Source organism: Amblyomma mixtum, chromosome 2 (genome assembly GCF_055824585.1).
Source record: "Amblyomma mixtum isolate Tamu chromosome 2, ASM5582458v1, whole genome shotgun sequence".
Classification (NCBI taxonomy): domain Eukaryota; kingdom Metazoa; phylum Arthropoda; class Arachnida; order Ixodida; family Ixodidae; genus Amblyomma; species Amblyomma mixtum.
Genome location: NC_143013.1, coordinates 223651511 through 223795689, shown reverse-complemented (window position 1 = coordinate 223795689; position 144179 = coordinate 223651511). Strand labels below are relative to the sequence as shown.

Sequence of the window (144179 nt, the reverse complement as noted above, 5' to 3'; positions counted from 1 at the left end):
CCACACTGACGCCAGCAACGTCGGCCTCGGAGCGATCCTCATGTAGTGGCAGGACGGCGCACAACGAGTAATCGCCTACGCGAGCCGCACACTTTCTCGATTGGAACGGAACTATTCGACGACAGAAAAAGAGTTTCTCGCCGTCATCTGGGCTCTGCGTAAGTTCCGACCATACACTATAACGGACGACCGTTTCGTGTTGTCCGCGATCACCACTCGCTATGCTGACTAGCCACCATTAAAGACCCTTCTGGCCGGTTGGCCAGATGGAACCTCCGTTTGCAGGAGTACGATGTGACGGTCGTCTATAAATCGGGCCGGCAGCACCAAGACGCGGGCTGTTTATCAGGAGCGCCCGTGGTACCGGCTACGCAAGACATCACCGAAGATTGCCCTATTCTTTGTGCCATTAGTGTCTCCTGTATAGCGCAGCTTCAACGGACAGACTCTGAGTTGGCGCCACTCATTAAGTATCTGGAGGGTTTTAATGCTAGTGTACCTCTTGTGTTTCGCCGTGGACAACAGTTCATTTTGCGGCGTGGAGTCCTCCACAAGCGCTACTTTGACAGCAACATGGAGACGGGGAGTAGTAGCTTCTATTGAGGGCCCTTCGTGAAACTAATCCTTTCTTGTGAAGCTGCTGCAAAACTAAGCTCTACGTGTTCCATGGAGGTATCTGAAATTAGGTGATTTACATCGACACTTCATCGTCCATGGTTGGTCTGAGAGCCCAGGATTCAAGGGAAGCTCTAAGCAGTTTTTGAAAAAATTGAGTGCCCTGCGGTATTTCATAGTTGTTAACCCGTTGAACAAGAATATCTTGCTTAAAAAGGACGGAAATAAATGCAAACGGCTGTTTTTTGCAATCAAATGCTCACCAGCACCTCAGTGCACTCAGTGAGCGCCGCTGTTGCCCGTGAATGGCATCAACCGTCCTGACGCCATCCACGGGATTTCCGGTCGGCGCCGACTTGTTGCTGCTTAGCGCGTTGCTACAAGCGGCTGTCAACTTCATTTTGAAAATTATATATGATTGAAGCAGTTTCCAACAGCTGCTTGGACTCTTACCGTACATGTTCGTGCCATCAGCGGCTGCAGAAAACCGCGTAAATAACGACGCTGCAGAGTGCGTCGAGAGCGAGAGCAAAGTGGCCACTTTTTATGTGCCGTAAATCCCAACTGGTACGTATGTTTCTGATAGGTGCAATCTGCAAGTGGCAGTACAAAAAGAAAGTAAATCGCGTCGACACGCTATTTGTGCCCTGGGTGCTGCAAAAAAAGCCAGAACACCAATGTGCCTACTTACACCCGAATGCCTTTAAGAATTGCAATAGAATGCTAAATGGGTGAGTTGATGGAGGTTGAAGGCTGGACCGCGCAGGAACAGCGTACTATATTACACAGATCTAAGTGTTCAGCCTGCCACCTTTAATTTCTTACCTTTAATTACGGAATTCATTACTGAGCTGGAGCGTCGCATGAACCGCGGCAACAGTCGGCAAGGAAGCGAGTAAGACGTGTGTAACTAAAGGGAAAAAGTGTTCTCAGTTAATACAAAAAATAAACCACTAACATGTAGGCAGCCGTGCTGTTTATATGCTGATAAGAAAATAAATTTACGGTACATGAATACGGCAGTCGCCGGTAAAATAGAACAGGTTCTGCTCCGAGGATGGTATTGAAAATGTTTAGGACACACATGTCGACTCATTTAAAACATAGAAATGAATAGACCATTTTCATGACAGTTCAAATAAACTCCTGCGTGCACTAGAGACAGCCTCCAGAGCGATCCGTGATCTTATCAGTTTCTGACAGTGATGATAAAGTGTGATCCCAGATATTTCACGCATGATAAGCGTTGGAAGAAGAAACATAATCCTCGGGCTTCACTTCGTCAACGTTTGCAGTGAGAGAGAGGGTTTATTGACTGGAAAGGCTGAGAGGTTGTCCTGAGAAATGAACATCTGGCCTGCTACTCTGCACTGGGGAACAGGAAGAGAAGAGAAAATAGGGTCACGATGGGGGATGATGTTGATGGGAGGAGGCAGATGATAAAAGACAAGGCACGCTTGCTAACATTACAAACGCGAGTCAAGGCCCGTATCGCTTAAAAAGCGTGAGAGCGCCCGCTATGCCCGTAGAGGCCTCGAACCATCTAGCCAAGCGCTGAGGATCAAGTCCTCCGGGAGGGGCCTGGTGTCAAAAGACTGCAAAATAGATTCCAGCATGAGTCTTTCTCGTGCATATGCTGGGCACGCCATCAAAACATGTTCTACAGTCTCTAGCACGCCGCATGCAAAACAGTCCGGGGAGTCCGCTTGTCCAATCAAATGCAGATATTTGCGCGTGAAGGCAATGTTTAAACGCAACCTATGCATTAGGCATGCATTAGTGTGTGGTATTCTGCGAGGAACAGAAAAGGCCATCGCTGGATCTAGCCGTTTAAAGCGGATGTATCGAGTGTCTGGCAGGGCCCAGTATCTAGCCGTCGCACTCCTCATAGATCCCGAAAGGAGGCGAGTGGTTACCGTTCTAGAGAACGGCACAGCTGTGCGCAGACCACTGCGGAAGGCGCTCCTTGCTTCAGCGTCCGCGGTCTCATTTCCATCGAGTACGCTATATGGAGTACGCTATATCGAGTACGCTATGTATATATACTGGATATGGTGGCCTTTTTCCTGAGCAGATGAAAGGAGTCTAGTTATATCAAGAGCCAGAGCCTGGTAGCCGGTGTGCTGTAGGAAGCATCCCAAACTTTGTACCGCAGGCTTAGAGTCTGTTAAAATGCACCACTCCTGAGGCTGCTCTCAGCAGACGTGGCGAATCGCTTCCCGAAGGGCCGCAAGCTCTGCAGCGGTTGAAGTAGAATTGTGTCCTGAAATGAATCTCCGAGTCGTCTGCTGAGCGGGGATTACCAATGCTGTTGTGGATGGCTTTGGTGACGCAGATCCATCAGTGTATACGTGCACACAGTTTTGGTATTCTGACCAGATGTAGAAAAGGCTCACATTTTTTTGCCATGTCCTTCGCTTTGTAGCTGGCAGTAAATGGGGCCCAACGGAGCGCTCCTTGCTAAGACTTTAGTATACTCTCTTTATCTGTGATGCCGCTAATCTGTGATGCCGCTAAGCGGACTGAAGCAAAGAGAAAGTTGCTTCAGTCCGCTTAGCGGCATCAGAGATTTATTTAGTATGCCGGGGACATGCCGGCGTACTGAAGGCTGAGCCATCACCCATGGTGGCTGCACGGGATGATGCGGCAGGGCATAGTCTGATAACAATACGGCCTGATAGCGGCGCACTGCACGTGCAAAACTGCTGTCCGGTCGCTCATCAAAAATCTTCCTCAGCGGGCGACCGCGGTGCGTTGCAAGTGCGCATAAATATACACGAAGTGGTTCATGTGACAGGTAGATCGATATTGGGCACGTGCGAAATTCCACAATCTCGTCGTTGTTCGAGGAACGACACCCGAGGCATATCTTGAGCGCCTGTGCTTGAACACTCTCTAATTTTCGCAAGAAGGACATGCTCATGGTAGAGAGTGCAGGAAGGCTGTAACGAATGTAGCCTATAAAGATAATATAGTAAAGTCTTAGCAAGGAGCGTTCCGTTGGGCCCCATTTAATGGCAGCTACGAAGCGCAGGACATAGCAATAAAGTGTCAGTCTTTTCTTTAGCATATTTATATGCCTCGTCCATCACATATCGCGGTCAGTGATAATGCCCAAAAATCTGTGGCTGAGATGTGTTTTATTGCAACCCCTTGACGTGTTACCGGGTAGCGGCTGACAGACGCGCGTGAGTGCGATCACAGCACATTTTTCAGCTGCTAAGTGCAAGCCCCGACGCCGTAGGGGCATTGAGAGTGAGGGCATTGTGACGCATTGAGGGCATTGTGGGTGAGCCCAGCCGATGCCGATGAAGCTGGGTATTAACCTTGTTAGTTTTCTAGATCGACTTCCGGCGGCCGCTTATACTTTGCAAGTTGCTTTTTATTCTTTCAAAGCTACTTTTTTCGTGAGGCCGCCACGTATTGCTGCAGCTCTCAGGCTGACAACCTCTGTTCCGGGTACATGTGTTTCGCGTCCGCTCTTATATATTACAAACCATGCACATCTCGGCCGACGCGAGCGACAGACAGAAAACAAGAATGCAAGTGAGTGGGGACGTTTTGCAACAAGGTTCTAGGAAAATTTTTTGAAAGGCAGACTCATGCCTAGACTCCTTGAAAGGCAATGGCATTCTGAATCTCTATATAACGATCGTCAGAAAAATAAGTTATCATAAGAATGACGAGACTTAAATTGGAGAAAATTGATTAAAGGTCTACATTCTTTTTCCTCTCAAGCTTGGGGTAACGTACGTCCTACAGAAATAAGCAATATAGCATATTTGAAAATATGGAGATGGTGGATTATCATTTCCCTGCCATTGTATCAATAATATTTGCAGCATATAATCAGAATTGAGACATATTGAAGTTGACCTGCGGAGTGCACCGCACATTAGTTACGGGCCGTTTTGAACCCAGGAAGAGTATAACAGCTTCAGCTTATGAGTTCTGAAATGAGTAAAAATAGAAATGTACAGCGAAATCATCCTCCAAAGAGTTTTCGTCTATCAACCATATGTCGATGGTATTCGCCACAGCGGGCTGCCTTTTGCGAAGCGAAGCATATACTATGATCCACATTTTTGTATTATTTTTGTAGAAGCCCTCCCTCACGCTGCCACATCTTGCCACTCAGTAACTTACCTCCTGTGGCGCGTGGTCAGTAGGCACAATTATTTCCGCACACAATTATTTCAAACCAGCAATGCGAAACGATCTGGAAAAATTGGTTTCAAAACGGACACCTCCGCGTTTTTCGCGAGCGCGAAAATATGAAGCTGTTCGCATATGCACTACATCAAGCTGTTCGCTTCTTGTGCACTCTTTAGCGTTTTGAAAAGCCCTTATATAATGCAAAAAAAAAACAGCGCGAACAAACGGGGACGAGACGAAGAATGCACAGGAACAAGCGCTGACTCTCAACTAAAGTTTAATCACAGGAAACACGCTTATAAAAGGAAACAGAAAACAAAAAAACCCAACAAAATCAGAACTCGTGTATAACTATGTGATGTCCAGATATGCAACCTCACAGTCACGCAGGAGCAGGGATGGTTTGCTGACACACAATCTTGCTTTCTTTGCCATGTTGTACGCCTCGATAATTTCCCTGGTCAACTGGTCGGGGTGTTTGTACAAAATGTCAGTAAAATGTAAGGACGGAAAACATGATTGACACTCTCGGCAATGATCAACTAGATTAGTGGAGCGATTAGATTCTAATGAATTGAGATGTTCACCGAGTCGTGTGTTGATACAACGTCCCGTTTGCCCAATGTATATCTGACCACAGGATAGGGGGATTTTATAAACTACCCCTTTGGAGCACGGCACAAAACTTTTAGCGTGCTTAACACCACAGGACGCTACAGATTTCCTGGGGTTGCGGGACTTATTTTCTACTGCTGAACACATTTTACTGAGCTTATTCGGGGCCGAAAAAACCACATCAACTTTATACCTTCACAGAAAGAACAGAAACGAAAAAAGTTCGCAGTCCTTCCCAATGTGCATCGCCCTTCTCATGGTCTTAAAAATGTGGCCCATAGGTATAAAGTTGATGTGGTTTTTTCGGCCCCGAATAAGCTCAGTAAAATTTGTTCTGCAGTAGAAAATAAGTCCCGCAACCCCAAGAAATCTGTAGCGTCCTGTGGTGTTAAGCACGCTAAAAGTTTTGTGCCGTGCTCCAAAGGGGTAGTTTATAAAATCCCCCTATCCTGTGGTCAGATATACATTGGGCAAACGGGACGTTGTATCAACACACGACTCGGTGAACATCTCAATTTATTAGAATCTAATCGCTCCACTAATCTAGTTGATCATTGCCGAGAGTGTCAATCATGTTTTCCGTCCTTACATTTTACTGACATTTTGTACAAACACCCCGACCAGTTGACCAGGGAAATTATCGAGGCGTACAACATGGCAAAGAAAGCAAGATTGTGTGTCAGCAAACCATCCCTGCTCCTGCGTGACTGTGAGGTTGCATATCTGGACATCACATAGTTACACATGCGTTTTGATTTTATTGTTTTTTTTGTTTTCTGTTTCCTTTTATAAGCGTGTTTCTTGTGATTAAACTTTAGTTGAGAGTCAGCGCTTGTTCCTGTGCAGTCTTCGTCTCGTCCCCGTTTGTTCGCGCTGTTTTTTTTTGCATTATGTATCACCAACTCGCCCGCTTATCCATCCTGTTGAAGTTCTCTTATATAAGTTGCATTGTTTGCATAATGATTGTTCATGGATGATTAAGACAAAGGAAGTATAGTTGACATGTTGAAATGTGCAAAGTCATTACGTAGAGATATCAGGATCCTACAAAAATCTAATTCTTATAGGTCAGAGGGACTGATTGCTTCTTTGATCTATGAGAAAATTTTTGTAACGCAAATGTGACATTTCAAATGTTTTCTTACGTCAGGACCATAATCCATGACAGAAGGTAATCAGCTGAAGCAATTTCTCTTTTTACTTTTGTGCGGTCATTTATTAATTACCTACCTTGCTTTGCTGCTGCCAGATGACGTCGCTAGCACTTAGTACAACTTTTTTTCGAGCTTTCCCTTCATGACTCGTATCAACTCACTTTCGAAACGGTGCTGCGCCCAGCCGTACGGAAGGCCCGAAAGAGTGACGCGCAGACGATAAAGAAATATAATGCACAGCTACAAAAATGCAAGCGCTAAGAAGAATTCCGTCATAATAGATTTCGTAGTAGCGGTTTTGCTATTAACAAATTTCGATGTCTGCGATGCATTATGAAGAGAGCACAGCGGGGACATACCGCATTCGACAGGAGGCACGACACAAGGCTCTCGTGTCTTTTGTCGCTTCTCCTCCCGGTGTGTTGTCCCTCACCGGATGTTATATTTTCGCTATGAACCAAGCTGCACAGATTCAGGATACCCTGTGAATTGGTATATCGCAGGCCGGCTGCGCAGGTAGTGTTACCCTACCTGGTGATATCCTTGTCACTGCGTGTGCTCAGGAGACGTCCGGTAATCCGGTGTATGGGTCCGCTATGTTAAGGCTCAGTTCATACACCACTTGACGGCGGAAGTTAGATGAGAGATGGAGTTATATACTGTTGAAGCCGCAAAAAAGAAAGATGGAACAGCCAAGTGTTTTGACGGTTTTGCACATTCTTTACTTTGAAGAGTTTTGAAGGATAAGTGCATCCCGCGCCTTTGCGCAGAGGCGTATCTGCCGGAGCAATAGGGCATGTTCGTAGTTTCTTGCGCCTCCTAGCGGCCCATGCCAACGACGGTGTCTACAGTAGCGCAGCAATGCCAGGTTGTCGATTTACAGACGAGCCAGTCTCAGAAATTGCGGGCATGGCGTCCTTTAATTTATGTGCTCCAGCGAGCCGCATGTAGCTTCCGCACCGTTCGTCTCTTTTGACTTTTGCCTCCTGGCAGACATCCGGCAATGGCATGAACACATTCGCAGCGCTGCCACGTGATCACATGCCGCGCGAGCGAGGTGGGTGATAACAATAAATCTTCAGCGACGCGTGTGAAATTGCAGCCATGGTTCTAAATTGGCTCTTTCAGATACGTGATTCGTTAATTTTTTTTTAAAGTATTTCGTTAAAAATTTCGGCTCCGAGAAATCTTTCAGCAACTTATATATTAGAAATATTTCGTGTTAGCAGAATCGCGTGTTGAGCTTCAGACATTCGAGAAAACCTTTGTAGCATGTTTACATGTTCATCATCAGAGTCCCTGACACGCGCTTTCTGATTTGTGACGTGAGACACGGTTAGGCTACCTCGAATCATCGCAGTCACGCGCAACTACTTCTAAATCATTCGAGATGGCCGTAGCTTCTTTTTGCGCCTGATTTCGAAGGCTCTTCATTAGATCTAAATTCAGCGCGGCTTACACCAGCGGTGATCCTGTGCTTCGACGACCGCTTTGCGCGCTTGCTGGTATCGCCACCACCGAGTTGTAGCCAGCCCACCAAGGAGTTTCCTATGTTAGCCTTTCATTGATTTCCTGAATACCAGACTGCGGCCATCACTACGTGACAATATGATGTTTGTTGCACTTCAGCCTGGTAGCGATATAGGTTTGAAAAATGGAAGTTTAGAAGCGTTCATTTGAACTGTGCTTTTTTAAAATCTTTTCGCACGCACACATCTTTTCGCACGCCCGGCTGACCTCTAAAAAAATGTTGCTTTGTCCACCACGTCAGCGGGGTTGCAAACTTTTTCGTTCACACAAAGTACTTATTAGCATCCCGATCGCTTCGAACTGAAAATTCTCTACTCGCCCATATTTCGCTAAAACAAAAAATACCCCTTGCAAAGACGTCATATGCTCTTCATGCCTACACCCCAGAACATTGCAGCCTGAAGATAATGCTTTCTTTATAAAGAATTTGATTTACCCATTTTTGTTTCCACAGAGATTTTCCGGCTGATATTCAAATGCTGAGTCCGTGGTTTCCTTTCTTTATAGATGAGGTTCAACACCCTCACAAGTCACATATCACGAAGCGTTGTTTATCTTCTTTCCACAGTAGGCTTCTTGGTACTCTTCTATATCATTAGTACACAGAGGTCACTAGGATCGCCCAAGTGCTGCCATTGCTCAGGAGCTGAACACTCATCTCATGGATTACAAGGTAACTAATCCACAAATCGCACTTCATAATTAGGCAGCAGACTGCATTGTTTTAACGGTGAGCATCGGTAAGCCTGAACCGCTTAAGAAAATGAAATCAGTTAAAACTCAAAATCCCGATAACTATAAATGTCCATGCTAACTGTGGACCACTTCCGCCATAGATTTTCCCTCTTCTTTCTTTCTAAGACAATGAAATGCAGCAGGCAGTGAGAAAATATCTGCTGTCAACACATGGATTTTGTAGTGTGTTCTTGCCCATCCACTCCCCTCAGTGGCTCTTGGCTGAGCTGCTATCCCCGGCAATAGCCCAAAAGAAAGTGATGGAATCTTGCACATGTTACTTCCTAAAAACTTACCCCGGTTACGCGGTCCTTCTGCCCTCTTCCAACAGGCAGACCCCGTTCAAAATGGCAGCCACATCACAGGTTGAAAGGCGGCAAGGCTAGCTGTAACCGACGGGTGGTCTGTGCTGCCAGCTGTCTAACACACATAATGTAATCAGGAACAAAAACGGGAACTCAAGAAGTACACAGGGCAGCGCTGTCTTGTGTAATTTTCATTTTTGTGTTCGTGTTCCCGTTACTGGTTTTATTATCGCTGATCCACACCCTATAGACCGCCTTGTTACCCTGTTGCCAGTCGTCTGTAGCACCAACACTACGGCTCTCAGTCAGAGCTGCGGCCAGTCTTAGAGTGGTGGTCGTACAGCCAGTGACACTTCGCGCCCGCCATTAGACGCGCGCACGCGCACAAAAACACGCTGCTTTAACTTCTTCAGCCTGGAAGGTTCACCCAGCAGTCGCATTTGACAGACCCATTTGCTGTCTTCATGGCGACATTACAGGTTCGCGATCCAAAGTTTTACTTCCACGAAATGGAATGTCATCAGGAGAACGAGAAGAAGGAATTATACAAGTGATTATCTTAAGAAAAATTCTAAATGTGGCACCTGTTCTAACTCATTTTAAGTGTTCTGAAAGTACTGCCACATCGCAGTCAGCTTAAAAGATGCTAGAATGCTCGAGCATTTCTCTCCGATGCGCTATGTCTGCTTCAAGAGGCATGGTCACGATGAATGCAGGCATGTTCGTCGAACTGTTTCTATGTTTGGTCGCGACTTTGCAACAACTAAAGAGAAACGGCATTTTCGACGAGCAGTTGCTTCTGCATTACATTACTCACATTACTCATATTATTCCGTCTCACTCTCCTTCGCCGATGGTAAAAACACCTTTTCCTTTATATAACGGTAGTGAAGGCACTGTTTCACACCTTTTTGTTTTGCTCATCAAGCCCTGCTTTCTAGGACATCACATTTACTTATGAAACCACTCTGAACAATTGTAAGGTACTGTTAAGAGCAAATCGATCGGAATGGTCTAACTTTCCGACGTGCAGCAAAATCTTGTCCAGCGTTTGTCCAGCGCTCACACCGAGTAGTTAAGTCTGCCATAAAAGAAAATTCTAATGAGGTGAGTTTTCCAAAACACATGGGAAGCATCTGTAGAATATTTTAAGATAGTGTAGTAAATATGCAAGAATTGCCACGTTGCTTTTTTTCTTCGCAGCTTCTACGTACACAAAACGAGCAAGGTTTCTGGTTCAAAACGCTCAAAATAGAAGTGCCTCCTGGTATTCGGCCAAAGAAACTTCTGAAACAAGGGAAGACGCCGTTTTGGACTCATCACTAGACGGTCCACTGCCAGCCGCTTTCCAAAGGGCCCTGAAAACGTATCCTGTCGTCCCGACAACCAACGTTAGCATAGTGCTCATTGTCACCTACTACAGATCAGGATCGTCATTCTTCGGCGAACTCCTTTTTTCAGGTCCGAAGACCTACTTTCACTTCGAACCCCTACAGGCATTCACCCAAGCGGGTGGCATTCGACCGGGCAGAGAACAGCTCGCCTTCGCCCTTCTTGACGAGCTCGTTCCGTGCCGGATGTTCAATGCGCCTTTGTTCACGCTCTGGCAGGAGAACCGTTCAGAGTACCTGCACAACCGGTTCCTGGCGGACGTTTGCGGATGGGGACCATCGTGCTCATCCCCAGGCCACATCGGCGCTCTGTGTTCAAGGGCTGAAACTCAAGTTTTCAAGTTCACACGACTCTCCATCGCACAGGTATTTGCGACAGTTTTACGCTTATAGGAAGGGTCACGACAGGGAGCTTGAGAAAATGAATAAAAAGAAAGTATGTAGCAGTTGTATCCTGTTAGTAATAATCTCATCTGCGTAATAAAGAGTCTTGGGCATAGGGTAGAAGGTAATGATGCGGCTAATACTAAGAGACTGAATGACAGCACTGTGGCAGATTGAATAAGTTCGAGTTATTGATATCGTGACGAATTCGTGGCTGAGCATTCAGTGCGATGTGCCAAATCTGCGTCAGCAGAGTGTCAGCAGTCAGGCCTCCGTGGACTCTTCGCTTTGTCCACGCTTTGCTTCCATTTCGGCTAAACGCACCGCAGATCCATGGTGAATTCTTTTTTTTTTATGCCTAATGGTGAATTCTTCCTCTCGCTGCCACTTTCGCCTTTAGCGCCGCACACCTTCTCTAGCCGAGGAACCGGAAGAATTCATAGCAAACTCTAGTTTGCAACACTTTACTAAACGCTGGCTAAACGCAGCACGGCCCATTAGGAGCTGTGCTGGCGCACTACGTCAGCAGTGTGACGCAACGAGCAAATCCTGTTCGCGTTTCCCTTCACCTCGTCTGCTCGCTTTCTTCTGGTGCGAGCGCTATGCTCCATCGCAGTAGTTCCCTGCGCACTAACAAAGCTGCCAAAAGTGCACAGGCGACGTTCTGACACCGCAGAATGTTGTGCCAGCAAAAATAGGCATACGGGCAGTTGGGATAGCGTGCTTTAAAGTGCAAATGCGCCAAACGCTATTTCATATCGAGTCCTAATGTGCGCTCGCGTTACGTACGAGCTTTTCCGAGTTCAGAGCGCGCGACTAAAACAGCCTTTCTAAAATGGCGGTACTCCTCGAAGCACGACAGAGTTTGTCGGACAGAATTAGTCGCGGTTACTGCCGTTTTCAGAATGCCCACTGGCCATAAATTGGGACCCCGCATTCGCTTCGTCTTATCACGCCTATAATAAAACATATGAGCGATAAACTTGCCACACTGCTCGTGCGGCCCCCTCCACACAGCTCGTACACGTCGCCTGTCTTAAGCCCTACCATCGAAACCCACCACCTTAGGACGCCCAGGGAATGTGCTTCCTTCCGCCCGGCGGAGGAGGGGGGGGGGGGGTTAGTGTTACGGTGCATAGTTGCTAAGCGAAGACGACGTTGTTTTGGGACGTTCGGCAGTGGACGACGACGAGGACGTGGCAGTTTGTGCTGGAGTGATTTAGCTCGGTGTGCCTTCTGACTGTGGCCTGTCCCGTCTGCTGCTGGGCTAACCCCCAGTAATAATATAAAGTGCCGATTGTGCTTCTTCTAGGCCCAAGCAGCAGTATCTGTTTGATGACGAAAATGCTGCCTGTTCTAACGATCAGACGGCGCCACTAAGTTAAGCGTAGCCTGACGTCTGCGTTATATACGCTGAAATAGATATGCAAACGAGTGCACTGGCGTAATGTCCCTCAAAATACTTGCATTTAGCGTACGTAAGGGCGCATACGGTACGTAGACAGCGCCGATTTATACTCTTTTCTAACCAAATCTCTGTACGCCGCGAGCAGACGACAGGTAGGTTACTAAGCGCGGAGGAACTCGTTTAACGCGCCCTCCTGATTTGTTGAAGAGGTCCCTGCCTTCGGCAATGCGGCAAGTTTGTTGTGGGATGCATCATTCTTGGATTCAGCCCTGCAAGGCGCGCTGGGGTAGTGGCTTCACACGGACGCCTCACCATCGCGTCTTTGGCTAAACGGACCCATAAGGCACCTTTGAATTAGAATCAATACAAGGAAATGTGCGCGAGCCTGATAGTACGTCTTCGGCCATTTTCTCACTCACTGCATTCAGTAACGGTAACAACGGCATTTTCTGCCCGTTTTAGCGCTTTATGTGCGTCTTCTAATTAAATATTATGCATTTCGTAATCCCCACCGTACTCATTAAATAAATCCAGATATTTCGATTTTGCAATCTTTTGTGCCTTTCAAGAAAATTTCTTGCATTCCCCCACAACTCTTGCCCTTCGTGTTTGCGTTTGCATAACTACTAATTAATTGTCTTAAGACGTCTATATATACACTTAAGAAAAAGTCACACGATGATTGGCGCCTGGCGCCTAAACGTGTTAATTATCGATCTGCACTTTGTCCTGGAAATGCATTCACCCAGTACCCTATATATGCTTTCCATATAAGACAATTTCTATTTTACGGCCTTTAGCTTTTTGCGTTCTTTCATAATTTGTTCGTTCCTCCCTCGCTCAGGCAGGAGGTGCACCGTCTCCTGACTGTTTTGTTGCTCTAAGCCGCGCATAGCTGCGTTATGTTTCTTTTCTTTTAATCCGATGCCTTAGAGCAGTTGCCAGTTATCATGAATTTGTTGCCAGTTTTCATTTTCCACGTTTTTCATCCGTGGCCAGTTTTTTACTTAGGTTCCTATTTAGCTAATAGGTTAAGACAACATTCAATAATTTTTTTCTCTTTTCAAGCGCTCTGCTCGGGGATGTCATCTTAGCTTAACGACACATTTCGAACAGACGCAGCCACATCCGGTAAACACACTGCGAAGTGACAACATAATGCCTCTTTATCCCCTCAAATACCGTGAAACTAAGAATCGTTTCGATGGCGCAGGTGGTAGGCTGGATGAACCGCAACTCTGAAATCGCGAAGCAAGTGCAAGTGGTTCACCTCGTGCGTGACCCACGGGCGATCTACGCATCTCGTCGGAGCATGAGTTGGTGCATGGGGGTCGTGGAATGTGGAAGCGCAAAAGCTCTGTGTAAACAAATGCGTCGGGACCTTGACGCGTTTGAAAATCTTTCAGATGAAAGGTGGCTGAACCGGAAGCACCGGGTTCGCTTCGAAGACGTGGCTGCTGATCCTGTTAATGAAACACAGACACTTTTTTCCCGCCTGGCTTTAGATTACAGTTCATACACGACATCATTCCTGAAGACCCACACTGCTGTTAACGCGAAAGACTTGAAGAATCTGTACTCAACGAAGAGAAACACGAAGGAAACCATCAGGAGCTGGACTAAGAAGTTGTCGAAGGAGGCCATTAGCTCAGTCGAGAGGCACTGCGGCGACATATTGCAAACGCTAGGTTACACTGACACTACACTGCCAGTGAAAGCGGAGGAGGGATTAAGGAATGATCTTATTTGAACTGTGATTGATCCCTGAGTCTAGGCTTTTAAATGACGTTCCCAAGGTTCGTTCCTCGATGTTGTTATTCATGACAGGAGAAATATGAATCAATCTATGCCATGTGCCCATTGCCGACCTATCGTCACGATGTTTCAGGGTGTCCAGCCTGAGTTCGTTGTTATATAGAATCTTTAACTGGCAGTTTTTATTATACTGTTGCCCCATAATCCTGCTTCCTACTCACAATGTGGAATGTAACCTAGGAAACTGGCGTAATGATTTCCTGTGCAGGGGTAGAAATCCATTTATATGTATTCGCCTGCATAGACGGCCTGCCTTGGCTTTCAGTCATAACGACTATGAATAGGACGCATAGGGACTACTACGTACAGTGGTGGTCAAAAGTAACCAGGCCAGCATGCTGGAAATCGCAATGGCTGCTTTCTGGTGCCGTGCGCTGGAATCGCAGGGGTGCCTGCGTCCTTCAGCGGCAAATGGGTGCATTCTTCTTCCTTTTTTCCGCTCATTAATATAGGTGCGACATTGGCCTAGACTGTTGACGTCATCGAATCCGCTTGGTTAGGGCAAGTTTTTCAAGATAGGCTTTTTGACTAGGAAGAGCGTTTTTTTTTTCGGCGTGCATTGTCAGTGGGGCAGTGCATCTGAATACAGCTGAAGCGTGCTGTCAAGTAGTCTTGTTAGCCAATATTCAATATTTACCTTCTATCTATTACTATAAATTTATTTATTGACAGTCGTGTAGCCCACGTAAGCAATACCCATATCAGTCTTTAGATTTACGAAAGAGCAGTTACCTTCGGTGCTGCGGCCCGAAAAACTTCGCTAATTCTACGGGTTATGTCCACTGAAGAAGTTGCTTTGCCTGCAACCTTTTTGTAAGTGCAGGTATTTGGGCGCAATGTAGGAGAAGTTTGTTAGGCCACAGCGCCGAGAGTAACTGAATTTTCGGCGTTGTAAAAATTGATCTGGATATTACTTACGGGCAGGGTGTCGAACCGAATTTTTTCGGCTTCGGTTCGGGTTAGGGCTCACGCCTTTCGGGTTTTGTGCCGAGTTCGGCTCTGCTACGACATTCCGTTCCGGTTCGAACCGGTTCCGGCTGAACCGAACCGGCTCAGATGGGTTCAGACTAAAAAAAAATTGAATGCAGAAGGGTTTAATCAACCTTATTATGCTGCTTACTTTTCTATGTAAGATTAATATAAAAATAAAGAGGTGCGAAATTTGTTCAAAGCGAGATGTTTCGTTATACCATTTAATTTACTCTCCGGGGCAAAGGAAATTTACGGCATGAGCCGGAAAATCAAATCAACTTAAAAGTATTGTAAATCATCTACGCATACGCTATAGACTCCATGAGGTACGTAAGGAGAAAGGCTGCTGGATTTTACATCTAAAAAAGCCTCCAACTTCAGCATCTTTGATGACAGCGTGTGCAGCTAGTAATAGGTCTTCCCTAAAATTCCCTAAAGGCGGGAATATCTCCTACGCTTCAGCACTTACAAGGGCGCCGTTGGGATCGCTGGAGGCGCCTTCTACGGAACCGCACACTATAGATCATTTTCGGTTGTGTGCGGCCATCTTTCTACAGAAGCACCGACTTGCGTCTGGCCGATATCTACGCCATGCAGGCTTGGGTGGTCGCCGCAGCAATACAGGCTGCGAGTAGTCGCCGCGCTGTTCAGCCTTATCCGAGTGCTGTTTCGTACATTATTTCAACCTCAAAAATGTTGCTCTCTGTGCACTGAGCAACTGTGAAAAAAATGGCACGTGCTTCGTCGAGCGGCGACGCGGAAGGTGCCCTGCAAGTTCTGCCGAAAATCGACATTGGAGGTAAGTGTTCCGACCCTGCAAGCGCTTCCACGCAACTGTTTGCAGTTCATTTAACGGCTTTCTGTCATCCGTGATGTCGACATTTACCGATGCGAGCATTAAACTTGCTGAAGGCATCTTTGATGTAGTTCTAGCATAAAAGAAGAACCGCTTCGTTCCGAGCTAACAGCGTAGTTATTTTGCGGTCAAGTGCTCCAGCGACCTGCTCTGCTTTGCGCCGGTGACACGAACCGATTGCAACTGCGTTCGACAGCGACTTTCACTACATTTTGCCTTGATCTGTTCTAAAGAACGGTACTGTCTTAGTTGTGCTGTGTGAAGAAGGCACCGCTCGAGCGCACATGCGCACAGAAGTCTGTTTGCGCATAGGACTTTGCATAAATTTATTGATTACTTCTTACTCACAGTTAAATAACTGGTGGAGCGTGCAGAAGTAGGGTGGTCCACTCTTGGGGTGAACATGCGAGCCTATGGCCGCGCTCTTCGGAGCGCCAGTGCATCCGACGGCGCCGCGCCTCCAAGCAAAACGTCGCAAGAGCAGAGGAACCTGGATGCGCTACTTCGCGTCGTGTGTCATTTCGCTACACTCAGAAAAAGATGTAGTAGAGAGGCATCTGGCTCTCGAACGGCGATGTTGAACACTCGAAACTGATGCGCCTGTTGTGTAGTAACTGCGCAGTATAATTGCAGGGTCCCTCTCGGCCACGACCGCTGCTTAATGCCGAAAGAGCGAGAAAGCGCGTGTGTGTGTGGCCGGGTGGGCACTGCGTGCCTGCTGATTGAGCTTCCCTAATAGGCACATTTTTGTTAACATTGGGCCCTTAACATTATTACGTCCGTTGCAGATAGTACTTGGTCGAAGAATGAGGTGTCACGATGAAAGGCATTAAAGCTGCGGCCTTCAGTTTTTTAGGTTCTGCAGGTTTATTGGACATTTATTGCCAGCAAACAGGTGTGACATTTGTGCAGTTCATCATGGCTTTCAAGTACTCTCGAATAGCTACATTTACAGTTCCGTTGTTTTTATGTAATCGCTATCCAGTGTGAGCAGTAATAACAGAAATGTTTCACGTAGCCTCAAGTGCTGCTGCATCATTTCCCAAAATTATTACCGATGTTTTGATTTCAGAAAATAATAGGCTTGGGCAGATTGTCCCGTCTCGTCTTTGTCCTGTGTTGTTTCCCGCGCTATGATTACGCTGTTTTGATTTCGCAGGGCTCACTGGCGAAACATATTTTAGCGATATCAGCCGCAGGTCCTCCTGCGGGAGCTTATGTGAAAAGAAGGTGTACAGCTCTACTAGCAAGAATTGAAATAAAGGCTGTGCAGAAAACAAGCTATTTTAATATCAATAGGTCACACTAAGTCTAGCGGTTTCTTATTCCATAAAGGCTTTTTCAGTTTCTTACCTGTTATAATTGCACAAAAGTGACCTTCACACTGCATAGCAGCGCGCTTCTGCAGTCTGTGCAGACTGCTGTGCCTTACAAATAATCTATCTAGTGGCCTCAAAAATACCTGTGTAAAACACTCACGCAGAAGAGTAAACACTCCCAGCATTGGTTAACATGCACTTCAGGACAACGCTTCGGACTACTGACTACGTACGCCTGAAGGGTTGTAATTTTATCTTGCTCCAATATTTTGCTCTGTGACTGTTTTCCAGGCAGCGAAAAGTACGGGCACCCGAGAAAAATTGAAGAACGCTACGATGACATGGAGTGGTCACAAGTTCAGATGCCACCTATTGTGTATTACTTGGTATAACAAAAGGCATCTGAGCTAGAAGAAATGAATCCATTCCGCAGCACGGAATCATAGACATATCAGCAGAGCGCATGGCTGGGCACAGTTCTCGTGCATTAAATTGATGATTCCGCTGTTCTTCTGAAATGCGTCAGTAAGAACGTGTATATTAGGTTGGGGCAACCTAAAAAGATTGAAAAATAATAAGCCCCTGCCTGCACCTCATACATATAACAGGCTTGGTCAATAAGAACAGTAAGAATGTGAGTGCGTTGCAAAAAACCGTGGGAAGTGGTAAACTCGAGACGCACGTGCATGGCTGGAAGAGGAAAATTGTGCAGCCATGTCGGTGCATTGCACTGGAAGATAGACTGTGCAGTTTCGGCTGGTCTAACAGGAGAATCGCACACCGCCAGATATGCTGCATGTAACAGAGGAACCAAAAGAAATGTGGAGCCAGCACCTATTGTGAACAATGATTTTAAGACAAAAAAGAACAATTGATGATTGACCACCGCCAAGAAAGCTGCCATCTACACCAGAATGTTTTGAGAATGACGATGAACTGGCAGAGTTCTACAGAAAATTTCCATATCAGGGGTTGATGAATCTTTCTGGTCAACAACCTTTCGTTACTGTTGTGCGACATACACTGCCAATTATGTGTAGTAAGCCATAATTCAACCTTCTTCCAATGTGGCGTTGGCAGTGCTACATTAAAACAGTAGCACACTATGGAATTTATTAATTAACCCGACATAATCCTTCCATAGTTTCCCAGTAGAGTTCCAAAGGTGTCCAATGCGGCAGTACCGTAGGCAGCACATGCCTGCTGCGACCCAAATGGCTGGCGGTTGAGGTGAGGTGATCATGGTGAGATCATTGCAGCATATTGTGCCTCCAACTTATATCTGTGCAACACAACCTCCTCGCAGTAAGTGAACCTACCACGGAGGTCTGGCCTACACAGGTGTACATACTCAAGGAAATGCACATATATGTGCATAATAAGAAACAGGTGAGTAGCCATGTATTTCACATGGCGAAGTAGAACTGTAATGATAATTCACCACATGCTCGATAGCAATGTCCGCACTACGATCATGAAAAGCACCCGCTCCTACCACAGAATGGCCATCTCATGCAGGTGTCATTAATTTCTTGTGTAGAGCGAATGCAGATGATGAATGCATTGTAAGCAAAGACAGCCAGACAAAGATAAACCTCTCACGAATAGCAGTGAATTCTGCTTAACGCACTGGTGTGGTGGCGCAGGCCATGTAGGAACAACTTGCATCTACCACAGGTAAGTGAGGTGTACCAGGGCAGTGCAAAAAATGCGGACGGTGCATGCTGTAAGCAGTGCGGGCTGTGCTACCAGTGCTATCAGCATGATGAAGTCAGAGACCTATGCTGTGGGCAGGCAAGCAATGGAATGATTAAGGAGCACAAAAGGCTTACTTTCTATATGTGGTTATAAATGCATTTAGGAAAATTTAGGGCAAACAAACTTTCAACACTAAGTGCAATGATTTATTTGGTGTGTTTTCGTCATTTGCGTTTTCAATTTCAGGCACGTTGTTTCATGGAACGATGACAGCTCCAGTCCGACAACTTGAACCCGAAGTTTCCGCCACACCTTGTGTTGAACATGGATCCCATTTCAATACTGACACCTTGCCGGGAGCTTGAGGGCCATGCAGTGCTTTCTATGGGAATATGTCGCCCTTCCTGATAGCGCAGTGGCTGCACTTGAGGTAGCCACAAGGGAACACAACGACCACCTGTAGCGTATTTCAAGACGGCTTCGCATACTGCGTCAAACGCAACTAAGAGTCGCAGGGAGAAGGAACATCAAATATAAAAGCACTGCAGGCACCAACATCCCCAAAGTTTCGCACTTACTACACAGCAAGGACAGCAGAATGAAAAAGTGGCCTGCTGCCAGTTCCTTGCAGGCTATGATGCAGCTGTTTCAATTCATGGGAAACATGTTTTGAAAAAGCAAGCCTTGCTTTCTGCTACACCGGCCGGTGTCACTGAAACACGTGACAGAATTCTAGAAATATAGTACCCATTTTTGGAAGACTGTACGCAGTTAATCTACAGTAGAAAGTACGATGCTATTAAAAATAACGGTGACAATGTTCTTAGTGAAAACTTACGTAATTGTTGCTATGCGCACGAAAAGTTCACTGTGCGTTGTGCTGAAAAGAGCCTTTCGTTCCTCTATATCTTGTCCCTAAAATCAGCTGTGCTTGTTAAGGCCTCCTTAAATGAAGCTTATACCAAAAATGTGATGTCAGGCTTGAAGGTTTTATTTTCATGCATGCTGCCACATCTTGAAGTGCTGAACAGGAAGGGGAAACTTGATCTATCGCTCTACAGTTAGTTTATAGAAAACTAAACTTCACTGAAAATTTTTTTCAGATGCAACAGATTTGCTGTCTGCATACCCCTGATAAATTATTTCAGGGCATGTCCATGCTTCACGACAAAAAAAAAAACAAAATGAAATCCTAAGCTCAAACGTAGCATGAAGAAAACTTCAGTAGAATTCACAATTCAAGAAGGCAGCAACACATTAAATAACTTGTGTAGCCAGGTATTGGAAGTAGTAAACCAATACGAAAATCTGGGCCAAGTAGTGACTGTAGGCCCAGGACATGAGAAAGAGCTTGCTAGAATAAGAAATTCTCGGGATGACTTCCCTAGGTGAACTCAAGCTATCAACAGCAGCTTAGAGATATGCTTCAAAAGAAAAGTGGTATTTGTATCCTGTCAGTGCTCAGTCATAGGACTGACCTCCAGAGGCTAACAAAGCGCTTGAAATTAACTTGAAAACAGTAGTTCCTTTTCTAAAGGAAAGGGATAAGAGTAACCTTGTGAGTTGCAAGACAGAGTGTCCTGGATTAGTGAAAAATCTTAATATTAGCAGAAATCAAGTGAAAACAGACTTGGGCAACACGTAATGCGGCAGATGGTTAAATGGAGGTTTGCTGGGTACTAGACTGAATTCCAAGGAAAGGAAACTGTAGCCGAGAACGAAGTAGTGGGGGGGGGGGGCGGTAGATGAAATAAGGGCAATTGAAAGAATTAAGTGGCTTCGGGTGGTCCAGTACTTAGATAAAGAGAGAGTTACGGGAGACCTTTTTTTCGAAGTAGATTTAACATGACTTATTATGGCGACACTAACGCAAAAAAGGCAGATGCTTTGAATGTATCAATTTATTGAAGTTCAAAGTCAGCAGGTGTCTGCTCATTAATTTACTTTTTCTTACGTGCTATCTGCAGTCAGCAATCAAGGGGCTTTAAAATGACATAATTCTGCACAAGCAAGTGCCATGATGTCGACAGTCTCTGGCACTTAATGCTCAGGCCAGACTTCAAGATCCTGTAGTTTTTAATTTTACTAAGGACCTTTTCTGCATGTATTCTCATTTGCTCTTTCCGTGAGGTGTAGAAAAAAATGGTATATATACATTACGTGAACTTTTACAGTCTAGTCGACAGCAAGGAAAATTGCCTCTCCAATTTATAAATGCTTGGCTTCAACTTCTGCTGCTAACGGCTGCTTCAAGATTTGCATTTGTCAGCATCCAGGTCAACTGTTATCAAAACATTCTTCCTTCAGCAGTTTGACGAAAATTTGCTTGTTCAAATTTTCATTTTTCTTCAGGATTGGAAGCATTGTGTTTTAAATTGCCAATATACCTCAGTGATGTCAAATTATATAGCGCCCCCATGGTTCTGAAAAATTCAAGAAGTGGCTGTTTTTTTTCTATCGACGTTTGCACCCCTTTTTCCAGGTTGCATGCATAAAGAAATATTTTGTTGACTTTTGTTTTGATTGAAAATTTTCATTTCTACTAATAAAGCAAGCAAGGGTTTTGCATTCATCTTTAGTGAAAGCTTGTATGTTCACCTTGATTTCCGGGGCCTCCAATAAAAAGTACAAAGGGAAACCCTATCAGCCATTATTTCATCACCAGGGACAAAATTTTCCAAGGTTCTACAGTCTCTCATCATGCACTTGTCAGACGCACGCCCCCCTTAAGCTTTGGAAACGAGCATAATATGCCCATTCGGTGCAATCGCAAACAAGAACTTGACTGTAAGGGGGGCTTTGTATTGGTTGCAAATTCGTGCCCTATCTTTTTCCTTTCGTGGCCTCTGGATTGAGACTTCAGTGCAGTCAAAGATGCATTGGGTGTTTCCATAGCCATTCCTGATGAATGACTTAGGCATGCTGCTTAGTAATCTAGATTTTGTAAGAAATAATTCATCATTGTGTGCAGTGACTCAAGAAGACGGCTGAGTATTTTGCAAACACATGAACTAGTAATGATAAACCGCCATGCAAGCTCCCTGTAAAAAAACCCAAGCCGGAGAAGCATAAGAGTTAGAAGCAGCTGATCCTCCAACGAGAGATCTGTGCTTGGTAGCAAGGCTCGCTGAAGGACGGAAAGGATAAGCTCGAACGCAGCCTCAGAAACTCTTGAGTAAAACAATATATCAGATGCTGACATCTTTGACCACACAGAAGTACGTAGAGGGATTGAGTTGTGTGCCAAGCCATAGATATGGTCTTTTACGGCCCTGCCCCCCTCCCACTGCGTAGCTGCGTCTTGTTTGCATACCTAAAAAAAGACAAAATCTTCTTAACACCACATAAACACACAGGCGCTCGCCTCGGCGAGCACACAGTGACATGAGCAGAAAAAGTTTCTATGTTTAGGTGCAGAAGAAAATAAGATCTCACAGTAGTGCAGGTAGCACAGAATCTTCACTTTGTCTTCAGAAGTGAAGAAGTATAAAGCAAACACTTTACTGAAAAATATAGCTTTAATGTTTCTGCAAATGCTCAAAGCAAATCAGGGGACATTCAAACAAGCTTCAATCACTGATTGAAATGATAGGTAATCCTGTACTATGATAATAGTCCGCTGAAGAATTGCTTCTTTCTGAGCTAACTGTGGTTTTGATCGCCCAATCAGCGCTATGCACAAGAGCAAAATTTCGTCCTCAACGCCGCAAAAACCGGTGGTCCGGTCCCCCGCAAAAACATAACTTTCTGTTCATTATGATGCATAAACGAGAGTGAATGTTTCATCACAGATAGAGCGGTACAAGTGTGGACCAAAGCATCAGCTTTAACATTGTACACACTGACAGGCATTTTGTTCTTCAGCATGAGAATGGGAACAGATATGGGAGAAGTTGATTGTCCGACGACCTTACGTCGATTGGTGGAATTGCCTAGTTTTCCAGTGGCGGCGGACTGAAGCGGCGACGAAGCGACAGGGCAACGGGGAACGGCCGAGCGCATAGGGGGCGGAGTGATGCTGCGCTCGGAGACTCAGCATGTCGGAACGGGTAAAGGCGGCTGGCGAAGAGAAGCAGGCGACTGTCACGATGCGTAGTCTCAGAAGTGGCCGGGGCGTCGGGCTGACGAATGCACAGATCGACATAAGACATGATGTTGGGCTAGTCGGTTCATGGTTAGAGCGAAACAAAACTTTGTGTGTGTGTATTCGTGCCTTTCTTTTGTCCCGTCTTCTTCGCGCAGTTTTGTTTCGCTCTAACAGATCGACAGCTCGGACCACAGCTCGGTCTGGTTGTGCAACTAGCCAGACAAGTTGGAAGCATGTGGACAAGGTGACCGCATGGTTCTCGAACAAGAGAACAAGCGAACTCCTGGCGAGAAAGACGATAGCATAACTCAGATGAATAGTCAGGTCTCAGCCGTTATTTTCGCCGACTCATTAGTAATGCTCCACCCAATATTCAGTCTTCCTCAGATTCGTCTGTAAACGTACGTGGTTCCCGCTATAGTGGCCAAGACCTGGATTGTCCAGGAGATTGGTTATGAGCCTCCAGAGTAGGCATGGCGCTGACTGCCCGCAGGAGTAGCGGCAAAAACGCTAATTACCGGCTGCGACGAAGGGCCAGCGGATCAAGCACGGGGACCGAGCCGCTCCACCAAATAATATTCACGGATGGTTAGTTAGAAATGAAGGCTGGGCGAACTTGAGGAGACGGAGCAAGCGCTGAAGCGAGCGTCCTTCGCGCTTCGATCTCTTGCCTCTGCAACGCTGCTGCTGCATGGCGAACGAGAATTTAAATAAAATAACTGCTTCCAAGAATATATGAGAGTCTAGCGAAAATCTCTCTATGAGTTCGATCGTGCTCGGCATCGAGTTCGGCCGCGGATCTTGAGAGGCACCAAAGCCCTGGCGCTGGCCTTCAAATTTTCTTGCCTTATGGGGTCATTTTTCGATGTCGGTATTCTAAAAATTCTTTGTTCCGTCATACCCAAAGGGGTTTGGAAGCTGCGCACATGGCTGTTATGTTACACGAAGTGCTCAGACAGGAAATCTACTGACATTGAGAAAAGTCCTACTTCTGTAATTGAGGGAAAAATGTATTTCTGCCTCGTGTCACCAACCAGTGAGCTGCCGTCTAATACGGCATATGGAGCTAACATGGCCTCTTGTGATATTGCGATATTTGATTCCACTGCTTTGACTATCCGCGCATAAATAACTTTTTGCCTGCTAGCGCCTATCTCTTGAACTTTAGCTTATGATTGTACTTTTGTTTCATTTTTGTTCCTTCGGTTTTATTTGCACTTCTACATTCACGAGCTCTGTATTAATCAACTAAATATTATAAAGAATGAGGGATGAATTACCTGGTTTGAAAGGTATGTTTGTACGATGTTGTAAATTGAACACCTCTATCAGGGACAATAGAATTTGTAATAAAATAAAAAGTCGGCCAATAATACCACCAAGCATGCAATTTTTTACTATTTTCGTGGTAAGTATAGCAAGAAGGAATTATTCAATCACACTGCGAACGAAATGAACTAGTTATAAATTATTCCACATTACCAGCATATCGGGACAGCATCGAGTGAGTGCCACAGCATAAGAGCCTACTGCGTTCTGTTCTGCAGCCCGTTGGTTACTCTTTTGATTTCTTACGTCGTCGATGGTGCCAGTGTGTTATTTTTTATTGTTCAGAATCATGTGCCACGTGGTGGCAGACACACTTGTCCCGAGTTCCTGGTAACCATTGCAGACGTGGCGTCGACTCTAGTAGGCTCTTTGTGTATCACTCTGCACTGCAGCTTGAAGGGCGTTGCCGCCTTTTATCCTCCATTGAATGAGTAGTGCCTCGTGCTTAAAAGTACCGGCAATATTTCTCACGTGGCTGGTTAAGTGACCCTTCAATGTTGATAGGCAGTTGTTTTTAGCATTTTGTCTCATAACCAATAATATTGCTCCCCGTCTCCCCGAGTGGCTAGCTGTGCCACTGCAGTTCATAGTACTAGCATGCTTAAAAAAAGGTCACAGCGATCAAAATTGGATGAGTCTATTATGAGACATGTACGACAAAGAACTCTTTTTTTATCAGGCCATTTGCACCTGCCACTGAGAAATGAAATACGAGTCATGCTAAAAATATTGCCGAGTGTAAGCTGCACATCAGAGCAAAAATCACAATACGTCTCCCCAACGTGTTTTATTCCCGGCGCATTTATAGGAAGGTGTTCTTGCTGTCGCAGTTAAACAGCAGCCGCATATGTTTCGGTGTCACACCATGTGGTCGTCAGACTTCGCAAATACAGCGCAGAAGAAGGATGCTGTGTTCAATTACATACCCTCAATATTATTTCCAAAGTGGACTCCTGAAATATACTGTGAAGCAAGCATAGAAACTTGCCAGTATTTTGACATGCTCTTCACGCTGTCTTTTCCTCCGCTAACTTGCTTAGCTTTCGCCCGAGACTTGAACTAACGCATAGCCAATTACAAGCTGATGACTTCTACCTGCGTTTCTTTCATGGATACATCTTTGGCACAGATTTCCCACTCTTCTTAGTATAGAATGCCCGGATTGTCTTCATGAGCTATTATTAAAGTGTAACTTACAGATGAACTACGTATGGAACTGAATGTCGACATTTCCCGCGATATCTCAGTTTTTTTTTACGGAGTCATTAATGAGTCAAAACATTACACTTGCACTTTACGTATACTAGACAATTGACTAAGCATATATATTTTCGGTATCTGTTGATGATTGAAGGCGCAAAAAGGGCAATACCGTAAAAGTGAAACACGGCAGTAAGAGAAAAACAAGAAGACCTTTTCCATACCAGCCGTTCCGTCAATGACCACTTGAGTTTCTGAGTATACTGTACATGTGAGGGATGGCTAGCTTGCTGACCGCATCGGCCCAGGATTTTTTTATTTTGGTCACAGGTTATATTGCTCTCTGTTTTTAGAACGCCAAAGGCCCTATAAGCAGGCAGTAAAAATTTAGAGCTAGTATTATAACTAAAAATGTATTTAGACGTATGGCGTCAGAATAGGATATCAGGGTTCAGGGGTATAAAATGCGATAGGGACCGGTTTTCTTACCGCATTTCACAGCTAAGAAGCGAACTACAGAATGTCTTGATTTGCAGGGCGGAGTACTCTAAAGCACCTTTTCTTTTACTTTCTAAGGGATATATGGATCTTGCCTCGCCACAAAAAATGCCGCTCTCTCCTCTTCCTTTTACATTATGCGTCATTTCTCCTCGTTTTTGTCGAAGACAGGTGAATGTTCCAGCATTTAGTACGTCATGCCAACAACACATGTTCAAAAGATGCAAAGACTTCCTGGAAGGAGAAGTTGGACAAGAAGGACGCTTTCCCTAAACCATCTTCTTTCGAGCGTCATAAAAAGTTTCTGTCACGCTTAGCGCTGAGTCCAGCAGATAGCTGTGTTGTGTGGGGTTTAATGGCACATAGGCAACTAAGGCCATCATGCGCCAAGCACACCCCACAGATAGGAGTACTCAGTATGCACGAGACGCAATGCGTTTAGTTCGAGCCTATTCTCAAACTGGCGTTCACAATACACGAGTTCATCAAATTCACGATAATTTATAGTGTCTGCATCTTCACTAAATGCTGTTCTGTACAGCATTTACCAGTGCTGAGCTACGGAATGGGTTCCGCCAGAATATGCTTCTGCGAACACGTGATCGCCATGTGATTAGAGCCCATGCATGCTCTGGACTTCGTTTTCAGCGCTCGGGGGTGGCCTCCCTCTGGCGGGCGTCTGTAAGACGTGTGGCGCTTCGGCTCCGTCATTTTTTGACAGGAGCCACGACTCAAGTCATTGGATCCCATCAATTTCGCTCCCTTTGGATTCGGCAAGTTCATCGGCACCCGTGGACACCAAATTCATATAGGTGGGCCCCCTTTTACAAATTTTAACGCGGTTTTTCCTTCCCGCCTCCGGCGCCGACGCTAAGCCTAACGGCTGCGCCGGTGTTCGGCTGTGATATGTTTCGCCGTGCTCGTAGCGTGTCCCACCAGGCATCGGATCCAGGATCACCGCCGCATTGCCGAAGGAGGAAGGAAACGTGGGCCGGAGACGGGGAGTAGGGGAAGTGAAGGAAAAAACTGTATTCACATATTTACATTATTTACAAAGAGCGGGACTGAGAATGGCTCTCAGTGGAAGGGGAACGTCTTCGTCAACCGTAGTCGACTGGAGCTAGCAGGCTTCTCTCGGCCGCACTCACGGCCGAGTTAAATATCGTTCGGTTTCCCCAGATCCCTGGCTGGGGAATAATGGTCGACGAGCACTGTCCAATCCGATGGACCGAAGGGGACGTTCTTGTTACCGCCCACGGCTGGGCAGGTGCGAGCTTTTCCACTCTCTCTCGCAGCTGGGTCGATGAGAGGGGGAGTTGCCGCCTCATCCAGCCCTGCGGGAAAGGAATCTCCCGAAGTCTTCCAGCAGATGAATGAACTTGCTTCCCCGCCGATTGCCCAGAACGCGAGTCGGAGACACAGAATTCTTCAATTATCCGCCAGCGTGACCGGCGCCGGCCCGTCGCCTCCTCTGTGGTCGCTCGGACAATACCTCCGGCATTCCTGCTACACTAATCCGCTCAAGGAATTTCGCTGTGGTTACTGCTGACAATGGCCCTTGAAATTCCTGCTACACTAATCCGCTGAGGCTCGGAGGGGCATTCCAAGCATCCCACTTCCCACCGCCGTCGCGGGGTTGTCGGCCTCGATGAATGTTCACGGTAGCTGCTTGATCGGGCCCACGTGGTCCGAAGTACAGTCACAACAGCTGTGAGGGAGTCGCTTCTTTCGGCAAGATGGAAGAAACACTTCTGCAACGCGGCTATGACCCGGACGCCATGTCTTGGTCGACCGTTCCCGTCACTGTGGAACCCAAATCGGCACCCGCGGACTCGATCCGCAATGCAAATCTTCTGCGTCTGCTTGAGCGCCGGTCCAGACGCGAGGCCAAGATAGCGGCGAACGCCACGCAAACCACCGACAAGGCTGCTGCTACCCGCCAAGCTCCCGCCTCGCAAAAGGCGAAGGACGCCGGCCCAAAGGGCCGCAACCCTGTTACCAAGTGGAGGCCCAAGCCTTCACCAAAATTTCACCTAGACAACTTTGTCATCGTCATAAAGCCCCGGAAGTCATTGGCCATCCGGGACGTCTTTCAATACGGCGAGCTCGGTGCCGCGTTCGGCGCTTTCCTCGGGGCGCCTAAGGCGTCCGAGTTGAGCCTCCTTTTATGCAAGGACCAAAATTTGATCCTCGCCAGCACCCGGAACGCCCACGTCGCAGACCGTCTGCTGGGAGATTTTTCCATCAAATCGACCATAGGAGATGTGCCTCTCGCCGGCCATCTCAAAGAACATGAGGAGGACGTCTGTTATGGAGTCATTACGGTGGACAACCATGAGACGTCCGAATCTCTTCAACCTAGCGTGCAGTGGAGGAGCGGCACTCTACTGGATATCCGCAAGTTCGGCAACTCCAACAAGGCCCGGCTCACCTTTGCCGGCACGGTTAAGCCAAAATACGTCCACTACAACTCTGAAATCGTCTCAGTGCAGCCGTATTTGCGCACTATTCCGGCCTGCAGCTTGTGTGGAACTGTCGGCCATCGGGCAGACGCTTGCCCCAACCCAGTACAAGATAAGTGTGGCCTGTGTGGACAGCAGGCACCCATAAAAGAGGGGGTGCGGGCCCCTCACCAGTGTATGGCCAAGTGTGCAGTTTGTGGTGGTGGCCATGCCACGAACTCGCGGGACTGCACTGCAAAATACCGTCCCAACAAGCCAGCCGCCCCTAAGGGCGGGAAATCCAGCGTGACGGGCAGGCAGCCACATCACCCTGGTAGCGTCGGCAGCGACGCTTCAAAACAACAGACGCCTACCAGCGGGAAGGACGTCAAGGGCTGTCAAGTGCCACCACCGCCCCCACACGGCGGCCAGGAGAAGCAACCCCGCTCCCAAGACAAGAATGGCGCGGCCGGTTCCTGGGCCAACGCTGTCAAAAATGGCAAACAGGTGAGCGGTTCAGGCAGGGTTGCCTCCTCCTCCCACCCCCTCTCCCCTGCCCCTCGCTCGGCGGCTGACGCTGAGCTCCACAACCTTGTAGCTTCTCTCCGGGCCCAAAACGAGATGCTACTTGCCAAAATTGAAGCCTTAGAGGCTAGAACAACTCCCCATCCCCCTAGTAACCCCGACACAGAGGCTATGGAGAGCGAGACGGCGGCGACACCGGCTATGGAACCTTCCCTTGCTGAACTCGAAGCCCGTCTCAATGCCAAATTTGACACCTTGTTGGAGACAGCGATGGAACGCCTTATAGCTCGAGTCATGGAGGCTATCCCCTCTATGATCGCTCAACACGTCGCGAGTAACCCCCGCCTTTCTCGCAGAGCCGGTCCCCTTAAGGACGTATCTGGTCGGCCCTCTAGATTATCCCGGCGAGTCAATGACCTCGACGATGACGAAGACAGCTGCCCCCTTCCAGGTGCTGAGCGTCAGCCCCTGGTATCTGGCTCGGGGGCAGCCTCACTACCACCTATCACGTCAAAATCTGAGCATGGCGGGACACCCTCGGTGTAGGCGCTCCCCCCTTTCCGAATCGGCTTCCCCCATTACGATTACTCAATGGAACTGTCGGGGGCTCCGGTCCCGTACCAAGCGCGCCGACCTCCGGCTTTTCCTATCTACCTTTGAGCATTTGCCAGCGGTGGTTGCCCTCCAAGAGCCAGGGAAAGGCGCCACACTAACAAATTATACGACGTTCCAGCAGGACCCCTCGTCTTGTCTCTGCGTTTATAGAAATTATACAGCCAACCAGGTCGACTTAGACATACAACTTGAATACTCCTATGTAATGGTGACCCTCCTCCCACTCCGCAAGCAGGACCCACCGTTACACATACTCAATATATACTGCAATCCGAAATTGCCGAATGTATCATTCGCGGACCTCTTTAGCCGCGCGCTGAGAGTTGCGGGTCGGGACCCCCTCCTGATTGTGGGCGATTTCAACGCTCCCTCTCGGATGTGGGGTTACTGCCGTGAAGAGAAGCGGGGACGCAAGTTGGCGGAGCTTGCGTCAACGCTGGGCCTCACTCTTCACACTGACCCCATCCATCCAACTCGTATAGGCAACTCCGTGACAAGGGATACGTGTCCGGACTTGACCTTCACCCACAACATTCAGTATGCGGACTGGGTGAACACCGAGGAAACCCTCGGCAGCGACCACTGCCTCCTGAACATTACGATTAAGACCTATCCTTTCGCGCGACCAACAACACAAGCCCGACTCCCAGATTGGACCAAGTTCAGGCAAAATTATAACACTGCCACACCAATACATGAACAAGGCTACCAGTCTTGGTCAGAACAATTGGTCTCTAGCGTTCGCTCCTCCGAAACTCAAATTCAGCTCTCAGAGGCGGTTTCTGATGGGGACAACCACCTGCTCCACCTCTGGGAGGCCCGGCATTGCCTCGTCCGTCGGTGGCGCCGGCAGAAGCACAACCGGAAACTTAAAGCTCGCATCGCCGAGCTCACTCAACGAGCGGCTGAGTATGCGGCCCAACTCGCCGACTCCAACTGGGTGGCACGATGCAACACGGCCGCGCGGCAAATGTCCAGCCGGAACACGTGGCGACTTTTTCGCGCACTAATTGACCCCACGCAAACACGCACGGAAACTCAAAAACACCTCCAAAGAGCCATACACAGCTTTCAGGGCAACACAACTCAGTTGGCGCACAAGCTCCGGGACCAGTACTTGTGCACCACCCAGGACCCCCGCGGGCCGGCGTACTCTTATGCAGGTTCTGAGAACGTTGAGCTGGATCAACCGTTCCAGCTCCATGACCTGAGGGCGGCCCTGGCAAAAATGAAACATGGCACCGCTCCGGGTCGGGACAAAATTACAGTCAAATTGTTAGCCAACCTCCCCGACCCGACATACTTGTCTTTACTGAATTACATTAACTCAATCTGGCTTGGGGAAGTACCACTCTCCATCGACTGGAAGACCGCCCTGGTCACCTTCATTCCTAAACCTGGAAAGGCCATCAACACGGACAACCTCCGCCCCATCTCTCTGACTTCTTGTGTGGGCAAACTCATGGAGACGATGGTACGCGACAGGCTGTCCGAGTTCATGGAATCCAAACATCTTTTCGCAGACACCATGTTCGGGTTTCGCCCACAGAGATCTGCACAGGATGTCCTGCTACAACTCAATCGGGCTGTCCTCGACCCCGTCGAATGCGCTCACAATGACAAGGTCATACTCGCCTTGGATTTGAAGGGAGCATTCGACAACGTTACCCACGAGATCATTCTCACCCACCTCTCTCAAACTAACTGCGGCAGAAACGCCTTTCAATACATTCGGCAATTTTTGACAGACAGACAATCTTACATTCGAATCCAGGATAAGGAACATGGCCCTTTTCATTTAGGAGCCAGGGGTACACCACAGGGTGCGGTGCTCTCTCCCCTTTTATTCAATCTGGCTATGATGCGCCTACCGGCCCAGCTGGGCGCTGTCACCGGTGTACAGCATGCGCTGTACGCCGATGACATCACCCTGTGGGCCACACAGAGTTGCCTTGGAGACATTGAGGCCAACCTGCAGGAGGCGGCGACCATAGTGGACCGTTATGCGCGCCGCTGCGGCCTCCAATGCTCCACCCAAAAGTCTGAATTTGTGCACATACGCCCCTCACCAAAGTGCACAGCCAAAATTTCATTGTCCCTTGAGACAGGTCCAATCCCTGAAAAAATCGAAGTCCGGGTACTGGGGCTCTTTATAAATCAAGACAGACGGTCAGAAACAACATTGGCCAAACTCCGTCAGGTGGGGGACCAGGTGGGCCGCTTAGTCCGCCGGGTTTCTAACAAGCGCGGGGGGTTACGATGTAAGGACGCCTTGCGGCTGGCGCATGCATTTGTAACCAGTCGAATTCTATATTCGACTCCATACCTCCACCTGCGGAAGCAAGACGAGGATTCACTCGAAGTCATCCTCCGCAAAATTATTAAGCGGGCTCTGGACCTCCCCGTGACCACCTCCAACAAGCGCCTCCTGGGGCTGGGCATGGTGAACACATTTCGGGAGCTCCGGGAAGCTCACTTGACCAACCAATACACACGTCTCTCGAAGACATCGTCGGGTCGCCGCCTTCTTGCCCGACTACACATCCAACACACCACACTCATGGAAGAGCGCGTACGTATTCCATCCCAGTGGAGATGCGCCCTCCACGTGCGCCCTCTTCCCGCGAACATGAACCGTGAGGACCATAATGGCCGGCGCCTGGCGCGGGCGGAAGCCCTGGCCCGCCACTATGGATCGAAACCCGGCGTATTCTACGTGGATGCCTCCGGCCCCCACCATGGGGGATGGTTCACGGCCGCAGTCGTCCACGAATCCAAAACAGTGAACGGCCTTACTTTCCGAGCCCGTGACATAACACACGCGGAGGAGGTCGCCATTGCTTTGGCTGCATCTCATTCCAATTCAAAAACAATTATTTCCGACTCGCGAGGGGCATGTCGGAACGTCGAGCAGGGCTGGGTACCGTATCTAGCCTACCGCATTCTCCAAAACAGCGTCTATACCGGGGACCCCGCTCACCGGCGTATCGTTTGGGCTCCTGCTAACATGGGCCTTGAGGGAAATGAGGCAGCTGACGCCGCCGCCCGCGCGCTCTCTCACCGGACATTTCCCTCCGACCCCGACGATCAGGAACTCGAATTCACTCCAGCTTACTCGTTTAAAGACATTTCTTTACTTTATCAATCTGGCCATAGTCTTTATCCCCGCCCGTGTAAAGGTCTCTCAAAGGCGGAGGAGCGGCTTCTGCTTCGCCTATATACAAATACTTTGCTGTGCCCGGCAGCTCTAAAACACTTTGACCCTTCTTTCTCTGGCAGCTGTCCGCACTGTGCGGAGAAGTCTTCGGACATCTACCACATGGTGTGGGCCTGCCCCTCCAACCCTGCTATCCCCCCTCACCCCAACCCAACCCGGGAGGACTGGGAGGCGACCCTGCTCGGCTGCTCTGACCTGCAGGCCCAACGGGCCTTGGTCGTGCGAGCCCGGGCAGCGTCCGACGCCATTGGGGTCCCGAACTAGGGACCTCCACCTAGTACTTGTGAGGGCTGGCCCCCTTTGGGTCAGCTCATACCTCACCTCCCGAAGTTTATCTGTAAATAAATGTTTTCCACCACCACCACAGCGCTCGGCGTTAAAAAAAATGCCAACGCCAAAGGCTTGAAACAGCACTAAAGAAAATATCGTGAAATAACTGGATGCCGTGGCTTCTTGTATATCTCCGCAGTACTAGCAGCCGCGGTTATGATAGAGACGCCAGTGGTGCCGTGATGCGTCTATCGTGTAGCTGGAGATCCATGCAAACAGCTTGGGTGGAGTGTCGTGCTCTGAACGCAGCACGAATGCTTGAGACCACTGCCGCAATCCTACAATGGCCGAAGAGAGGTTGAACGCTCTCGGGACGCTACCAACAAATGCGCTCCACATCAATATGCTCAACTAAATGCAAACTCCTTTTTCCGTCCTTAAAACGCTCCTTGTAATCCCCCCCCCACACACACACACAAAAAAAAACCGTCATACACACATACGTGGCAGCATCATTCAAATCATATACACCTGAGAAGGCACAATCGGGACAAGCTAGCACTGATCACAACCATTACGAAAGGTGTGAGTGAGATTTAATAGGTTTTACCAAAACGTCCCTAAGTCCGATAACCCTAGGTGGTCGAAATTTCCGGAGCCCTTCACTACGGCGTCCCTCATAGCCTGAATCGCATTGGGACGTTAAACTCCAATAAACCAAACCAAAACGTAAGTCCAACAAGGAAAAGCTTTGGGCCAGTTGGTCTGACATGTTAAAGAGGAGGAATAACCGCAAATTTGACAGGACTGAAGAGCGAGAAGAGGACAGGACGAGCGGTATTTTTTGTAGGAGAAATAAGGTTCAACAAGGGGAAGATTTGGGCCAGTTGGTCTGACATGTTGGAGAGGAGGAATAACCGCAAATTTGACAGGACTGAAGAGCGAGAAGAGGACAGGACGAGCGGTATTTTTTTTGTAGGAGAAATAAGGTTCAACAAGGGGAAGCTTTGGGCCAGTTGGTCTGACATGTTGGAGAGGAGGAATAACCGCAAATTTGACAGGACTGAAGAGCGAGAAGATGACAGGACGAGCGGTATTTTTTGTAGGAGAAATAAGGTTCAACAAGGGGAAGCTTTGGGCCAGTTGGTCTGACATGTTAAAGAGGAGGAATAACCGCAAATTTGACAGGACTGAAGAGCGAGAAGAGGACAGGACGAGCGGTATTTTTTGTAGGAGAAATAAGGTTCAACAAGGGGAAGATTTGGGCCAGTTGGTCTGACATGTTGGAGAGGAGGAATAACCGCAAATTTGACAGGACTGAAGAGCGAGAAGAGGACAGGACGAGCGGTATTTTTTTGTAGGAGAAATAAGGTTCAACAAGGGGAAGCTTTGGGCCAGTTGGTCTGACATGTTGTAGAGGAGGAATAACCGCAAATTTGACAGGACTGAAGAGCGAGAAGATGACAGGACGAGCGGTATTTTTTGTAGGAGAAATAAGGTTCAACAAGGGGAAGCTTTGGGCCAGTTGGTCTGACATGTTAAAGAGGAGGAATAACCGCAAATTTGACAGGACTGAAGAGCGAGAAGAGGACAGGACGAGCGGTATTTTTTGTAGGAGAAATAAGGTTCAACAAGGGGAAGCTTTGGGCCAGTTGGTCTGACATGTTGGAGAGGAGGAATAACCGCAAATTTGACAGGACTGAAGAGCGAGAAGAGGACAGGACGAGCGGTATTTTTTGTAGGAGAAATAAGGTTCAACAAGGGGAAGCTTTGGGCCAGTTGGTCTGACATGTTAAAGAGGAGGAATAATCGCAAATTTGACAGGACTGAAGAGCGAGAAGAGGACAGGACGAGCGGTATTTTTTGTAGGAGAAATAAGGTTCAACAAGGGGAAGCTTTGGGCCAGTTGGTCTGACATGTTGGAGAGGAGGAATAACCGCAAATTTGACAGGACTGTAGAGCGAGAAGAGGACAGGACGAGCGGTATTTTTGTAGGAGAAATAAGGTTCAACAAGGGGAAGCTTTGGGCCAGTTGGTCTGACATGTTGGAGAGGAGGAATAACCGCAAATTTGACAGGACTGAAGAGCGAGAAGAGGACAGGACGAGCGGTATTTTAGAGCGCAGCTCTTTGGCGTCCGTTCCTGGGTTTCGCGTCGTCGTCGGCCTCGTAACCAGCTCCGCCCCCAATGTCACGCTTTTCAATTGGTCGAAATGCTCGTGACGTCACAGTGCGCGAATTTCAAATGGGGCCAATTGTACTTTGGCTAGTAACCATGCAACCAATCAAAGGGATCGTATAGTGATGCTGCAACTAAGTTGGAATGAGTTTAGTTAATTGCTTAATTAATCAATTAGCGTAATTAAAATCTCTGCCTCTCCCGTAACCGAGAGTAGAGTAAGCATGAAATGTGTACGGGCCTAATGTCATCTCGGTGGACACCCGAACCGCACCGTACAGGAAGGGAGGAACGCCACCACCCGTTCAGCGCGATGCCTTGTCATTTGAACGCAAGGTTTTTTGAGGAAAGGAAATGGCGCAGTAATTCTCTGCCATCTCGGTGGACACCCGAACCGCACCGTAAAGGAACGGAGGAACGCCACCACCCGTTCGGCACGATGCCTTGCTCTTTGAACGCAGCGCTTCTCCCCCGGATCACGTACGACAACGAAGTGCAACATGCAATTTATGTGGTTTTTGCACGCGTTATTAGAAATCGGAAATTATAATTCCGTGCGTTATCAGACCCACAGCTCCACTGATATCTTGATAAACATTGAGAAGGCACTGGCAGCAGTTATTTTTTGTCTCGTTTGGAGACCAACCAGCGCTTGCATGCCGGTCGCGTAGGAGGGCTTACGGAGTCTCGTTAAATCTCGCTAAGTCTCGTACGGTGCCCGGATGTTCTCGTTTCAGATCCCGGATGACTGGAATTCAGTGCCCGGATGAGTGGATTTCAGTGCCCGGATGACTGGATTTCAGTGCCCGGATGACTGGAATTCAGTGCCCGGATGAGTGCATTTCAGTGCCCGGATGAGTGGAATTCAGTGCCCGGATGACTGGAATTCAGTGCCCGGATGAGTGGATTTCAGTGCCCGGATGATGGCTCTCGGTCTCGGCGTGACGTCACCACACTGCCGACAACGGGGGCTAAAAGCATTTCATGCTTAATATAGAGGAGAATGAAGAGGTCAGAAGAAAAGAAAAGAAAGACGCGCGCCGCAGCGACAACAGCGTCCGCGGAAGGAGACGCTGCTGAAAAAAACATAAGTACGAAGCCGCGTTCCCTCCACCACCACGCACTTCCCCACTCAGTAAGGTTGGTTGGTTGCGGCTGATGAAAGTGCACGGGCCTGCCAACTGGCTCAAGCCGAGCCACCACCGCTGCCACGTGCAGATAGAAGAGAGTTGTAAGATAAGAGGACAGAGTAAAAGACAGAGTAAAGACGCGCGTCGCAACAACCGCGTCCGCCGGAACGGACGCGGGCTCAAAAATACAGATACACGTCCGCAGCCCGAAGGCTGCAAACCGAATCCACTCAGTAAGACGTTGCTCGTTTCATATACGTTGTGTCGAACATCCTAGACAGTTCCAACAATTGACAGGTTAATGACAGAACACGCTGGATAGAAATACAAGAATATAAATATGAAATAGCCTAATTAACCTTTCTAGTTAGACCGCATAAATCAATAAAACCGAGAACGAAATTGGTCGAGTTGGGGAATCGAACCAGGGTCTCCGGAGTGCGATACGAGCACGCTAGCCACTCCGTAATGCCAGCTGAATGGTTTGGAATGAACAAAGGCGCGTCTAGCTAATACGGCGTCTTCGTTCAATCCCATCTTCCCCCTTTCCCTTACGGCGAGGTGCAGGTGTCCACCCAGATATGCGAGAGAGATACATTTCCTTTCCTCAAAAAATAAATTTACCGTCCAGCAAGGCGTACAACCGAATTGGCGATGGCGTTCTGTGGACTCCCTGGCAGCGTTGCAAGACGCTGTCGCGTTCCACTTTTACAGGCGAAGCTTAACATGTTAACCACACATCAGTAACACACGCAGACAGCCAATGGACGCCTCATTCGCTGGCAGCACTTGATTCATCATTCACAACCACATTCTTAACGTACGCTCCCTTGCCGCACATGCCAAGGACGTACACCACGATCACATTCTGCGCCATTCCTCTGTACTTTCCTTTGCTGAAACCTGGATGGATCCCGAAGAGCCTCTCGAAATCATAGATTTCCTATACTGCTGTGGTGCTCGCAGAGACCACAACAGAGCGGCGGGAGTCGCTATCTACTTGCACACAGGTCTCTCTGCAATACCAGTCGAAATGTTTGGCACGTCACATGAAGTTGGCGAACTGTGCGCCGCAAAGTTGCCCAACGGCTTGCTGGTAGTAGCTGCCTACTTCGCCCCTACCGCACTCACGAAAGACGTCGTGCACTTCCTGCAACTCGCATTAACCGTCCATCGATCCACACCGATGTTAGTAGTGGGGGACTTTAATGTTGACATAACGACAAACAGCAATTTCCTAACACTTATGCGGGAGAACATCCCGTTCCTCTCGCTCGTAACGCGTCCCACGGCTGTGACAACCTCGCGAGGCACTTGTATAGATCTCGTCTTTGAGAATCAAGCATTGCTGTACCAAGTCGAACATATATCAGTCTATTTCTCCGACCACAAAGCTTCCTTCATGACTGTCAAGAACTGTTAGTGGAGTCTTTGGAGTGGAGGAATACGTGTGAAAAATAAAAAAAAAATTCTGTGATAGCGCATACATGTGTTGCTCGATTTCTTTGCCTCAATCTATCGAAAAGGTGAAACAGCTTATTTGCTGCGCTCAAATTTCGCATTAGGAAGTAACGTAATCGTCGGTAATTTTTTTGTAGGAGAAATAAGGTTCAACAAGGGGAAGCTTTGGGCCAGTTGGTCTGACATGTTGGAGAGGAGGAATAACCGCAAATTTGACAGGAATGAAGAGCGAGAAGAGGACAGGACGAGCGGTATTTTTTGTAGGAGAAATAAGGTTCAACAATGGGAAGCTTTGGGCCAGTTGGTCTGACATGTTGGAGAGGAAGAATAACCGCTCGTCTTGTCCTCTTCTCGCTCTTCAGTCCTGTCAAATTTGCGGTTATTCCTCCTCTCCAAAACGTAAGTCCGATGCGATGGCTCAATGGTTAAGGCGTTCGTGTACTGAGCCGAAGTACCCGGGTTCGAACCAGACCGCGACGGCCGTGTTTCGATGGAGGTGAAAGGCAAACGGCACCCGTGTGCTATGCGATGTGAGTGGACGTTAAATATCACCAGGTGGTCGAAATAATTCCAGAGACCTCCGCTACGGCACCTCTTCCTTCCTTCTTTCTCTGCCTTCCTTTACGACGCGCTTCGGGTGTGCGTCGAGATATGTGAGACAGTTACGGCACAGTTTTCTTAACTCAAAACCAATTTCCAATTTCTTTCAGCCTTTTCAAGGTTTTTATCAGAAGGGCTTGAGAAAAAAAAATCAAATAAAAAGCTCCAAAACCTCTTCTTTATAGGGGCTCTCAAACACCTTCCGAGGAGAGCACATCAACTCGCTCAATCACTGCATTGTGCAACTCTGCACTGAGCAGAGGACCCAGAATCACGCGCGAAAGTTGGCGAGCCCTTGCCGGCGACTTTTTCATGCTCGCACCCTCCTCCGTCGCTCGCACCTGCGTATACAAGCTGGGAGGTAGCTATTGGCTCGATTCTTTCAGGCGTCAGGCAGCTACCATGGCCGCGGCCAATAAGTCGCGTAGGTCCGGAGGGTTAGAAAGCTCCGCTCCCGGAGGTAGGGCTGGCCGAGAAGGGGCGATCTTCCAGTGTGCAAAAAGTGATGAGAGGATCCGGCCCCATCAGTCCTGATGGGGCCGGATGTGAAAAAGGTAAATGCACTGGCATGTTTCTATATAAGTCGCAGTCGCATTCCACGTGTTCAGTATTTTATTTTGTCTGAGCGTATGTTGCTGAACTTACCATGAGATTGTTTGCTTCGAAATAGTGGAGTGTGACAGCCACGTGGAGTGACTCGGAAACATTTTTATCTGCCGGAGAGGTGCATTAACATAAATACCTCTCAAGTCTCTAGACTGCATGCATTAAACGAAGCAACAAGCCATGTAGCGGAATGACATGTAGCATGGAATATAGCGTATATATAGAATATGCAAATTTGAATCTATATTACTTCTGATATCATTCGTTTCAGTTTTAGACACAGCTTCAAGTGAGGAATTATTTTTTAACTTCTTTGACAAACTGTATGATTCGAATGTTTTTAAACTATGTCAGTCTTTCCCCATATTGAGCTCTGACAGTCCAAACAAATGACGATAGTACCTGCTGCCCATAATACCGAAAAAGACTCCCCGCTTATCGCCGAAGACGGGTGACTGAACTACCAATCAACGTTGACACAAGTTCATTTTCATATGGCGTGATATGCGTAGCTTTCTATATAAAAGGCGGGCAGTACAAGCAAGCTACTGTTAAAAGCAACCAGCCTGGGCCAGCCACCGTCTACATCGCATAGTAAGTAGGAGAGCTTGAAATATTTTTTACTTGGTACTCACTTTAAAACTACCTTTTTAACGGAAGTTTGGTGGTACTTGTGTTCGAGTGCTAATGCTGGTAATTAAAAGCACTGGCATCAGAAATTTCTTTCACATAATTCAGCGACTCAATTTCTGATTATTAAAACATCCACGAGGCACACAGCATAACTTATCTGGAAGAAAGAAGTTCGCTAAATGCACATAATGCTTGAGAGAAATTATTTTCTTGTCACTGAATATCGTGAAAAGCATCACAGCCAGTGACGCTGCTGCACCGAGCATGATCACGCCAGTTTACAAGTACCATTAACCGTATACAAATAAATGGAGCAAATTTAATGCACCCGGAACATTTACAACGCTCGGGTGAAAATGGTGTGAATTGATCTTTGAAAATATTATTTAGCGGAGTTTCTGTACTGTCATCGTGTGAGATTCGAGCAAGTTTTACGAAGATAACTTTTGCAAAGATATCAACACGAAGATTTTTTGTTATGTTATTTTATGATTTTTATGTTATGGTTATGTTAAGCGTTTGGAATGCAGGTTTTATTCACTACTAGATTTCTTTTCTGAATAATATCATTTGCACTGGTCCTACTGTAGCTAATATTAGCTGTACGTGTATCACGTCTTCATTTTAAGTATAGCAGTGAAAAATTTGCAGAAGATCCCGAAATCAGGCATGTGAATTATTTAACGAGCAAATATTATTTTCGGAAATCAAATGTTCATATCGTTCAGTTAGTTAGTTAACAATTTGTTACGCCGGGTACAATGAAGCGAATTTGTTTTTTCGTACCCAAAAGAAAAAGAACCTGAGCACTGCATATGAGCATAATAATTCCGTTGTGAGCGGGCTTTGATGGTATGACTCGTTTATATTTATTTTTACTATGGTTTTGCTTCTGTGTCTTTCGCTAGCACCCTTCAAAAAGGTGCCATGAACGTGAAGGCTGTTCTTCTTGGTCTTGCTTTATTGGGTCTGCTTGCATCAGGTAAGGTACCCTGAAAAGGACATAATCAGCTCATATATCGGTGTACGATTACTGATCTCACATACCGCTCAGGCAGTGTCGGAGTTTAGTTGGCGCAGTAATGCCTGAGATATACCACTATAACAAACACCATGTCTTAAAGAAAGCAGATTATATAATGAGAGGACACAGAGACCCAAGCAAACACATGTTCCAAATAAGTGGCGTAAATTATATAAAACCTTTTCCCATGTGCGATGTGTGCTATGAAGACGTATCTCTGGCCCATAATTATGTGTGTGAAGCACACATTTACTGTTTTTTTTATCAAGCTTTCATTTGAGCGTATAATATCGAATATAGTTATCACATTTAGTAAAGAAACAACTGAAAAATTTGCCTTTTTTCGGAAAATTGTTGTTCGCTGTCAAATTGCAGACGGGAATACTTGCTGATCTACACGCATTTTCTGGGAAATCGAAATGTGCTCGAAGTTTTTGTCCTTTTAATAATTACTTCCCTGCATCTTCAGAATGCCGAGCCGCCACTGTGGAGCTCCCTGGTGATGAAGGAAGGGCCGCTGCTGAAGAACTGGATCGTCACCGTGGAAGGGTGCAGGATTTGGACGGCCGTATCCTTATCTTTCCGGATGAGGCTGAAGCCAGGGCAGCAGCCAAGGAAATTGATCGCCACGGTGGAGGGGTCCAAGATGTGGACGGCCGCATCAGCAGCAACTGCGTGAAATCACTCTGTGGTTGATGTTATCGACCAATACTGCGTCGCTGCCACCAATCTACAGCATGCATAGTCAAAAGAAGTAACAGATGCACTGTGAAGCAGACGGCTGCAGTGCAGGAATTTTTTAATCCACAATTTGCGCAACAAAGCTGGAAAAATTCGAAAATTACTCTAATCAGGAACCATAGTTTCGGCGGGTTAGTGAAATAAAAGGGTATGATTTTCATCGTCTTTTTTATTATGCTGTCGCTGAATGCCCTGAGATTCATGAAATATGGGTAAATAACCGCCGTCGAGGCGGCTGCATGGCTTGATTTGTTGCGTTATTTTCTTCCTTGCGAGAGAGTGTATTTGACATGAAAGGCTGGTTTATGGAGAACCGTTGTTTTTTGTTTTCGTCGTTAAGTAGAGCAGCGCTTTCACGTCGCGGCCGGCTCGAGTAGAACAAGAAGGTAAAACTTGGCTAGCTTTCTTCTGCGATGCATTGTCCGTGCGAATTTCCACCGTCAGAATGGACCCTAACAGCGAATTAGTACAAATGCAGCGTTCATTTCCAGTTCATTGTTTTGTGGCTTAACTGCAAAACATTGACGGTCACTTGAGAACCACCTAAAGGGTTTGAAAGGATAGATTTCTAGATGGAGCGGGTCCAGTCGGCGAAAAAGGCCTGTTGTTTGCACCCTGTCCAATGTATATCTCTAGATGAATGGTATGAGTGGGAATATAATTCTTGCCGCTTCACTCGCAAACAATAAGCGACGTGGAACAAGTACTCTTGCGTAGCCAGCACCATAAAAGCTGCACATTGTAGCACTTGCGAGCACATAATCATGGAAGAGTTGTAAGGCTTCTCTGAAGGAATTTCGAGGGAACTTCTCTTAGTTGCCGGAAGCAACTCGATTACTTGCCACCTCTGGCCACAGTAGCGTGTTGCTCGAGTGTGACCTGGTGCGCTGTGTTTATTTGGGCCTGATTAATACCGCCCCTTGCGCCACTACGTTGCCAACTGCCTCTTCTCACTGCGCAGAAAAAAGCCACCAAGGTTTCCTGCTGGTTCCCTTAAACATAATAACATTCCGCTCTAACGGCTTCGGGCAGTTAATTCTTTTGTAGGGCGGGCGCCCTGCATTACCTTTGAAGCAGTTGTTGGAACCCGCTTCCGACTAATTCATACATTAGCGCGAGAAGCCATTGCACAACGTAATCAGGATCTAAACGTCCGCGCCCTCCTCTCCGTGTGGCAAACCCACCAAAATATGTTTGTGAATGTCGGCACTGAGAAGCCCACGTGTCTTCGGGATAGCTCATACCCTATGCAGTGTTCATTCTGGTGCGTCGAAGGCTGAAAAACTCTTTCTCCCCGTATCGCGTGCTTCGTCAGGTGACCGACGTGACCTGTGAAATGGATAGAGTGCTTTTCCGAAGTCAGCGCACAGGAACATCGGAAAGTCGTCTGCTACTGCTGGTTCCGGTTCACTCCATCACGTCTTGTTCGCTACCTTTGCGGCAGTCGCCGTTAATATCGCTTATTGTACTAATTCAGTCGTACTGCCGCATCGCTAATTGCACTGCATCTTCTCAAGGGCAACGCGACATCGACTCTGCCCTGCTTCGTGGCGAGTTTCGTCAGAAATGAAACCATTATAATTATCTGCTATGAGGCTTTCTACGAGTATACCACTCGCTGTGCAGAGCAACGCTGCAGGTGCGCACTGTGGCATATATGGGTGGTTTGATAGCCAACTGTGAGCCTCTACACGCTGAGAGGAAAATGCATCTATCAGGCGCTCAACTCTACATGTTTCCCGTCTCCTCATTGCGGTAAAAAAAAAAACGCATAACGTCCGATAAGTTGAACTAGTTTAAACTCATATTAATACAACAGCGTATATGCGCAACATACATGGTACGACGCTTTTTACGACTATGATTAGTATGCTATGCGATATATTAGCCCCGCTGTGCGTAAAATGGCATATATGTGTCGTTCGCAGCCCACTCACAGCGATACATCTATAGTGTACCAACTTTATGTGTTTCTGCTCTCCACTTCATGGCGAAAAAAGAACCAAATCCATAACGAAAAAAAGTTAAATTCAAACGCACGTCAAACCGACTGCACGGCATATGCTCAACACAGGGTACGAGGCTTTCCACGAGTATTCCATGCGATGTGTTAGCACCGCTGTGCGCACACTGGCTAGTTTGGGTCATTCGCAGTCCACTGACAGCTTTTAAACGCTGTGATGAAAATACATCTGTAGTGTACTCAGCTCTATATGTTTCCGTTCTCCACTTTATGGCGAAAAAAAAAGTGTGACGACCGTGAGCTAAACTAGTTCAAACGCACGTCAAATCGACTGCAGCCAGGGTACAAGCCTATGAGTAATGAGTATGCCGTGCGATGTGTTGAGCACTGGTGCGAGTACACTCGCATGTACGGTTCGTTCGCAACCCACTGACATCCTTTACACGCTGTGATGAGCATGCATTGTAGTGACCCGCGTGGCCGACATTGGCGAAATGCCGAAGAGGACGAAAGGTCGCTAGCACACACCAGAGAACGCTCGGGACCTTGGCCTCGGCTGGCCGCTGCCACCGCCACTCTGGCGCAATCTCTTCTCCGGCAGCCGTCTAATAAACGTGGCCGCGGCCGCCTCCTGGGCGACCTCCACATCGTGGTGACCCGGCGAACCTCCCCTTCTTCCCAAGCGGCGTTCCAGGATGGCGGGATGGCAGGACCTAGGCTTTTACCCGCCGCTGTCGGCGTTCCGGCGACAAGACACTGGCGGGTGGTTCGCTCAGTTCGAGGCTGCGCTGTGCTAAAATGGGGGCTAGTTGGTTTTGCATCATTGTTAAGCGCGCTACTTTACAACACAATCACACGAAAATGGTACATGAATGGCATCACTATCCAGCCGTTCAAACACGCAGTCTTCAGCGATATCCTCACACCCGACCTCCTGCGTCGACTGACTGCTCTGTCGTGGGCTGCCAGCTATGTCCCGCTGAAGCTCTACGACGCTGCAGACCCGCTTTCAGCCCAGCCAGCATGTGGCCCCGCACTTGCCTCATTGTCGCCCATGCAGCCTTCGTTAGAACGCTTCCCGCCTCGGCAGCTCGCCGCCGCCTCCCCGCCACTCCTGCCCAGCGTCTCCGGACCGGCCGTCCCTCTCGACAATACACCACGTGGGATCAACACGGGCTCTCGAGCCCTTTGGACCGGCCTCCTTGCACTTTTTCCTTGCCGCCCGCGACCCTGTCGAACGATGCCCCTGCTGCGTCTCATTGCAAGAGTTTCAACCCAGACACCAGTTCTGCGCAGTTCCCACCACATCGCCCTTTAAAGACGTTGTCGCCACCGCTTCTTGACGACGAGGAAGGCTCTGCAGCAGCAACGGTGTCGCGGGTTTCGTCATCCCTGCCTGCCCCATCACAACAGCCAACAGCTCTCCAGGCTTCTGCTGTGAGGTTGAAACCGCGGCTAGCGGATGCTAAAGAGCCCTCGGAAAAGACCAAGCCTGCTCGTCACACCCCTCAAAATGCCTGCAAATCACAAAACGTCATCAGGAGCAGGTTGACAAGGTCAAACTGGTTGACAGCAGTAACAAGCATGGCGGTTGCCGCCAGCCCTACTTTGCCTGAAATAGATCCTGAACCGGTGCCAGCGCTTGCTCTCAAGCCCGACCAGGCCACTGATGTGGGTCCTTCTCCCCCCCCCCCCCTTGCCTCGGTGTTAGCATCTTCAAAGAAGCCTGACACCAGTGCCTCGGTCGCCGCCAAAGGCAAGTTGAAGGGGAGACCACCACCCACCTCCTCCCGTCCGCAGCAGATTCAGGTTCCAACCCCACTGCAGCGTCATCAGCCGCCGTCTGGCAAGATGCCTAGGCTGACAAGGCCCGCGGACGTACCCCTGTTTGCTGCCACGGTGCCGCAGCCGCCTCCAATTGCCGCTACCTCACCGGTGTCCCCTTCATGAACGGCTCGACACCAGTAGCCACCCGCCTGGTTGCCGGGCAGCTCGGGCCGGTAGCAGTTGCGCGACCCTCTGGACTCCCGGCACACCTAGCTATCTCTGCTGTGCCACACCCCATGCGCCGTCCGTCAGCTGCTGCACCAGAACCGTCGGCACTGAGCCCGCTTAGCACGCCGACCCACATTACTCGCATGCCACTACGCGTCCCTGGGCCGCAACGCCACAGACAGAACCGCCCGCCGGAGCCTCGCTTTCGGACCCCGGATGCCCTGCACGACTCTTTCGACATATGCCCACTAACTATCTGAGGGGGGGGGGGGGGGGGGGGGGAAGCCCTGTAGTGACCCGCGCGGCCGTCATTGACGAAAAGCCAAAGAGGACGACGGGCCGTTAGCCCGCGCCAGAGAACGCTCGGGACCTTGGCGTCGGCTGGACGCTGCCGCCGCCGCTCTGCCGCAATCTTTTATCCGGCAGCCCTCCAATAAACGTGGCAGCGGTGGCCTTCCGGGTGACCTCGACAACAACTATAGTCTACTCAACTCTACGTGTTTCGTCTCTCGCCTTTCATCATCATCATCATCATCAGCCTGACTACACCCACTGCAGGGCAAAGGCCTCTCCAATTTCTCTCCAATTAACCCTGTCCTTTGTCCGTTGCCGCCACTCTATCCCCGCAAACTTCTTATTCTCTTCCGCCCACCTAACTTAACGCACGAGTTTAACCCATGGTCGTCAAGCATTTGCTTTTTTTCGCCTTTACGGCGAAAAAAAAAAACACATGCTTGACCACCATGTGTTAAACTCGTTCAAACGCACGTCAAACCGATTGCAGCACATATGCGCCACACAGGTGGTACGAGGCTTTCTACTAGTGTGCCATACGATGTATTGAGCGCTGCTGTGAACACACTGGCAAGTATGGGTCGTTCACAACCTACTGACATCCTTTACACGCTGTGATGAAAATACATCTGTAGGCTACTCAACTATACGTGTTTCCGCTCTCCACTTTATGGAAAAAAAAAAGAAATGCCTGACCGCAATGAGTTAAACTAGTTCAAACGCACGTCAAACCGACTGCAGCGTACACGCGCCACAGATATGGTACGAGGCTTTCTAAGAGTACACCATGCGATGTGCCGAGCAACGCTGTGCGCACATTGCCATATAAGGGTCGTCTGCTAGCACACTGACAGCTTTTACACACTGTGAGGAAAATACATCTATCGTGTGCTGAACTGCAGTTATTCCCGCTCTCTCAATTGTGTTAAAGAAAAGGATCCATGAGGGTCGATAGTTACACTGTTTTATATGCACGTCAAACCGACTGCAGCGCACATGCACAACACTCAACCAGTGCCGACATACTAACCGCGACAGAACACGCGTACCTATCACGAATGTCACTTTCTGCTCACAGGACACGCACAAGCGTCGCATGGGCTGATCTTACGATGATAATGCGGCTTGAACTATGTGGCAGAGCAAATACATTATGGAATAAACGATGGTGAAAACATGAAACGGTGAAAACATTTATTCAGAAGGGGAAGGAGGTGTTTGGATCAGCCCGTAAGGGACTGATCCTTACAAAAACTAGGTGGAGGTCCCTAGTTTGGGACCCCAGTGGCGGTAGCCGCCGCCCGGGCGCGCCCGACTAAGGCTTGTTGGGCCTGTAAATCGTGGCAGCCGAGCAGGGTCGCCTCCCAGTCCTCCCGGGTTGGGTTGGGGATGGGGGGAATGGCCGGGTTGGAGGGGCAGGCCCACACCATGTGATAGGTGTCCGAAGACACCGCACTACAGTGCGGGCAGTTGCCGCTAAAGAAGGGGTCGAAATGTTTTAGGGCTGCTGGGCACAGCAATGGCGGCGCGCAGAGATCGCAATGACACTGGCATATAAATCTTTAGAACCGGAACCGGAAGTAGATGGCAGGCGATTTTCTCGTGATTATTTGGGGCTGACTTCGGAAGCGCACCTCACCCATTGTTCCGCTTAATTATCCATAGTGTCCACCTCCCTCTAGACAGCCGTTGCTCACGATGTGCGGTTGGAAGGCCCGCGAGGATAGCTCAGTGCAGTTTTTTTACTGAGTAAATTTACATCCTGTGGCTCTTATTGGGTATGTCGGTGTTTGTTCGTCAGCAAAAAAACATCTATTGCTAAAAAAATTCACTTAAGATTATCATGTAGTCAGTGTCAATGTATACGTAATGTATACTTCGAAACTGATCACATGATGATCGTTTAAAAGTCAATGATGATGGTACAGCGTTGCCTCTTAGGTCATCTCCTAAACACCTTTTGTCGACACATCAAAATTCACTGGCGAAACCAGCCGATCATGGGGACACCTGCGTTTTGTTTTTCGCTTTTTCTATAGCTTACCACCGCCCCATTTTTAGAAAAAATAGTGCCTTTGCGGCTAAAATGCGGTATTACATCGACACAGGAAAATTTAATTTGATATCCTTTAAGGCCAAGAATGCATCTGATGCCCTTGCATCTTAGCCATGGCAGGTGGCTTTGGAAACGGTGGGTTGTTATCTGACGTTAGTCACAAAAAAAGTCACAGGATGGTTACGAGTGTGTAACGTAAATGTTTCAGTGTTAGCTCTCGGGTGACAGCAAATAGTTTTTCACTAAGCTGCACTGTTTCACAGCGACAGCGGCGAAGCGTGATACTTTCCTCTGTTTTGCGTCGTAGTAATACTACTAGTAGTCGTAGTAGTAGGCATAAAAGGTGTGTGCTTTGCCGTTAGAGCCACCTATGCGGTGGTCACCATGCCAGAAGAAGGGTATGACCAGAGAGGAGGAATACGTAACCAGTGGTTGTTTACTACAGGAACCAACCAGAGGGTGCTTGCCTTAAAAGGAGGAAGGCATTGCCGGAGCAAAATAATCATCAAGCGGCGTATGGTTAGCATCCAAGGAGAAAAGTGTGGCGAGCCTCCTTCCAATTCTGACTTATTCGCGGAGCCCTACCTTTTATTAAAATGAATAGTCCGTAAGATGGTTTTGCTAAAATATCAGACCTTGCCGGTGGTGTTGGCAATAACGAATAGTACACGTTACCCCGCCAGCATCGCCAATCATTATCAGTGAAACATAGGCGCAAGATGTAGAGTGCGCATACCGAATGCGGGGGTATAAACTAGGTTTTGGACGCAGTCGTTTGCGCGCATAGTAAGAAAGTGTAAGCTGCGCTCATAACTGTAAGACGAACTGCGCCACCTCATTTTCCGGCCAGAGCAGTCACATAGTTTGAGCCGTGAAGTTCTCAATGACGTAGATGCCACCTCGTCTGACTGTGTTCAGTTTATTCAACTACATATCTGTGCGCACACGAGAGGTAAGCATTACGACGATGCGAGGCGGTTTGCCATCCTTTCGTTGCAGTGGTTGGATTGCTGCGACAATGTTCACTAGTGACGAACTAACACTGCCCTTGCCAGTGAAGGACTTCAGAGTAGCCATGATTTCCTTACTGATGAGCGGGAATTCTAACATTTTGCGGCGAGAACAGACCTCCACGAGGCAGCGCATCAACAGCAGCGCCAAGACCAGCAAATGACACAGGCTCCTGCGGGAAAAAGCTGTTGAACCCTTGAAATCCTTTCATTCCAGCGACCTGCGTAGTTGGGACCGGCCAGGCGTCCTGCATGCAGCCACGTTTACCTGAGAGAAGCTCCGCCGATGCCGAAATGCTTTCATAAATTTATGATGACGTTCTAGGCTTACTTGGACCTGTCTTGTACACGTTTCAGAAAATAGGTAGCCGATTACAATTACGGTTACTCCATCTGAAATGTAACTAGTTACAGTGGTCAAATACCACCCCAGGAAAGTAACTTAATAATCACCGAACAGTAATTGATTACTGTTGTGTTACCTTTCTTCGAACTTTAGTGTAATACCACGAACTCGCTCAAACTAGAAAAAACTAGTGCGGCTTGCTTAATATTTTTTTGCACTTTGTTATATTTCAGCAGCAGTTGTTTTTCAAAATTGTCATCACTGATTTTGCAACGTTTCGTCGTGAAGGCATCAGTCGCTATATTTAACGCTTTAGCAGTAGACGCTGGATGGTAAGACGTTACGTAACAGCTCGTAGTTGGGCAATGCTTCGATGCCATTTGCTGCGTCCTCTATGAAGCGCCGCGTTCCGTTGCGATCAATTTATGGGCATACTTTAATTCTATCTAGAATCCACAGCGATCAGCTTCAATGATCAGTTTTATGTACAGAAGTCCAGAATGTGTACATGCTCCTCAGTTGCTCCAGCACTGTGTGAAATACCGGGTGTTTTTTTTAGAAGGTCCAAAATTTTTAAAGAAAGGTAAATTCCTTTAGATTTATTTTAACCCTGGGGCTATACTGAGGGCTACGGCGGACACTAGGTAAGAGGCAAACTACTTTAATTAGTTCGCTGATTAACTGATTACGTTAATTAACATTTATAATTTTTATTTTAGGGGATATGTTGTATTAGCAGAATTGGAGATCGTCTTCCAAACAGTCCAGCCAAGAAAAAAGATTGTCATGAAAAAATTTTTTGCGCGCCTAACGAAGCGAGAAAAAGTCACCCTGGTAGGCAGCTTCACACTGTAACACAGCGTCTGTGAGCGCCTGTGACGTAGCTCGCTCCGCCCTGCACTTTGTGTCAGTGCGTTTTTGTTCGAGAGCGGCATTCCGTGAGGCCGCGGAGCGAAGCGAGATAAGCAGTGATAGCGCAGGCCGCCAGTCCGAGACGCGTGACGCAAAGCGCAGGGCGGAGTGAACTACGTCAGAGGCGCTCCCGCCGCTGGTTACGGTGTGAAGATGCCTACCAGGGTGACTTCTTCGCGCCTCGTAACGTGCGTGAAAAATTTTTAATGAAAATTGTTTTTTCTCGGTTGGACTGCTTAGAGGAGGATCTCCAATTCTGCGAATACAACATATCCCCTAAAACAAAAATTAGAAAAGTTATTTAACATATTTAGTTAATCAGCGAACTAATTAAAGCAGTTTTCCTCTTGCCTGGCGCCCGCCGTAGCCTCCAGTATAGCCCCAGTGCTAAAATAAATCTAAAGCAATTTACCTTTCTTTAAAAATTTTGGACCTTCTAAAAAAAAACACCCGGTATATGTGCTAGCGATGGACCAAGGAATTCAAGAAAACGTTAGTGGCCTGCATGTGAGGAGGGTGTACCACTGCGCTGATGATTACTTTGCCTTTTTACAAGAGGTGCAACCTAACAGCATGGTGTCTACCACTGTAGAAATCCTATGTATCTACAGGACTTGATGTGTAGTGCAACGGCGCAACGGCACGAAGTCACAGGGAGAGAAGTGATGAGACACAGCGCTGTCTCATCCCCACTCTTCCGATTGCCTCGTGCCGTTGCCCTGTTGCACCACAAATCATGTCTCAAAAACTGGCCCATCAGTTCATGTTGTTGTAAATCTACAGAACATTGCCAGGAGGACTCAAGTTTGTCTATGAGTTTCCTGTTTACAACGTGATGCAGTTTTTAGATGGCCTCGTCAAGTTCTCTGAGTCACATGTCTGCTGGATGTAGTTACCCAGGTCCAGGAATAGTGCGGTACCTTTCGATAGCGCTCATTGTAAGCTGATAAAAGGGCTGTAGCTGGCAATAATCTTCAGGCAGCACTCAATAAATCTTGCCCGCACCTTTTACGTGAAAGCTGTGATGACCATGTGGCTCGCCTAATTAGTGATGATTATCGAAGTGCATTTATTTTTTAAAGAAGTTTAAAAAGCCTTCTATACAAAATAACACACAGACAGAAGAGCGAAGCATGAAGCGAAAAGACTGGTTATTCCGTGTTTTCACACGCTGCCGCACAATATTAAAAAGATGGCAAATAGTTCTCACATTTTCGCGGTCTTCTATGCCCCCTGCAAGCTTGGCAAAGTCTGTGCAATGCATGGTGGTCGAAAGTACGAGTCATGCTGTGGGAAGCACGTCAATAAGTGGGCAAAATAAGATCCCAGTTAGCTGCAATAGCGTTTAAATTGGAGAAACGGAAAGATGCTATAACGATAGGGCCAGAGAAAACCAATTTAGAGGAAAAAATAAACGCGGCGGTTTCTTGGCATGCCATTGTGAGATGTGTGGTTGTAAACGACGCTTGAATTAAAATAAGTTTATTGCAGTTGCCGAAGACAAAATGGACCGGGAGATATCCAAGCTCTTTTTTTATTTCTCACGCAAGAGAGACCTGTGCCAGAAAACTTTCGGTTTCACTCCTTGATGAAGCGCTGCGATTTATAAACGGACACGTGCAGGCTCTTTCAATTTCTATGGAAAATGATTACTGCCGTCTTTCCTGCGATTTTCGTATGTCTTGATTACCCTTTATCTGGGACCGCTTTTTTATTTTTGACACTGCTTTGCTACGAATGGTTTGAACTGTCTACTACACTGCGCGGTGGATCAGTGGTTATGACGCTCGATTGCCGATCCGAAAGATGCGGGTTAGATTCCGACCACGACGGCCGAATTTCAATGGAGACGAAGTTCTAGGGGCCCGTGTATTGTGCCATGTCAGTGCATGTTAAAGAACCCCAGGTGGTCGAAATTTCCGGAGCCCTTCACTATGGCGTCCCTCACAGTCAGAGTCGCTTTAGGACGTTAAACAGCCATAACCAAACCAAAACAACTCTCTACACTTCTTCGTTGTTTCCGCCTTTTCTGCTTTTCTTTTCTGACGAAACGTGATTAAGAGATGTACAACTCTTCGTTGATAAAAACAGGTTTGTTGTTGTATATCCAAGGTTATAAGCCCGTTTTATATCGAGTTTTTTTTTAATTTTTTTTGTGCTGTTTAAAACTGTGACGCATGCTGTTAATAAGCAATGACCATACGGAGATATAATGCTCATCGCTTTATCATGTGATTGACGTTTTCCACGGTTGATGAGGGGCAGAAAAGGAATTTTAATAAGAGAAAAGGAGGAGAGGCCGGCCGTGCTTAAAATACAGCGCGGTGTGTCAGGTGTTACAGGGTCTCATAAAACTGTACATTGCCTTCTTTGAGCGAAATATTTGCCCATTTTCAACTTAGTGTGTAACGTAGCACGCCGAAATTGCTGTTTCCGCCCTGTGTGTATAGATATACCGGGTGATTTTTTTAGAAGGTCCAAAATTAAAAAAAAAGGTAAATTGCTTTAGATTTATTTTAACACTGGGGCTATACTCGAGGCTACGGCGGGCGCCAGGCAAGAGGAAAACTGCTTTAATTAGTTTGCTGATTAACTAAATATGTTAATTAACTTTTCTAATTTTTGTTTTAGGGGATATGTTGTATTCGCAGAATTGGAGATCGTCCTCTAAACAGTCCAACCGAGAAAAAAAACAATTTTCATTAAAAATTTTTCACGCACGTTACGAGGCGCGAAAAAGTCACCCTGGTAGGCATCTTCACACCGTAACGCAGCGGCGCGAGCGCCTCTGACGTAGTTCACTCCGCCCTGCGCTTTGCGTCGCGCGTCCCGGACTGGCGGCCTGCGCTATCGCTGCTTATCTCGCTTCGCTCCGCGGCCTCACGGAATGCCGCGCTGGAACAAAAACGCATTGACACAAAGTGCAGGGCGGAGCGAGCTACGTCACAGGCGCTCACAGACGCTGTGTCACAGTGTGAAGCTGCCTACCAGGGTGACTTTTTCTCGCTTCGTAACGCGCGCAAAAACTTTCTTCATGAAAATCTTTTTTCTTGGCTGGACTGTTGGGAAGACGATCTCCAATACTGCTAATACAACATATCCCTTAAAATAAAAATTATAAAAGTTAATTAACGTATTCAGTTAATCAGCGAACTAATTAAAGTAGTTTGCCTCTTACCTGGTGTCCGCCGTAGCCCTCAGTATAGCCCCAGGGTTAAAATAAATCTAAAGGAATTTACCTTTCTTTAAAAATTTTGGACCTTCTAAAAAAAAACACCCGGTATATCGCGGCATTGCTTAGCTCCTTTTGCATAACATTTATTCCATTGCTGTCTCATCTAGATTGCATATTGAATTAAACGCACATTTTAAAAGGGATAACGAGCGAAAACTGCACGTGGACACCACACAATGCGACTCTATATTTCACATCGCTATATTCAGCTTCAGTGATAAATTATAGTCTGATTAATTAGTTCAGTACAAACGGTGACTGTGAAGTATTTTGAGTTGTTATACGTACGCATATATATATATGCCATGCCAAACTCTTCAAAAATGAAAGACGCCTTAGTGTACGCGTTTCAATTCGGCCCGGTATTACTTAAATTGTGCATTGGTTTTGCGCATCTCTCCGCTTCCTCTCGATGTACTATCGTGAGCAATATGAGCAGGAACACAGGAGTGCGTGCCCGATAGCCTCGAACCCTGCTGGCAGCGAAACGCGGCGGCCGCTGTACAAAACAAGGTGGAAAGGGCGCCGCCGTTCCGCTAACTGCTGGCACTCCCGCCTCGCTAACGTTGCTGCGAAACGGCAGCTGATTGCGTGTCAGCGGCTGCTAGCGATTATAAGACAATCATGGCACGCAGAACGTGGCAATGTGTCGCGTGCAGTCGTGCGAAAAATTCTTCTCGCTCTCTCTATTTCTATGATATGCTCTGGACGTATGCCAGTGATCATGCACCGATACTGTAGCGCCTGTAATAGCGGTCACGCCCAAGAAAAAGCAACATTGTTTTCTGATACGTGTTTTGCTGCATCCCTGTTTTTCTGAACGGAGAAAAGTTGCATGCAGCAGTGGGTTGAAATGTTTTATTGGACGCTCGCCAAATGGTAACAAAATTTGATTGGTTTGGTTTATCGAGGTTTAACGTCTCAAAGCAACTCAGGGTATGAGGGACGCCGTAGTGAAGGGCTCCAAGAATTTCGACCACCTGGGGTTCTTCAGCATGCACTGACGTCACACAGCACACGGGCCTCTAGAATTTCGCCTTCATCGAAATTCATCCACCGCGGCCGGGATTGAACCCGCGTCTTTCGGGTCAGCAGCCGAGTGCCGTAACCACTGAGCCACCGCGGTGGGGCGTAACAAAATTTGATTGCACACAAAAAGTACCCCAATATATTAGTATTAGCTTGAGCTTTTCTGGCACGTTTGGTGAGTTAATAACGGGTAATGGCTCCGCCGGCTTGAATAACGGCCTCCATTCTTTCTGGCAAAGATCCGTAGAGAGCTTCGATGAAGGCTGTGTCACTTTGAAGATGTTGCCACTCGTGTTGTACAGCTTCCCACAGTTCATCGGCGGTCGCCAAGTCCAAGGAGAGCATTGAAAGCTTTGCCTTCATTCGTGTGATATTCATGTCCACACCCTTCACACACCACTCCAGGCTCCTTGCCCCTAATTCGTCTAAAAGACTCGACACCACCTTTGCTGTGTGAACGGGAGAAAAGTCATGTTGGAATAGATAATAAACATCGGGGTGTGGACCATTCAATGCATAGGGGATCATCTCGTGTTCCAGCAGTGTGCAAATACGTAGCACTTCTAAATCTCCCAGGGATTCTTACAAGGGGACTTAGGCCTTCACACAATAGCCTGATGTGCGTCCACTTGCGGCCACCTCCTTGATGTTCTGAGGACAGAAGCGTGTGTTCTCCATGCGCCATACTCTCTTCTGCTGGTCCCAGAGAGTCGAGAAAGTAGATTCGTCGGAGAAGATTACATATTTCCAGTCCTCCACTCTCCTGCTACGGTGATCGACAGCGAACTTCAGGCGAGCAGTTTTGTTGGCTACTGTTAGAAGGGGCTTCTGAGCGGCGATGGGACTTCTGAGTGCGGCTTCCCTTAGCCGTCGCCGCACCGTGCTGTCGCTTACATGTTCCAGGCCGAGAGCACTGCGCACGTCCTTCGCACTCTGAAAGGGCTTCTCGTTGACTGCAGCAACAATCTGTAGGCCTTGATCCATCGATATACCACGGGGTCGCCTTTTGTGCGGCGCATCCTCAATGCGTCCTTCATCTCGATACGCTTGCACTATCCTGTTCACAGTCTTCAACTGGCAGCCTCTCAAGACAGCAATATTCCGCTGAGAGTAACCTTTCTTAGACAGTTCAACGACTTCTTCCCTCTTACTCAAAGGCACTCGAGACATCGTTGGCCGCTGAAACACACTGCTTAGGGCAGACAGTCGTGGTGGGCTTTTTTAAGCATTTTTTCACGAAATCAATCAAAGGAGGCGCGTCGGCCGTGACGTAGCCTTCTATTTCTTGTTTACGATTGATTCGAACGCTTCTCGGGAAGTTGTGACTGCCATACGATAGGCCATTTCAAATGTTGGCCAGAAAATATTCGTTGCAGTATGTTTGCCAATATCTAAGTATCGGGCCAGACCACTCTGCTCCACACACACACAAAAAGGGAGCAAAAAAAGGTTAACAGCGGCATTTTGCGCACAACTGCAGGCGACACATTGCCACGTTCTGCGCGCCATAATCGTATTATCATCGCTAGCAGCCGCTGACACGCAATCAGCTGCCGTTTCGCAGCAACGTTAGCGAGGCGGGAGTGCCAGCAGTTAGCGGAACGGCGGCGCCCTTTCCACCTTGTTTCGTACAGCGGCCGCCGCGTTTCGCTGCCAGCAGGGTTCGAGGCTCTCGGGCACGCGCCCCTGTGTTCCTGCTCATGTTGCTCACGATAGTACGTGCGATGAGAAGTCTGATACTTGCTAGGAGGCGTTAGCGATTTTTGTACTGTGTAAATATCTGCAGTATAGAATTTATTTCATGCGCCAGAGAGCCTCGATCGGTGCTATAGTTCCCGTAAATGGCTTGTTTCATTATTTATATTTTATCTCACCATTTTCCTGTTCTTTTAATTTTTTCATTTCCACAGCTGGACCATCCTTCGCCCAGAGGGTTATATGTCCTCAGTTTCTGTGTTCATTAACCGAGAATAAATCCATAAGCCGCCTGTGTTAACTCTTTGTTGCCGGAAATTACCCCAGTGCATTAAATGTTGTTATATTGGATTAATGTTCCTTCATTGCAAAACGCGCTGCCTTGTCTTTTTTTCACCCCATGATATTGGAATACAAGACTAGTTAGGAATATGCATTACGTTCAAATAGAATGATTTGAAAATCATAAGTTGCGAGAATAGGTGTACGTAGCCAGCAATTAATTAGAAGCACGAGCTGCTGTTCACACATATTGCTTTCCTCCGTGATTCCTTAAGTTGAGCTAAATTTGTGCATCTCGGCAGATACCTTTATTTCCACACGGGAGAAATATTTACAAAATAGTCACCTTCGTTGAAGACCATGCCTTTGAACATCTCATATGGGCTCCTTCTGGCTGCGCGTGTGAAGCAGAAACAGTGAACCAGTATCGAAAAGCGACAAACGTCACGCTCTGCTCCTATGCCCGCACGGCATCAGCAGAAAGGCAAACAAAAACTTCAGTGGTCCACAGAAACACAGCGAATAAGTGGCCCCTATAATAAAAAAATCTCTGCCTCTCCCGTAACCGAGAGTAGAGTAAGCATGAAAGTTTACGGGCATAACACACTGGTTGTAGATGATACTAGTCAAAATCTTGAAATGGGTCTAGTGTTCAACACACCACACCACACATACTGTGCACTGGTCCATGTGGACGCAATCGTTTCCAGTGAGTGTCTGGGGAATCTCTTCCGCCCTGCCTCGTCAGCTGTATCCGGTTTCTGTCGGGCTCCATTGCTCGGCTTAAGCAGCTGTGATGGTGGCGGCATTGAAATGCAGGACGATGCAGAAGCGTACGCGGACACGACGAGACGCAGGCCTGACAAGAATATATATGCAGCAAGTTCGAATACTCCGCGAGCGTGTATACATCTGCCTGCCAAAGGGGGAAACGTCATGAGCTGAAGGCCAAGAGGCCGGTCTTTTACATGCCTGAGCGTGGGACCGCAGCGCCATCCTTGGGGACGGTGCGGAAGCAGTTTTTCCGCCCAAAGGCCTTCTCGCCCTGGAGCGCCCCTCTTGCTCTAAGCGGCCCTTTCTCTTAGAGAGTCTCGTTAAATCTCGTACGGTGCACGGATGCTCTCGTTTCAGTGCCCGATTGAGTAGAATTCAGTGCCCGGATGTTGGCTCTCGGTCTCGGAGGGACGTCACCACACTGCCGACAACGGGAGCTAAAAGCATTTCATGCTTAATAGAGTAGCAATTGCAATGCGCGCAAGAATGGCTGCAAACAGAACAGCGCAGCTCCGATGTAGCTCCGGTTCAGCGCACCGCTGCGCGCCGAGCGGCCAACGTAGCGTACCAGTTGCACGCAGCGCTCACGCAGAAACACTCACAGCTTTTTCATAAGCTGTGCACATGAGAACAACAAATTATTTTGAAGCATTGCGGGACTTAGAAGTGGACGCGTCCTCACTGGGCGACGGCAGACCTGGCTTCGCATTGCACTCAGCGGAACTACGAGCACTTTGACAGAAATTTCTTCGAGGGTGACTACACACAAATAGTACATTGTCTTTTCTTATAATGACATACTATATTTACACTTTTCAGAATAACATTTGCACCAGTTTGTGTTATTCGTACCGAAGCTTAGGACACAACACTGGAAAGAACCTCGATGCTAATTCTTCTTACGTTTGTTTCCTTGTTCGCATATAGTGTAGTCACTTCAAGGAGTTCTCTCTCTCTTATCTCTCCAGTGTGCTGATTATAGTCGGTTTTGTCTCAGTTCTTGGTACAAACTGAAACTTAAATATCTGGAGAGAACTTCACGAAGGGTGCCCTATAAAAGAGTTCACCGCTGTCTTCAAACTCCGCGTGACCTTCAGGCGTCATACGACCTGCCCTCCGGAGTGTGAGGAAACTGTGCACCATGGCAGGTGGCAGCTAAATTAATGACTGGTTGCGGAAGGTTCCTCGGGCAGAGTAACTTGGGTCTTACATGCCCCGGCATGCCCAGCGCACCCGCCGTCGCTGTCGCAGGACAGTGGCGCATCGCTTAACCGCAGCACCACTGCGCCAGGAGGGGTATGAGGACTCCCAAGAATCTATGGATGTAAACTCGCGAATGACTAATTCCTCATATATGGCCGTTACTCCCATTAACCCTATCACGTCATGGCCTTACTACGGAGCTTAAGTTTCGCTCCAATTCTTCAACTTATTCGTTTTCTAGTTTGACTTGTGGCGTCGACTACCAATTTACAATTTAGTTTTTCCGTGACGCGGCCCCGTATTTGTTGCAGCTCTCAGGTTCGCTACCCTTCTACCGGGTACAGGTGTTTCACGTCCGCTCTTCGACCGAACAGCGCGTCCGGAGCTCACCTATATGTTACAGACCAAGCACATGCCGGCAGACGTGGGCGGCAGTCACAGAACAAGAATGCAGGTGAGTGAAGGTGTTTGTCAGAAATGGTGAGGGAGCATTTACTTGCAAGGCAGGTTTGTGCCTAGACTCTAAGAATGCAGTAGAATTCTCAAACTCAAAATTACGCTCGTAAGAAAAGTTATCTCGAAAATGACAAGACTTCAGTGGTAGAAAGCTGAAGAAAAGGCTACGTTTTCTGACATTTCTCGCAAGCTTGTGACCACGTACGTCATTCAGACCAAGCATTATAGCTTATTTGCAAACATGTAGATGGGTGAATTGCCAGTTACAGTTAAAATATTCGCAGCATGTTGTTCAGAATTTTATTGAACCAATGTGCAGTGTCCTCTGCGTATTAGTTCTGAACGCTTATGAACCAAAGCTTATGAGATTTAAGCTTATGAGATCAGGAAGGAAAAAATAGAAATTTACATGAAATCATTACAAATAAGTTTTCCGCTTTCAAACACATACGTCAGTATTTTATTGGCCGCAGTGGGCTGTGTTTCCCGAAGCGAATGGTACACAATGATCGACCTTTTCTTTTTGTACCATTTTTCAAGATTGCAAACTGCATAAGCAAAATTATCACTTCAGTAGCCTAGGTGCAGTTTTTCTGTTGAAAAAAAAACTTCCTCTTCATTACATTCGAGAACTCGGGTACAGAATGGCGAATGACCTTTCACCCGCAAAAGACTGTTTGCATAGCGATTGCTCACAAGGTTGAGCCGCTTCACTATGCATATACTTTGCAAGGTAGTTCCCTTTCTCAGGTAAATGGACACAAATACCTCAGCGTCACCATAACTTCAAGCTTCAGCTGGACAAAACATATCGATAACATTCTCGGGAAGGGGAACAAAAGAATAGGCTTCCTCAGACGCACCCTAAAACAGGCTTCCACAGAATAAAGTTTCGATAGCATACAAGATGCTTGTACGACCCTTACCTGAGTATGCATGTGAAATATGGGATCCATACCACTAAAATCCAATATCAAACTTGAGCAGGTACAGAAACGGGCCTTACGCTTCATTTTCTCTCCATACCGAAGGTTGGATTCCGTGACGCCCCTTTATGCGAAAGCTGATTTGCTTTTCCTTTCTCAGAGGCGGAAAGAAAAAAGACCAAATATTTTTTATCGTGTTATTAATAGTTTACTGCAAGTGAGGAAAGAGCGATCCATAAACGAAACAAGAACACGCATATGCCGTAATAGACATAGTACCCATATCCAAATAGAGAGATTTTGCAAGGACAGTTTGAAATATTCCTTTTTTACTGTAACAGCGTCCGAATGGAATGGGCTACCAAACGAATTTGAAAAAGCACAATGTCGAAAGCAATTTTCCATCCGTCTTGCTAAACATAAAAGTGATCAAGTATATAAAGGGAATCTTTTATTACCTGCAATTTTCCCACCTGTATTTTATGACTGTACTTTGTTAACACTGTTTTATTGATTCTACTGTACTGACTGCATCTTGTTCCTGCTGGTCTGCGTATGCCACAAGTTTGATGTTGTTTCTTGGTCACATTCACGACACATTCAGATGACACTTAGAAGCGCAGACTGACAACTTTATTTTTCAGAAACACGCAAGCCGTATTTAAGCGCTCTCTGTGACAAGCCGGTACATTGCACAAGATAATTTCGTGATCATGCCATCTTCGAATTCAACACAAAAACATAAAATACACAAATGAAGCTATCACTGTACCGGCCCTCCCTATCAAACAAGTGAAAAATGCTCAGCCATGCATACATGGTTACTAAAAGTGCAACCAAACATGAAACAACTCACGACGAGATGAAGAATCGATTTTTTTTATAATCAACAATGCACAAATCTTTCTACAGCACTTGATGCTTGCGTCAATCTAAAATACCATGAAAAGCAACAAAGTACCAGGTCAAAACCAAGAAGAACGCACCACCTCTGCGGCCCCCACAAGAAGGCGGCGTCCAGACAAATTAAACAGTGAACAACACTACGTCATAATCTAAAAACCACAGCGAACATTTGTGCAACTTCTCAGAAGGCTTCGTCAAAATCTGAAAACCACAGCGAGCATTTGTGCATCATCCCAGAAGCTTTCGTCAAAACACGGTGAAAATTCGAGAAAAAACTTCAAACACATTGATAAACCTAAGGTGGATCCAAACTGAACTAAATCTATTAGAAAACTTTTAAAACCTCTAAGGCAGAACGAAAAGAAAGAGTGTTTTCTATACATGAAGAAAAAGCCTCAAAGAAAACCGATTCAAACCGGAAATCTTTCTCAAAGTTTCTTCCTGTCTTCCTGTTGTGCAATGTACCGGCTTGTCACAGAGAGCGCTTAAAGGTGCACTGAAGAGGAATCTGAACTCGTCTTTTTGCCGCGGGAACTCGGTCTACACCTTCTGAGCATTCTTAGAAACTTCGATTTATTGCCCTGTGTGGCTGATTTTCCTAATTAAATCGAATTAACGTTCGGCTGCCGCATTTTTTTTTAATTCTCCCGTGTACGGTGGGCGGAGTCGACCAACGCGTGGAGTGCCTTGCAGCCAGCTCCGTGGAGGCTTTGCTTTCGCTTCATTTTGGTTTTTAAGTTTCCGTGAATAAATAGTTTCATTCGCAGATAATATAGCCGCAAAATAACCCCGCAGAAATAAAAATACGCGCGGACTATTTGCTTCTACGGACTACTACGTATTACTCCGCCGATGGCAGAGCGGCAAGCCGCCGCGGGACTGGGTGAAAGGCACTTCACGCGTTGGTCGACTCCGCCCACCGTACGAGGGAGAATTGAAAAAGAAAGGCGGGAGCCGGACGTTAATTCGATTTAATAAGGGAAATCGACCACACAGGGCAATAAATCGAAGTTTCTAAGAATGCTCGGAACGTGTAGATCGAGTTTCCGCGGCAAAAACACGAGTTCGGATTCCTCTTCAGTGCACCTTTAAATACGGCGTGCGTGTTCCTGAAAAATAAAGTTGTCATTCTGCGCTTCTAAGTGCCGTGAATGTGTCTCCCTTGTGTCCTAACCCTTTCGTGCAGTCAAATCTTTATTTCAGAGTTGAACCAACTAGACCGGCAAATCCTTTTGGTTCAACTCTGCCTAACCGAGTTTCACGTAGCGAAAGCTGCATAAGCAAGCCATGTCTCCCGGATGGTGAGAAGCGGCTGGCCGCAATGTTCGAAGACGTAGTTCACTATAGGTCCGCTCCTCAGCGCACTCTCTTTCCTCGATAGCGTCTAAGTCAAGCACACAGCTTTGGTAACATATACCTCATACCTAACGTCACACATATGTCGTTAGGGGACACAATCACGAGACACAACGTGATTACCACGTGGCTTTCTTACTGCCTCTGCCCACAACTTGCAAGGCCAAAACTGAATGCCAAAGTTCAAGGCTGAATGTCAAGGTCGAATATTAAGCTCAAAGGGCACGGTCAAAGTAGAAGGTTAATGTTTAAGGTCGAAGGCGGTACAATAAGTTGACTAAACATGGTTAGGTATATGTACATAGCAACACTAGCCGTGACATGTCAAGTTCGTTTTAAGGTCATTCGGACGCTCACGCCGAAATGCATCGCAGGTATAGTATTGCAGCTTTCGCGACAAAATTCAGCCAACACTTCGTAGCTGTCCCTCTGGCGTAACTGCTCCCACTTCGAGTTACTGATCAATTTGCTCTCACTCTAGCATATGGTAGCCATCCCTGTTAGTTCAGTTGGTAAAGCGTCTGCCCCTGTGAAGTGGTGGTGCCGGGTTCAAACTCGGACCAGGAGAAATCTTTCTTTACTTTCGAAGTTTCTGTGAAAGCTGCAGCGCTTTCCTTTGCAGCCGTATGGCTTCGCTTAGGTGGATGCTAATGAGTAATTGCTCGTCTATTATTCTGTGTGTTGTATGTGCTTGCATGAGGTGAAGTACGGTAGATGCATGACAGAATGTTCATTGGAGTCGTTCTATGCGTGCATATCAGTCACAGCTCGAGTTCTGCAGGAAATCCGGTCTCGTCAGAGTTGTCGCTGGCGGGGGTGTGAGCGGGAAAGCAGGGAGCCCATCTGCCGCCTAGGTCACGTGACTAGGTGATGTCATTCAGGCTACGCATCGTGGCAGGTGGCTAACACCTGTTGAGCGGAGGACCAGAACGACAAAGGCTTTTTTTCCTAATTATGCACTTAAGTCCTAGCACACAAAAAAGTAGTGCAGAGCAACCAAAATCCAATCTCTACTAAACACTCCGTGAGCATTGTCTTTCGTTGTTGTGGTGATGCTATAAATAGGCTCCGAAGTGAGTGATGCGTTATAAGATAGAGTTAGCATAACAGAGCGGATACGTATACCTGATTAGCGGACTCCGGCTGCGTGGGTGTGGTGACCACACTGGGTTCCCTCCGCTATGCAACTACTGCGCTATACATCTCCACCATGATAATTCTGTTTCTTTCACATCCCTCGTCAGTTCATGTTCGGTGAGAAAAAAAAACGCAGTTACTGTAGGTACCTATAAAAGAAAGTCGGAACAGCCAAGCATTCTCACGTGGGTGCGCATTTTTCACTCGGAAGAGCAACACCAGTTCCTTGCGCTATTTCTCTAGACGTAGGGCCTACCCCGCGTTCACTGCAACCTTTTCACGCATTTGGAAGGAAGGATTTGCCGCTAGAGTTCCGCTAAAGCCTGCACTCCATGGATCGGTGCATCCCACGCCTCTGCACAGTGGTCTATCAAATGGGGCAAGAAGGCATGCTAGCATCTCCTTGCCGCATATGCCGATGACTGCGTCCTGAGCAGCGCATCGCGTAACGTTACCAACACAGTCTGCGCAAGTACCCGCCAAAAAAATTGGCTGCACTGCGTTCTTTTATTTGTATACACCGGCGTACCCCAAGCTACTTCCGACATGCGCGGAGTGCCTTCGTGTGCACCTTTCGACTTTCTCGTCTTTTTGGCCGCCTAGCAAAAGTATGAGCTCATGCGCAGTGCTGCCAGGCGATCAGATGCTGTGCGAGGGAGGTAGGAGATATTCAGCAATTTATTCCGAGTCGTGCCAAATTTCAGCAATGCTTATACTCAACTCCATGCGTGTTTCTTTTCCACGCAAGTCTCGAAAATGATTGTTAAAAATTTCTGTGTCCGATAAATACGTCATCAACTTATATATTAAAAATTACCGGTGTAAGATTCGTGTGGCGAGGTTCAGATATAGGCTCACACCCCTGTAATTTCTATTTGTACATTGTTCTGGGCGCAAATCAGCTCTATAAAGTGTTTCCTTTGGAAGCCATACAATTCTTTTCTGAATGTCGGACTGCCGTCTTTGCTCAATACGAGGTTGGGTGCACATTGATTTGATGGTCATTGAGGCCTGCCAAACGGAAGTTAACTGCCGCTTAATTTTACATTGTTTTCTTTCTGTTCTTCAGTTCGCTTAGCGACTTCGAGAAACTACAGCTTTTGGCACAGATTATTTATCTCTAAAGGACTGCTTATTTGTCTACTACGACTTTTATAGTCCCAAATTGACTTCAGGATGAATGTTTATACGCTCTTCACTCACTTCTAACCGAAAATCTCCTATTCGTTCATGCCTGGTGTTTTTGGAAACAGAAACAATTTCTCTTGGAAAGAAGCCGCATATTTCGATGCTTACAGTACCCTTAAAGGTTAAAGGTAATGCTTCTTTACCAGTATGTTTTCATTACCTCTGTATACCGTTTGCCGAACTTTCACGCATGATATTAAAATGGCGCTTTCTTTTTCTTCCAGATGAGTTCCAACACCTTGCCAGATTCAATGACACGAAGCGCCCTGTATATTATGTTCGCAGTAGGCTTCTTGCTACTCTTCTACACCACTTCTACACGGAGATCAGAAAGAATGCCTAAGGACTGCCATTGCTTAGAGGCTGAACACTCAACTGAAGCTTTCAAAGGTAACTAATTATCATATAACACCTCATAGTTAGGACGCAGATGCCATAATTTTTACCGAAAACACCAACACTGAAAAAATACAGAATCGGTTGAAACAGAAATACGCATTATATTATATGTTCATGGCAAGCTACCGGCGGATTTCGCCGAAAACCTTCGCCTCCTTTCTATCCAAGGCAGTGAAATGCAGCAGCGCGCACTCAGAAATCACCCACTCTGAATACGGGGATGTAGCCGGGTCTTCCTGCGCCTACGCAAAGAAGGCAACGGAATATTGCTCTCGCCAGTTTCTAGCAACCGTAGACGGCAATTACGAGGTCCTTCTTCCCTCTTTCAGCAGGCAGGCCTCCGTCCAGGATACTACCCAGATCAGGTATCAAAAGGCGGCGGGCTTGACTGCAACCGCCGTGTGGTCTCCGTTACTAGCCTTCTTAAGGCACCAACATTCCCCCGGAGTCGCGCATGACAACCCTTTTAGGCGAAAGCACTACTTCCCTAGCAATCCTTAAAAAGGGAGTATTTGTCCTAAGCCGCCCGATACTTGCGAATATGAAATAAATATTGGCGCGACTGGGTCTCGAACCGGTGTTGGTGCGACCTTATCGGCGTCGCTGGCCACTGCACGAGTGCACTATGCTATCGCCGCAGCTGATCACGCCCAGTGTTAAAACTGCCACACTTTCGCGCTGAGAATTGCAGGCCGTCTTCATCAACTTCCCCCCGCGCGCAAAACGCACCCCGCAAAGTCCCCAGGTGGACGTGACGTTTCTGGCAGAGTCACGAAAAGAAAGGAAACATGCGTAACTGGCTACCTTGTTTATTGGGTACCTCATTTGGGCTTTGAGCTGCGTGGCGGTGGTGGCAGAGAGATATGCGCTGTCCGCGGTGGCTCAGTCGTTAAGGCGATCGCTTTCTGAGCCACAGTACCCGGGTTCGAATATCGTAGTTACGTTGTTTTTTAGAATCATCATACACTATGCGGAAACAAAAATTTCGACGAAGGATGTATTCTGAAGGGAAACAAAAAATTGACAATTCGGCAAAAAATTGACATTAGGATTTAGAAGATAGCCTTTAAGGAGTCAAATTGTGCCATGTATGTTTACGGAAAGGTTATAGCTATTCACGGTGAAGATGAATCTACGATAAAAGAAATCAAATTATTCCAGAATATCTGGAAGCATGTTGCACAGTTTCGCGAAGGAACAGCATGCAACATTATGTGAAGTTTTTAAGTTCCATCAATACAACATGGTGCTTACTGGATGCGTTACAGGCTTTAGACCGCTGTCATTTTGTCTTAAATTTTATTAATAGCGCTAATCTCGGGAGAATTTCTACTTCTTAAAGTAAGGCGGAAATCCGGGCTAGTTGGTGATTCATGTTCCTATAAAAAGAATTGCGCTTCAGAAATGACTAAAAAAGGAGCATCAATTTAAGTTTCTTTCTTTACTTAGCCAAAAGGCACATCTAAAAGGTTCGGTGGAAGATGCGCACTACCGAAAAGAGATTAGAGAGCTAAAAACAAATAAAGAATATCTATCTGTTTTCCACTTTTTGCAGTCTGCTATTCAAAATTTCAAGTGCTTTTCTTCAAATCTTTGTTGGCCATCAGACGTGCGCTCAAAGGAAACTTAACCCTTTGAAGGTTTTTGCCTTATATGTACGGCGGCAGTTTTCTGTCCCGCAAGGTCTTTGCCGTACGGGTACGGTTTCGATTTTCCGTTTGAAATTTTGCGCCAAAAGAACAATGCGTGCTCGCTGGGGGGTGCTGCCACCGCTTAGGACTTACAAGAAGTGTTTGAATTTTGTGCTGCCTTCTTACGGAGATAAGCAGAACTTATGTCTAGCTTTAGCGCGGCGGCACAGACTGCGGCAACACCCCTTTTGTAGTTTTGGTTTCGCCGCGTGATCGCAACGGAGTCGCGCGAAATTTGAGTTTTCTTTTTGTCAGCACTATCTTGCAGGGGCTGCCGAAGTTGATTTCTATCTTTATTGGCGCTGCTCTTGGCTTGCTTATCACCGTTGCTATTCTATACTATTGAACATTTTCCAGTTGTGAGTGATGCTGCCACCAAAGTACTGTTCCTAATTTTTTTTTACTATTTATTCTCTATTATATACATTTTGTAGATTCAAGATCCGCAATAAAGTAATTTGACCACCTGGGAAAGTTTTCTTCAAAATTATTCGACCATCAAAGGGTTAAGTTAGCCTGTAATGGTGTATTGGCGAATTATAGCGACGAAGAGGCTACTTTTCATCAGGCTTTTATCAGTTAATAATGGCCAAAAAATTAAGTACAGTTGTCGAAGTCATCGGAAATTTTAGGAACTAAACTGCCGTGCGTCTACAGAGTTTTTTAGGCGCGGACTTCAGAAGTTAGGCCACACCGTCATTCACTTCAGTACACTGGTCATAGAGTCTTTTTCATTGTAGGCACCGGATTTTGAATCGGGGGGCGAGGAAACATTAAATTGAGTTTTGTCAGCAATAAATGCATGTTTTGAAGTCGGATGAACAACAACATACATAGAAAGAGCCGCAGAATTAATTTTTCGTTGAGAATACCATATCGATGTATTCTTCACTGTCGCTTTTAATAAAGGTTGCATATTGCCGGATTAATAGATTATAATCCCGTTCGTTCTTCGTTCCTTGTCGCCCTTGTTTCCTTAGTTTTAGACCACCAGGAATTGCATAAATAGGGAGTGTAATCCACCAAGACAGATAAACTGTATGCGATAAAATATGTTGTTTCAGCACACCTTCTTGAAGAAAACTGGGAACGGTGTGAAGAAGAAATAATAGCGCAAAAGAAATCAGTACAAATTTCATGTATTTTTATCAAGGCACATTAAGGGGCGCCTCTGGCGTACGTAGTTTACTTGCGCGTTATTTATTTCAGAGCTTCCTATTTCAGTTCTAACGAATAATTTCTTCAATGAACGCAGCAAACCTATTATTAAAGAGCAAGAACCGGAAAACAAATCCGAAACCGGCTTTGGCGACAGTATCACGTGACGGTTCTGTCCCAAAACGTGCTGCGTTAGCGGTGACTGGCTAAACCGAAAAAAGTTTTAGACAGTCTATAGAATGTCTATATACTTCTGTCTATGAAGTCTATAGACTGTGTATAGACAAATCCTAGAGAACAGTCTCTAGGCAGTACAAATGCCATAGAGAGTCTATAGACAACCTCTAGATTTATGGCCACACACTTTTATTACCCTTTTGTCTGTAGACAGTCTATGGACTATGAATAGAAAAACGAAATATCTATAGCAAGGCAATAGAGGCCATAAGAAGTCTATAGACTGTCTAGACACAAATTTTTTTAAGGGAGTAGCCCGAAATTTTCCCTGGAGGTAACGCAGAGCGAATGCTCATGGGCGTGCCTCCCTTGAAGTGATCCACGCAAGGTTGCCCGTACGAATCGCCCCGATCAAATCCCCGAAACGGCAAAATATAAAACTCGTTTGCGGTGACACTGAGAGCTGCCCAGCTGTGAAATTTGGCATGAAGCACCAAAAGACACTGGGGAATGAAACCCCTAAGTTTCAGACGAATGCGCTCAGAAAAAAAATTGTTAGTTTCTCGCTTCCAACGAGAATTGGTAAAGACAGGCACCGTAATTCATGTCCAATCGTTAGAACCATGCGCGTATGACTATTGAGAAGTTCGGAATACTAATCAAACTTTACGTATTTATTTTTGAACTGGATTCATGAGCCATGCCTTCAAATGCATGTTCAATATCGAGGAGCACAGCGGTTCTCGAGACAAATCCCAGCTCCACTTCAAGTTAACCCAGCTCCACTTCAAGATTGGATATTTTGCTCATGACGCATTTCTTTTTACGAACAAAACATCGACCGACTTCTCGAAACATCACCGGTATAATCAACTTGATATTTAGGAAAACTGATTGGGGTGTCTGTCTTTGAACAATATTATGAGCTCTGAAACTGAGAGCGAGAATTTCGACCTATACGTGAAAAACCAGCGCACTTCTAGGCCCCTAGCAAGAGAAGTGCTGAGTAGTCTGCTTATTGATTTCGGAAGTGTACTGCTTTTACTTTTTCTCCTAATGAGAAGCTTTCGACTAGCGGAGAAAGGGTCAGTATGATTGTCGATAAAAAGGCTGTTTCAATCTGTATTCTGGCAAACGGTAACATTTCAGCGAGCTTTCAGTGAGATCTTACCACAAACAATGCCCTTTTTTTCATTCATGTGCTATAAGTTGGATTTTCTCCCGTAGAAAGATACCATAAAGGCCTGTTAAAAGAGTTTTGGATTATTATTCGTCAGAAACTCTACTGAATACAGTGTAAAAACCAGCACGACAAGAAAGTGTAACTTTTTGCCCGCAGATGAAAGATGGCACAAACAGACCATAGCGCATAGCCCACGATGAATTCTATGCGCATGTAGTGTATACAGGTGTGCATTTATTCAGCTGCTCAAAAATTCACGTCAGGGACATGGTGCCTAATCTTCAAGAGACTAGATAGAGGAAGGGTAACGGGGAAATGGAACACACCTGCCTCGTGCACACGTAATCTGAGTTTTTTGCATTACTGCTATCAGCGCTTATGTCAAGCCACGTTTCTTTCTCCGCTTATATTCCGGCCGCAATCCGGTTTTCCCAAAATAACTCGCGCCCTCTGGGTAGTGGCGAAAGTTTCTCTGCTAAGCGTTGAAAACAAACCCGCATGGGAGACGCAGACCCGATTTGATTCCGCCAGGAGTCAGCTGCGCCTGCGAAGGGGCAAGTGTGTGCTTAACAGCTGCCGCCATCTATCGTATGCTCCTCTCGCTAATATTAACTGCACATGAGCAGTAGAAGCTGACTGTTTTCTTTTGAAACAGTGGAGCTGGAGAAGAAGAGGTGCGCACGCACATAGCAGCAGTGCGAAGAAAGCAGATTAGAAGCTCAGCGAGCGTAGTGTGCTATGCCTTTTCCCAAATTTCTCCCAGATGAGTGATTTCTCTCTAAAGAGATATAGTTTCTTATTATTATCGTGGATTCTGAACCGTCCTTTTCGGGGCCATAGAAGTCTTCAGCACGATCCAAGCCAAAATTTATCGCGTAACTTTTTTTTTTCTTCGCAGTTTCTATGTACACTGAGCGAGCAAGGTTTCTGGTTGAAAAAGCACAAAATACAAGTGGCTCCAGGTCCTCTACAAATGAAACTTCTGACCCAAAGGAAGGTGCTATTTTGGACTCATCACTAGACGGTCCAATGCCGGCCCCTTTCAAGAAGGCCCTGAAAACGTATCCTGTCGTTCCAACAACCAAAGTCAGAATAGTGCTCATCGTCGCCTACTACAGATCAGGATCGTCATTCATCGGCGAACTCCTTTCTTCTGGTCCGAAGACCTACTTTCACTATGAACCCCTGCAGCCATTCACGCAAGCGGGAAGCATTCGTCCGGGCAGACAACAGCTCGCCTTCGCTCTTCTTGATGAGCTCGTTCGGTGCCAGATGTACAATGCGCCTTTGTTCACGCTCTGGGCGGAGTACCGCCCGGAATACAAGCACAACCGGTTCCTGGCGGACGTTTGTGGAAGGGGACCATCGTGCTCATCCCCAGGCCACATCAGCGCTCTGTGTTCAAGGGCTGAAACTCAAGTTTTCAAGTTCACACGACTCTCCATCGCGCAGGTATTTGCGACAGGGTTTTATACCTCTGCGACGGGCCACGACAGGGTGCTTGAGAGGATACGTAAGAAGCAAGTATGTAGCAGTGGCATCTTGAAAGTGATAACCTTACCTGCCTAATAACAAGCCTACCTAAAAGAAGAGAAAAGGCTGATTCCAAGAGACCGAATCACAGGACTTTTGCTCAGAGAATAAGTTCAAGTTATTGCTATCGCGACAAACAAACTGACGACTGACTGAGTGTGACCCGACAAATCTCCACCAGCAGAGTGCCAGCAGTAATGCCATCGAGTGTGGGTCACTTTTTTACTGTTTGCTCGCAATTCGGCTGCTCGCACCACTGATCGATGGCCTAATCCTCCCCCCACTGCCGCTTTCGCATTAAGCTCCTGACATCGGCACGATGAGAACGCTGGCTTTCCGCAACGTCTTTTCTAGTCGAATGAGGGAAGCATTCATGGCAAACTCAAGCTTGAAGTAGATTAAACCTAGCACGGCCCACTAAGAGATGAGATGGTGCAAAACGTCGAGAGCCTGATCCAACGAAAAGATCGAGTTGACTCTCCCCTTCCCGTCTCCTGCTCGCACTCCTCCGATGCGAGCCCTAGTTGAGTTGCTCCCTGCTAGGGGCGCTGAGGTCGTGGCTTCACAAGGACGTCTCACCAAAGCGCCCCTGGCAAAACGGAAGCATAATGCTTCTGCCTTAAAATGAATAGAAGGGAATGTGTGTGAGACTGAGAGGCCTCTTCGGTCATTCTCGTACTCACAGGATTTGGTAGAATCAACGTTGATATCTTTTGCCGGTTTTCTCGCTTTATGTCCGTCTTTAGTTTGTTTGTGTGTGTTCCCAAACTCCCGAGATACTCGTTAAACAAATATCGATGTTTTGACTTTTCAATCTCTAACAATTTTAGGTTTTCTACAAAATTTATTACGCTCCCGAAAACAATTGGCCTTCGTGTTTGCCGTAGCACACCGACTATTTATCTGTCGTAAGACGTGTATAAAACTTTTACACTTTAGAAAACAACCTCTGAACAGAAATCGTCGACCGGCATTTTGTCCTGGATAGGCGTCTGCCGAGGACCCTGTATATGTTTTGCATTTTAAACACGGCAAACACGGTTTTTGTGTTCTTTCACTATTTTTCTTTCCTCCCTCGCTCAATCTGCGGGTGCGCTAGTCTCCTCTCTTTTTTTTTTGGTGCCCGAAGCCATGCATAGCTGCTTTGTGTGTGTTTTTTTAATAAGTTGTCTTAGACCAGTTTCCAGTTACCCTGAATTCATTGTCACTTTTAATTTTTCATCGTTTTTTTGGTTGCCAGTTTTTTCCTTAAAGGGATACTGAGGCGGTTTTCGAATCAGCTAATTTTTTAGGGCTTTAAAGTAGTGTCATTGGTGATCACGTCTGTGAAATTATTTTTTCGAATTTGGCTAAAACAGTGGCGCAATCACCGATTAAAAACGCGATGTTCAAATCTCCCGCGCCCCGCGCGAGCGTAGGAGAGGAGAACAGCGGAGAGGGAAACCTCGTCCATGTCGGCCAACGTGACGTCACGTTGAGGAGCCGGGGATACTTCGACGCACCCGCGCGAGCTTTCAGCGCACGTTGTTTCTCGTGCTGCGTGCGTTGTGACGTACAAAGCGTGTCAGCCGACCTTGAGAATCAGATTCAACACGAGGTATTACTCTGCGTTCGTGTCCATGAACAAATACGGCCGAGACTGTGTCGTCTTCCACTGTTTTTAGCAAGATCAAAAGCTCGCAGCGCAAGCGCTCGCTGCTGTGACGAAGAATTCAAGCTGACCAAAGCAAGCCTACTCTGCTCGAAGCACTTTCGTAAGAGCGGCTACATGCAGAGCTTGTCCCTAATGTGACCTCTGGAGATTTCTGTCGAAAAGGCGCGGCTGAACCATCCCAGTTCCTTCGATTTTCTCGCGCATGAGAGGCGTGTCACCATTCCGAAGAAGCTCCTCTTTTAAAAGTAGAAACATGCTCACTTAGCCCATGAAGAAACTTTATAGAGGCTCAAGCATGTGTCGCTCTCCTCAGCTTAGGTGCGGCCAGACCACCTGAGACGTGCTCAGCAAGGCACGTTTAGTGATTTTATACTGGGTTCGACGTGTCGAAGCAAGCAAGCAAGCAAGCAAGCAAGCAAGCAGAGCAAAGCACAATAAAGCAAAGCAAGCAAGCATCGAAGCTCTTCATACGCGGCATCTCGTTTAATCATTGCTAAGCAATTAAAATGAAAGCATTCGACGTTGATTTCGGCTGCAAATTTATGAGAGAAATGAATGCCAACCGAGTTTTTGCAAGAAAACACCGCAAACTTACTCGCTTTCTTCATCAAGTTGTGGAAGCGGGCGAGTTGCAGTTAGCTTGGCTTTTAAACACACATATAGTTGGCAACTACTTCACTGAACCTAAACTGCAAATCGAGGAAGGGCGGATGTTTCCGAGGCAGCGATTAATATTTTCTGGCATCTGTTGAACGCGCCATGAGTGAAGCAGCAGCCTTGTGAGCGTATTTGGCTTGGTTTCCAGCGCACTATGATTGCGTCACTATCTTGTGGTCACATGCCTCGCAGTGCTTGGCGACTGCGCTTCGGTAATTTTGACACCAACTTTGTTTTCCTTCATCGTATCCTTGAAATACTTTCTTGCCCCAACCTGCAACGCCGGATACTGAGAACAGGATTTTTTGTACTCAGTGCTTTGGGCCTTTTCTTTAGGATGACGCTCTTCCGGGCGAGCCAGGAGGCGTCCGGTGGTGGTAATTGACTTGAGTATTGTTCGCACCCCTTCCTTTCCGAGAATACGAGCCGAGGTTGTGCTGGCACCTTTTACGCATGGTCTGCATCGCGTCTTTGACGCTGGCGTATGCTTGTGCTAGGCGTAGAATTTTTTGCTTGTGTCTTTTTTGGTTTCAGGCGATACGTGGAACGAGCAAACTGTAGTATCCTTTTCTTCGGAGGTCAGTAAAAAAAATAGTCGCCGTATTCGCTTTTACAACGACGCGGGAAGCTGCGATCTGCACTCAACGCAGCGCCGGATCCGCATCGGCAGCTTCTCCAGTCCTCAAAGTGACGTCACGACCTCTCTTGACCAATCACGGGCGGCGGCGCGCCGCGCGGCGTGCCCCGCGGCACAGGCCGCATATTTCGGCTAAAAAAGGCAATTCGCGCTTGTTTTTGCCTTATTTGGATGCGATATTCCAGTATACAGCATGAAAAACTATAGGATGCCGCTGCCAGCCCGATTTTCAAAAAAAGTGCTTCAGTCTCCCTTTAAGTGCCTCATTCGCTCAAAGGTTAAGACAACATTCAAGAATATTTGTCTTTTCAAGTGCTCTTATTTGGGATGTGAGCTGAGCTTGACCATAACTTTCGAACGGGCCAAACTACACCGGGTAAACACACTGCAAAATGACCTCACAATGAGTCCCTGTGCCTCCAAATAGTGTGAAACTTTTAATCTTTTTAACGACGCAGGTGGTGGCCTGGATAAACCGGAACTCGGAAATCGCGAAGCAAGTACAAGTGGTTCACCTCGTGCGGGACCCGCGGGCGATCTACGCATCTCGTCGGAGCATGAGTTGGTGCATGAGGGTCGAGGAATGTGGCAGCGCAAAGGCTCTGTGTGCACAAATGCGTCAGGACCTCGACGCGTTTGAAAATCTTTCAGGTGAAAGGTGGCTGAACCGGAAGCACAGGGTTCGCTTCGAAGACGTGGCTGCTGATCCTCTTAAAGAAACAGAGAGACTCTTTTCCCGCCTGGCTTTAGATTACCGATCATCCGTGACGTCTTTTGTGAAGACTCACACAGTTGGTAACGAAGCGGACATGAAGGATCCGCACTCTACCCAGAGAAACACGACGGAAATCGTCAGGAGCTGGACCAAGAAGTTGTCGAAGGGGGCCATTAGCTCGGTAGAGAAGTTCTGCGGCGATATTTTACAAAGGCTAGGTTACACTGACATTGAGAGTGAAGCGCGGAGTAGTGATTAAAGAATGATCACTTTAGAATTGTGACTGATCTCTGAATCGAGGCTTCTAAGTGACGTTCCCAATGTTTGCTCCTCCACGCTGTATTTCAGGAGAGGAGAAACAGGACTGGATTGTCTACATGTCGTGATAATATTTCAGGGTTTCCAGCCTGTTTTCATTCCTATGAAGAGTCTTGGGCTGCTATTAGACTGTTGTCCTAGCATCCTGCTTCCTACTCACGGTGTGTAGCGTAACCTAACAGACTTATACCCTTGTCACACGGGCAGCCTTAACCTCAGTTCCATCTAACCGCAGTTACCCGTCGTAACCGCAGTTGCCTTTAACCGAACTGTGGCGCTGCTACACGCTCTCTGACACAGCGGTGAAAAATATCACATGCTCGTGACGTAAACGGATTTTTTAAAGAATTTTAACTACTTATCAATAATAAAAAACACCATTTGAGGCTGGAAAATCGATAATATTTTCTTCATAACTATATTCATTTTATATTCATTTTTTAGCGAAGTCACCCTTTCAACAGTGGTCGTCGTTGGCTACTTAGCCATGTTTGCCGCCGCGGTGGCTCAGCGGTTATGGTGCTCGGCTGCTGACCCAAAAGACGCGGGTTCGATCCCGGCCGCGGCGGCTAAAATTTCTTTGGAGCAGAAATTCTAGAGGCCCGTGTACTGTCAGTGCACGTTAAAGAACCCCAGGTGGTCGAAATTTCCGGAGCCCTCCACTACGGCGTCTCTCATAGCCTCAGTCGCTTTGGGACGTTAAACCCCCATAAACCAAACCAAACTTAGCCATGTTTGCAGCCGCAATTAGCCGGAGTTTGTTGACTTAGTTCGCAGGCGGGTGGTACGACTAGAGCGGTCTAGTTTGAGACTACAGTTAACTAGAAATATTCGCTGTCGTTAAGTCTACTACTCTTGTGTGTTCCGTTTCGAGGACTGAAGAACGCACTGGTCAGCAGTAACCAGCTTGGTCAGACTGCGCTACCGCACCTTCCAGCGAGCAGTTTCTTTTCAACATGGCGCAGCGTGGTTGTGTTGCGGAAAACCGACATGACGACGACGATGAATTCTGAGCAATGCTCGCCGTCCACCAAGCAGCTCTTCATCAGCGTCGGATTCAGCAGCTGCGTATTCTTGCAGACATCGATGCTGCAGAAGAGGAGCGACAACGTGCGGAGAGAGAATGTCGCCGGATCGTGGAAGTAACTGCGCTTCTCTCTTCGTGCGAGCGGCTATTATGCGTCTATCCGCGAGGGCAGTCGTGGTACGAAACAACGGTGCCACACCTGCCGAACAGTGAATTTAGGGCGCACTTCAGAGTGACCCGCAGCACGTGTAGGTGTATCCTGAGTGTGTGCGAATGTATGCAGCGGCAAGATACGGTCATGCGGAGGGCAGTTCTCCTCAATAAGCGGGTTGCCGTAGGCCTGTATCGTCTCGCGTCGTCAGCAGAAGAAAGGACAATCGCCAAAGCTTTTGGCCTAGGCCGTTCGACAGTGAACATTATATTCTGGGAATTTTGTGCTGTCATTGTGCGTGAACTGGGGCCAGAGTTCACCAGACTCCCCAGGCAAAATGAGTTGGCGGAGCACCTTCGCCAGTTTACTGCCGCGAGTGGATTCCCGCAAGGCGTGGGAGCCCTCGACGGCTTTCACATTGAAGTGTGTCCGAGAAGAGCATGCCGCGGACTACATAAACTATAAAGGGTGGTACAGTACTATTCTTCTCGCTATCGCCGACCACCGCTACAGGTTTTTGTGTACAAACGTCGGGTCTCCTAGACGAAATCACGGCTCTGGCGTATTTCAGAGCTAAAGCCTGCCAAGTATACTGGCCGGTGCACTGTTCCAAGCTGAAGCAAAAGTTGCGGCAGGACTGACAGTGGAAACCGTTCTGCTTGCTGATCAAGCATTTGCGCTGCAGAGTCACATCATCAAGCCATTTTTCAAATGCAGGACCTCGAGGCTCACCAACTGCAGTGTTCAATTACCATCTGTGCAGGGCTAGACGCATTGTTGAAAATGCATTTGGGCGACTAAAGACACGTTTTTGCATTTTGCTGAAAGGACTCGAGTGCGACAAAGCCAATGCCAACTGTGTAATCCGTGCGTGCTGTGTGGTAAACAATATCTGCGAGGAGATGTCAGAATGTTGCGATGCAAGTTGGTTTGATGAGGCACAAGCTCGAGTCCAGGGGCGGCCTCAGCCGTCCTGCGCAAGCAACAGGACTGAGCCATCAGGTGTTGCGGTGCAAAATGCCCTGGCAAGTTACCTTGCCTCAAGCTGAACTTTGCTTGAATCTCATAACTGTTTTTTTTATCTCGTGTAAAAAATGTGCTGGCGATGCCTTATATTGGTGGTGCAGAAAGTAAACAATGGCACTGTTTCCTGTCCTAGTTAAATGTTTTGCAGCTTGTGTATTGTCTTACAAAGTTGTGATTTATTAAGTATACATAATAATCGAAAAACACAAGTTCTCCTAGCAGATGCAGAGTAGCAGGCATATTGTGGTCATATTGTGGTCATATATTGTGGTCATTTACTCGCCTTTTTTGAAGAATGAAGGTCTGAACTTTGGCGGTGCCTATGATTTAAACATGTGTATTCCAGCCCTAGCATGGCTTTATTTTGTATGACAGGTAGTGGCTGCAGGCAATGTAGCGTGAAGGTAGTATCAAGGTTACCTCTGTTTTCACAGCCCATCATGAGACATTCACAGCGCATTGTTGGTACAGCTAGCTAAATGGCAGTTTACCTAGGTTCGAAAGGTGAGAAGTGTCTCGTGCCTTTCTTTTTTAATCAGAGACATTATATGTATTTATTCACCTCATGATCATTTTATTGAAACTTAGCAAGAGGATTAACATGGCTCTCTTTTGTGTGACAGGTATTGACGACAGGCACTGTAGCATGCAGGAAATATCAGGGTTACTTCGATTGTCAGTATGTTTTCACAGCCCAGCATGAGACATTCACAGCGCATTGTTGGTACAACTACCTAAATGGCAGTTCACTTAGGTTCGAAAGGTGAGAAGTGTCTCGTGCCTTCCTGTTTAGACGCGTGCTTTGCAATAACTTGCAACTGAACTAAATGTAACTTGTGGTTGGGCTAGTTGGTGGGAGGGCACTACATAATGCTCACGTTGTCTTCATTGTGTTACATTTTGTGCTGTAGCTAACTGCTACATTTCCTGTACACAGAGGGAGACACATAATAAAACATAAGACGCTTTAGGCAAAATAACTTCTTAATGCTCTGCAGTGACATGGAAAGAGGTTCAGAGATCGTCACTTTAGAGGTCGCAGCTGCGACTGCTTCATTTACCACAAAAGGTTGCCACGCATACAGAATTTATTTATCTTTCTGTTTGGATGAAAAATATGCCTGCATAATTTGCAGGCAACTTTTCTGTATCTCGTTTGACTCCTTCTGCAGCTGCACAAGCTCCTTCCTTAATTGAAGGCTGTCACAGGCAGCCTTGGCCGCACGCTGTTCAGCTTGCTGATGCATTGTCATCAGGTCGCTAAATGCTGAATTGTAGGACCGCTTCCTGCTGGCTCTCTTGTTGCTGTTGCTTGCGCTAGGGCTGCTTGCGCTTGGGCTGCTGGAATGGTTGGCCACTGCTGCGGCAGTTTCATCCGCCGTGGATGCTGGGTTTTCCATTCGTGGACTATCGCTTGCAGCTGGGAAGTCCACATCTGTTGGATATGTGGCCACAATTTCGCTTTCCTCAAGGGCAAAATCAACTACTGGCAGGTTTGCATGACAAAAAAAAGGCATGTAATATCAAACGAGTTCACTTAAGAGAATTGGATGGAAAATGCAACATCCAAATGTCAAACACCAATATGTCAAACACCCTTGGCACGAATATTTGTCAAATAACTGTGGTACGCAAGCAGCTTCTTTGTCTGGACCTTCACCTTTCACTGCACCTTGTACAAAATATGAATATTTTTAAATCAAGCAAATGGCAGTCATGCTAAGTATAAGTATTGCAGGCTGTGATGGGTTGCACACAACAAATCACAAAACAAGGAGAAGGCGTTTTTGAAGGCACAGTAGTGGTTAAAAAATTTTCAACATAGTGCTTTTGCGACGTTACAATAGATCTGATAAGTATACATGCATGCTTATCATGCACAAAAAGCCAGCTTACAGCAACAACCGCGCCATAAACAGTTCTAGCGTAGTGGTTGGAACAGTTGGTCACCTCCACACTTTCCTCAACAAGGACTCTGTCATTGATTGGCAGTGATCCGAATAAAGAATGAAGCTGCCAGTAGAATGGCCATTCAATTCCTTTGGCGCCTATTGTGGTGCCACAACGCCTCAGTTTCCTGCAAAGAATGTTTTGGTAAGTTCATGCATTAAAATATGAATATGTGCAGTGTAGTTACCTTTATGGATAGAAAAAAAACGGGGCACCAATTGCACTCAGTGCAGCACCCGCCTGCTATTTAAGCCAGGAACAAAACGGGCTCAGGAAATGAAGAATAGCGCAGCAACGCAGGAACAGTTCACGCATTCAATGTGCAAATTTTAACACATTAGGCACTCTGAAATAAATAGGATCATTATCTCTTTTATTACAGATTTCATGCGTTAGGGAGTAGGTAAATTTGTAAAAGGAAGAAAATCCCAGAATTTTTAAATGAACTCTACGGTACGTGCAATACACACAATGTTTGTCTGGTGCACTGGTGTAGTAACTTGTACAAGAGGCGCCCGCACGGCTTTTAACTTTAGTGAGCTAAATGATGGCTCCCGATAAAGCACTGAAACAGACGCAGAGTAAATGCCGGCGGATGATCACGAGGACAAGAACAATGTCACCTTATGAAAACACATCTCGGGAGTGTTGCGTATCTTCCGTAGTTTACAACACGTCGGCGCGGTGTCGCGACTGCGGACAAGGCCTAACTGCACCAGTGCTAACCAATGCTAACAGCACGGCGTCCCTCTCTTGAGCGTCAATGCTGTAACATCACACAAACTTCCGACAGAGTCCATCGTTTCATTAGTAGGAAAGGAGAATTCCACTCACCGGTGGTGTTTGTTGAGGTTTTCAAGTTTTTGTCGAACTTGCTTCGCAGTGTACAGGCCTTCTCCTGCCGGCAGGCCCGAGTTCAGCGCGTCAATCATGACGCGATATTTGCGCGCGTTGCGAGTGTGTGAGCGCAGCGCCGTCAGATGACCCTCCCAGATGCGTATCAACGCCTCTGTCGTCGCAACAGACCACATAACACGCTTTTGGGGAGATGTCTCGCTGGGAGCCGAGCTGCAGGCGTCGATAGCGTCGGACATGGTGGCGGCCATATTGCCAGTTACTGGGCTTGACTGAGGTGGCCAACCTCAGTTTGCGGTAACAATGGTTAGCAGAATAACCGCGGTTAGGTTTATCGTGTGAATCTGTGAAACTACGGTTAGCCTTAACTGCCGTCAACCTTAACCATGGTTAGGCTGCCCGTGGGACAAGGGTATTAGTTAATCCTCTACTCTTTAAGGTTATAAATCCAATTGTATGCATTCGTCTTCATATACGGCCTGTCTGTGCATTAAGTGATATTGACTATGAATAGCACGCATGGGGACTTTTACGTACTACATGGGTGGTGAAAAGTAGCCAGGGCACCATGTTTTAAGGCGCAACGACTGTTTTCAGCTGTCGTGCGCTTCCATACCAGGGCCGTCGGTCAACCGTCAACCGGGTCAAGGATGAATAGGCGGCGGCAAGAAAGAGTTACAGAGCTAAGTCATTTTGTTGCTCTCGCCGGAAGGCCTCTCTCTTCGAGAACGATGTAAAGAGCACAGCGAAATGCCCCTCGAGATCCGCCTCCCCGCTAGCTGAAGGTGTAATTGGTGTACGCGACAAGCAGTCGGCATCACTGCGGCGGCGACCACATCAGGACGACAAAAGTGAGGCAGAAATGTCGTACTCGTGCAGGCATCTAGCCTAACGTGCCAGGTGAGTAGATGGAGCGCTTAGGCCTATCAGCCAGCGTAGCGTATGTTGATCGGTCACGGTCGTCAAGGAACCTCCCTACAAGTACGGGCAGAACATGCACTCAGCAAAGACAACAGTTAAGCATTCCAGTTCGGTTACGGCGTAGTCGCTTTCTGAATTCGTTAATGTGCCATTGGCATGCGCAGGAACATTCTCGCCACCACTGTGAATCTGGAGAAGCACCGACCTAATGCCGATGCTACTGGCATCAGTGTGAATCTGAGTAGCAGCGGTAGGATCAGCAAATTTTAGCAGCTTGAAAGACAAATCATAATCTGATGTCTACGCAAACTGCGAGTCCTTGTGCAGAAGAGAAGTGAGGGGTGTGTAAGGTGCGCGAACCCAGGAATGAAGCGGAAAAATACAACCACACTCCAAGGAAACTCCGAATTTCTCTAGAATTAGTGGTTTTTCCATATCTCGAAGAGCAGCAAGCCTCTACGTATCGGGTATGGCTTCGACCTTATCCCCAAGGAATCGAAGGCGAGTTTGTCGCTCTCCGAAGTGGCACTTGTTGGAAGTTAAGATGAGTCTACATTTGCTGATGCCGTCGAGAACGACACTGACGCGTTCAGTTTGCTCCATCGCTAACACCAGCTCGTTTTACAGTGGCAGCGCACTGGAGCGGCGACAAGGCGACGGCGAATGGCAGGGCCACCCTAGGGGGGGAGTGATTCGGCCGAAAATATGAATGCGTAGCGAATGTCTCTCTGCGAGCTCGATCGTGCTCTGTGTGGCAGATCTTTGTAGTCACCAAAGCGTTGGCGCTGGCCTTCGAATTTTGTTGTCGTATTATGTGATTATTGAAGCCAGTATCCTAAAAATATTTTGTACAGATAATGCAGAAATGGGTGTGAAAGCTACGCACTTGGAAATTCTGTCACACTAAAGGTTTAGACAGGAAATCTACTGTCATTGACATAAGCTTATGGTTACTTAATTGGGAGAAAAATGTACAGTATGGTCCATTGTTAAAGGGAACATGCGATCACGTGGTCTCCGCGCTTCCCGGAGCGCTGCCGCCGAGAACTTGCGGGAATCGTCGACACAAGACGCATGCGCAGTAAGTATGACGGCTGGTTATTCCGCGCATGCGCCTGATGCCGCCTATTCTCGCCACACCTAGGCGGCAGGGCTTCGTGAATTTAGGAGGGCACGCGATCGCATGTTCCCTTTAACAATGGACCATACTGTACTACTCCGCGTTCTCACCAGACAATTAGCTCGTGTCTTCTACAGCAAATCGAGGGAAATGGGTCCTTCCTGTTTTAGGTTTTTTTGATTGACCTCTTTTTCCTTTGAGTCCCATCACTTGAACTCAGGCCGATGACTGTAATTTTGTGCTCTTTTTATTCCTTCGGTTTTTCTCACACCTGTGTGTTTATGAGCTATGTATTCATGAAGTAAATATTATAAGAACTTCGTAGATTGTTGTAAGTCAAGCACTATTTCTATAACCCATGCAAATATATTGCTCTGACGACCTCACGGAGAATAGAAGTTGCAAATAGTGAAATAAATGGTCCGCCCACAATATCAACGAAAAGATCCAATTTTCACTATTTTCGCATGAAATGTAGCGGCAAAAAGTATTCAAGAACAGTGTGACCGAAAAGAATTATTAACTTTTCCACATCACCACTAATTCAGCACACCGTCCAGACCCTGCCACTAAGCCTAAGAGCCTATCAGATTCTGTTTTGCAGCTCCTCGCTCATTATTTTCCCTTCTTACGTCATGGATGCTCTCAACGGGCTATTTTTTAATGTTAAAAGTCATACACCACGTAGTAGCGTGGTTTCTTGTCCCGAGTTCCTGGTAACTCATGCAGACGTGGCATCGACTGCAGTGGGTTCTTTTTCAATCACTCTGCACAGCAGCTTGGAGGGAATTGCCACCTTTTATACTATATCAAATGAGCGGTGCCTCGCGCTTAAAAGTAGCGGCAATTCCTCTCACGTGGACGGTTAAGTGACCCTTCAACGTTGATAGGCAGCTGTATTTAGCATTTTTTTTTCTTAATCAATATTATTGTTACCCGAGAGGTCTGCTGTGGCACCGGGGTTGATAGGAATGGCACGCTTAACAAAAAGTTTGCCACAACGATCAAAACGGTTTATTAAATCTCTAAATACTTCAATTGATCTTTTTTCGTGTCAGCTCATGTGCACGTGCAGTAGAGAACAGAAGAAACGAGTCATGCTAAAAACATTGTCAAGTGTAATCTCCACGTATGAAAAAAAGCCACAATACGTCGCACTGTGCATTTTATCCGTGCCGCATTCATAGGAAGGTGTTTTTTCTGTCGCGGTTATACATCCGCACATAGGTTTCGGTGTCACGCCTCGTGGCCGTCGGACTTCGCAAGTCCAATGCAGAAAATTAGATTGCAGGGTCAACAACATACCTTCAATATTATTTCTAAAGTTGGCTCCTGAAATCAAACACGAAATGAGTGTTTGTTTGACTTGTAATTCTCTGGCACAGAATTTCAGCTAGTTTTGGTACAGAATGCCCAGAGTGGCTACATACACTTTTATTCAAATAGAACTTCAAGATTAACTTTAAATAGAAAATATATTCTGCATTTTCCGCGGTATCTCTGTTCGTTTTGACGAGGCGACTATCTAAAAATTGAAACGTTGTTCTTCCGGTTTTCGTCCAACATTATAATGTTTCAAAATATTTCGTTTTAACTATACTTGCGCTACACGATACCGCTAAGCATGCGTGTTTTCTGCATGTGTTGATGATTGTAGTCGCAAAACAGTACCGTCTCGTGAGAACAAAAAACTAAAATGAGAGCAAAACAAAAGAAATCCTGTTTTATTCCGGCCGTGTCGCCAACGGTAACCTGAGTTGCTAGGTAGATTTGAGGTATCTCTGGTTTCTTATTGTCGTGGTTGTCATGTATATTTCACGGCTACTAGGAATTGAAATTGTCTTGCATTAAACCGCGAAAAATACCAACCACTTATTAAATCATAGACAAAACATTTGTGCAACAGGATATGAAATTGAAAATAGCAACTGAGTGCAGCACATTTGGCTCGGGTTTTGAATGGTCTGCGTCATTTTTTGGACGGGACCGAAAAGCGGGTATGCGAAAATGCGTAACCCGGTTGAGACAAAGAGTCGGTAAAAGCGATAATTCGCAAGCATTATTTACATTATTTGCAATAGACTGCCATTTTCGAAAATTGTAAATTGTATTAGCGCAATAGATTTCAGCTATAAGAGAAAACACGTGCTGACATAGAGGCAGACTTGAGCTTCTTTCTTAGAGAGGAGTCATAAATTGTAGAAGGAGCGGTAGGCTAGCTGTATGCGTTGAATAAATGCCCACAGTCGGAATTATTCACATAAAAAATAAGAAAACACTTCATGTCGTCTTATGTGTGTCGATGACTTGGGAGTAGAGGCTTTGTGTGCCTCAGAAATCATTTTACTGCGAAATCTGTTAGGAGTATGTTTCCAAATTTTGCATCGTTAGGGCTGCGGTAACACCCAGCCATGCTGACTGAACAGCATTGAGTGACGCCATGCAAAACGTCACGGCAGCACACCAGAGGAGCGGCTCACGCTGAAAGTTCTGAACACGTCGACGTTACACGAGATAGAAGGGTTACGTCACGCGCATTGCGCCATAAAAAATCGAGTATTAATGAACAAAGAATAATACATACACCACCGTGAAAAACTAGCTCAACGACGCTTTTCACTGTGGAAACCATCTAGCCAGCTTTACAGCTCCAGCTGTTAAAGCGAAGTTTCCCCGCCCGAGTGCTGGGTGACGGTTCCGTCGGAACATGCTTCTGCGACCCCGTGACCACCATGTGCATTGAGCCCATGCCTTACCCTGACTTCGTCATCAGGGGGCGCTGTGTCGCAAATAATCGCGTCAAGCGCCTCCAAACAGCACGAAAGAAAACATCATGAAGCAGTGGTACCCAGGATCGAACCCGACCACGGCGGCCGCGTTTCCATGGAAGCGAAACTCAAAAGGCGCCCGTGTGCTGCGCGATGGCAGTGCAGGTTAAACATCTCCTGGTGGTCGATATTATTCCGGAGACCTTAACTATGGCATCCCTTTCTTCGTTTCTTCGTTCACTCCCTCCTATATCCGTTCTCTTACGGCGCGGCTTGAGTGTCCACCGAGATATGTGAGACAGTCACTGCGCAAATTCCTTTCCTCAAAACCAATGTTCCATTTTCCAAATATCATGAAATAACTGGATGGCGCGGCATACTACATATCTGCTCAATAGCAGCCGCCGCGATTCTGGTAATGCTGCCAGTGGTGCCGTGGCGCTTCTGTCACCTTGCTGGAGAACCATGCAAATAACTTCGGCGGAGTGCGATGTACGCTGCACGAAAGCGGGCGGTCATTGCACTGACGTTTGTGGGGCCGATCATAGGATGAATGCCTACGGGAGGCTGCCCCCAAATACCCTCCACACGAAGATGCTCAAGTCAATGGCATTTAATTTTTTTCGACCTTAAAGTGCTCCTTGTAATCCCCCCCCCCCCTACACACACACAAAAAAAATAAGAAGTCATAGATTGATATATGGCAGCATCATTCAGAGAATATGCAACTGAAAAGGAAAAATGAAGGATAGCTAGCACTGATCACATGATTTACCAAAGGTGCAAACGAGATTTATTTTTTTTTTGTCACCATACATCTTCAGGTCAGCCTTCTCAAGGTTTCTGTCAGCCAGTTTAAAAAAAACAGCAAAATTAAAAAAAAGAAATCTCCTAACCTCTACTTTAACTTCTTGCCGATAAACAGCGTTGGCCCGGTTTGTCTGAGCCGTAAAGAATATCTGGAGCAAAGAATGGCTGTCCGAGGCAATGTACCAGGTAATGTGTAGCTGCAGGTAGGGAATGGGGATTCCGTTGCGGCAAAGGTGCTATTTTTCTTCCAATTGTACGTTGTTGCTTTGTACTGGTTAAATTTTATGTCGCTTGCTTCACTTCGGTGCTATAAGGGTAGGATAATTAAATAGATGTAACAGCGAAAATGAGTGCTTCAGAGTGATTTAGACATACACACATTCGTCATGACGGTAATAGAAAAACTCCCGAGGGCAGGGAGTTCCTAAAATTTAATTGCAGCGCATGCATCCAGTGAGACTGAATCAGGCTGAATTTTTTTGCATCGCCCTCCTGTCCCCGTAAATGATGACCTCTATCAGGCGTCTGGAACTCATATTGTTATGATCAGAAAATAACAAAATAACAAAAGCCGGCAAGTAACAAAAAGGGAGGGAAGGGGTCAGTCACAATGGTGTTTTATTGTGGGGCGTGTGAAGAGCCTTAATCTTGCAGTGTGGCAAATAAAAGAAACTTCGAAGATAATTGAGTTTCTCAAGAAGTGGTTTTATTTTTAATCGCAGGAAGCACCCTTTGGTTCCAAGCATGCTGCTGGCTTGAGGTTTGACAAAGCTTTGCAGCGGCTACGAATGCAATAACCGGCATTAGAGCTTGTGCGTAGATAACTCGCATAGTGGCTCTGAGGTGGTAGTCTATCACCCTTCAACGCAGAGCAGATTTGTTCACTTTCGATGAAGAAACGAGGTGCTCGCTCAAGTATGTGCCCCTGAAGAATCTAGGGAATGTTTCTTGCGATTTGCTCGGACAGCTACGTCGTCAAACTTCTGTCGTAATGTGGTGCTTGCTTTAAGTTCAATAAGATACATTTGCAACTCAAGCTCAGCATCACCAACTCCCAGTGCGAAGGGTGCTGGAAAAATTTCGTACAATTTTGAGAGGCGGCTGACGTCTTAAATTCGAGTTATAAATTCGTACTCGAGATTGCAGAGCAAATGTGCGAAAACATCGCAACATTCTTGAGCACCGTGTCCTTGTGACTTGAGAGTTGGAAAGTGGTCCGGAATATTCACTTTCACGTGGCGCTGCCTGAGTTGCAATTTGGTCTGAAATGCACACGTCATCGCTCATTCTCGTCATGATTTCTTTGTTTCCCTAAAATTGTATGTTGTATGTATGAAATTGTATGACCTCTCGGAGGTCAAAAAGTCTCTTCAGTGCTTTTCCGCGGCTCACCCAGCGCACGTCCGTGTGGTATAGCATCTCCTTATGATTGAATGTTTCCTCTTTTAACAGAGAGGTTAACTGGCGGTGGTTAATCGCTCTTCAAGGAAAGAAGGTCGCTGCGCTGAACACAATGTCCACGAGAGATTTCAAATTCAGTGTCTTGCTGCCTAGTACGTGTCTGTGTGAGATACAGTGCACCGCCAAAAACTGCTAAGTGGCTTCCAGGCCTTCAAACATCGTTCGCAAATGTCCTACAAGAACGCTCCTGCTTCCGTCTGTGATGGAGCACTGTCTGTTTCCGCACACATCATCCACTTGTACTGCAAGCTGGCGCGTTCAACAACTCCTTCTAGCCAAAAAATGATGTCCGGTTCTGTAATGGTGCCTTTCAACGCGATAATGTCCACTAATTTTGTCATGTTGAGACTTTTGTCAACATCCCTAATGAAAATAGCACACTTGCCGTTATCTATAATGTCAGAGCTTTCGTCAGTGGAGAGAAAACGCTTCGAAGTACCGACGTCGGTTCATTAACGCGTCTTCATTGTCGTGGCCTAACTCCGTAATTCTCACCACAACCGTATTGGGTGAATGGCGTATCAGTTTGAATTCCTTGCGTTGAAGGAAACAAGGAAATTGCTAGCTTAATTTTGCCTTTATACTCTCCAACTGCTAAAATTATTTGATAATAATCTTGACTAGCTAAATGTGCAGAGCTTCATACTTGTAGGTTTTCTCACCTTTGTTGGGCCGGCATTTCGAGCCGCAGTTTGTTTGTGAAAAAACCTAAAACGTTGAAATGTGCGTAAGGATTAGAACGGAGCTTAGGGATTGAGGGACGACAGTGCTTTCCTACGGTTAGTGGCAGTCAGGAAGTCCGAGGCTCTAGCGGAAAGAAAAAAATAGTAGAGGAGCATCCTTTCTCCCCCTTTGAGTAAGGTGATAAGATTTCAAAGAGGGCTGCAGGTACCATTCCCCTGCCCCCCCACCCCCTCCAAAAAAGAAAAGAAGCCACACAGCTCTTTCGGCATACTCACATAGGCATACTTTGTGTGCAATCGGAGGTGTGCCCTCAGTGTCTTCAGATCAATGATTATTTCCCTATAAAAGAGTTAGGTGTAGGGCTAGTTGGATTTGTGACAAATTATGCATATTTTTAGCGCAACCAGGACAGGAACACAAAGAACGAAAGACAAACACGAACGCTCGTGCTTGTCTTTCCTTCTTTGTGTTTCTGTCGTGGTTGCGCTAAGGATATTTACTATTTGCCTGTAGTTGCACGTTCCGCCTTCGGAATGTGATTTCCTTGAATGAACAGTACACGACTGTTGCTGAAGCGCCCGACGAGACGGTTGATGGGTCAATTTGCAGATTCCCTTTTCCATCACTACTGGCAGGTGAATCATCCGTGCCTTTTATTACATTCTTAACACATTCTCCTCGTACAAAACACGAGTTAGTGACTCACAATCAGGAATACAGCCAAAGGTAGGAAGTTACTGGCTTTCAATCTGCATACCAGATATTTAAATTGCGGTGTGAAAACTGGCCACTATAGGACAGCTTTTTGGCCTCTCCAAAAAGGCCAAAAAGGAAGAGGCCAAAGGAGGCCAAAGGAAGGAGGCCAAAGAGGCTACACAGGAAATAAGGAGGCCGGCCTTTGTCCTTGTGCAGTGCGAAGTGGATTCTTTGTTGAGCTGTGCACGTGTTAGGACCGGCCCGAAAGCTCGTATCCGGCCCGGCCCGCGGATACAGTGGCCCGGCCATAACCACAGGCTGGGCTCGGACCATTCCGAAGCCCTTTGACCCGTGCTCGGGCCGGACCCGGGCCAGGGTATATTTGTCTTGGACGGGTTGGGCAGGCTTCGTTATCACGAATACACATACAGCGTTGTTAAAAAGTTTAGAGCCCAGGGGATTTGCTCCTAAGCCATGTAGTGGGTCTCGTGCTCCATTCATAGAAGTCCTACGTCATTGCAGAGGGCAAGACTAGAAATCTTACCATCAGGAGATATGGAACTATGAGAATGCATTACGAGCCATGTAGTGTTAGAACTAAACCCTCGGAGCTCTAAACTGGACAAAGGCTTATGATATGCGAAAATGCGAATATGGTCATGGTGCGCTTGGTGTCTTGCATTAACAGCAGGAAGTGTTTTTTGTCTAGACCATCCAGAAGGGAATGTACAAGGAGAGGAGGAAAGTACAAACGCTAACGAAAAGGAAACAAAAGTTTGTCGGGCCTCGAAACGCCTATTCGGTTGTAGCAAGTAAAAAATTTCGGGGAAAGCCACCGGTTGGGGTCTCTGCACATTCCGGGAGCTTCGAGAAGCCCACTTAGTCAACCAATACACCCGTCTTGCACAGACAACGTCCGGTCGCCGCCTCTTGGACCGGCTACACATCAAACATAACTACCACATTGAGGAGAGGGAGAGAGTGCCAGAACCCTGGAGGCGCGCCCTCCGGGTCCGACCCCTTCAACGCAACATGTCCAGAGAAGACCATAGCGGTCGTCGCCAGGCGTGCGCGGAAGCGTTGGCGCGATACTATGGTAACCAAGAACACGTGTAATACGTGGACGTCGCCGGCCCACACCACGCGGGGGGTACACGGCCGCAGTCGTACACAACACAAACGCAGGTAACGGGCTCACTTTCAAAGCCTACAGCGCAACACACGCGGAGGAGATTGTCATTGCTCTGGCTCTCACGAATCCCAAGTCAAAACACATCATCACCGACTCGCGAGGGGCCTGTCGGAACTACGAGTTGGGCTGGGCTCCCCCGCTTGCCTGGCGCATACTGGAATATAGCTGTCGATGCAAAGATCCAACTCCACGCAACCTGATTTGGGCCCCCGGTCACCAGGGACTCCAGGGAAACGAACAGGCCGATCAGGCCGCCCGCGCACTCTGTTCCCGGGCTATCTCCTTGTCCTTGGAACGGTACTCCCAATCAGACAATCTGTCCCTTACATTCAAACAAATCACCGCTTACTACAAGGAGGAGCACCGTCGCTACCCGGCCCCTTGTAAGGATCTGGATCGCGCTGACGAGCGCCTCCTCACCAAAATTCTTACTAACATTAACTGTGCCCGGCGGTGCTTAAACATTTCAATACATCCTTTGATGGCGCGTGCCAGTTCTGTGGGGAGGTGGCTGTCGCCTTGTACATGGTTTGGGCGTGTTAGTCAAACCCATCTATCCCCCCCAACCCTAACCCCACCCATGGCCGGGCTAGCGGGGTGACGCGCGTCACCCCTCTAGCCCGGCCATGCCCCACCAGAGAGGAGTGGGAGGCGGCCCTGCTCGGCTGTCAAGACCTAAAGAGCCAAAAGGCCTTGGTTTAACGGACGCGGGCGGCGTTTTTTGCCAATGGGGCACCGGAATAGGGGCTCCACCTAGTATTGTAAGGGAAAGGGCCAATAGGGTCCTACCCAAATCACCTTTCTGTAAAAATTTAATTGCCCATAAATGTTTTTCACCACCACCGGTTGTGGTCGGTTCAGCTGCACCGGTGCCACGCCTTAACTCAGAGACTCGGGCCCGTGTGGGCTCTGGGTCCTTCAGTGTAGGGTAGGCACGGGCCTCCTGTCGGTAGGGTGGGTCCCGGGCCGGGCGCGGGCTCGAAATTACGGCCTTTGCACAGCTCTAGTTCTTTGTTCGGTTTAAGGGTGCGAAGGAGTGAAAGAGAGGTAGAGGGTCATTAATGAAAGAATATGTGGTACCGCAGGGTGTGGGAGACGCTCCTTGAAATCAAAAATGCATTTAATGGTTTTTTAAAGGTTTGCCTTAATAGAATTTGCCATTGTGGAAAGAGAGGCTCGTAAAGAGCAAGTGAAGGAACATGTCCGAAATGCTCCACGCCGTGTACTGAGATGGATTTCCCAGCCGGATGTAGAACTTTGCAATGAGAATGAACTCTAGGACTAAAATGTTTCAGGAAGATGGACTTCCTCTCCCGGAAGAAAGAGGAATACTTCTTCGTGTAGTTGACGGACTGCAGTAAGGGTCGGCGTCTGCTCAGGTTCCGGCGGCAACATTCCCTCTATAGCTACTTGTACTATATGGTAACCCTCATGTTTGCATTAGGCATGAGCCAGAATAAAAAAAAAAAAAAGGCGGACTTTTTTTCACGCGTCTTCGGCACCGACTTTATGGTGGCCAATTCACAGCAAAGCATTTCCGAGGTAGAGTCCGCCACCATGTAACAGTATTTTGTTTGAAGATGAAGGCTGCGGTAAAAAGAGCTCAAACGTAACCCTTGCTTACTTTTCTTTGTTGATGTAGGGCGCGTGAAGGCACTTCAATCGGAAATGTATAGGCATGTTCAGATACAAGCGATAAAAGAGAAATTTCTGCATTTAACGTATTCTAGAATTACTGGATATGCCATGGTATCTTGTCTCAGCTTGGATCATCATTAAGCATTGGCTAACGGTTGAACAAGAAAAACAACCTTATAAAAATACTTTTATTGACATGAAAAAAAAAATACATTATTGCGTTACAATACTCAATTTGGGCGTAATATGTTTAATACCATGTCGGCACTTTTTTTTAAAGCGAATATTATAAAGTAATGGTCACTAGGCATATATGTGTACCAAGTCAGGAAATTAAATATTACGTTTATTTAAAGTTGAAGTAAAAGGAAATACAAACGTCAGCGTGCAGTCAGAAGTTAAACATGGCAGACGCCGTTTAAATGAAGATCCGAGCGTATGGGGCTGGCAGTGAAAGAAGTAAATGCATTGATGTATTTCTGTATTAGTGGCGGTTTACATTCATAGTGCTCAGTTCTTTTTTTTTAATTTTTCTTAAAGGTATGTTCCTGAACTTAAAATGAAGTTGCTGGCTTTGAACTTGTGAAGTTTTACAGCCACGTGGCCTGACTCAGAAACATATATATCTGCAGGAGAGGCGCATTATCATACGTCTAAAGTCTCTATTCTGCAAGCATTGAAGAAAGCAGCAACACAAAAAGTGAATGTAGCGTCTATATAGACTATACAAATTGTAATGTATATTACTTGCATATCATTTTTTTTTCACTTGCAGAATCAGGTTGCAGTGAAGAACTATTTTCAACTCAGTTTCCCAACAATATGATCAGAGTGCTTTTAAGCTATGTCGGCCGTTCGCCATTCGGTTCTGACAGCCCAATCAAGTGACGGTAAGAGGTACTGCACATAATATCGAAAAACACAGCCTGCTTATCTCCAAGGAAGGGTGACTGAACTAGCGATCAGCGTAGAATAAAGTTCGTTTTCGTATTCCTCGACATACCCGGCTTCATATATAAAAGGCGGTTCATACAAGCAGCCACAGTTCAAAGCGATCAATCTACAAAGAAATCTACATCGTGTCGTAAGTAACATAGCTTACAATATTAAGGCGAAAGCCTTTAATGCCTCATACTGTCGTGACCAAGGCGTGTTCGCAAATGTGTCCGCCTTTTAGATGCATGTTTTATATGGGCATATGCCAATCAATAGACAACAGACACTTAATCGGGAGCCATCGAAAGACATCGGAACATGATAAAAAGGGATTTCATGATATCCTTCTACTTAATGACTAAATGGCTAATTGGTATTTAGTAGTAGTTAAGAAGTGGCATGTGGGACTGTGCACTACGCCTGTACGTTAACTAACACGAATTAATCAGTGTACTAGTTATGATCACGTTAGCTATCATTTACCATCGTTCACAGTTAGACGTTTCTAGACGTTTTGTAGACATTTTGTGGAACATTCCAGAGGGTTCCATCACTTGACAGCTGAGTGACAAGACATGACGGATGGCATTAGAACAATGGTAAACGCCAATTAGCCTAATTAACTTTTCCATTCAGACCACATAAATAAATAAAACCGAGTAGGAAATTGGTCGAGTTGGGGAATCGAACCAGGGTCTCCGAAGTTCGAGACGAGCACGCTAACCACACCGCCATGCCAACTGGATGTTTTGGAATGAACGAAGGCGCGTCTAGCTGATACGGGGTATTCGTTCGCTCCCATCTTCCTCCCTTCCCTTACGGCTAGGTTCAGGTGTCCACCGAGGTATGCGAGAAAGATACATTTCCTTTCCTCAAAAACTAATTTACCGTCGAGCAAGCCGTACAGCCGAACGGGCTATGGCGTTCTGTGGACTCCCTGGCATCGTTGCAAGACGCTGTCGCGTTCCACTCTTAGAGGCGTAGCTTTACATCTTAACCACACATCAGTGACAGAAGCAGCAACACTGCGCTTAAGGCTTTCGCATCACCGCACTTTAGGCCAACAAAGTGCCCCTTGAATTTTTTTTACTTGGTGACACACGGCAAACTACTTTCATTAACGGAAGTTTCGCGGTACTCGTGATCGGGTGCTTATACTGGTAATGAAAAAACATTGGCACCAGAAAATGTTTTCGTCATCATAAAATTGTAGCGACTGTGTTTTAATTTTAATGAAAGATCCGCGGAAGACAAAGCATAACTGATTTAAAGTTAAATGTACAGTCACTCTGAGAACAATTATTTTCCTCAGATTGAATTTCGTGAAAAGCCCTTCAGGAAAACGTTTTGCGCCAACGAAGCATGATTGCATAAGTATAAAAGTATACTAATACTGTCGTCTCAAAGCTAAACATCTGCCATTATTTTTAAATCAGTAAGAGGACATAATTTAAAGCACACGGAACATTTACAACGCTCTGGGTGAAAATGCAGCGAAATAATTTTTAAAACTTTGAAATTAGTGAAGTTTCGGCATTGTGGCCGTGTGAGGTTGGTTGGTTTATGGGGTTTAACATCCCAAAGCGACTAATGCTATGAGAGACGCCGTAGTGGAGGGCTCCGGAAATTTCGACCACCTGGGGTTCTTTAACGTGCACTGACATCGTGTAAGATTGGAGCGGATTTTATGAAGACAATTTGCTTAAAGATATCAACAGCTTTCGCACTGTGTTAAGTGGTGGTGAAAATAGTTTAATGAAATTTTTTAGGAGGTTGTAGCTGCGGGTGGAGTCTCAGTCCGGAACCCCATTGGCGTAGGCTGCTGTGCGGGCTCTTTGGATGAGTCGCTTTTGACTCGTTTCGTCCGAGCTGGTCAGAGCTGCCTCCCACCCCTCCTGCATTGGCTGGTTATTAATAGTGACCGCCTGATTTCGTTGGCAGGCCCATACCATACAGGTCCGCCTTCTCCCTGCAGAATTTGCCGAGTGAGTCAAATGACTCCGGGTCTATGGCGTGTAGTCTTCGTGGGTTGTTGTAAGTGCTGGTCTGTAGCTTTCGGAGGTGTAGTTCCTCCCCTTTGTCCAGTGTCTTAGCCGACGGAGGGTAGACCCGACGGGATAATCTTAAGTGCTAAAGTATGTCGTAATAAGTTAGTAATGGGGAAGGAGGTTCCACGGATGTGAAGGTTTCATTGCGAAAGCAATACTACTCGCACTTTCAAGCCTTCGCGTGACCCGGCCGCAGTTACATTTGACTTTTAGAGGAGTGAATATGGGCGACCAACTCGCTCCTTCAGAGAGCCCGGCTGCAGTTACGATGTGTGTTTGCCGCGCTGCGCACCTGTGGCGCTACTCTCGCTGTGACGTCATACCAGCGGTATATTATGGGCGACCAACTCGCTCCGCTTATAAAATTGGCAGCGGCTTAGCACTGCTATGCCAGGATATATGTTGCGTGAGGTGAGGGCGAGGTGTCCACATCTCGGTGGACACCCGAACCAGAGGGAAGGCGCATAATTGCCCTCTTGAAACAGTGGACACCTCAACCATGCTTTATGATAAGCGGCGGTAGTGACAGGTGTGCGTTGCAAGCGTTGGCATTCACAACGCTGCGCCAGAAACGCGGCGTTGAAGCCATAGGCCGTCGTCGTTCGTTGTGTTCATTGGCGTTGGCCCTGACCACGTTTTACGCTCCGTTCATTTTAAGGAAAGGAAGTGCGCATATTGGCTCCCTGGGTCAGTGGACGCCTGAATCGTGCTTATATGTACGTGGGGTGATGAGAGAGAGAGAGATGTGAGCTGCAGGCATTGACAAGGTTGTGCCAGAAATGCGGCGCTTAAGCCATAGGTCCTCGGCGTTCACTGTGTTCATTGGCGTTGGAGTTGACCACGTTTTACACACCGACATGTTTAAGGAAAGGAAGAGTGCGCGCGGCGAGGCACGCCAGCTGCGCGTAGTGACGTCACTTGCTCGTCACGCATGCGCAGTATGGTCGTGCACGAGCACGCGAAACGGCGGGACTGTGGGGAGTATTGCTCACGCAACAATATATGGCTACGCACAGATGTCGCTTTCGCAATCCTCCAGGTTTAACCAGAGCTAAACCACAGCCAATTTTTTTATCTAAAGCAAAGTAGTGGCAATCTGTCTGCCACTATCTGTGCTTTATTGAAGGCCCTAAGCACTAATAGATGTCGCAAAGAGTTTAGGTTTATCGCTTTTACAAATTAGATTTGTGCTATTGTTGCGATAGTGTGGCAGCCAGAGATAATGCCTTGAGAAAGAGATCAACAAGCTTGAAAAAAACGCCTAACGTGACTTAAACTGCGCATTGAACGCTCTAATCCACGGTTACAAAAAAAGTTGGAGGCTTATCAAGGTTAAGAACAGTGGATTAAGGTTAAGAACAGACATTGTTGTCTGTCTTCTCTACCCTGCAGAGATAGAGTTATAGATTTCTACAAAGCGTTCGCCAGAGAATTTATAGATATATAAAGCGAAGTTAAACTTCAAATCACCCAAAATGACACACCACCAAGCACCTGTGAATCGTACATTAGACGTTAAAGCACCGCCGAAGAACTTTGATAGTGGAGTCCCGTGGCAATGAACATAAATTATTGTCATGTATTAATTTCACAGCATCATAAATCCAGCACTTAATCATTCATTCTTTTTGCAGCACCAGGAAATCAACAAAATTCACAATGAGACAGGCCTTTTCGTAAAAACTACCTTGAGATCTTCCGAAAGTCCCGCCTGATGCCTCAAATACAGGAATTTTAAGACTAGTTCTTCGCTTAATTAAGCACCTAGAAACAACTGCATACTACAGTAGAAAAGTGACTAACACCCAACCTTCGCAGTATGATGCCAGCAGAGCAGTTCTCAATTAGAAACTTTCAACAGAGCATCAGTTCATCGCATACGCTGGGCTTTTCGCCTCAGAACACGTCGCCTTTCAGAGGGTAGCAGCGGCAAAACCTTAGGATAGAACTGTGGGTGGTATAGAAAAAAACAAGCGCGCCCATGTAGCCATCGAGAACAGAATAAAAAATAGCCAAGAACCTCTATTTAACGCTGCTATTGGACGATCAACCGTACGCAACCGAGTCGCGAGGTAACGAGACCTGCACATTCCATCGATGGGTCGCCAGCTGCAGGTGCAACTGCCTCTGCAATGAGGGTGCGCTAAAAGATAAAAACGGCTTTTCTGCGGCCATACTGGGCTCCCGTTTTGCAGAAAGTACGGTGTACGTACGTCAGCGGGAACTCCAGCGCCATCATGGAAACCTCTGGATTGGTCGAAAAGGTGGTTACGTCAACTGTGGAGCTGCGGATTTGAAAATTGATTCAATACATTAGATAACTTGTGATTAGAAGGTCGGAGCATGACGCAAACGTCATTGGAACATGTAAACATATAAAGTAGATGAACTTCGTTGAAAAAAAAAATTTAACACCCACCCTGGGATTGCGAGTAAGATGCGCAACTTCTAGCTAGGCCACGTTTTTATGGTCAGAAACGCGTTTTTCGAAATAGGTGTACTTGACTAAAAGTGTTTGAAATAGGAGCATTCGGCAGTAGCAGCAGTAGCACATCGACGACGCTTGTCTTGGAGGGCGCTTGACGCTTTTCTTCCATTTCGCAGTTTTACGGCTGGGCCTCCGTTCAAGTTCAACCTTTGGCGCATGGCTCCACTGCGGCTGCGCTGCATCTGAAGAATTTCCTGCCTACACCGACGTAGGGTTTCGAAGATTGCGAACCGTATCTCCTTGTATCATACAGGCAACCCGGCCTGCTCCCATTGGGCCCAGCAACCACGTTCGAACTACCGAGGTTTCTTCGGTGATACTGGGAATCATTGCTCCGCATTTACATTCGGCAGTAGCAGCTGCAGCACATCGACGAACCTTGTCTTAGAGGGCGCTTGACGCTTTCCTTCCACTTCGCAGGTTGGTGGCTTTGCTTCCTTTATTATTTTTTATTGCATCTTCTGCTGCTGTTGCTGGCGGGTGCAACTGCTTAGTGAGCCATGCCTAATCATACGGCTCAAGACGAGTCGGACGCTTGCCTTTCCTGCCATGCTGCTATTCCGCCCAATGACCCATTTGTAAGCTGCGTAGCGTGCGAATTCAACTACCATGTTGGAAAAGCATGTTTAGGTCTAACAGCCAGAAGCTGCAAAAGCAAAAAGGCTGATAGCAGCATTGCGCAGTGGAAATGTCGGACATATGTAGTGGCGTCAGAGCGCACTTCACTGCCGTCCAGCAATCGATGTCGTTCAAGTGGCTCCTTCCCTAATGGCCATCGTGAGAGATATGCAAGAAAAGCTAAGCCTTGTGATGTCTTTAGTTGAGGCGATGAATGCACTTCCTGAGTTAAAGAATATAGTAACTGATGTACAAGTGTCTGTCCAACACATGTCAGATAAGTATTATGAAGTGCTAAAGCGCCTAACGAAGCAGGACCGTGACATAACAGACAATAAGGAGCGTCTTACAGGAGTGGAAAACTCCGGCAGTGCGAAGGAGATTTCTCAGTGCACGTTAAAGAACCCCAGGTGGTCGAAATTTCCGGAGCCCTCCACTACGGCGTCTCTCATAGCCTTAGTCGCTTTGGGACGTTAAACCCCATAAACCAACCTTATTTAAAGGATCAAGTGAACGAACTTGAACAGTATGGTAGACGGCAGAATCCAGATTCATGGGGTGAAATGGGAGGAAAATGAAAACCCGTTGCCTAAAATCAAAGAGTTGGCTGCTTTCCTTGGTCTTCGTTCAATTGTTGAAGACGGCTTTGATGGCATTCACCGTCTTTTCACAAAAAAATGACGAAAGGCTCCCATTCTAGTGCGGTTCGTTTCTCGGAAAACAAAACATAACTGGAGGAAGCAATTGGTTGATAGTGAATCAGAAGTCCGCTTCTACGATAACCTTACCAGTCGAAACAAGCATATTTTGTGGCTGGCACGCACAAGGGCACAGAAAATGGGTTATTGCTTCATGTGATGGTTCGTAAAGGCCCAGGAGAACCAATTTTGCGGATTTCATGCGAGGGAGATTTGTGCAATATCTAGGAAACTAAGCAGGTTGAAAGCGATGATTCGAAGGCGTGAGCGTCCATCAACTGAGCGTTCTTGTATTTATTTTACTTCTTCTAGCAGAATGGATTACGAAGCATTTTCAGAAAACCACAGTTACTACGCGATACATGAATTTAATGGTGCAGTAATGGGATTACCTTCCCATCCAAATAGGATATTTTCTTTGTTTTGTTTAAGCTCACAAATTCTTTGAAGCAAAGGGGATGCCTTTGACAATATCTGAATTTACTTTAGCATAAATTTGATGTTTTAGCATTTACAGAAACCTGGTTCACTGATTAATCTGACGTTGTTCAATTTGAAGACTATGCTGATGTGTCTTTGTTCGGGGACAGCAATAAAGGGGGCGGTGTCTCTCTGTATTTTCGTGATGGCCTATCACACGCCTCCCACAGTGATTTTCCGTTGTTGATTGTGATTTTGAGGTACGTTGCTAAATGTTGTGGTGTTATTATAATTCTTGTTCATAGACCCCCGTCTGGTAAAGTTGAACACTTTTTTTCCTACCTTGGCAGTGTACTTCACTCGCTTACAGGACAGAGCCAATCTGTTGTCCTGTTGGGTGATTTTAACATAGATATAATAACTGAGAATATAGTTTCTAGGAATTTTGTTGGTATGATGTCTACCTACTGCTGTACAAATGTTATAAACCTGCCAACAAAAATTACCATACTTACCGGGACTGCTCTTCATCTATGTTTCACTGCCTTCTTACCAAATGATGTCCTGTCGGGTGTGATGGCCTGCGACGTTAGCGACCATCTTCCATTTTTCATCCTTGCCCCATTCGAGTAGAACTTTTTCTAGTAGCGCAGCTAACACTTCCTATCGAAAAATTAATGACAAAGCTATAAATCGCTTTCGATGCATGATTTCAGAGGTGGACTGGTCACTTGTTTTTAATGAAGAGGATCCTAGTCACTGTTACGATGGCTTTGAAAAAAAATTTCAAAATTTCTATTATGGCGCCTTTCCTCTCGTCCGTCGCTCTAGCTACAAAAAGTCTAAAACACCGTGTTTTTTTTTACTTTTTTTGAACTCTACAAAAGATTAAGGCAAAAACATAACCGCTTTGGTTATTTTTTGAAGCACAAGGACATGAATATACTAAACTTATATAAAGCTGTAAGGAATAAGCGCAACACTGATCTAAAAACCGCAAAACAGGAATATTACGCAAAAGCGTTCGCTAATAAATTTGCGCCTAATTTTTTCCTAATCAAACAAACCCGGCCAACTCCAGTAGCGATTGTGGGAGATGACTTTCCTGTCAGAGGTCGTCCCTTATCTGATATGTTTAAAGTACACTTCAAGACGTATGTATAAATCAGAAAGCGCAAACAACATGCACTGATTCAATGTCATATCTTAAAGGCTGTCCAAAACCTTCGCTATTTCTCTCCCTAACAACTACAGTCGAAATCTTAGTATATAATGTGTCTAAAAAATAATTGTTCCGTTGGAGCTGGTAACATTAAGGATGAGGTGGTGAAAGCTGTATCTGAGAATATCGCAGCTTTCTTGTCCATATATGCAACCAAATGCTCTAAGAAGGAAGGTTTCCACGTAAATGAAAGATAGCAAGAGTTTGTGTGATACATAAGACAGGAAGCTATAACGATCCTAATAATTATCGCCTAATATCCGTTTTGCCGGTCTTCGCAAAGATTGCAAAACAAGTCATCAATACCCGCCTTACTTCGTACTTCATTAAGACCGGGGCTATTGCGAAAGAACAATATTGATTTCAGAAAGGTAAATGTACGAAAAAAGCTTTACGTCACATAAAGGACAAAATATTCAACAATACAGAAAAATGAATTTTTACACTTGGGCTTTTTTAGACTTTAGAAAAGCCTTCGACTCGGTCTGTCACGAAATTTTACTACGCAAATTACAATTCTATGGGTTGCGAGGCTCCGCGCTTAGTCTTATTCAGAGCTACTTATCATCCAGATTACAATTCACAATGATCAACGACATACGTTCTAGCTGCGGCCTTATACGCACTGGTGTGCCACAAGGCTCAATGCTGGTTCCCATTTTATTCCTAGTTTACATAAATGGTATTGTTAATATTCTTCCTTGGTCGGAAATAGTTTTATACGATGACGACTTAAATATTTTCTTTAATGACGGGAGTTTACAAGCAATAGAATGTAGAGCAAATCTCTGGTTAGAAAACCTTACTTTATGGTTGCGGGCCAACAGGTTAGAATTAAACATCACGAAGACGAAGTATGCAATATTCAGAGCTAAAAAGAAACTCATAGATGATGAGCCAATCATATTATAAAATCCAAATGTATTACAGCGAGTACAGTGAATAAAATTCCCTGCAGTTATATTTAATGAATACCTGCTCGGACTGACCATATTAATCAAGAAAAAAAATATCGCGATCAGTGGTCCTTCTAAACAAATTTAGGCTTCTATTACCAATATGGCTCAAAAATGAACTTTATTTCAGATTAATTAATTCACATCTTCACTATTGTTCGCTAATATGGGGAGACTCAACACAGACTAATTTAAATGCTTTGTTTTTGCTAAACAGAAAAGGGCCATACGAGCAACTGCTAATCTAGGTTACTTAGATAGCACGAACCCGTGGCGGAGCAGCTTGAAGCTATTGACAATTTTTCATTTAAAAACTCTTCCGCTAGCGCTTGAGACGTATAACAGAATTATTCTTGAACCTCAGTTTTTTTTACAACAGAGCTACCACAAAACCCATATCACCTTCGGCACATGGCAATAAGAGCACCAAAAGCAAGAACAAATTACGGGTTCCAAACGATTAGATACCAAATCACTACCTTTTTGAAAGAAAACAAATTTTTATGACCTCTGTAAATGCAGAAGTCGAAAAATATACAAGAGGAAAGTGATTGCAGTGTTCACTGCACGACTTTCCGGTACATCCTGTGATATACTGTAAATTGATAACAGTTAACATGATCATATTTTTTTCCTTGTATACCTCTCTGTAATCCAGCAGCATGAATTTCAACAACTCTGAAGGTGCTGAAACATTGCTGTGCAGTTTTTTTTAACATGGCAGCAAGTGTCACGGTGACGGCTACATTTATTGTATTTGTTTCTTTTGTACGTATCTGCCGAATGTAATTTGCTTACCCAAGGGAGGAAGGCCCTAGTCAGGCACCACGCCTTTTGGCCTCCTTCCTGAAAGAACTGCATACTACTTCACTTCACTTCGCTTTAATACCTTAAAGACCCTCGTTAGAGGGTATGACATAAGGGATCGGGCACAAAGAAATGGAAAACAGAATAAGTAACAGATAAGTTGTAAGTTACACAAATATAAGATTTTCACTGAGCAAGTACACGCGTGATTCTTTCGAGGAACAAAGATTGGCATGTGATAGCAGCAAGTTCTCGGGGAAGGACGTTTCAGTCGTTCGCAGTCCGGGGGAAGAATGATGAAGAAAATGTTGTGCTGCGGGTGCGAGGTCGTGACACTTGCTGGTTATGGCCGGTGCGGAGGGAGATGCGTGGTGGTGGTGCGCATATGTAGGGTTCCTGTCGTAGCTCAGAGTAAAAAAAGTTGTGAAACAAACATAAATTAGCAATGTAGCGGCGATGAGCAAGGGTAGGTAGGCTGGACTGTGATTTGAGGGATGATAAGCTGATATGAAAAGAATACGATGAATGAATGAATCTAGATGCTCGGTATTGAACTGCTTCGATGTAATTACAGAGATATGCTTGTTTCGGAGACCAGATGGGAGATGCGTATTCTAATTTTGATCTGACTAATGATTGGTGGCAGTAGCAAAGTGACTGTAACACTCAACCTTCCCAGTATGATGCCAGCAGAGCAGTTCTCAATTAGAAGCTTTCATACGGAGCATCAGTTCTTCGCGTACTCTTGGCTCTTCGCCTTCATGACTCGTGTCAAATCACTTTCGGAACGGTGCTGCGCCCCGCTGCATGGAGGGCCGGAAAGAGTTACTCCAGGAATATGCGGCGCCGAGAATGGCTGGAGCTTGTAATACAGCCCCTGCAATTATCGAAATACAACTATTTCAAACCAACAAGGTGAACGAACGCGTAAAACTGTTTTCAAGACGGACGCCTCCGCGTTTTTCGCTAGCGCTGATGTGTCTCTGGAATCTGCTATTTGAAGCTGTTCGCTTCTTGTGCTCTCTTCAGCGTTTTGAAAAGCCCTTATATAAGTTGCAATGTTTGCACAATGACTTCTTCACCAGTGATTAAGTCAAAGGAAATTTAGTGGATATCTTGAAATTTGCAGTGTCATTATGCAGAGATGTAAAGATCCTACAAAAATCTAAGTATTATATACCAGGGAGTATTGATTTTTTTTTATCTAAGAGAAACGTTTTGTAACACACACGGGATATTTTGATATTTTGAAAGTTTTGTTTCGTCAAGATCATAATTCGTGACAAAAGGTAATGCGCCGAAACAATTTCTCCTATCACTTCTGTGCACTCAGTTCTTAATGGCTTTGCCGCTGCCAGATGAGGTCGCTGGCAATTGGTACAAGTCCATTTTCGAGCCTTGCCTTCATGACTCCTGTCAAATCACTTTCGAAACGGTGCTGGGCCTCGCTTCATGGAGGGCCCGAAAGAGTGACCCGCAGACGAAGAAATATAATGCACAGCTACCAAGATACAAGCGCTACGAAGCATTCCGTCTGTAATGGATTCCGTGGTAGTGGTTTTGCTTTAAACCAATTTTGCAGTCGGCGATGCATTATGGAGAGAGCATAGCGGGGGCTTATACCGGATTACAGAGGAGACACGACACAGGGCTCTCGTGTCTTGTGTCGCTTCTCCTTCATGTGTGTTGTCCCTCACTGTCTATTATATTTTCGCTATGAGCCAACCAGCGCAGATTCAGGTCATCCTTTAAATCGGTTTATCGGAGGCCGGCTGCGCAAGTACCGTGACTATATCTGGTTATATTAGTGTCACTGCGTGTGCGCAGGAGACGTCCGGCAATCCGGTATACATTTCCGCTATACTAAAGCTCAATTTGTACACTACTGGACGATGGAAGTTAGTGAGGGATAAAGCTATTTATTGTAAAATCCGCAAAAGAAAGACGGAACAGCCAAGTGTTCTGAAGGGGCTGCGCAGTCTTAACTTCGAAGAGTTTGTAGTACTAAGTATACCATAGCCTTCACTTCAACATTTTCGCGTATTTCAGCGGAAGGTCTCGACTGACAAGTTTCACCAAAGCCGGCACTGCGTGAATAGGTGCCCCCGCAACTTTGCGCAGAGGTCTACCTGCCGGGGCAAGAGGGCATGCTCGTATTTTTTTGAGCCTCCTAGCGGGCCATACCAAAGACTGCGTCCCCGCCGCCGCGGTGGCTCAGTGGTTATGGCGCTCGGCTGCTGACCCGAAAGACGCGGGTTCGATCCCGGCCGCGGCGGTTGAATTTCTTTGGAGGAGAAGTTCTAGAAGCCCGTGTACTGTGCGATGTCAGTGCACGTTAAAGAACCCCAGGTGGTCGAAATTTCCGGAGCCCTCCACACCGGTGTCTCTCATGGCCTTAGTCGCTTTGGGACGTTAAACCCCATAAACCAAACCACCAACCAACGACGGCGTCCAGAGCAGCGCAACAGTGCCAGGTCGTCTATTTAAACGAGAGCAAATCCCAGAAATTGCGGGCATGGCGTCCTTTAATTTATCTGCTCCAGCGAGCCGCATGTGGCTTCCGCCCCATGCGCGGTGCCTTCGCTCGCGCATTACGAGTTTTGCGTCCCGACAGACATCCAGCAATGATGCGATCGCACTCCCAGCACTGTCCCGCTATCACATGCCACGCGGATGAGGTGGCAGATAAACTTTTAGCGACACGTGCGAAATTGTAGCCATGATTTTAAATTGGCTCTATTGGACGCATGATTTTTTGTTAAAAATTTCGGCTCCGAGAAATTTGTAAGCAACTGATATATTAGAAATATGTCGTGTTCGAGCAATCGCGTATTGAGCGTCAGATATTCCCGCAAATCTTAGTAATCTTTAGATGTTCGTGCTCAAAGTCCCTGACACGCGGCTTTATCAGTTGCGACGCGGGACACGCACAGGTTTATCTCGAAAGATCGCATCTACGCGCAGCTGCTCCTAAGTTATTCGAGATTATAGTAGTTACTTTTGGCGCCCTATTTTGAAGGTTCTTTGACAGCTCTAAATTCAGCACGGCTGAAATCAGCGGTGATTCTGTGCTTCGACGACCACTAGGCGCGCTTGTTGATATATCGCCATCGCCGAGTTGTTCTGTACTTTGGGTCACTTGCCAGCCCCACAAGGAGTTTCCCTTGTTAGCCTTTCATTGAGTTTGTGAATGCCGGACTGCACCATAATTACGTCACAAAATCACGTTTGGTACACTTCCGCCTGGTAGCGATTGAGGTTTGCAAAATGGAAGTTTAGAAGCGTTCATCTCCAGTTTGCTTTTTCCAGCTCACTTCGCGATTTCTACAAACACATCTTTACGCACTGTCTGCTCAGCTGTAAACAAATGTTGGTTTGTCCACTACGACGTCGCGGTTGCAAGCTGTTTCGTTTATAGAGAATAATTATCAGCGTTCGTGATCACTTCGAACTAAAAATTGTCTATTCACCCTTAATACGTTTTTTCTGCAAAAACAAACAATACCTCTTGAAAAGAATTGCGTTGTGCTCTTTATGCCTACACCCCCGAATATTGCAGCCTAAAGATAATTCTTTCTTGTCAATATGCTTTACCTATTAGTGTCTTTAGTGAGATTTTCTGGCTGATATTCAAATGTTTGGCTCGTGGTTTCTTTTCTTTCTTTATAGATGAGGTCCAACGCCTTCACGGGTCGCTCGTCACGAAGCGTCGTATATCTTCTGTCCGCAGTAGGCCTCTTGGTACTCTTCTATATCATTAGTACACAGAGGTCAGAAGGATCGCCAAAGTGCTGCCATTGCTCAGGTGCTGAGCACTCATCTCAAGCATTAAAAGGTAACTAATCTATAAATCACACTTCATAATTAGGCAGTAGTGTTCATTGTTTTAACGGAGAGCACCGTTAAACATCACCCACTTTTAAAAAAAAAACGAAATCAATGAAAGCTCAAAATGCCGATAAAAATAAATGTGAATGCTAGCCGAGGACCGCTTCCGCCAAAAATTTTTCCTTTTTCTTTCCAAGACAGTTAAATGCAGCAGCAGGCAATGAGAAAATATGTTAGCACATTGATTTTGCAGGCTGTTCTTACGCATCCGCTCCCCCTGAGAGGGTCTTGGGTGAGCCGCTATCCCCGACAATCGCACAAATAAAGGTAATGAAATCTTGCAATGTTATTTCCTAGAAACCGACCACGGTTACGCACTCATCTTCTCTCTTCCAACAGGCTGGCCCCGTTCGAAATGGCAGCCACATCACGAGTTCAAAAGGCGGCAAGGTTAACTGCGACCGATGTGTGGTGGCTGCTGGCAGCTGCCTAAACACACATAACGTAACCAGCAATGAAAACGGGAACACAAGAAGTACACAGGGAAGCGATGTGTGTTCACATTTGATCTTCTTGTGTCCGTTTGCGTTGCTCGTTTCATTATGGTCGGCCCACACTCAGCAGCCCGCATGGCTATCTTGTTGCCATCCGTCTCTAGGCACCAACTCTAAAGCTGTCGACTAGAGCTGCGGTCGATCGTAGAGCGGTGGTCATTCAGCCAGTGGCATTTCGAGCACGCCACTAGCCGTGCCCACGCGCACACAAACACACAGCTTTCATTCCTTCAGTGTGAAGGGTTCACCCAGCACTCGCGCTTGACAGACCCTTTGCTGTCTTCGCGGCGGCATTTCAGGTTCGCAATTCAAGATTTTGCTTAGCCGAATCAGAATATGATCAGGGGAGGGAGAATAAGGAATTGTTCAAGTGATTATCCCAAGGAACACCCTAAATTAGGCACCTGTTCGAACTCATTAAGTGTTCTGCAAGTATTGCCACATCGCAGCGAGCGTAAAAGATGTAAACGTGGTCACCAGTATCCCAGAGCGTTTCTCATCGAAGCGCTATGACTGCTTCAAGAGGCATCGTCACGATGAATGCATATGCAGCCATGTTCGTAGAACTGTGTCTTTGTTTTGTCACGACCTTGCAACAAAGGAATCGCAACAGCATTTTCAACGAGCAGTTGTTTCTACTTTACAAGAAACAGTATCTTTTCAGCCGCGGCTTCACACGCGCCGTACCCAGGCTCCGCGGAGGAAAACGTCACACAGGTCTTACAAAGAAAATATGATGCCAACGACGCTGTACATAATTCTGCAGAGCTCTCTGCATGGCCGGCATCCCCCTAAAAATGACGGATTGATCTTTTGCGGAGCTGATGTGCCGCGTAGGCCCCGCTGCTCATACGGCTCCTTAAGGTAACATGATGTATCGCAAGCAATTACCCGGTGTTTTTTTTTTTCTGGGAGGATCTGCCTGCAGTAAATGTTTTGTGTGCTAGCCATTTCTCTGAGCTTCTATGAGACAACATAGCTGCGCAGGTTGAAATAAACGCTGCAGATAACTTTAGCAAAACCCTCCGCAAGGCTGGCATCCATCTTAACTCTGACGGATCTTTCGGGGGGCAGTTCCGCAGCATGGTCCCGGTGCCGCCACGAGGCCTTCTGTTAACGTGATGTACCGCAATTTTTTCCGGTCGTTTTCGCAAAGCATCTGTCTGCAACGAGCCACAAGAGCTGTGCTACCACTCTGGCAACTGTCGTACTGGTATCTATATTTTAACCTGAGGCTCTCTAACAAAACACTTTATAGTAGATCCCCAGGTGCTTCATCTGTGTAATGCGGTTCCAATTGATGCCCTTATGCAAGACGTTCATGGTAGGGTTTTTGTGATGCGTTCCTCCTTTTCCCGGACCCGAAATCATGAATGCGAAAAATGCATGCAGACCTTCGGAGGCTGAATACTGCTGGTTCAGCGGCCACAGCAAACAGCTATGGTCGTAGGAGGCCTAGACTAAAGGCCCCTTTCAGTTCGGAGGGTGCAAAGCTCTTTACTGTATAAAGTTTACCGCCACCAACAAGGTGCCAACGGTCGTCACAAGACGGGAAAATGTGCCTTGCTATCCTTACGGAAGAACACAAGGTAAATGTTCTTCTTGGGTGAAAGATGGCACAATGGAATAGCCCAAGGTAAATGCTAGGTCCATGCAGTGAACATATGTGCATAGTTTCTACTGCTCAAAAATTCGCGTCAGATACATGGCGCCTAGCCTTCAAGAGCTTGCATGTAGGAAGGGTAACGCGGGGAAGGAACTCAAGCAAGCAGATCGACATCATCATAGATTTTTTCATTAGTAGGTTGATACACACGTCCAGTGACGTATCCTTCTGCACGTATATTTCAGCACCAATTAGGAGCTCAGCGACCATAGTGGGCTGTGCGTTTGAACGCGACAGTGTTAAAGGCTTCGTTATCCAGAAAATCTGGCGTCCGCGTTGTCGGCGTTGTGAGCGAAAAACAGTGTGGCGTACGGTGGCCACCTGCGCTACCCTTGGTGGGCCACCTAGGTCAGGTGACTTTGTGGTGTCGTCGCAACCTTCCCATCGTATTGTGAGGCAACTGACAACCGTAACAAGTGGCTGTTCAATTAATTATTGACCGTGAGAGGTGGCTCGGCAAGAGCACCTTGGGTAACACAAACCCCACCGGTGGCAGCGCCTGCCATCCCAGGGCAGTGGCGCGTCACTTAAACACGGCACCATAGCAGAAGTAGTGGCGTGAAGACACCCAGCGACGTATGAACGTAAAGTCGAGAATGACCAATTCCGCATATATGACATTTAAACAGTAACACGTCATGCCCATAAGGCGGGGCTTACGTGTCCTCCAATTTGTGTTGAATTTCTCCAAGATAAGTGATTCCTACCTGAATGCAGTGAATCTCTGATTATTATCGAAGATATGAGCCGTGTCTTAAAGCCTCACAGAAATCTCTTGCAGGATCCATCGCAACAACTGTCCTGTTGTTTTTTTTTTCTTCGCAGTTCCTGCGCACACTAAACGAGCAAAGTTTCTGGTTCAAAATGCTCAAAATAGAAGTGGCTCCAGGTCCTCGGCCAAAGAAACTTCTGAACCAAAGGGAGGCGCCGTTTTGGACTCATCACTAGACGGTCCACTGCCAGTCGCTTTCCAAAGGGCCCTGGAAACGTATCCTGTCGTCCCGACTACCAGCGTTAGGATAGTGCTCATTGTCACCTACTACAGATCAGGATCTTCATTCTTTGGCGAACTCCTTTCCTCGGGTCCGAAGACCTACTTTCACTTCGAACCCCTACAGCCATTCGACGAAGCGGGTGGCATTCGACCGGGCAGAGAACAGCTCGCCTTCGCCCTTCTTGACGAGCTCGTTCGGTGCCGGATGTACAATGCGCCTTTGTTCACGCTCTGGCAGGAGAGCCGTTCAGAGTACGTGCACAACCGGTTCCTGGCGGACGTTTGTAGATCTGGACCATCGTGCTCATCCCCAGGCCACATCAGCGCTCTGTGCTCAAGGGCTGAAACTCAAGTTTTCAAGTTCACACGACTCTCCATCGCACAGGTATTTGCGGCAGCATTGCACTTATACGAGGGGCCTTGACAGGGAGCTTGAGAAAATGAGTGAAAAGAACTATGTAGTAGTTCTATCCTGTTAGTAAAAATCATATCTGCCTAATAAAGAGTCTTGAGCATAGGATAGAAGGTAATGATGCCGCTAATTCTAAGAGACCAAATGACAGGACTATGACTCAGAGAATAGGTTCCAGTTATTGATATCGTGATGAATTCATGGCTGATCATTAACTGTGATGTGGCAAATCGGCATCAGCGCAGTGTCAGCAGCCAGGCCTCTGCGGGCTCTTCGCTTTATCTGCGCTTTGCTTCCAGTTCGGCTGATCGCACCGCATATCCATGGCCAATTCTTCCTCTCGCTGGCGCTTTCGCCGCACATCTTCTCTAGCCGAGGGACCGGAAGCATTCATGACAAAGGAAAGCTCGAACAAGACTAAACGCAGCACGACCCACTAGGAGCTGTGCTGGTGCACAACGTTGACAGCCCGATTCAACGAACAAATCCTGTTGGCGCTTCCCTTTGCGTCTTATGCTTGCATGCTTCTGGTGCGAGCGCCATGCTACATCCCAGTAGTTCCCCGCAGCACTACCAAAGCAGCCAACAGTGCGCAGCTGATGTTCTGACGCTGCGGAATGTAGTGCCAGCACAAAATGCGCATACGAGAAGATGGGATAGCGCGATTTAAACTGTGCATGTGTCAAACGCTATTTCATATCAAGCCCTAACGTGCGCTCGCGTTTTCCGAGTTCCGTTTTCGCTACGCGATTTTCCGAGTTCAGCTTGCTCGACTAGTGCGTGCTCTAAAACATAGTTTCGAAAATGGCGGCGCCCTTCGAAACATGAGGCTCGCCTCTGACTAAATTCGCAGCTGTTGACGCCGGGTCCGGTACGTTCACTGGCAATAAATTGCGACCGCGCTTTCGCTTAGTCTTATCACGCCTATAACAAATAATATCAGCTATAAACTTGCTTTAGTTTTTATTTCAAGTGCCGGTTTAAGAAGCAATATTGGTTTGTTGACAAAAATGCTTGCCATTCTAGAGACCAGATGTTGCCACTAGGTTGAGCGTATCGTTGCGTATCGTTTGTATAGACGCTTTACAGCGCCGTATCATGGGGGGCTGCCATCTTTGATCACGTGATCACGCCGCCATTACGCGCCTCCTGACTGCATGCTCGGCGCATGCCTCGTCTTGACGGGTGCTGCGTCTGATAGTTCGGCTCCGACAGGCAGTGTTTCGGCTGATACGGTTGTAAAGGAGTGGGAAGACGACATTATAGTTTGACCAAGCTTCGAAGGACACGTGAGAACCCTAATTTGATCACTTGAGGCGTGAAAACGTGATCGGGCCTCATATCGGCAAGAGCCACTCAGCTCTTCCTCTTCTAGCTAAGGGATGGATGCTTGTCTTTGCATCCGCTGAAGGCTTTCGCTGAGTGTTTTTATTAGTATCTAAAACGGCAAGGATTAATGCTACTGCGAAAGCGCAGGTCGTTGTCGTATTATGTACATGCATGAAGACCCCGCTCTAAAACGCTGACATGGACATCGTATGCATTCGTTTATGCTTGGGAAATGTAAAATATTCTGTACTGGTCTGTTAAACACAGAAAGGCCACGAAAGAGAAATGTTAACTATCATGGTAACAGTACCATGCATCAAGCAGCGTTTAAGGGCTGACGTGCAATCGTTTTGAAGGAGTCCTCAATATATTCGTTATAACGCACACATGGCAACGCGTTCATACTACAGGAAGTTTACAATTATGTCAGCCTCACATATAAAATTGTCATACGCTCCACTTCGTACGCGCACATATAAAATTGTCGTACGCTCACATATAAATTGGCGTAGGCTCGATTTCCAAACATGAAAATCCTCGAGGTCTCTTTGGTCGTAAGTAATCAGCTTCACTCTGAGCGCCCCGCAGGGGCACCTTGTGTAACGAGGTGTTGGTGCTTGGCACCACCACGGACCCTTAGCCCCCATACCGAAGCTGTCATCCGTACCGTGGCGATAGGTTGAAAGGTGGAGGGAAGAAACCTTGAACGGTGGCGGTCGAGGAAGTGGTCAATCCTCGGCCGATGGGCTCCTCGTCTGTCTACCAGGCGGGGAGTCCCGGGACCTTCCTCTGTGTATAAGGGTGAATCAGAGGCGACAAAGTATCAGGAACCCTTAGTTTATACATGCCGTATGGAAAAATCTGCAAAAAAATCTGATCGGCCCCCGAAAAGGGGTCGCACCGATGTGAAGAAACTGAGTCCACAGAAGCCAGAAGCGTTTGCGAAGTTTTTTATGCTTCACTCAAACACTAATGTACCGGTAGCCAACCTACCTGCATTTGTCATCGCCAACACCCTAAAAAGTTGTGTAGGCAAAGACTACAAAGCACAAAAGCAACGAACCGGAGACCTCCTTGTAGAAGTAAACACAAAAGAACAAAGTATCAAACTGATGTCATTACAGAATCTCGGAGAAATGAGCGTACAGGTAACCCCGCACCGCACCCTGAACCACTCGAAGGGAGTCATATCTGAATATGAACTCCTACAGAGTACCGATGCGGAAATGGAAGAAGAACTAGCTCAACAAGGAGTAATAGCAGCCCGAAGAATAACCATCCGGAGAAACAATGCAGAAATCAAGACAAAACACATTGTCCCAACTTTCGATGGCACAACTCTGCCTGACTCCATCCACGCCGCATACCTCCATTGCAAAGTCCGCCCATACATACCAAATCCGAGACGATGTTTTAAGTGCCAGCGCTTTGGACACAGCATGTTGGCTTGCCGCGGTAAACCCACTTGTGTCACATGCGCAGAAGACGCACATACAGAAGAAAGATGCGAACGCACAGCAAAATGCGTCAACTGCAATGGCGCACATGGGGCGTACTCCAGGTCGTGCCCAGTCTGGAAAACATAAAAACAAATTATAACTTTGAAGACCACAGAAAACCTGTCCTACCTTGAGGCAAAAAAACGCGTCTCTTTCCAACAGAAAGGGACATACTCTGAAGCGGTGACGCGGGGACGGCCGCCGCCTTCAGTTTCTGTCGGCACACAGGTCTATCCGGTGGACCTGGTGTCGACACCCAAGTCCCCACCACAGAAGTCGGTGGTACAGTTCACAGGGCTGAAACTTTCGCGAGAAGACCACGCGATCCTAGCTGGAGGCCCTCAGGCCACACTTTCAGCAGCGGCATCCTCGGCGACAGACACCCAGAACAGCTCAGCTGAACTGGACCTGTCGCCCCACCCCTCTAAGAAGGCACCTGCTGGCCCAAAAGACTCTGCCGCTGGAGCAGGGCCTGGTTCAGCGGTGTCAACAAAATAGACGAATGCGAAGGCCACGGGCCATCGCAACCAAGAAGCATCCCCCACGTCCACCGTGGAGGATATGGATGTCGGCGAAGGTCCGCCGACATCTAAAACACACACATCCGCGGCGTCTCCGCGGAAATCCGGCGCCACGAAAGTGGCGATGGATACAACTCCTGGTTCGCCACCGCTGCAGCATCGGCGAGACTCCCTAGAGAAGAAAGGGAAACCACGAATCACTGCTCCTGAGAATAAGTAACTTTCCCCAATCCCCAACTTATCACAATGGCGTATCTAATACAATGGAACTGTAGAGGTCTACAGAGAAACTACACAGACATAACCGATATGCTCAAAACAATGGCACCTAAAGCTGTGTGCCTGCAAGAAACGAACCTTGGGCCACAGCACACAAACATCTTTAAAAAATATAATATTTTCCGGAAAGACCGAGTACAAGCTAGCCGACTCTCAGGAGGCGTCGCTATCATTACGCAAAACGATGTCCCTGCAAGAGAGGTATCATTAAAGACGAACTTAGAAGCGGTCGCAGTAAACATCATTAGCCATAAACCAATAACAATATGTTCTGTGTACATACCACCACACAACACAATTACCATGCATGACCTAGAAGAACTTCTGGGACAGTTGCCTGAGCCGTATGTCATAATTGGGGATTTTAACGCACACTCCTCATTCTGGGGAAGTGACCATACTGATTCCAGGGGTCAGCCCATCGAGGATTTTATTCTTTCGAATAACATATGTTTAATGAATACGGGAAAAGCTACGTACTGCTGCCCCAGCTCTGGAAAAATGACCTGCCTCGATTTAGCGTTTGCATCACCATCGGTTTTTAATGATTTTATTTGGGATGTTTTAGACGACCCTCGGGGAAGTGATCACTTACCTACGGTTTTAAAGCTAACATCAGCTACCTCCATCCTCCCTACTAAGCCACGGCGATGGAAAATTCACCTCGCCAATTGGGCACTTTTCAGAACGAAGGCCACACTAGAAAAAGAATATGAAGAAACCCTTACGATAGAAGAAATAAATGAAAAATTTTTGACATGCTTAACATCTGCAGCAAAAGAAGCAATCCCACAAACATCTGAAATTGCACGAAAAACACATAAAGTTTGGTGGTCAAATGAGTGCACATTAGCTAAAAAGCAGCAAAACAAGGCTTGGGGCAACCTTCGCAGATATCCCACTGCAGGGAACTTGCTCACCTTCAAAAGGGCTAGAGCCAAAGCACGATACATTAGACGCAACGCAGAAAGGGCATCATGGCAACAGTACATATCCTCGATAAACAGCTCAATAACATCCAAAAAAATGTGGGAGCAGGTGCGGAAATTCACTGGCAATTTTACTCCTTTCACATTTCCAATGCTAACAACACCCGGTACTCAAACAACATTAGAAGAGCAGGCCAACATATTAGGTAAACATTTTTCTACAGTTTCAAGCTCATCCAACTACACACACTCCTTTCAAAAGCACAAAACAATAGTAGAAAAACAAGAACTTCCCTTCAGAACATGCCTACATGAAGACTACAATCACCTTATTACCATGCAGGAACTAAACGCAGTACTAACATCCGGTAAAAAGACAGCACCAGGCCCAGACAATATACATTATGCCATGCTTGCTCACCTCTCGGAGACTGCCATAGAGGCTCTCTTAAAATTTTTCAATAAAATATGGATGAGTGGAGAAATTCCCCATGCATGGAAAGAAGCAATCATAGTACCCTTCCTAAAACCTGGCAAACCACCAACTAGTCCCACCAGTTACAGGTCAATAGCACTCACTAGCTGCGTAGCAAAATCATTCGAAAGCATTCTAAACATCAGACTAACCTTCATACTTCAGTCCCAGCAACTTTTAGATATGCACCAGTGCGGTTTTAAAAAGACATGTTCCCCAATCGATCACCTTGTACGCTTTGAGAACACAGTCCGGGAAGCGTTCATCCACAACCAACACTGTATCGGGGTCTTCTTCGACCTGGAGAAGGCTTACGATACCACGTGGAGGTTCGGTATCCTCCGTGACCTAGCGGACCTAGGTATTCGCGGCAGGATGCTGAGCTGTTTGAGCGACTTCCTGACCAATCGAACGTTCAGAGTCCGCCTAGGCGCAACCTTCTCCAAGACTTTTATCCAAGAAACTGGTGTGCCCCAAGGGTGCATCCTCAGCACGACCTTATTTGTCATCAAAATGAACTCCATAGGAAAAGTAATCCCAAAATCCATAATGTACTCAGTTTACGTAGACGACCTCCAAATAGCATGCACGTCTTCCAGCATACCTACCTGTGAGCGGCAAATACAAATAACAATAAATAAACTGGCTACCTGGGCAGATAGAAACGGATTTAGATTTTCCCCTCGGAAAACAGTAGCGGTTCTGTTCTCTTTGAGACGAGGCCTACAGGCCGACCCCACACTACATTTAAACCAAACCCCACTACCTGTCAAACAAGAGCATAAATTCTATAGGGATAACTTTCGATAAAAAGCTCACTTTCTTGCCACATATAAACAGCTTAAAGAAAAAAGCTTCCCAGGCCCTCAATGTGCTGAAAATACTATCAAGAAAACGCTGGGGGTCTGATAGAGCTTCCCTGTTACATATATATCGTTCTCTGGTTCGCTCTAAGTTAGACTATGGGTCCATAGTATATGGCTCAGCAAGACCGTCCTACATAAAACGACTGGATCCTGTCCACAATCTTGGTTTAAGGTTGTCTTGCGGTGCTTACAGAACTTCACCAATAGCAAGTCTGTATGTGGAAACTAATGAACCTTCCTTAGAAGATCGAAGAACTGCACTAACTTGTACATACATCTGTAAGGAGATAGCGCCACCCAGCGGCGTTCGTGAGGAGAAGACAAAGCACGAGGAGCGCGTGCGGAGGGGTACGCCGGGACAGGTCGAAGAGGATTACGTGGCAGAGAAGAGAAGAGCGCGGTGGACGACGGACGTGGACGAGTTCTGCTGGCTCCCCGAGTTCCGGGCTTGGGCCTCAGCCGCAGACGTCCGGGCCACCAGACCTGGACATCCATCGTCGAGACCTGAACCACCAGGCCCAGGCGCCACTCTTCTCCGTCCATCCGTCAGCTGCTCCACACAGGCCGCTTCTGGCGCCTACGTGACTTTTCCGGGATACCAGACCTGGGAACCGTGCTGGGAGCCCACGGACGCTGACGCTGCGGTAGCGTTGCATCGACATTGGAACGCCAAGAGACTCCCTAACTGCCCGACACCCAGCCAGTCCTCCCCGCACGTTGCTCGAACAAGAGACAAGTAGTGTGACTTTCCTCTTTGACTTTCTTTTTCCTGTATTTTTCGTAAGCATTTTGTTCTGTTCCCCCGTGTGTTTTTCCCGTGTGTTGTTGCGTTGCTCTCTTGTTCTTTTCCTTTTTTTCTCGCTCATATTGAAATTGGTTTCCTTTCCGATAAAAGCCGCCTCGTTTATTGTTTGTACTTTTGTGTTTGTTTAAAATAAGACCTGCAATCTCACAGATCCTCACAACATCCTCAAAATCCTTTCTCAGCCCAAACATCTCTGTTACCCAATTGTGACGAAATGCCCATCCCGAATACTCTTCAACAACAAGCCCCATGCGATTAAGCCGTTGCTCTTGCCCTTCGAAGAAAAATGTCAAACTCTGAACATACTAAACGAAATCAAAAATATTGCCCCAAGACACGAAGCGCTACCACCGTGGTGCACTCTCCCCACAGTGTATGACGTCACACTAACACGCCTCAGGAAAACCTGTACACCACACGACCATATAATACAAGAATATCTAGCACTACAACAAAAATACAGAAATTATACTGCCTTTTATACTGATGGCTCAAAAACTCATGCTCATGTAGGAAGCGCAGTAATACAAGGAAAAAATGAAAATGCAGTGCGACTGCCCTCATGTGCTACAGTGTTCACCGCTGAGTGTTATGCCATTAGTGTTGCGGTACAGAAAATAACAAATGAAAACATCAAAAACAGCATCATTTATACAGATTCACTGAGCGTCCTTACAGCATTAAACTCCAAAAATGCCACGGAGCCAATGATTGGAAGCATCATACACAACATAGTAAAGATCACAACACAAAAACATGTTCTAAAATTATGCTGGGTTCCCAGTCACATTGGCATTAGGGATAATGAGATAGCCGACATGTGTGCTGCACAAGCCAGAACCATGGAAATAAAACATGCGAATTTGCCTCCTAGGGATTACATGAAGTTAGTGCATAGCACACTAAGAGCCAAGTGGCAAGCCTCTTGGGATAATGAAGGACACAACAAGCTGCATACCATAAAGCCCATTTTAAAAGAATGGAAATCATGCCGCCATAAAGAGCGTTTTATCGAAGTAATTTTATGTCGTTTACGCATAGGTCACACACACATCACCCATAACTTCTTATTAACAAAAAAAGACAAACCTCTGTGTGAAATGTGTGGTGAGGAGCTCACAGTAAATCACATTTTAATTTCTTGTTCGCAGCTCGAAGAACTTACATTTCATCCTGCATTGCTTTTAGGCGAACAAACACTTGTCGAGTTTTCACTTGTTTGTAATTTTCTAAAGAAAGCCAATGTTTTAAATCTATTATAATGTAACCTCTATACACTTAACAAAACATCATCTAACCTTGTGTTTGGCGCATGATAGCCTTAGTTGCATATGCGCTATAAAACCCCATATAACTAACTAACTAACTAACATCTCGAAGAACTTAGAAAAAAATTTTTTACGGTATTTTACAATGAACACATTCCATTTCACCCCGCATTGCTTTTAGGCGAGCAAACACTTGTCGAGTTTTCACTTGTTTGTAAGTTTCTAAAGAAAGCCAATGTTTTAAATGTATTATAATGTAACCTCTGTACAGTTGACATAACATCATCTAACCTTGTGTTTGTCGCATGATAGCTATAGTTGCTTATGCGCCATAAAACCCCATATAACTAATAACTATCACTCTCAGCGCTGGCCTGCCGAGTCACTTTTAGTGACTGTCTCGCATGCATCGCGAGGAAGCGACAACAACCCAGAACAGCAGCCGTAACGCAAATGCTTTATTCCGAATATGCTTCATGAAAACCGCGCTACTTGGAGCGAAGTAAACAGTAGCACCGAGACGTCATGTAATACACGGACTGATGATAAGCGTTGTCGGGTCGCATGGCTGTGCACGGCACAACCTACAGTAGCGGTCCGTAAGAGCGTAAGTCGTCCTTCTCTCTTCCTAATTCGGCCTCGGGAGCTCCTTTTACTAATGGCAGCACACCTTAGCTTATCAGCAATGTGGTCTCGCTACACACGCAGACGCAACTGCACAGCAGCTGAAAGCAGGAAGTGACGGTTTCGGCGGCGGAGCGGCTTGTTCATGCGGCTACGTTGTGCACTTACCCTCGAAGATTTTGGAAGATCTAAACCTTTCTATCTATGTTTGCTATCAAGCGCTGGCGGACGTGTTTGTTGCGTTCACCCCTTCGGAAAGGACGTGCGCGAACAGGGGCAGTACGGTCTTGTGCAGTTCGGTTCCGGTGAAGCTCGCAAACAATCGCACCACGCACCTTTAACTCTCTGTCACAATTGTTACAACCCACAACACAGCACGTTTTCCCTTTGCCTTTCCACATCTTCTTAGAAAGAACCCATTCGGCAGCCACCCGCGAAATTTTCACTTCTGCGTCGAGGCGTACACGTCGGCAACTTACGAGGCCAATAATGGCGCCGTGTTCCCAGAGCGCCTGTGGCGCCATCTGGTCTCAAACGGAGGCAAACGGTCTATAGGCATAACTAATTAGCGAGCGTGACCAATGGCGTAAGGTACCCAAAAATGCTTGCCTTTAGCGTACGCAAGCGTGCATACGCTTATGGTACGTATACAGCGTCGGTTTATACTCGTTTCTAACCACGTATCCGTACGCCGCGAGCAGACGACACGTATAGGGGCGATGGAAATAAACGCGAACATATCAAAGCCTAGGCGCTCTGCTGATCGCACTTCTTTCCAACAAGCTTTTACTTCGGCGGAGCGAAATGACGCGAGAGTCATCCGTGATGCATTCTAGGACGACTCAAATCTCTTTTTTATGCGAAGCATATTATCGTAGGTTTCGGGCCTTCGCGCGACGCCCGGCGGTGGCCACCACTGACCTTCAAGTAGGTCACGTGACATGACGTCACGTGATGACGTCACACCGGCTGCAGATGAGGCCTCATATCGCGCCGTCGGTCGCCTCCCGGCGGTGGCCACCATTGACCTTGAAGTGAGATCACATGATGTGACGTCACGTGATGAAGTCACACCGGCTGCAGATGGGGCCTCATATTGCGCCGTCGGACGTCGCCCGGCGGAGGCCTCCACGCTTTGGTTCGCGCCGTCGCGCGCGACGCGGTGGCGGCGCCACCGTCGCTGCATCACGTGGTATGTGACGTCACGCCAGGGATGAGGCGGCGCGCGCCCGCCGTCGCGTCAGTCTCTGTGCCCGCAACCGCGCCAGCGTCTTTGCGCCGGGCGTGTATGCGGTCAAGATGCCTCCAAACGCTAAGGACATGCTTCGCATCCACTGGGCTTAACCTTGATAAGCCTCCAATTTTTTTTACTACCGAGGTAAAAGGGCGATTAAAAGTAATTAGAACAGCGGAACGCGTAGATGCCGCGTTGTTCGCGTTTGCTTCCATCGCGATAGTACACTAATAGCCGCGGAGGAACTCGTTTAACGCGCTCTCCTTGATTGGCTGGAGAGGTCTCGGTTTTTGGCAGCGCTTCAAGTTAGTTAAGGGGTGGAGTATTGCTGAACTGAGCCATGCTAGGGGTACTGAGGTAGTGGCTGCGCACTGACGCCTCAGCGCTTGTCTTTAGCTAAACGAGCCCATAATGTTTTTGCATTAAAATCAATTGAAACCTGCATGATCCTGATAGCACCTCGTCAGCCATTCTCGTACCCACTGAATTTGCTAACAGTAACAATGACATTTCCTCCTGGTTCGTACAGTATGTATTCCTTAATACCCACCGTACTCATTAAATGAATGTGGTTATTTAGATTTCACACTCTCAAAAATTTTAGTCCTTTCAACAAAATTTCTTACATTCTGGCACAGCTCTTGCCCCCTTGCTGTTGCATAACGACTATTGCATAAACACACTACGAAGTGACATCGCAATGCCTCGTTATCCCCTCGAATACTGCGTATCTCTGAATCATTTTAATGGCGCAGGTGGCGGCCTGGATGAACCGGAACTCTGAAATCGCGGAGCAAGTTCAAGTGGTACACCTCGTGCGGGACCCGCGGGCGATCTACTCTTCTCGTCGGAACATCATTTGGTGCATGGAGGTCGGGGAATGTGGACGCGCAAAGGCTCTGTGTAAACAAATGCGTCAGGACCTTGACGCGTTTGAACATCTTTCAGGTGAAAGGTGGCTGAACCGGAAGCACCGGGTTCGCTTCGAAGACGTGGCTGCTGACCCCCTTAACGAAACACAGACACTATTTTCCCGCCTCGGATTAGATTACGGACCTTCCGTGACGTCTTTCGTGAAGGACCACACCGTTGCTAACAAACAGGACATGGAGGATCTGTACTCTACCAAGAGAAACACGAAGGATACCATCAGGAGCTGGACCAAGAAGTTGTCGAAGCAGGCCATTCGCTCGGTCGAGCGGTTCTGCGGCGACGTATTGAAAAGGCTAGGTTACGCTGTCACTGCCCAAGAAAAGCGGAGGAGGGAGTAAGGAATGCTCTTGTTTGAACTGTGATCTATCCCTGAGTCTAGGCTTTTAGATGACATTTTCAAGGTTCGCTCCTGGACGTTTTAATTCATGACAGGAAAAATATGACTCAATCTATGCCATGTGCCCATTGTCCACCTATCGTCACGATGTTTCAAGGTGTCCAGCCTGAGTTAGTTGTTATTTAGAATCTTTAACTGGGAGTTGTTATTAGACTGCTGTCCTAGCATCCTGCTTCCTACTCACGTTGTAGAGCGTGACCTAGCAATCTGGTGCAATCATTTCCTGTGCAGGTGTAGAAATCTATTTATTTATATGTATTCGCCTGAATAGATGGCCTGCCTTGGCTTTCAGCCATAACGACTATGAATAGGACACATAGGGTCTACTACGTACAATGGTGGTCAAAAGAAACCAGGCCAGCATGCTTGAAATCGCAACCGCTGCTTTCTGGTGCAGTGCGCTGGAATCTCAGGGGCGCCTGCGGCCTCTAGCGGCAAGTGCGTGCGTTCTTCTTCCTCTCTCCCGCTCATTTATGAAGGCGCACAAAACCTAGAGCGGCATTCACCATAACTGCTGACATTATCGAATCCGCTTGGTTAGGGCAAATTTTTCAAAATAGGTTTTTTGACTTGGAAGACCGTGTTTTTTTGCAGCGTGCAGTGCAGCAGAATACTTATAGCTGAGACGTGCTGTCAAGTAGTCTTATAAGCAAAAATTCCAGATTTCACTTTAAACTTTTACTGTCAGTCTCCTTACTTATAGACCTCCTTCACCCCGCGACGTCACGGAGATGCGGTGGCGCTGATGTCAGTAGCGACTTTCGCGTGGTAGGCAAAACAGGTTCCGCCTGGCCGTGCCTACCGCAGCTGCTGCAGCTACCGGCGGCTGCATATCGTGGCTGCGCACTGCAGAAGCAGCATGTACTGACCAGCTGCGTCGCTGTTGGATCCGCGTAGTATCATAAAACGAAAAATTAGATTAGCTTTAATAGGTTTCTCGGAAATAAATGCCGCATTAGGAAATGAGCCGCGGTAGTAAAAGCGCGAAGTCTCGGTGTAGACCGGCGCTGCTAGGCAGCGTACTTCATAGCACGGAAATTGCCGCGCTCATTTACCTGAACAACCGCATGGTACGCACAAAATTGCGCAAGGAAAAAAAAAGCATGTATGTAGCTGCGAACGTATTTATCACCCTGAGCTGGTGTGCACAGGCGCCGGCAGGGTCACTCTCCACCGGGGAGTGCGTTATTTTGTTGATAGCACACCATGTTTTAACGTGTGTAGAAGTTATACGAACGTGTAATGACGCATTTTAGGGCATTTAATATATACTCCAAAATATTTCTTAACATGACCGACATAATTATTTGATTGTAGTAGAAAAGTCTGGTAAGTTGTGACAATCTTGCGCGGTCGCGTTGGCATGCTTCGAACAGCGCACTTTCATTGCAGCATAAGCTTCTTCATGAAGTAGTACATGATCGCGAAGGCTGTTCGGAAAGAAGCAACCGCAGGCGGGCTACCAACAGAGGCACGTAGCGAGATTGACAAGGGATGAGGCAATGAAAAGTGTTTTCTTTATTGATGCTTGAGATATGTAACCAAATTTGGTGCAAATATGAAATTGCTCTGCTAATTTCAGCAATGCGTTTTATTTTCAGCTATACCTGGTAAAGTTCTTGGATAATTATAATTAACACCCTCGTCAAGTCACCACGGGTCTTGAATAATTAAGTAGAAAATGCGGAAATTTTTTATGCCAGCACGTTGCCAACGCCCTATTCTCTATGATGGCGGTATTACTTCTTTTTTTTTAGATTCGTAGTACCTTTCTTATCAAAAATGACTACCATACTACTGATCCTGTAGCAAAAAAAAAAAAGTCGAGAGATTTATTGCACTCCTCAATGTCTCTGGAATCGTTCGCGAAAAATAGAATCATTCTATTTCCATTCGTTACAAATTTACGAAGGTGTGAGTGATGCCAATCAGAAAATGTGGTAGATCACAAAACGAACCTTTAAGTTTTTTCCCTCGTTTATGGCCTCTTCGCTTTCGCTTTGGTCAAAGAAATGCCGCACTGAAATCAACGAAACCTCTGATCCCTCTTCTGCGTAGTGATACTACCATTGTGGTGCTCCGTCGTCGGAAACCCGCAGGATTCGCGACGTGCCAGGACCATCAGAAACGCCATTAGCTCACAATTTTTGACGACCACAGATCTAAAAACCCTAATTTTATGAATTTCTACTGAATATTTTGCTATAATTTTTAGTAACCAAACAGAAGACCAAGGGCTGGAGGAAATATAATTTCAGGCATCCAAACTTTTCACCAAATCGACCAGTTTAACAAGGGGAGAAGTCAACCTGGTGGTGCCTGATCTGACGGCTAAAAAGAGCGGCTACGCGAGACAGATGAGATCGGGACACGATCGACACTGTCCCCACTTTTCGCACTGTGCGACACGTGTGTCAACAGACGGTGAGCGCACGTCGGCTCTGCCGAAAAAAGCCAGTGCTTCCCTCAGCACTGTCCCGAGGTAAAATCATTCTTGCTAGTTCAGTGTCAAAAAGTTATCATTTTATTGAATGCCTGGGGTAGAAACCAACTGCAGCGCTTTCTAGCCATAATACAATACACACCGTGTCGAAATACGCCGTACATGGCCAACGCGAGCCCTTGTACTTGGAGGAATACTAAGTTGAAAGCATCAACCATTGTTATGATTCTCAGAAACTCAAAACGTGCATACAAGCCTGGAAAACCGGCGCTGCACCACCTCAACTCGACGCCACTCCCTGGCCTCTTGCCTACCGCGAGCCGGTTCGCGACTGCAGCGCCACCTCGCTTGTTTGCAAACATGGAGGAGGTCTATTGACAGTCGTGTAGCCCACCGTAAATAATACCCATATTATTTTTAGAATTTCGAAAAAGCAGTTCACCTTCGGCCCTGTGGGCCAAAAACTTCGCAGCTTAGACAAGTTACGTGAACTGAAGGGATCGCTTAGGCTGCCAGCTTTTTGTAAGCGCAGGTATTTAGGCGCATTGTAGAAGTTTGTTGGGCCAAAGCGCCGAGAGTAACATCCTTTTGAGGCAACAACAACAACTGAGTTTTCGAAATTGTAAACATTGATATGGATATTATGGGCAGGGTGGTGAACCGAAATTTTTTCCGCGACGGCTGAATTTCTTTGGAGGAGAAATTCTAGAGGCCCGTGTACTGTGCGATGTCAGTGCACGTTAAAGAACCCCAGGTGGTCGAAATTTCCTGAGCCCTCCACTACGGCGTCTCTCATAGCCTTAGTCGCTTTGGGACGTTAAACCCCATAAACCAACCAACCAACCAACCAAATTTTTTCATGTTTGGTTCGGGTTAGGGTTCACGCCTTTAGAGTTTAGTTCCGTGTTCAGTTCCGGGTTGCCATCTCTGTTGATGTGGAAGACCTGTTTTATTCAGTGGCGCATCCTGAACTCTTTGCTACTGTTAAAGTATGCATTGATGAAAGCGGCGCTGTCTCTTTCGAAAATGCTGCTGGTATCAAGGTAGATAATTTTTCAGCCCTTTTACAATTTTATCTTAGCAGCACTTTTATCTCTTTTGAAGAGCAACCTTACTTGCAAAATAAAGGCATCTGCATCGGCTCTTGCATAGCCCCAATACTTTGCAACATCTTTTTATCATTTATCGATCGCTCTTTACACGATCGTTTTAACCATACTAACAATGCCAAGGTCCTAAACGTGTTCCATTATGTGGACGACTTTTTAATTGTTTTAAAGAAGCAACGGACTCTGCCGACTGAGACAACGGTGAATAGTATTTTAGATGATTTTAGACAACTCGGTAAAAGGCTAACTTTTACTTTTGAACCACCTAATAATGACATGATGCAGTTTTTAGGTTTACAGTTAAAGCTTTTAGATGGACATGTTTGGTGGGCTTATTCCCCTCGTGCTCAAAAGGGTCTCCTGGCGTATAATTCTGCCACTCAAAGGTTGTGAAGAGGTTCATCGCAACCCTCTGCTTGGAGTCCTCGCTCCAGAAATCGTGCGTGCATGAGATGCAAGCTAGTTTTAATAATCAATTGGACAGGCTTGTTGAAGCCGGCTTCCCTGAGTCGGTCTTGCTCCCTGTGGCGGAAACGCTCCTGTAGATGAAGGCTGGAGCGTTGCAGAAATAAACCAGCGGGAAATGAGAGGCGTGTAGTGGTACCTTAGATCCACAAAGTCGCTCACGGCCTGAAGAAAGTGGCAAACCGGTTTAAAGTAGCGGTTGCATTCTCTGCCCCCCCGCAAGCTTGCGCAGCTCAGCCGTCGCATAACTTGCAAAAGCCAAAAGATCGGCTGCCAGAAGAGGCATGGCCAGCGTTTCGTGAAGTGTTCCACCAACGTTGTCTGCGAAATTCCGTTGCCCTGCGGAAAATCCTATATTGGACAGACGGGACGATGCGTGAATGACCGACTTAGGAAGCACGCAAGAGATATTGAAAATAATGAAGGCCAGCGACTTGCTGAGCACTGTAGGGCTTGCACCAATTGTAAACCACGGTTCTGCGAGGTGAGGATTTTGGGCAGGGGTATACATCAGACGGCTCGTGAAATTCTGGAAGCCTTTCATATCAAAAATGCTGGTCTGAGCTGTGTTAGTGGCACTTCTGTTGTTCTATGTGAAGCTGAGCAAAAACTTTTGTCGCGCATACTGTGATAAGACATAACTTCACCAGCGAAAGAACGAGACACGAGGAGAATAAGAACACAGGACAACGCTGGACTAACAACTGAAGTTTAATCAGGAAATGGTCAACCTAGGTCACCAGAAGACGCATGCGTATCAGACACACACACATTAAAAGAGCCATAGCTAACCTTTGCCTAGGGAATGCCTTGCAGAAGAGCTGCCCACATGCAGTGAATGAGAGCCCTCATCAGCAAGTGCGTCGCCTTAGCGATGCGGGTTATCTGGATGACGTGCTGACTGCAGTTGGTGAGTCGATGCTGCAGAAGATTAAAAACCAGAACGCACGGGGGTCCGTAAGTGCTAGACTGAATGGGAGGAAAGTTGAAGTAGTGCCCTATCTTCACGGTGTGTCGCATAACCTGAAGAAAGTGGCCCAACGGCACGGAGGGGAAGAAGCCAAGAGCTGCACTGTTAAGCATGCTAACAAGTTCGTTGCTTGTTCGACTCGGGTCGTTTACAAGATACCCCTGTCATGTGGTAGAGTGTACACGGGCGAAACTGGCAGATGTGTGAATGACCGGGCACGCGAACATAATAATTCTCTGAAAAATTCGTCAGATCAAAATACTCTCCCACGTCACTGCAGGAGTTGTAAAATATGTGTTCCAGGTTTTAACAACATTTCTGCTATCGGAAAAGGGAAAAACAGGGAGGAGAGGGAAATCCTTGAGGCCTTTCATATTAGGCTGCAAGGCAGTGACACATGCATCAGTGCACCGTGCTTGCAGCTCACTAGCAAGGAAGTTGATTTCCTAAGCAGAAGCGTGCGCGTGCAAGATTGATAGGCATATTATCTGTATTTTGTTGTTTGCCAGTGTTGGAGCGCGTATCCACTCCTCGGTGATCTGCCACTTATGTATCTGTTTGTTTTGTTTGGTGTGTCTGATACGCATGCGTCTTCTGGTGACCTAGGTTGGCCATTTCCCGATTAAACTTCAGTTGTTAGTCCAACGTTGTCCGGTGTTCTTCTTCTCCTCGTGTCTCGTTCTTTCGCTGGTGAAGTTATGTCTGATGTACACCAACTAGCCCGCATGGGTACCTTGATACTGTGATAAGATCGGGCATGGTGTGTCAGGGTGTCTTGTAAGCGTGCGCATACGCTGGGAGGGCTATATATTTCGTATGCTGTCTGTTGATTAAAAATTTGGAGTAAGCGCCCGTGTTGTCGTTCTTGTGTTGTGTCCCCGTTGCGCTAAAAATCATTTATTATGTCGCGTTCAGCTCCAGTGCGACATTCCGTTCCGGCTTGAACCGGTTCGGGCTGGACCAAGCCGGTTCGAACAGGTTCAGACTAAAAAAATTCTGGATATAGATGAGTTTAATTAGCCTTATCATGTTGTTTACTTTTCTATGTGACTTTGATATATAAAATAAAAAATGTAAAATTTGCTCAGTGCGAGATGTTTTCGTTTGCTCACTTTAATTTACTGTCCGGTGCGAAAACAAATTTACGGCAAGAGCCGGAAAATCCAATGAACACGAAATTCATTTTGAACAGCTACGAATACGTTATAGGAACCCATGATATACAGAAAGAGAAAAGCTGCTGAATTTTCTATCTACAAAACTCACCAGCGTCAACAGTTTCGGTGACCCGTCGTGCGAGTAATAGGACTTCTCCGAAACACGTGTGAGGCAAGAATTTTTCCTATGCATGAGTACTTAAGCGGGCGCCGTCAGGACCGCCGGAAGCGCCTTTAACGCTACAGTATTTTCAGTTGCATGAGGCCATCTTTCGACAGCAGCACCCACTTGAGTCTGGCCGATTTCTCCGCCATGCAGGCTGGGGTGGTCGCCGCTGCAATACAGGCATTGAGTAATCGCCGCGCTGTTCAGCCTTATCCAAGAGCCGTTTCATGCATTATTTCGACCTCAAAAATGTTGCTCTCTATGCACTGAGCAACTGTGACAAAATGGCGCGTGCTTCGACGAGCGGCGACGCGGAAGGTGTCCTGCAAGTTCTGCTGAAAGTCGACATTGGAGGTGAGTGTTTCGATCCTGCATGCGCTTCTAAGCAAGTGTTTGCAGTTCATTTAACGGCTTTCTGGTATCCGTACTGCATACATTTATGAATGCGCGCATTAAACTTGCTGAGCGCTTCTTTCTTGTAGTTCTAGCATAAAAGAAAAACCGCTCCGTTCCGAGCTAACAGCATAGTGGTGTCACACTGGTGTCAGAAGTGGGGTCTCAAAAGCAAATGTCCTCTGAATGCTGCGAGATTCCTGACTTCAAAATTGTAATCAAAGGGGAATCACGGGACTGATTGTGGGACTTTGACCCCCATTTGAGAGGCTTGAGGCACCGGAGGGCTGGAGCGGAAAAAAATGTCTGTAACTGACGGAGCTCCCACTCCACAGCCGTCGCTCGGAGCAAGCATGCTGGCATTAGGAAGCGTCATTCCGACGTTTACGGGAGATAAGACAGGGGTTCCAATCTGCGATTTCTTTTCCATGCTAGAAGAGATTGGGAAAATGGGGGGATGGTCCGATGCTCAAATGTTGGGAATGGCGAGGTGTAAGATGGCAGGAGCTGCTCATGATTTTGCTTGGCGAGACGAAAAAGTAAAATCCACAAAATCATTTGCGGAATTTAAGAAGCTCGCGTTCGAGCATTTCGACACTGAACCACGTCATGTGCGGGTACAGAGGTTCCGTGACGCCGGACAGATGGTAGGGGAGGACGTGCGAACGTTTGCGTCGCGGCTTCAGCGCCTAGCGCGCGATACGCTGAGTAGGGAGGAGGAAGGAGACCAGCTAAAGAAGAAATACGCGGAGCAACTACTTAAAGAGGAAATGACCGCTTTTTTTGTGGCTGGTCTGCAAGACCCCGTGCGCCGGTTCGTGCTCTCGCGCAAGCCAAGCAATTTCGACCAAGCCGTGGCGGCCGCATTGGATGAGGAACGAAATGAGGCGCTAACGGCGGCCGCAGCGAGAGTACGCGTCATAGAGAGAGCGGTGCCCAACCCTGAGGTTGCTCTCTTGACAGAGCGGTTAGATCGCTTAGAGCAGCTGCTATCTCAGCAGGTGGAACGCCAGGTTGAAGCGGGCGCTCAACGGCGCCCATTCGCTGGAAACTGGAGACCGCCACAAAGCTACAGGCGCGGTATGCGAGATTTCGAAGAAATCGCGTGCTTCGCGTGCCAGGGTCGCGGACACATCGCAAGGTTCTGCCCAAACGTGCGCCGTGTGGAGCCACAAAGAGAAGCAGGCGAGACACGCCCTAAGCAAGCCTACAGCGAGGCTCCAGATACAGGGACAAAAAACTAGGTTGTCCTCCCCATCCTGATGAGTGTGGGGAGGGAGCAGTGGGTAATGAGGTGGTGGTGGTTTGTGTGGCCGACGAGGCATGCCCTGTTGTGCGTTGCAAGTTAAACGGTTGTTGCATGGAATTGTTGATAGACACGGGGTCAAAGGTGACCTTGCTTAAGGAAAGCAGCTTTAACACTATTCGAAGGAAAGGGGATCGCGAGGTGTTGGAAGCGTCTGGTGGTATGGCAACCAAATTTGTAGGCATAACGGGGGATCCTCTTGGCATAAGTGGGCTCTACCGGTTACACTTCACTCTCGGCGGAATTGCATTGGAGCACCCCTGCTACGTATGCCCGGACACGGTGTCTCTGCCAAACGTAGTGTCAGGTATATTAGGGCAGGATTTTTTGAGAAAAGGGAAGGTAGTAGTCTCATTCTCTGAAGAAGAAGTTAATGCGGGGGGCTCAAAAGTTCCGTTTTTGAACAGGAGCAGGGCTGAGGTTCGCAGTACCGATATTGACACCCGTCAAACAGTGGGATCATTAGAGAAGGTATATTCGCGGGTTGCCGTAAAGCTGGTCGATGAGGCGGTCGTCCTTCCGTGGTCGGAGCACATTTTGTACGCTTATGTGCCTGCAGATATAGAGAGCGGCGCCGTGGGAGTGCTTGAACCGGTCGACTCTCTTAGTAATGGCCTGAAGGCAGCCGCGTGCCTCGTGACTGTTAATGACGCCCACAGAGTGCCTCTACGGGTGGTTAACTGTAGCCAGCAGCCACTGAGCCTTCCCAAGAACAAAACATTGGCTTTCTTCACCTCTGCGATAAAGAAACATGAGCCCACCGATACGGTACTCGCAACTGTAGAGCATGCTAGTCCTTCGGCTCCTCCAAATGCGTTGTTCGATCTTTCCCACGTAAAATCCAGGGAGAGGGAGGCTCTGGCTGGTTTGCTGAACGACTACTCAGAGGTATTCGCCGCGTCCAACCTGGATTTGGGCTGCTGTGGCGTTATAAAGCACAGGATAGAAATCGGCACTTCATCGCCCGTTTACCAACGTGCGTACAGGATTCCTTACTCCCAACGTGAGGAGATGGAGCGGCAGGTGCAGGACCTTATGGATCGCGGCATTGTCGAACACTCAAAGTCACCATGGGGAGCACCGGCACTATTGGTGGAAAAGCCAGATGGCTCGTATCGATTGGTGGTGGACTACCGCAAACTAAATGCCGTAACTCGCATCGATCCATACCCCATTCCCAATATACAGGAGACGCTTTCTCAGCTGGGCTCTGCCAGGTACTTCACGGTAGTGGACATGGCGGCGGGATTCTGGCAGATAGCAATGGATCCGGCAGATGCTGAGAAAACGGCACTCAACACGCCCTCAGGGCACTATGAATGGAAAAGAATGCCGATGGGTCTGGTCAACAGCCCTGCTGTCTGGCAGAGAACCGCTGATGTTATCCTGGCGGGTCTTCTGGGACAGCTGTGCTTCGTGAATATGGATGACATAATCATATACAGTGACAGTTTTGAGAACCACTTGCGCGATATTGAGCAGGTTTTGGTGCGACTAAGAGGAGCTGGTCTCAAGCTGAAGCCTTCTAAGTGCCAATTCCTCAAAAACGAGGTGAAATACCTCGGGCACGTTGTTTCAGCTGACGGCGTGCGACCGGACCCTGAGAAACTAAGGTGTGTCTCGGATTTTCCATCCCCGACTAGTGTCCGCCAGGTCCGGCAGTTTCTCGGCCTGATCGGTTACTACCGAAGGCACATAGAGGAGTTCGCCAAGCTCGCTAAGCCGCTCACTGCCTTAACAGCCAAAAATGTCGCCTTTCGCTGGTGCAAAAACGAGGAGGATGCTTTTGGGGCCCTGAAGAGGAAGCTAATGAGTGCACCGCTGTTGCGCCACCAGGATTTTAATTTGCCCTTCGTTTTGGCCACAGATGCGTCAAAGTTCGCAGTTGGTGCTGTGTTATCTCAGGTTATCGAGGGCAAAGAACATCCCGTGGCTTTTGCTAGCCGACAGCTGAGCCCCACAGAGCAGAAGTACGGAGCTACAGAAAGGGAGTGCCTCGCCGTTGTCTGGGCAGTAAAGCACTTCAGATGCTACCTTTACGGCCGCCAATTCAAGCTAGTCACAGACTGCCATCCTCTGAAATGGGTGATGAGTGTCAGGGACCCTAGCTCGCGACTCGCTAGATGGAATCTACAGCTGCAGGAATACTGCTTTGAGGTGGAGCACAAGTCAGGAAAGACACATCTGAATGCTGATGCGCTCAGCCGTACAGCTGCCGTGTCAGCTATAGATGAGTTTGTCCCCGTAGTCGACCCCGCCGAATTACGCACAGAGCAGTGCAAAGATCCTGACCTGAAGCGAATAATCGAAAGCTTAGAGGGCGCACCATCTCACCCCGAACAGCTAGGTTATTTCATTGGCAAAGACGGCACCCTGTGTCGGCGCACGAGGCCAACCAGGAAAGGGAGACCAGAGAAAACCGCTTGGGAGAGAGTCGTCATACCTCGGTCGTGGACAGAAAGGGTTCTTCGCGCGTTCCATGATGCGCCGTGCGCCGGTCATTTTGGCGTAGCGAAGACACGCAGGCGCGTCGAGCGTTTGTACTTTTGGAGTGGCATGCGACAGGATGTTAGAGACTACTGTGCGAAGTGTCATTCCTGTCTGGAAAGAAAAACACCCAAGGGACGCAGGCGAGCACCAATTCAGCCGTTCCCTGAGGTTTCGGCTCCTTTCGAGCGGACAGGTATGGATATAATGAGCCCATTGCCCACGACCGCTTCTGGAAACAGGTACATTTTAGTATTTGTCGATCACCTTTCAAAATACGCGGAAGCGGTAGCACTCCCAGATCAGAAAGCAGACACGGTTGCAAGAGCATTTGTCGAACAGATCGTGCTCCGACATGGATCTCCGAGGCAACTCTTGACAGATCGGGGAACGAACTTCGTGTCGCAGCTAATGAGGAGAGTTTGCGAGCTGCTTAAGATCACTAAGAAGCAGACAACACCGTACCAGCCGGCTTGCAACGGCGCGGTGGAGCGACTGAACCAAACCGTGGCCGGGTTCCTGTCGCATTTTGTTTCGCGCGACCAGCGGGACTGGGACTTGTGGCTCCCGTATGCAATGTTTGCCTACAATTCCGCAGCACACGAGAGCACGGGCGAATCGCCATTCTTTCTTCTCTACGGCCGAGACCCGGACCAGACTAGTGAAGTGCCAGAGGGCCCCCGTCGTGTCCCATACGCTTCACTGGACGACTATAAGGTTGAGCTAGAATCGCGCTTGCAAGTGGCGAGGGACATCGCAAAGGAGGCCTTAAAGAAAGCGGCGAAACGCAGGAAGGAGGTGCACGATCGCGGTGCTAGAGACGCGCCGTTTGATGTGGGGGACAGCGTGTACATCGAAAACTGCCAAAGACAGATTGGGTTGGCTCGTAAGGTCCAGAGGAGGTGGAGAGGACCGTGCGAGGTTGTCGAGAAGCTTTCTCCGGTAAACTTCAGGGTCCGAGACGTGAACCGCCGCTTGATAAGGATACACGCAAATCGCCTCAAGTCGGCACCGGTTCAGTATTCACGAAAGGAGGAGGGGGAAAGCGCAGACTTTGATGGGGACCGAAGTGAAGCGGAGCGCGCAGATTGTTCGCAAGAAACGCCCACTCCTGCATTTCTTCGGCAAGCGCCAGAGGTTACGGCAGGAATGCCACCGGATTTACTTCATGCATTGCTGGAGGAAGAAGCGCGCGAGGTTGCCGCGCAGATAACGCCAAGAGAGGCTCCTGCCACGAGCCCTCGCGAGTCTCAAAGCAGACAAGAGGTCACAGAATTACTTGGTACGACTCATGAACGCCGATATCCGCTTCGAAATCGGAAAGCTAAGTCGGACTAATGGCGTAAACAGAGCGGAGTTGGGGACTGGTTAAGACTGTGTAATGATGCAGCTCATAACATTGCTATGTGCTTATGTGTTAAAATATCGGAGTTGCTAGTCAAGCATTTCTGTCATTAAGTAACACTTTTACACAGGATGCAGAACATGCCCGACTTCCTTTCGTTATCTTTTTTTTTGTCTGTGCCGTGATTGTGCTGGAAGTGGGAGCTCCTTTGTAACTGTGGTAAATTTATTTCGTCCAGTTTGGACTAGCAAGGAGAGGCTTGGGTGCTGAGTTTCATGTTTGTCTGTGAAAGAAGATCAGTGCTGCCCCTGGAGACGCCAGTTATGACAGCTGCGGCATATGGTGCAGTGCAGTGGTGTTGTGTGCAGCGAAAAGTGTTTTGTCGGACGGAATGTGCGAGGCGATTCAGAAAAAGAAGGGGAGCTGCCTGGACTCAAATGTTCGGAGAACATTCTTCTGGAGGGTGAGCGAGTGTGACGTTCCGTGCGTGAAATACCAGGGCCCATATCTTCGTCGGAATCTTCTTTGTGCTCAACCGTCCTACTCCCTTGTCTCCCCTTAAACGGTCCGCGTTCGGCGGCGCCGTGTAGACGGAGCCACCAGCGGCGGCAAAGCCACTGAAGGGGTACAATGGTAGAAAGCTGCCGACGGGAGACAAACGACATTCAAAAGAGGGAGGTCGGGGGGCCGCAGGGGCCGCCGTGGAAAGGAGGAAGAAAGAAACATTCCAGTCGGGAAGACAGGAGATCGGGCGTGGCCGGCGGAGCAGATATAGCTGAGGAGTGCGGACGAAAGGCACGCGCAGGACGAGATCGGACACGAAAAAGGGTCCTTCAGCGCCAAAGCCGGACGGCGCGCAGCTTCTGCCAGCAACCGACGGATCGCAACTCCGGAGCCCCTCCATCGCCCCCATGACGGCTTCGCCACGTAAGCTCGGGCACCCCAGCCTCTGATGTACAATGTATAATTATTGATTACATCACTTTGTTAAAACTGAGCCATTCGTTGTCTTCTTGCCTCTCCGTCCCGTGTGGACCTGCGCATTATGTGGGGTCGTCACAACAGTAACCACCTAAGAGTGCTTACGTCATAACATGGTTACTCTATGTATTCTGTCCCGGTTTTCTAATAAACGTTAGTTGCGAGTCAGCGCTTGTAGTGTCTCCCCTCTTGTTCTGTGGTCTCTGTCTTACTTTGCAGTCCACTGCGGTGCTGGGACATTTTCTCGAAAATACTATTCACACCGACAAAAGAAGCGTCGGCCTCCAAAACATCGCCGTTTAGAAAAGCGACGACGGGGCAGGAGCATGTAATGGCGTACGCTACCCGTTTCCAACTAAACGTTCTAATTACTGACTGGAGAACGGCATTTACGGCTCAGCTCACTCAAGCAAACCTGCAATACAACGAAACTCTCCATCTGAAGATGACAGCGTAAAAGTCACAAACTAACGGGCAGACGGTAGGCTGGTGCAGAACTATCACCAGTATGCTAACAGCGTGCGAGGTCGCCAAACGCAAAACATGGGATTCCATTTTCCACTACGTCGTCTTTCCGCACAATACAGTGGTGCAGGACATCTCCCAGATGGCATCGCTAAGGTTCATCCACGGAAGGGAGGCTAACTACCGCGCTCTACGCCATCTTCAAAGCGTACCCCATCAAGACTGCCTCAGCTTCACTGCCTACCAACAACGCGAAGAAGCTAGACGGCTTGCCGGCTACGAAAAGAACGCGAGCACCATACGCCACCCAACAGTACAACCTACGACGACTCGACGCAGAATATAAGCCAGGTAGCAAAGTGTTGCTATGCACGCGAGCTCTCCTTCGAATACTTAGTGCAAAAAAGTCACGCCGTTGTTTTGGGGACTTAAATATACATACTTCGAAGAATAGTTGAATTTGTCTATGAATTCGTTGCCGATAGTGCGACAGCTTTGTAGCGGGGCCGCGCACGCGCTGAAATTGTGCATGTTCTGCACCTCAAAACTATTACGGGCCTCAAGGTAGTATATTCCTGTTTGGGTTTTCACTACGTCTCTTTATCTTCAACATGTCCCCCTATCTGCGCCCCCGGAGCTGACAGATATAGCCTCGTGCCAGAAAGACGGGAATAGATATGGCTTGATTTATTGATTTTGATTTATTCGGGTTTAACGTCCCAACCCTTACGAAAATGGCAGATATGGGCCAGATATATTTTATATATGGCTGTATATACTCATATATGGGATCATATACAGTTAAATAGGTCCATATATGGTCGTATATACGGCCAGATATGACCATGGGAAACCTGATATGCCGCAATATACTGCTATATATGGGCGTATAAGACCACAAATACGGGCAGATACGGCCATAAGGTACCTTATATAGTGCCATATACTGCTATATATAGTCGTATTTGAGTCCTTATATAGATGCTCTTTCTTTATATGGGGACCTTGAAATCCTTATATGGAAACAATCTCGCAGATATGGAACATATCCTACCTCATATGTGGGGTGCTTGTGCCATATACGTCCGAACTTAAATAATTAACTTTGTGTCAAACATGATAATATTGGTTAATTAAGATGGCGAAACACACCGCACAACAAGGTACTAAGCTTTGTATGATTGAGGCTTCAATCAAGTTAGACTGCTACTACATAGCGGTGTTTAACTAAGGTGAATTAAAGTACAGTGCTATAAATCATCTTCAACTTTGCTATGATTTAAATGTACTAATACATGCATATACGCGCTTTCTATCTTGGGTGGACTTCGAACCTTCCTGACGAACTGAACCTTCCTGACTGGGTCTAAATAAGTGGATTACAAGTGCAGCGAGTTGGTTGCGATCGAAATCATAGTTTTTAGGATTATTGATAGATTATAGAGTCCCGAACGTACAACAAGTGCTTGGGGATCGAACTCAGCCCCTTCGCAAACATGATGAATACTCAAACCATCAAGCCGGTGGTGCGGTGTACGTTCCTTCTCTGGGCGCTGTTCCCCAAAACTATGTCGTTCTGAAGGACTAGGAAACCTGCATTGTTTGCGGTAATGCCAGACAACAAACGTTTGCAAAACCGCTGCAGCATACAGCCATTTCTTGTCCAGGAGCGTAAATAACATATCGCTCCTTGCTGCACAGTGATGAAGATTAAAACGCTCTAGTATAATTGTCAGAGAAAAAATACAAAATGTTTGGAAATTCATTTATCTAGAGTTGCCAGCAAAACGTTTACAATGCAGACGAGAAAAACTCCACAGCTACACGCAAATCTTTTACCCATCGCCTTTTCCGCGCCGCCGAGTCTCCGTGGTGTACTGACCAAGCTAGCCATTCTACTCCGACTGTTGTGCCAAGCTGAACAGTTTGTAAAAAATCTTCTGCAAATAGTTCTTGATATTATGCGCGTTGGTCTGTTTCTTTTCGCCTCAACTTTTTCTTCTCTTCATAATCCAACCTCCCCTGCCGGCCGATATTCAGATGCCAGTTCTGAGACCGGCCGCCACGGGGAAGCAAGACATCTTTTATTTGCGTATTAAATGAGTCGCCGCTGTGTCCACGGTCAGCCACCATATAGTGCCTAGAATATAGCCACCACTCACGGCAAAATGTTCCTTACCCTACTGAGCGAGAGATGGCGTTGCTGAGGCGGTGAAAAAGCGGACCCTCGAGACCCCCCCAGAACAGCAGAAAAGCGACACATTGCCGCCTTCGGCGGTGCTCAGCAGATAGCTGGAGGGTGGATAGTCCAGGTCCGCGTCACTTTCCCCCTTTCTTTCGCTCCGAAAGGCACGCCGAGGGAACCAGAGCTTTGCAGAGGGGCGTTGCAAGTGCGAGTGAAAAGCACCATAGCACCGTCTCCCGCGACTCCCCACAATTGACCGGACAGACCTGTCACCCATACCATTGAGAAGTTGCGCCTAACGCCCTTTCTCTTGAAAAAAAACCAGTTCCGCACATGCTTTGCACGTGTTGGACTGCCTGGAAATCTGTTTGCGCTGACGCTTGCTTTTTCCTTCGTGCTAGAACGCTGACGAGATTAAGAGGATTAGGAAAATGTACAAGGGCGATAGAAAATAATGTGAACAGCATGTTGCCTACGCACTGCGAAATTGGAATTCATGTCTGTAGCGTACTTGTGTTCGAATTAGGCGCTGCGCTGTCGCATTTCTTTCTATCGCGACAGTACCCTCTCAGGTGCAGGTTCCAAGAAAGAGTGGTCAGCGATTTTTTTTTCTGCGCCGAACCTGAAAAAACAAGAGCACTGACAGTGCATCAGGTCCACTTCGTGGAGCAGATATTTGACGAAACCGCCGTCACCGTTGCGCCGACATGTATGTCGCAAGTAAATGGCAAGTTCATTTAAGACGTGGAATTCGAGCTTAATACCTTTTTTTTATGCACGGTCATTTTCGCAAAATACTTAATTTTTTTGAATAGCTGAGCACTTCGATGTACGCAACTTTTTTGGCCAAATAGTTGGAATTTCTTTACGTTTTTCGCCGAATAAGAACGAGTATGTGTTTATTTGGACGTAAAAAAAAAGATAGGCGAGGCTGAAAACAAAAATGAAAATACGCGCGAAATGTGCTTACCAGCTGCTCGCTTACTGCTAAGAGAAAAAATGCTATAGTTTGGTCAGTGACTATTCAGTGGTTGGTACATTTAATTTAATGCCGATTGCAGCGCACGTGCATTCCCAAAACAATTTATTTGCAGAGCCATCTCTTATATTCAAATGCTCACTCATGTGCAAGCTAATATCTTTACTACTTTTACTTTTAGACATTTTTTACATCTATCAAAATAACTTGGAAATTAAGCCGGGCGTCACACAAAGGAACAATGAGGCGATCACTGACCTTGCCTCACACGCGTCTGCCTAACGCAGCTGTTGATGTCAGCCTCCAAAATATTTGTTTGCTTTACCTGACCGGCGGAGGCCTTTACAGGAAAAAAAAAATAGTTTCGTTAGCGTGAGCTCTACGACTACACACTGCATGCTTATTGAATTACAATGAAAATTCGTCAGAAATAATATACACGCGCAAGTTACAAAACCAATTTAGCAAGAGAAAACCGCCTACTTCAGCTTGCGCACACAAGTTATCCAGGCTTGCCGTCTCTCGTTCTCAATCATTTCACAGACAACAATTCCCTGGAAAACCATTTTTTAATGGGAAAAAGTGTATGAACGCATTTTTTTTATACACTGGATGATTTCACTATACCAACTTCCCGTCGACATGCGTGCATGGTTTTGTTTTGTTTTTTGTCTTGCTATTAATGTTTTTGTTATCGCTCGATGCGAGCGATGGAAAAGTTCTGCAAGATTTTGCTACACATCGAAAAGATTCCCCATTACCTCCAAAATTTCCTCAGCAGTAGATTACAAATTTCGAATATTGATTTTTTTCCCAGGAATGTGGGACGTATGTCCAGGAAATCTATAGAATTACACTGGCTGCTCTTGGCCGGTGATGTTGTGAGAACTATTGTGGCAGCAAATGACACAACAATACATTTCTCCACTCTCTCAACGTCGCGGCATTCCAGTCATGACTCACAACGAGCGGCAACCCCTCTTTTGTGCACCCACGAGCAGAACGGCACGTACGCACAATGAAAGAAAGAGTGTCAGCAGCGCGAGCAGCACAGGTACCAGTCGAGGCGTTGCTGACTCAATGTGCTGCGCCGGCGACGTGCCCCCACAGAATTTCGGAAATGACCAGCAGGCATGAAAAAAGTGCAATATAATCGCTGTTTTACATTCTTTACAAGATCTGGATAGTGAAGCTGGCTGACTGGCTCCAGCATTAGGTGAATTAAAACGAGTACGCAGCTATTATATCGCAGTTTTTCATGCCTCACTCATTAAAGTCCCACTCATAGTGAAGTTATTGAAATTTAAACAGCAAGACAAAAAATCGATAATAAATTATTTAGCAGTTCTAGAAACACCACGTGGTACTCCATGTATAATAATACCTCACGCATCATTACAAAGAAGAAAACACGCACCCAAAAGTTAGGTGTCCATACTCCTTTAAGAGCCCTTACAGTTTGAAGAACAGGTGTCTAATTGACTCACATAATGAAATCAGCCGCATACCTATCATCCGCATACATAACATGGTCGGCTGGAATTGCGAAAAACGCATCGTTACTACACAAAGACAATGGTAGTGCTATGTACTGGATGTCTCAGGATGAACACTGCTTTGCTTTATGCACATGTATTCCGCTCAGAGAAGCATGGGTGTAAGTAAACAAAAAGACTAAGCATTTCTTGCTGAGTATGTTACAGGACTTTTGTGTTAGGTATTTCCTCAGGGCATTCATTTAATTAGGGACAGCAAATGAATTTTGACGTGATGTATCGCATTGTGATGATAAACTTCAGGAAGGGTTTAGCGATGTGAAATGCAATAAATTACTTTACAAAATGTAATGCACTTTCTAGTTTTCTTTCTATTGTAGAAGAACTTGTTGTTGGGCTAGTTGGTAGTTATTCATCATTAAATTCAAAGGCGCCAAACCATACGCACACACACACACAGGAGAAGAAAGAAAGACGAGACAGAGAGCTCTGTCTCGTCTTTCTTTCTTCTCCTGTGTGTGTGTGTGTATGGTTTGGCGCCTTTGAATTTAATGATGAATTCTTTCTATTGATCCAGAAAAAGGTTTTACATGGCGGGAATTCACCAATATCAATGTAAAAATTTTAAACCGCTCTATGCAACGTGATAAAAATCAATACAGAAAAACTTATAAGCGAAACATCGTGAAAAACTACGTAAGCACGCACAGAAAAACGACATCGTACCCACAACGCGCACGCATACATGTAAAAAAAACCGCCCTAACCCGCTGAACCACACAGATGTATAAAAAACCGTAGTCTGAAACTACAGATGCCCGCTCCAAGAACGCCCCCCAAAACCACTGCCTATTACTCAGCGCATTCCTTCTCTTTACACAAAGAAACAAAGCAACTCCTAGGACTCCTACCAGTGATGGCACATTGAAAACACCCCAGACTATGTAAATCCGCTCCCAGTTTGCACTCATGAATTTAGTACCAAAATATACTCTGTTCCATTGGACCCTCATGTGCATCCGCAAGCATGCATGATCTCCATGGAAAGAGATGTAATTTTATCTTCGATATGCAAACACAGCAGTAGGTCGAGCCACGCATAATTAGCGAAGTTTGTTTTCGCTTTCGGAGGGAATATTTTGGCGCTCTCCTAGCTGACTGCAAACAGAGCGAGAGAGCGACGTCCACCTTCCCCCCCTCCCCCTTCCCTGTTACCCAGATGACGTCACTCGTGCTCGCCAAACTGCAGCGCATGGAGCCTATACTTAACTTGGACACCACAGCCATCGTTCGGCTATTAAAACCCCATTCGAAACACCATGTGAGAAAAAAAATGCTATGTAAATTATTTACTGGTCAGATGTTAACAGCCCATTTTGTTCCGTCTACAGCAAGGCAAGCGAACAGCCCATGTGAACAAAACAAAATATTTTGCCTGTATAGTTTCACCTGTTGTACAGAACTAGGCTGATTCCTGTGTCTGGGTGAAGGATCTACCTAAGTACATATTTTTTAACTGGCTCCAAGTGAATACTTCTCTGCAATGTAGAAAAAGAAGGCGATATGCGTGTTCGCGTTTCATTCCGGCTGGATTGTATAGCCGATCCTAGTTATAATGAACCTGACGCTCACGCTCATTCTGTTTGCTTCTTAGTATGATGACTCCCCATATTTCCTCAAAAAAATACTAAATCATAGAAAGATAGCTTCTGTCTTTTGAATTGAAGTCTATTGTGCACGCAACCAGACCTTATCACGGCGCTTTCCGAGCTCTCCAGCGCCGTCATGAGCTGCTTCGATGAGACCCTTGCTTTCGACGAATAAGCGCTAGTCCGCATTGTTCCCGTGTGTGGTCTCGGCTTTTGTGGAGAGCGAATACACAAGTTTTGGCGAATGGAAATGGTCATAAGTGAAGTTTTGGAAACTGCAACCCTTAGCGGAGGATTGCTGATATCGCAGGACGAATAGAACGAGCGGGAAGCGCCGGTGTCACCCGGCATGCCGAGCATTGCTTTAGGGATCTGTCAACAGTCGACCACTGGCGCCGCTCGTGGATAACAAATCAGATCATTTTCATTGATGCGATCAATTGTCGAACATGCTTCTGGATAAAGCAGTTCAGCGCCGAGTATTTGTAGTATGGAAGAAAGCGGATCTACCACGACCGGGAAGCGCCAGTTCTCTGGCTATCAAGTGTTCCGTCGCAATCATCCGGTCTTCTTGCAGGGATCATGCTGTGTAAACAAGCATAGTTACAATCCGCGCATCAGAAAGAGAATATTCAACATAGCTTGCGTTTTATGCCATATACAAACGATAACCGGTATGCAGACAACGGTGGTACTGCAGTGCAGTCGACATTTGTGTATTCCCGCTGAAATTTCACGCGCACGCTGTAAATGCTGAATGACGAGTCATTAACTTGAAGTACTAAATTAGTGACAACGCAAGCAGTGTGCTAAACAAAGAGGAGAAGAAACAAGTCCGCAGCAGATGTCGAAATCAAGAGGGCCGAAGCAGTTGCGGGACGCGGCTCTGAGGCAAGATAACGGCTACCGCCAATGACAGGGGCGGTCTCTGTTCGCATTTCGTAAGCATTTGAAACCGTCGAATGTCGGCCGGACGCCGAAGAGCCTCTGAGTGCTCAACTTTCCGCTAAGATATCTTTTTCTCATTTTACCGCAAAGCTCTGTCGACTCGAGGGGCGATCGGTTCGACGGGATTTCAAGCAGCCGTGTAGGACGCATTGGGCATGGCAAGGAAAATACTAGCGATAACGTCAAGGGGAGCGATTAGAGTATTACAGAACAAACTGGTGTCATCCATATCTTAGCACTAACAAAATGCGGAAAAAATGAGCTTAGGGTGGCCAAGTAACGAGCCGAACAAAGGTCGGCGTTTAGAGTGGCAGAGTGGACTCCAAGGACAGCGAGTCACAGTCAAAGCTTATGGAATGTCTGATGTGCAGATGTGACAAAAAAACAAGGGTAGCCTGACCCTGCCCGACTGAATTCAACAACAGCTAATCGGTGGTCGATGGTAGGGTTCTTTGTCTTGTAAAATTGATCACGGATGACGATGATGCCGATCCCCGTCTTCAACTTTGGAGTGAAAAGCGACCCTCAGATCAGGCAATTCGGTTCTTATAGCCGTTGCAGCCTTCTGCTTCTCCTTAAAGAACTACAACATATTGTTGTGTGCTGCAATGGAGTACAGCGCACACAAATCCCCCCCCCCCCCCTCAAAAAAAAATAAAAATTCCGCCCCAATCCGTGCAATTATGCATGGAAAACAGTATATACCAGCGATCTAATTGTTCCAATGAAGTATGCTAACTGCTGTTCCCTGGAAGAAGGCATTTGTTGCTGAGTTCTGTGTGTTCATGACGACGAGCACTAGATGAAGCTGAAAAGTGTTTTGTTTCATTCTAGGCAAGAGAAATCGAAGAAACATCACGAGATGCACCTGGTCATCACACCAGGGAAAAGTTTGGCGCCCTTGGTCACTCTAGTCAGGTCGTAATCACGCCGATTTAACCGGACATTGAAGATACCTCAGAACGCCGTCGTTTTTTGAAAAATTCAGGCAAAGATAACGCCCTAACACAATGACTGCCTGTGTTTTCACAAAAACAAGCACTTAAGCCTCAACAAGTAATTAGAATTTTAAGTGGTTTGTTAGGAAATTAACGGCTATAATTCCACCACACTGTACGGCGGCTTGGTCGAATAACTTGCATACAGAAACCGCTGTGGTGTACCGCTAATCATTTCTTAATATAAATTGTGAAACCGCACCTTCACAACATCATTTATGTGTGCAAAAAACTCATGAAACCTATTTGTCCAAAACGGAAATTGCCGTTTGACTAGCTACATATTTGATAGAGAAGGCGCGCCGTTACCTTTGATAACCAGCTGAAACGTTCCCGTAATCCACCCTGTCCTAAAGCAACAAACATGTAAAATGGCGTGATTATGTGCCACAACAAGAAGAGAAGACCGCTCACGCATGGGGTGCCGAATCTGCGGAACAAGCAGATGCTAAATCTACGAGCGAATGCAAACGTCAAGCTGCGCATCGTATCAATCTCTAGGAAAGGCGATTGGGACCTTTGTGATGTATCTGACGTGATGTATGGTCAAATTCATTGCGCAATGTCCAGCACAAGGAGCAGAGAGCTAGCGATTTTCGAAATTCGCTTTAACAATCACTTCGAATATAACAGGTCTCAATCAAGCCTCTCTTTGGTTTATGTAGATAGGACGAAATATTTATTCGGTTCAGTTTACATAATACGTTCTACAGAGTGATCCGAAAACACGACGCAGCAGGGGTATCGTTAGTTTATTTATTTTGATAAAGATACACGCGATATAAAGCCCCATCTAGATGGACACTTCCAAGGCATACACGCGAAGCGCCTGCGCGCCTAGCACGCGCCGCGACGGGCGTCGAAAAGTGGCATGAACCTCCATGCTCCTGGTGCTGGCTCGCTCCCCCTCGGGAGCCGACTGAGAAAAATGTCAAGCCGTGAACAAGAGATGGTCTGGGAGCTACAAGGATTCCAAGAAAATTTAGGGGAGGCTGAAAGAGCTTCAAGCCATGAAGAAAAAGAGTCCCCGAGAGCCCCCGCGGTCCTCCCATTGTTGTAAACCGGACCCCGCTTCTGACGCGCGCGCGAGCGCCCGTGCGCTGGTGCCGATATCTGACATGCACAGATATGCACAGATATCTGCTAAGGAAGGCATTGGTGGCGCCACCCTTCACTGTCGTCTGTTGCACAGAGCTAGAAGCCGGACTCTGCAGTGTGCTACGCACTTTCCTGCCGGGCGAGCAATTTCCGGTTATACCCGTTGTTGCATCCACTTGTTCTCCCTTTGAAATCATGGTACAGCGCCACACTTGTGCGTTTTGAGGAAGAAGACACTTTTGACGTCGTTAAAATGACCTGCGCCAAGCATGCATGGGATGATGAGCCATCGGAAGGATCCAGGGTGCAAGTGAGCGGGAAATACCAAGGTTTCTGTGAACCTGCAATCATCAATATTTCAGGTAAGCGTGAACAACCATTTACTGTTTTTCCCGTATTGCCTTGTTGTTTACCTTTGTCAATGCATTCGGCAGTTTTCGATGATAGGGCTATAAATTAAGCTAAATGGTATCATAATGCATGATTTATTTGTAAGCTGGGCTATGTGCAGTCGAAGAGTAATCTCTCATTTTTCAGTAGCGAAATTTTTACCGCCACCGAGTTGCGTTCCTGCCAGCGGTAGTTCAAGTGCATATAAACTGTGTAACGCAAAAAACATAGACTAACCTCGCTAAGCACATTGCGGGGCTAGTTAGGGATGTAATTTCTAAGTAACGAGACGTAGACAACAACCTGTCATGGATTCTGTCATATGCACGTATCAGGAACTGAACCCTTTTCATTGTTGTAAGTAATGGTGCTAATTCTATTTTAACACGGGATCAGCATTGCTGCATTCTGCGTATCCAATTAGGTTACAATGGCCCCATTACATTTGCCGCAAGGCTTGCGCTCTACAGCTAAGCAGGAGCAGTGGAATCAAGAGCTGGTACGCGTTTTATTTCGGGTGGTTAGTGCGAACGAACGTGTTTCAGAAACAATTGGCGTATACCTGTTTCCGTTCGCGGTTGTGCCAGGAAACTTTAATGGTAAAGCCCGAAAAAAAAAAGCATGAGACTAAGCTTTTAAAGGGGCATCGCGATGATTTGCTCTGTACCAGTTAATATTATTAAATAGATTCATCATGCGTTCCAGAGACCAGAGCAAAAAGAATTATTGAAATCGGAGCATGCAAGCGAAAGTTAATCCACTCAGAAAATTCGAAATGAAAAGCTCAGACGAAAACGCATTTCACTCTCCCATTTCACTCACCCAGTACCGAGATTGGGCGCTACCAATCAGAACCGCGCCTAGCCAGCGCCATCTTGAATTCTTAGCGCCCACGCAGCGGAAGCGTGCATGCCGTTGTTGCTTTGTCGGGGCTGTAGACAGCCTCGCATTTTGACGGCGTCTTCCCCCCGTGTACGCGACGCCGTAGTAAGGGCAGGGGTGACTAACGACAAAGGAAGCTCCCCGAAGTTTCTTTTTTAGTCGGACTGTAAGGCTGTCAGCGGTAGCCACCCTCCCCCCCAAACTCGACTCCCGTCTCCTGTCCGGCCTTTCTCTTCACAAGTTCACATTTTGGGCAAGGTGTGTCGACTGGCTTTTTTTTTCGCTGCCGTCTTGGTATGGTCACGGCCGGTCTCGACGCGCGCGCTTTCTGGTCTGAGCCAACGTTATTTGAACAGCGCTGGCCGCCATGAAGGTTTGAAGCGGAATGGAAAGTGTCGCCCCTAGCTGTATTCTTGTTAGTTTTCGTTCGCTTTCCCTGCTTCTTTCCAGTTTTTGTGGCATGCGAAAAAGCTTTCAGTACTCAGAGACAAAATATTTTGGATCAATTTCGCAAGTATGAAGGAACAATATGCAAACTGGACGCCCAACCAATGAGAAAGGCAGCGCCCTATCTAGATGCCACCTCATTTCCGCTGCCGCTAATGGCCGCCGCGTTGCGACACCATCGGCTCGAAACAAGCATTTCTAGCGAAGATTAAAATATCAAATATTATGATTTCGGAGATCTCATTGCGCGTTCAGGACTCACAATGTCCCTTACTCTGCATACAAAGATTAAAGAACCCATGCTTTATGTACGTCGCAGGGCA

The 144179-nt window shown here is 46.9% G+C and overlaps 3 protein-coding genes and 1 pseudogene across 3 annotated transcripts in view; all 4 read left to right on the top strand.

Annotated features, from left to right (window-relative positions):
* The window catches only part of LOC149362742 (carbohydrate sulfotransferase 6-like), a 15012-nt gene extending 970 nt beyond the window's left edge, over positions 1 to 14042 (top strand). The window contains exons 2-3 of the mRNA XM_089568367.1: positions 10313 to 10866; positions 13506 to 14042. Of these exons, the coding sequence (XP_089424493.1) occupies positions 10313 to 10866; positions 13506 to 14042 (1091 nt within the window). The remainder of the gene's footprint in view (positions 1 to 10312; positions 10867 to 13505) is intronic.
* Positions 14043 to 44165: 30123 nt separating this feature from the next.
* LOC149362741 (uncharacterized) lies at positions 44166 to 54804 on the top strand (annotated as a pseudogene).
* A 3891-nt stretch (positions 54805 to 58695) lies between these two features.
* On the top strand, positions 58696 to 74333 carry LOC149362740 (carbohydrate sulfotransferase 4-like). The gene is made up of 4 exons (XM_089568366.1): positions 58696 to 58755; positions 64495 to 64660; positions 69777 to 70330; positions 73818 to 74333. The coding sequence occupies exons 1-4, from the start codon at positions 58696 to 58698 to the stop codon at positions 74331 to 74333; spliced, it is 1296 nt and encodes a 431-aa protein (XP_089424492.1).
* Positions 74334 to 75382: 1049 nt separating this feature from the next.
* Positions 75383 to 119438, top strand: LOC149362739 (carbohydrate sulfotransferase 5-like). Its single transcript, XM_089568365.1, has 4 exons — positions 75383 to 75502; positions 104554 to 104719; positions 107758 to 108311; positions 118923 to 119438. Exons 1-4 carry the CDS (start codon positions 75383 to 75385, stop codon positions 119436 to 119438), a joined length of 1356 nt encoding a protein of 451 aa, XP_089424491.1.
* The last annotated feature ends 24741 nt before the right edge of the window (positions 119439 to 144179 follow it).

What these genes read in the sequence shown, in the direction of transcription:
- LOC149362739 (XM_089568365.1), top strand. Translation starts at nt 75,383, where the DNA reads ATGACGACGACGATGAATTCTGAGCAATGCTCGCCGTCCACCAAGCAG. An exon ending in CTCATCTCAAGCATTAAAAG is followed by an intron (nt 104,720 to 107,757) that starts GTAACTAATCTA and finishes TTTTCTTCGCAG; the next exon opens with TTCCTGCGCACACTAAACGA. An exon ending in CACGACTCTCCATCGCACAG is followed by an intron (nt 108,312 to 118,922) that starts GTATTTGCGGCA and finishes TTAATGGCGCAG; the next exon opens with GTGGCGGCCTGGATGAACCG.
- LOC149362740 (XM_089568366.1), top strand. Translation starts at nt 58,696, where the DNA reads ATGTTACAGACCAAGCACATGCCGGCAGACGTGGGCGGCAGTCACAGA. An exon ending in GTCACAGAACAAGAATGCAG is followed by an intron (nt 58,756 to 64,494) that starts GTGAGTGAAGGT and finishes TTTTTCTTCCAG; the next exon opens with ATGAGTTCCAACACCTTGCC. An exon ending in CACGACTCTCCATCGCGCAG is followed by an intron (nt 70,331 to 73,817) that starts GTATTTGCGACA and finishes TTAACGACGCAG; the next exon opens with GTGGTGGCCTGGATAAACCG.